Source organism: Accipiter gentilis, chromosome 12, assembly GCF_929443795.1.
Source record: "Accipiter gentilis chromosome 12, bAccGen1.1, whole genome shotgun sequence".
Lineage (NCBI taxonomy): Eukaryota > Metazoa > Chordata > Aves > Accipitriformes > Accipitridae > Astur > Astur gentilis.
Window position 1 is genome coordinate 10,165,893 of NC_064891.1, and position 144,179 is coordinate 10,310,071.

General features: G+C 41.6%; 1 protein-coding gene across 5 annotated transcripts; it reads left to right on the forward strand.

Moving 5' to 3' along the window:
- The first annotated feature begins 52,188 nt into the window (after positions 1–52,188).
- On the forward strand, positions 52,189–99,896 carry UGT8 (UDP glycosyltransferase 8). 5 transcript variants are annotated; one of them, XM_049815192.1, is made up of 6 exons: positions 52,189–52,685; positions 72,737–73,560; positions 92,743–92,885; positions 95,504–95,580; positions 97,061–97,280; positions 98,932–99,896. In XM_049815192.1, exons 2-6 carry the CDS (start codon positions 72,739–72,741, stop codon positions 99,293–99,295), a joined length of 1,626 nt encoding a protein of 541 aa, XP_049671149.1. In that variant the 5' UTR covers positions 52,189–52,685; positions 72,737–72,738; the 3' UTR covers positions 99,296–99,896. The 5 variants fall into 5 exon arrangements, with proteins under 5 accessions (XP_049671149.1, XP_049671151.1, XP_049671148.1 ...); XM_049815194.1 differs by having other exon boundaries at positions 52,221–52,243; XM_049815191.1 differs by lacking the exon at positions 52,189–52,685 and adding an exon at positions 53,489–53,580.
- Positions 99,897–144,179: the final 44,283 nt, after the last annotated feature.

Sequence of the window (144,179 nt, forward strand, 5' to 3'; positions counted from 1 at the left end):
AGAGCAAGTAACATTATTTTCATTCTTGCAACAGACTAAAGTCTGATTTATAGACTGAATCCTATTAGAAAAAGAGTAGCAAATAGAAACGCATACTGTCATAGGAAAAAGAAAGTGACTCAAGTGCCACAGTACTCACACCAGAGGGGATGTATTAACTTCACTTAAAGATATGCTGGCTGCCCCACAGAATGGGAAATGTCAAATTACTTGAAATTGTTTAGGTAAATACTATCAATATACAAGTCTTTTTTAATGGCAGTATCCTATGTATTCCACAATTTTTAGTGCATTAAGGGATAGCCAAGAAACAAGCTATAAGGAGATGACTCTTTTTGGAGATGACTTGCACTGTTCTTAACACTTAAATAAAAAGAATGTTTAGTGTAAGGGACGAGCACAAGAAGCACATTAATCTGTAGTACTAGATACGCATCTTGCTGATGTATAGCGGGTGCATTCACCACTGTACGCTTCCAATCTCAATCACACTCCCTTTTATACTTACAAGAAATATCACTCTGGTAAATCCATTTTGAAACAATAAACTGTTAAGTGCCACTGCTGAAGCATTCCTAACAACACATAGTATTGATTTCATACACATAATACATAGATTACATAATCATACAAGAATGTCATTGTTACTTATTATTCAGCAATACCCACTTAGTGGAAACTGTTACTGTACTTGATAGCTATAGCCTATTAAAAGACAAATGACAATTATTTACAAAGGAAGCTGCAACCCAATTTCACTCCGCAGCATATGGAACATTAACTGTCCATCACTCAGAAACTGCGCAAAACAAATGTTTACCTGTCAAACTTACATTCCCTGTTTCTAGAGAAGGCACCATATGTAGCAGTGTTACCTCTCATTAGATTGCAAAACATTAATCTCAGAATTGCCTTTCACCTCTAACAAGGTGCATTCATGAAAGATTTTCTTAGTTTCTGCCTTTTTGTTCCATATTTAAATTTGCATTTATAATCTGGGATTTGCAGTAAATTATGAATGAAAAAAAACTTTGAACCAAAAACTCAGCTGGAAAACAGCTGTAGATGAAATTCAATGGATGGGCTTGGACCAGACAGGGATTTAACAGGATCACCTTCCGAGATGTAAGCTGCCATGCTTTTATTTGAAATCACTGATGACATCTGAACTGGATTGTGTATTTCTGCAGTTGCAATAGTGAAGGGACTTGCGCATAGATAGGTTTAAATTCTATGTACAACACACAAAATAGAGCATAAGCAATCAAACATAATGATGCAGCCAGAGAAGGAATAGTCTTATGTCGTGGTTTCAGCCCGGCCGGTAACAAAGGACCACGCAGCCGCTCGCTCACTCCTCCGCCCCCCTCCGGTGGGATGGGGAGGAGACGGAGGAGAGAAAAGGAAAAGAAACTGGAACCTCGAGGGTTGAGATAAAGGCAGTTTACTGGGACAAACACAAAAGAGATTACAACAACAACAACGGCACTAATGAAAAAAGGTATACAAAAAAGAGTGATGCACAGTGCAACTGCTCACCACCCGGGACCCGACGCTCCGCCACTTCCCCCACCGAAAAAAACAGAGACCACCCCCCGGCCCGCTCCCCATTTATATACTGGGCAGGATGTCACATGGTATGGAATAGCTCCTTGGCTAGTTCAGGTCAGCTGCCCCGGCTATGCCCCCACCTCCCAGGTTCCTGTAAAAATTAACTCTATCCCAGCTGAACCCAGGACATTATCCACCCCTTATTCTATACCATCTACATCATGCCCAGATCTTACTTTTTTTATTTTTTTTTCCAATCAACCACTACAACTTTCCTTGTCTTATATATAAGTATATGGACTCCACCCCCTGACCTCGCACACACACACACGGTGTTCCTTTAGCCTATGGGCTATCCCTCTAATGTGTCCATCAATTTTGGGGCTCTATCTGTTGTAACAGTTCTTCAGGATAAGAGAGAGATGGTGTGAGATGTTGGGTTGTTGTACGCTGCCTCTGGAACTTGTGGCTAGTACATTTGGTGCAACTCATGCCCCTGGTCTGCAGGTCGAAGATGTTGATCTTGAGGAAATTGGTGGGTGCCAGTTCAAGTTCTATCGCTGTTGTACTTGGCTCAGTTTCAAAAGTCCATCCTGTAGTCATTTGGATAATTCTCACAATAATACCCTTGATATGGCATATAGACACTATAGATACAATGACATGCATTGGCAGGTTATTTAGCAGTTAAATATCATACAGCCCAATTCACTGGCTATTCTCTCCCAAAATCAAATCTCCCTGAGGTACACATCGAACCTCCCCATCCTTCTGCATCACCCACCAGGTGTACCCAGGTCCTTGAGCAAAAACAACCCCTTGAATGGGTTTGCTTCTGCTTGAGGGAGGACTAACCCAGACTGTCTTTCCTAACATACTCCTCATGCGCACTACAGGGACTTTATCCCCTTCTACAGTATGTGGATCTCTTGGTTGGGCGGGGCCAGCCCGATTGGCGGATCCTCTAGTATTAACTAACCAGGTGGCTTTTGTTAAATGTGTATCCCAATGCTTGAAAGTTCCACCCCCCATCGCTCTCAATGTAGTTTTCAGCAGTCCATTGTACCGTTCAATTTTTCCGGAGGCTGGTGCGTGATAAGGGATGTGATACACCCACTCAATGCCATGTTCTTTGGCCCAGGTGTCTACGAGGTTGTTTCGGAAGTGAGTCCCGTTGTCCGACTCGATTCTTTCTGGGGTGCCGTGTTGCCATAAAATTTTCTCTTCAAGGCCCAGGATAGTGTTCTGGGCAGTGGCATGGGACACAGGGTATGTTTCCAGCCACCCAGTGGTTGCTTCCACCATTGTAAGCACATGGCACTTGCCTTGGCGTGTTCGTGGGAGTGTGATATAGTCAATCTGCCAGGCCTCCCACTGTTTATATTTCAGCCATCGTCCTCCATGTGACAGGGGTTTTTGCCGCTTGGCTTGCTTAATTGCAGCACATGTTTCACATTCATGGATGACCTGTGAGATAGTGTCCATGGTCAAGTCCACCCCTCGATCTCGAGCCCATCTATATGTTGCATCTCTTCCCTGATGGCCTGAGGTATCGTGGGCCCACTGAGCCATAAATAGCTCACCTCTACGTTGCCAGTCCAGGTCCACCTGAGACACTTCAATCTTGGCGGCCTGATCTGCCTGGTGGTTGTTTTGATGTTCTTCAGTGGCTCGACTCTTGGGTACATGAGCATCTACGTGACGTACTTTTACCACTAGCTTCTCTATCCGAACAGCGATATCTTGCCACAGTGCGGCAGCCCAGATGGGTTTACCTCTGCGCTGCCAGTTGCCCTTCTTCCATTGCTGTAGCCACCCCCATAGGGCATTTGCCACCATCCACGAGTCAGTATAGAGATAGAGCACTGGCCACTTTTCTCTTTCAGCAATGTCTAACGCTAGCTGGATGGCTTTCACCTCTGCAAACTGACTCGATTCACCTTCTCCTTCAGCAGTTTCTGCGACTAGTCGTGTAGGACTCCATACAGCAGCCTTCCACCTTCGATGTTTTCCCACAATGCGACAGGACCCATCAGTGAACAGGGCATATTGCCTCTCATTTTCTGGCAGTTTATTATACAGCGGGGCTTCTTCGGCCCGTGTCACCTCTTTCTCTGGCGACATTCCAAAATCTTTGCCTTCTGGCCAGTCCGTAATCACTTCTAACATTCCTGGGCGACCGGGGTTTCCTATGCGAGCTCGCTGTGTGATCAGTGCGATCCACTTACTCCACGTGGCGTCAGTCGCGTGATGCGTAGAGGAAACTTTCCCTTTGAACATCCAGCCCAGCACTGGCAGTCGAGGTGCTAAGAAGAGCTGTGTTTCAGTACCAACCACTTCTGAGGCGGCTCGAACTCCTTCATATGCTGCCAAGATCTCTTTTTCAGTTGGAGTATAGCGAGCCTCGGATCCTCGATATCCCCGACTCCAAAACCCCAGAGGTCGGCCACGGGTCTCCCCAGGTGCTTTCTGCCAAAGGCTCCAGGTAGGGCCATTCTCCCCAGCTGCAGTGTAGAGCATATTTTTAATATCTTGTCCTGTCCGGACTGGCCCAAGAGCTACTGCGTGAACAATCTCCTGCTTAATCTGTTCAAAGGCTTGTCGTTGCTCAGGCCCCCATTTAAAATCGTTCTTCTTCCGAGTAACTTGGTAGAGAGGGCTTACAATTTGACTGTAATTTGGAATATGCATTCTCCAAAAACCCACAACACCTAAGAAAGCCTGTGTTTCCTTTTTATTAGTCGGTGAGGACATAGCTGCTATTTTGTTGATGACGTCCACAGGGATCTGACGACGCCCATCTTGCCATTTTACTCCTAAGAACTGGATCTCCTGCGCAGGTCCCTTGACCTTACTTTCTTTTATGGCAAAACCAGCCTTCAAAAGGATTTGGATTATTTTCTTCCCTTTCTCAAAAACTTCTTCTGCCGTGTTGCCCCATACGATGATGTCATCAATATATTGCAGGTGCTCTGGAGCTTCACCTTTTTCTAGTGCAGCCTGGATCAGTCCATGACAAATGGTGGGGCTGTGTTTCCACCCCTGGGGCAGTCGATTCCAGGTGTACTGGACGCCCCTCCAAGTGAAAGCAAACTGAGGCCTGCACTCCGCTGCCAAGGGAATGGAGAAAAATGCATTAGCAATGTCAATTGTGGCATACCACTTAGCTGCCTTTGATTCCAGTTCATATTGAAGCTCTAACATATCTGGCACAGCAGCGCTTAGCGGTGGCGTGACTTCATTCAGCCCACGATAATCTACTGTTAGTCGCCATTCCCCATTGGATTTCTGCACGGGCCATATGGGACTATTAAAGGGTGAGTGAGTCTTGCTGATCACTCCTTGGCTCTCCAGTTGGCAAATCAGCTTATGGATTGGGATCAGGGAGTCTCGGTTGGTGCGATATTGTCGCCGGTGCACCGTCGTGGTAGCAATTGGCACCTGTTGTTCTTCAACCTTCAGCAACCCCACAACCGAAGGGTCTTGGGAGAGACCCGGCGGGGTAGACAGCTGTTCAATCTCCTCCGTCTCCAATGCAGCTATACCAAAGGCCCAACGGTACCCTTTTGGGTCCTTGAAATACCCCCTCCTGAGATAATCTATACCAAGGATGCACGGGGCCTCTGGGCCAGTCGCAATGGGGTGTTTATGCCACTCATTCCCGGTTAGACTCATTTCAGCTTCCAATACGGTTAGCTCTTGGGATCCCCCTGTCACACCAGAGATACAGATGGGTTCTGCCCCTTTATAACTAGATGGCATTAGGGTACATTGTGCACCAGTGTCCACTAGAGCCTTATATTCCTGTGGGTCTGATGTGCCAGGCCATCGAATCCACACTGTCCAGTAGACTCGGTTGTCCCTCTCCTCCACCTGGCTGGAGGCAGGGCCCCTCTAATCCTGGTTAGAACATCCGTTACTCACTTTCTGCACACGTAAATCGGAAGTCCCTTCAAGGGGATCGGAAATGAGATCAGCCCATCTACTGCGTCTGGGGGACTGCTCACGGGAAACTGGAGCAGCAGTTTTCCAAGAATTCTCTTTTCTGGTTGCTTTTTCTCGCAACTCCTGTACCCGTGCATCCAAGACTGAAGTGGGTTTTCCATCCCACTTCCTCATGTCCTCTCCATGGTCACGCAGGTAAAACCACAGGTTAGCCCGTCGAGTGTACTTTCTCTCTCCTCTCTCTTGGGCAGAGGAACGCTTACTCCCAATAACTGCGATGCGGGCCTGTACAGGTGAGGAGGAGGACAGATCCACTTTGAATTGCTGGAACTCTCGGGACAACTCCTCCACAGCTGAGACACAGGCCCGTAGGGAGGAAGAGAGACTCCCTTCGTATTGCCGGAGTTGGACAGCCAATTCATCCACCGTTTGTCCATAGCCTTCTCTCCAGGACATTACTGCCAATGAGTTGGCATAGGTTGGTGGTGCACTTCGTAGAAACTTCCGCCACATGGGTTGTGTGCATTGGACTTCATCTGGATCTGTGGGTGACTGCGCATTTTCTGGATCATTGTAAATCACCTCCAGCACGGCTAATTCTCTCAGGTACTGAATACCTCTCTCCATGGTGGTCCACTTGCCTTGGTGACATGTAACTTCATCCCTGAAGGGGTATCTTTCCTTTACACCTAACAGAAGTCGCCTCCAGAGGCTGAGGACTTGTGTTTTTCTCCCAATCGCCTTGTCGATGCCCCCTTCCCTAGACAGAGATCCCAGCTGCTTGGCTTCCTTACCCTCTAATTCCACACTACTAGCCCCGCTATCCCAGCATCGGAGCAGCCAGGTAACAATGTGCTCACCTGGGTGGCGGCTAAAATCTTTTCGCATGTCACGCAACTCACTCATGGATAGAGATCGGGTAATTATTTCAGGTTCTGCCTCTACCTCCTGTTCTCGCGATGACCCTGGTTCATCTTCATCTCTCGCTAAGCGAACTGATTTCTTTGTGTGTTTCTTTTTCTGTACAGGGGCGACTGATACTGGCACAGGCTGGTTCTCTGGTTCAGCTGCAGTGTCTGTCACCGGGGTAGGGGTAGTCATGGTACCTGTTGTCGTGGTAGGGGCAGCCACGGTGCTTGTTGTCGGGGTAGGGGCAGCCACGGTGTCTGTTGTCAGGGTTTGGGTAGCCACGGTACATGTTGTCCTGTTTTCCATCTTTTCCCCCTTTTCCCCCCGAGGGTGCTGCATAATATCAAGCAGTGTTTGGTAGATATTGGCCAGAGCCCAGCACAGTGCAGCGAGTTGTATGTCTTTGGAATAGCCACAGCATTTTTCTTTCAAATATTCTGTCACTTCATAAGGGTTCTGTAGTTGTTCGGGAGTGAACTTCCAAGTCACTGGCGGTGAGAAGTTCTCTAGATACTTGCCCATATGCTCCCACATGCCGTGCCACCCATGAGTCTCCAGCTTTGGGGGAGATCTCTGAGTGGTACTCTTAAAGAGCGTTTTTGTAGCCCTAAACAAGACCTGAAACATATTCAGGAGGCATAGCACTAACAGCACATTGGCTTGCGCATCCCAAGGATATTCAAAATTCTCAAAAGCTGTTGTAATTAGTCGGAAGGAGAAGAGGGAGGTGAACGGACGGGGGGAGGTATCCCCCCCTAATTTCCCCATGGATTGGGTGTAATTACCAATAAAATCCGACAGAAGGCGCCCAAAGTATGGAAATGATATCACTGCCTCATACAGATACCAGCTTAACCTCATGACCAGTGATGTAATCATTTCATAAGTCGACATTGCCCAGTACAGCAAAATGATAATCCCAATCACTCTCCCAGAGATGAGATACGCAACTACAGGCAATACATAGAGCATATAAGAGCTTACAAAACGCCACCATGTAAACAAATGAAACAACATTGTGACTAACATCTATATATCTAAGAAATGCGTTTGGCAAATTTGTTTCAACACGCTCTGGCCAGATCTGTCGTTATCTCAACCCTTCTGCCCCACGTTGGGCGCCAAAAAGGACTGTCGTGGTTTCAGCCCGGCCGGTAACAAAGGACCACGCAGCCGCTCGCTCACTCCTCCGCCCCCCTCCGGTGGGATGGGGAGGAGACGGAGGAGAGAAAAGGAAAAGAAACTGGAACCTCGAGGGTTGAGATAAAGGCAGTTTACTGGGACAAACACAAAAGAGATTACAACAACAACAACGGCACTAATGAAAAAAGGTATACAAAAAAGAGTGATGCACAGTGCAACTGCTCACCACCCGGGACCCGACGCTCCGCCACTTCCCCCACCGAAAAAAACAGAGACCACCCCCCGGCCCGCTCCCCATTTATATACTGGGCAGGATGTCACATGGTATGGAATAGCTCCTTGGCTAGTTCAGGTCAGCTGCCCCGGCTATGCCCCCACCTCCCAGGTTCCTGTAAAAATTAACTCTATCCCAGCTGAACCCAGGACATCTTATCAATAAAAGAAAAGGTAAGTTTGAAATAAAAGACAAAAGGATAAAAGAAGAAAACAATGCTGTATCATTTTATGTTAAATCTGTATTTTTCCCCTTCTCTGGAGGGCTTGGATGCTTTGTGCTATTTTAATGCTCAGGCTATCGTTTTCTAAAAGCACTTGAATGAACACTGAAGGACAAAGGTATCACTCTGAAGGGTGTAGCTGTTTGCAGTGAGGTAGCCCTGAGATCTTCATTCTGTTGATTCAGTGTCTCTTCAGATCAGACGAACGATAGGAAGTGCATCTGTCAGCAACTTCGCACCTTCATCTTTATTGCATACTCCTATGCCAAAGCAAGGAGGTCAACAGTGTCTTAGTGGAACCCATCGATGGCCTGTATCCTCACCACTAAGGGTACAACCAGAACAGGATATACTATTTAGTGAACTACAAAATCTCTCACACCCACCCAAATGTATGTGCTGAAGTCTGCCTTATCTTCCTAAATTTTGCCTTTGAAAGAAAACGGGAAACTGACATCCACCTGCTTTATTGTTTAGATGACCCAGATTGTGGTTTTAAAACACATTTGCTCAGCTGAGCTATGAACTGGCTTCTTTGGGGAAAAATAATTATGCAATGCATTAAGACTGATTAGAAGACACCTCCTTTCATTTGTGAATTCAGAGAAGTCCTGCAGTGTTAAGAAAAACTGGTCTGAAAGATCAAAGGAGAAGGGAAGGCAATTAGCAGATTGGCACTTATCCCTCTTCAAAAGAAACAGTTTTGCAGCTTTTGTTGATGAGAACAAACTACTACCATATTTTAAGGGGCTCTTAGCAAACTATTGTAAAACACAGGGGCATCACTTTAAGGCTTCTGAAAGATGTCTGCTTATTTTAAAATCTGAATTGGTGAGAAATATTTGCCCATTATGGTGAGGGAAGAAACTCAATATTCTAATTAAAAGTTAGAGATAAAAAGAAAAACCAACATAAAAGAACAGTGCAGCCTGTGTTGAATAAAAGTTTGGAAAGTTGACACTTAAAAAAAGGACACCCTGGACGCTAACTGCTACTTTTCAATGAAGCCCAGGAAAACAATGAACCCTAGACCTAGTAGAATCCCCCTTGCAGTACAGATAAATAAGTTTCTTATTGAATGTCCCACTTCTGACTGAAAATACAAATGGCTATGAGTCAGACAAGAAGAACTTATCTGATTTTATAAATTCTATAAAGCAGCAAAAGTCCTTCGGTCATCATTTAAAAAGAGAAGATGCTGCAAAGGCATGCATAGACTAAAGAAAGGTATTATAGAATGATAAACCAGGAACAGATGCACAACTGGAATCATTCAATGAAAAAAATCTTGTTTGGGACATCAAGCACCAAATTGTGGACAACACTTATTGGGTTGTAACGCAAACCAAGACACTATTGGGTACCCTACGATGGAAGTTTTATGTGGATGCATGAAATAGCATGTAATTGGGAACAGGACATTAGAGTTATTGCTTGTGTTCTTGAGATTACCCCTCAGCAATTTTATATAAATAATGATACCACAGCCAGTGGGTAGTCTTGGGCGAGTTTTGGTTTATCCTCAAATGATTCAAGAACGTCTTCAGCCAAGCTAAAATACAGCTGATTCAGTAAGACAAAACACGCAAACTGAAAGAGAAATGCAACTACCCCTTAACTAGCTAAATGTCTTATCTCACAGTATATGCAAGGAAATTAAGTCCCTAATTATCCTATCGAGGTTTGCCTCCAAAAGGGAACTTGTGGATATACTGGATCAAAGAATAATAAGGAAATGGGTGAAATTGCTGCAGTAGCATTATGCAAGACAGCAAAAAGGCAACATGGAAGACAGATGAGGCTGGCATTTGCAATCTCAGGCACTGAAAAACATCACGTATTACAGAAGACTGTTCTGGCTTTCAATTAAACACACAACTACACTTTAAAATAGAAAAATAGGTAATAGAGTTTATGATACTAGGTGGGATAGACAAAACAGTAATTATTTGGTATGTTATAGTGCCAGGTACTGAAAGTATTATCAACATAAAGCTACAGTTAATGGATGTCAGCTAGTAACTTCCAGAGTACTGAATACATCTATACCTGAAGCCTCAGAAAAAGCAGACTATAAGGGATGCAGGAGATGCACTGCAAGCATTTCACCCAGGGCTTCTCAAAAAAACCCAAACCAACCAACCCCCAAAACAAAAACCCACACCACCACCACACCCCAAAAGCCCAAACCCAAACAAGAAAAAAGAAAATCCATATGGTTTCAGTCTAATTGCCATTTTATTCATCAAGTTGTTATTCAGGGAATGGTATGTCCTTATTTGTTAGTATACAGTTTTAATATACCATGAGGAAGGGCAGCTTTTCAGTCAGGTCTCCATGTTGCAGGGAACAGCAGCATATGCTGTGACTTGACAAAAACTGCTGCCGCACCCAGAAGGATCATAGATTTAACAGTCTGTCCTCAGATGTCTGCGTAACGCAAAGAGCAGGATCAATACCAAACCATTTTGGCTCATACACGACAGACTACTCTGGGACAGGTGAGGTGCCAGTGCAAAATTTTTGGACAATGACTAAGGAATCATTCATGAGAATGGGAAGAAAAAAGGGGGGGTGGGGACGGGACATGTAATTTGACATCTTCACCTTAAGAATGACCACCACCCCTTGCAGCAAGAGAATTATGTCCAAGGCTGGGAAATGGCCCACTCATTGATGTCTGAGACTGACTCAGACTACTAAAATTTACTCTACCCTAACATAGTGACTTTAAAGATCATAGCCTGATCCATCCCTTTGAGTGGGTATTCTCTTTGCTTCCATTCTCCTAAGCTATCACAGTTCCATCCAAAAAAATCTGAGGTACAGGTGGCCAAATACTTGATTTTTTTAATTTAATAAAAAAAAATCCAAGCAGGCTCATTTTAGGGGAATAATATATCTTGTCACCAAACAACATCATGTAATGTGTTTCCAGCAGTGCTTCCCTCCTCTGGCATACACAATAATCAAAGAAAACATACATGGACATAAATCAAGGACTGTTCCACCTTGGCACTATAAACTCCCAACACAAGCACATTCTCTTATAGCACTGAAAGCAAACAGTTGACATTCTGAGTAGTTTGATCATTAAATACCGTATCTGTATCATGCCGAATACAAGTAATTGCTTTACCAAACAATAACAACCTCAACCACAATAGTACTGGTAACCTTCATGAACAACAGTAGCATTGTATTGTCTTGAAGTATTAATAATAGCACAGCTGAAATGGCACCTAGAATTTCCAGTTTAGGGAGAAGATCTGCAAGATCTCCACCTCTTCGGTTAAGTGGGTTTTCCGGTTATTATCACTATTACTTGGGCAGTTTTGCTATGAGTGCTTGTGAGGGGATGATTAATTTGAAGTCAGTTTTGGCTGGTTTAAAAAGCGACAAGAAGTAAATGTTTTCCCCTGCTCCACACACGCTGCAGGGACAGCCACAGAATTATTGTTAAGCCTCCTCCAGATCCTCTTTGCTCTGCCTTAAAGTCCCTATCTGACAGAAATCTCCAGATGCTGACTCTTCTTCCCTACCCCAATCCACATCATTACAAGCAACCATAACTAAGAGATGACTTTATGGCTGATTTGCAAGTTTTCCAGCTATTTTCACTCAGCAGCAACTGAAGAAGACTTCTTTAACTACCCCCATAGAGACAAGGCAAGCAGGGCTGATTTGGGGGCTGGAGGACATCCCCAATGACTGGTCAGCCTGAGGAAGTCTCATGCTTCGGCATTTGACAGTAAGCAACTACAGTCACAGAACCTCCAAAGACAAAATATTTTCAGCTTTTGGGCTTGCAATCACTGCTACTTGGAAAGAGCAATATTCAGACAGGATCTATTCTTTTTGTTTCCTCCTGCCATTTGAAGACACTAAGCCTTCTTGTGGAAAGTAAAATACATCAGAAAAATGGCAGGCAGTACCCAAATGGAGTTGTACCAGCTCTAAATTCACCACAGCATTCAAAACTGTCAGGCTGAGATTTTTAACAACAACAGGCAGATGGTTCAAGACAGACATCGAAAAGCATAGAGACCGCTCTCATGGTAAGCACCAAGTAAATCAACTTTTCATACTGGGCTATCCTAGAGGAAATGTATTTGACATAAAAAAAAAAAATAAATCAAACAATAAATATATTTAGGGACAGCCGGTCCATATGCAGCTGTTAATGCAGTTTCAATTCAAGTGTTATCTTCTAGTTACGAGTGAATTTAGAACAACATTGGGTTTGGAGGCCTACACTAGGTGAACAGCTTAAATATGAAAGCTCAAATAGGCAATAAAAAATTTAGTATCCCACTTATATTGTAGGGCCTGCACACCTACAGGATCCATATAATTTGCATCTGTTGATGATAGTGGTCTTTTCAGTTTAGGTATCTAGTTTAAGGATCAGTAGACAATTAACAATTGATAACCAGCTCAAATAGCTCACTTGATATCTCTGTCTCTGAGGCATACTCCCACACTGTCAGTGTCTCAGTTCACTCTCTCAGCTACACTGAACAATAACTCTAAATCAAAACAGAGGCAGCTGCACTAACAATGTCAATAAGAAAAAAGGCTTCAGTGCTGCCGTAAAAAAAAGAAGAATAAATCAGCATTTATTGGCCACATTTCCTTTAACATTGAAGTCTCATAACATGCTCTTAGAATCAAATTATTAAAAGTAGATAATAGTGTTCCATAATGCTTGTGAATTGCTACTTAAGTGGATTTTAATAATTGAGAATGGAAAGTTTTATCATTGTGCACTAGAACCTTGTCAGGATGAAATTTTGGAGAGCTGAAGCTTCCTTTAGTTTGGCATTTTATTCTCATTTCAGTAGGATTAGAGTACTGGCCCTTTGGCTTCTTCTTATTAAATTATTTAAAATATCTAATAGGCTTTTTAATTTTTCAAGGGCAATACACAAGGTAAGAAGCAACTTGGTAAAAAAAAAAAAAAAAAAGACAGGCCGGTTGCTACATAAATCACATTAGGCAGAAATCAAAAGGCAATATGTGGATCCATCACAGAGTCACAGTCCAGGAAACAGTAGACTGCACTGTGTGCCAAGCAGCTTGGAGGTCATGGCATCTACTACATATACCTCTTTTTTCCTACTTGATGCAATTGGTCTTCCTTGGTCATTACAAAGATACAGATAATGTCTGTGTAACCTCAGGGTCATGTTTCTGGAGAAAAAGTTTAAGAACTAGCACTCCCAATTGAAAATGATAAAGCACATGAGTTGTTCCCTGCTGTGTAATTTTTTTCTCTTCACCCATCATAATTTTAACTTTTGTTAACATACGTGTTTCCAGTCTTTTTGGTTTTTACATCTTTCTGGGGTTTTGCCAGTTCCTATACCAGAATTCCTCCCTGGAAGACTCAAATCACAGGTTTTTGTCACTGGACCCAGCCCTACCAGCGGGGGGTTGGGGGGGGGCAGGCGGGGACGACAACGGACTTACGTCTGAACTATTTGGTAGAACCAGAGGTCAGTTACAATGCAGATAAGAAAATTAAAATGCAAGTGATATTGGTGTAAGTGATCATGAAGAACAAAATAACGCAATTGAAAAATACAACCGGGTCTGATTTTAAAATTCCTCTAAACGCATACCCACTTTGCATCTCCCATTCATTTTCCCTTCTGCCACACACATTTTTCTATGAATCTATTTCATAAGGCAAGAATCACCCCTTTTAGTAAAGAAATTAAAAAAAAGAAATGCTTGGATTAGCCAGGCCTTGCTGGCCTTCCTTCATGAATAAACAATGAGCTTTTCCAGAACTGTGAGAGAAATTCATTATGTACAATGAATGCATTTCTTTGTTGTCAGACAAAAAAATCCAGTGCGGTATCAAAGCACTTTGTTCTATGGTACTTTCACTTAGTACACTTTTTAAATCTTGAACTTCTGGATGGAGCAATTAACCCTCCCAGGCAAAGGACTCTGAACACTCATCACAAGTCTCAAGAATTACACTGAAATAGACCACATGTCGCACATTTGCCTTGCAGAAGCTCTTGACACTGGGGCGGATTTAATAAAATTGGGAATATACTAATTTGTTTTTCCCCTCTTCGCTTTGCAGCTTTAAAAGAAAGCTCAGATCCTTCTGCCTTTTTTTTTTCCACCCCCCCTAGCTGAATAAAAGTGGGGAGACATTACAACTAGAGTAATTCCAGTCATTTAAATAGTTTAAAAATAAGAAATAACACTTTTTTTTCCCTAGAGGCTAACGTCTTTTGTTAAAGTGTCCTTTTTCTGCTTTCAAAATATTTTTTAGGCAATAATATAGTTCCACTTCACTATCTCTTTGAACATCTATAGAACTGTCAAATGTAGTACAATAAATACCTCAAGTGATACATGCTATTTCCAGAAAGTCTTCAGAAAAGAAGATGGTCCTACGGTTTAGGACACTGGATAAGAAATAAAGCAAAATAGAGTAGAAAGAAAACACAGTAGTGTTGGGGCTGCTTCTGTCATTAATGAGTTTTATGATATTTCCTAATATAAGTTGATCATTAATTCTCTTTTTTTTCCAGAGTCTTCAGAAGGATTTATTTGTTAAATTTTTCACACTGTTGCAAACAAAACTTGCGCTGCAAATACTTCTCAGTTTCAAAATAGAACTGTGGTAGAGAGAGATACAGGCTTCTCTAAATAACAAATAGGTTAGGAGGAGGAGGTGCTTTTCACAAAGTAATGAAGAAGAAAGGAGTGCTCAGCTCTTAACATATCAGGTTACATGGCAATATGCCAGCTGTTATTCATGAAGAAATACATACTTTCAACGAGCATTTATTCACAAAGAAAACAGCAAGGTCCATCCTATTGACAGCCAACAGGTTATATAAGAACACATTCCAAGGCAGTCTCCTGCCAGTACCTATTTCTATAGCCTCACCCTCTACCTCCATGCTTGACATTTATTTTGAAGAGAAAGAGAAATACGTGTCTTTCCCCTACTTTTGGGGGGAGGAGTAGTTGGGAGGCGGCAGGGAGAAGGAATGAAGAAATATACCATCCTGTTCTACCAGAACCTCATGTTGCTGTTTTTCCTCCCTACAACATCTAGGGAGCAGAAACCAAAATCCTAGGCTATACTTAGTGCTTGCATTACAAGTGTCAGTCAAACTGTTAGACAGTAATCCAACTGCATTGGTGAGCGTCAGGATGGATCAGCTTCTCACAGAATTCATCTCCTATTTCATTCATACTATCCAGTGCTTGACACATTTTTACTACTAATAAATGAGTACTACTGACTTGCCATGTGTAATAAAACTCTTGTTTCATAATCACATGGTTGGGACAAATACAACAGGGAACCCTCCCCCCCCCCGACTGATTTAGTATTGGTAATTTGAAATGTATTTATAACCACTGCTGTGATAAAAAGTGATTCTCCAAGTTACAGGGACAAAATACAACATTCTGTATATAACAGTTCTTCAGCTAATGAGCTATTTTTGGACTATGCAGGTCAAAGTCACAATATGGATAAGGGGAGAACAGGAGACAATCCACTGAAATACGACTGATCAGAAATCAGTCGACCAAATCAGATTAGAATTAGAGACAGCATATATTCTACCAAAAAAGCCACACATCAGAACACCTATCTTTCTGTTGCTCCTAAATAACATCAACTTTTATAGGGAAAAACACGTAGCTTTGCTTTACCACCTTTATCCACAGGAGTCCTCTTTTCCAGGGCCATTCACTGTATCTTTTTGAGATCCCCTTTTCCCCTTATGAAAAGGATCTGAAGTTTGCAAGTATTGACTCCTTTCAGGTCAGTTACTTGGTATACCTCCACAATGAAGGCAAGGAGTTAACTTTTTTTTAACACGGAATCAAGCCCTTTTCTAAGAACTACATACAGGAATATATTAAAAATGAATGTGGTTGTCCTATTGATGGTGTGATTGTCATGCCTTTAAAGCTCCTTGGAAGAAATTATTAAAGCTCTTGGGATGACACTTGTGCCAGTAACACAAGTAATTTCCAAATGCACTTCTTTAAGGTGTAATGATACAACCAAGAAACAAGTTCAGCAAATATGCCTTTCAGGCACTTTAAAAGTTAAAGCTGCTCACTTTTAATGAAAGAACACAACCACCAACTAAAGACAAAGTGGACAGATTACTGCTTTCTGTGCATCAGTTTGCATGGTCAGCCTTTGTATTCAGCATAGCTATCTATCCCTTTGAGCTACTGAAGTCTCATTGCTGGTTCTACTGACCATGGCCCACAAAGAATAAATCTGGGGTTTTGGCCACTGGCTGTTTTTATTGAGTAAACAGTTATAAATAGAGTTGGTAAATCATCTTTAACTGTGGATACAGTTGAGAACTATTCAACTCCCCATTACATAGCAGCAGCTATATCAGCAGTAGGCTGAGATTATGGCTAGGAATTCTGGGCTGACATGATGCTGAGCACACCTGAGTTGGATTCAGTTAATACTTATGGTATAATGAAATTGTTGCTAGAAAACACTTCCATATTTTTAATTGTCGATAGGGCCTCTACATGATCAGTAAAAGAATATGAATTAGTTTGGACTGAATATGAATCAGAATAATACAAGTGAGCTTGCATTACAGCTCTAGTAATTTAAGAATTCAAGATAATAAAAGTCAACCCTGTCTTAAACTGATGCAACAAGAAGATTCAACACAAGGTCAGACCCAACCCAGGCCTCTGCACTAGTTGATATCACTGTATCACATAAGTTACCCAGTCCCTGACCAAATATTAGAGCAAACAAAAGGTCAAATCCTAATTATAAAAAAACAAAAACAAAAAACCAACCCAAACAAAACCCAAACCAAACCAAAATCAACCAAAACTTACACATCTATTTCAGGTAGCAGATGAAATATTGTGAGGCTGTATTTTTGTTTACTAAACTATGCCTTAAAGAAAATAAATTGCATACACGTATCTATGGTTGCTTGTTTTTAAGAGTGTGATGCCAAAAGGATTATCTTTTTACTAACGGAGATATAAACTATCCATCTTAATTACCTTCTTAGTTTTTGGGGGGTTTTTTGGAGCCTATGTGCCATTTTCTATAGTTTGTACTGCTATCTATAATATTATGTGTATATAGACAGATAAGTACTTGGTATAGAATATTACTTACACAGCCTGTTCTGAATGACAGTCATTTTTCTATCCAAGGAGCAAAAGTAGTAAAAATGACAAGGTGTTATTTTTAACTACATAGCTAGCTCCTATGCCCAGCAACCTCAATTCCAGTTGTGTTAGGCTGGAACAGACTGGACTTCAGAAAGGTAGCTACTGCATAGTAACACTACTGCATGTTTTCTGTGGACCACTGACAGCACAGCTAGTTCTTTGGGTCGTCTTTATTATTTGCTTCTTCCACTGCCTGAAAAGAGAAGGTACGCGTAATACAGGGACATCGTTGGTTATCCTCATGTTAGGGCATTTCTTGTTTAATAGCAAGAAAACCTGAGAGGATGCCACATTTTTGCACTTTCACAGGCTATAAAACTTCCAGCTGGACACTCTCTATAAGGATTGAGAGGTATGGAAATATAGTATTTCCACACCAGGGGATAGCAGTGTTAGCTCTGTAATGAAAGCTTTTTTTTTTTTTTTAAGAGACAGAAAGAGCTGCATCTGCTATTACTACAAGAGCATTAATAAGATGCAAGCCTATAAAACACGCTACAGATTTGAGTATTAAAAAATAATTAAGGAATTTTAGAAAAACTTACATTGACAAAATATTCTGTATACTTAAAACTTGACCATACTGCCTCAATTCTCTAGGTCTTGTAAGCATAAACTAAGCCAGCTTATGCCTCAAATAAAATTTTTTTGTTTAAAAATGCAAAGAAAATATAAATCAGACCTTTGCCTTTCTAAGACTAAGTGGTTAAGCATAATTTGCTGTCATTTGTATTTTCAGACACCTTCCAGAATCAAAATAATAATGCTTTCTTAAGATGCGTAATCAGAGTGGTGAAGAAATGCTTCCAACTATTTTAGGGTTCAAATTTTACTTATTAAAAAGTAATACTACCCATTTAATTACAGGGAAAACAATTTCCATTTAATTGTTACCTTGTGACTTCACACGTCCTTAATACTACATAATTGTGATTAATGCATAAATTACCTGTATCAGCAGTAATCACTGACGCAATCACATTTAATTATTTCTGCAATTTTGACCTATCCCAAGTACCTGATATTGGACTATGGCAAAATTTTTAATTAAAACAGAGAAAATCCTATTTCAGAAAGGTAGCCGATAGGCTGGTTGGAATAGCCTAACAGATGCTTGGAATCACAGAATCATAGAGTAGTTTGGGTTGGAAGGCACCTTTAAAAGATCATCTACTCCAACCTCAGTGCCATGGGCAGGGATATCTTTCACGAGATCAGGTTGCTCAAAGCCCTGTCCAACCTGACTTTGAACACTTCTGATGATGGGGCACCCACAAATTCTCTGGACAATCTGCCTCACCACCTTCATCATGAAAAAGTTTCTTTGTTATATCCAATCTAAATCTACCCTCTTACAGTTTAAAACCATTGCCCCTTGTCCTGTCACTACATAAGGTCCTTACTTGACTCTCATATTCTGCCTTAGGCTTCACCTATTATTATTCACAGTATTACTTAAGACTTTACCCCCGTTTCCAGAACCAGCCTCTATATGCACTGGACATGCTGGTATACACTCCCCAGTAAGGAAGGAAGAAAGAAGGATCCCATTTGTGTGCAAACATGACTTTGTGCATTGTAAATCTTTACTGTAAATTAACAAATGTAACTAAAGCTGTCAAAAACTAACACAAAGTGTTTTTGCTCTCATTCATCCATCAATCTCTATTTTGAGTCTAGCGGCACTATTTTCAGCATTTCTGATGTACAAATATTACATGTTATGCTGCCTAGTGAGTACCACTGAGTGCAGAAAGGGGACTATAGTTTTCATCTAGGCAGAAATAGAACTGTTGGATAGAAGTGCTGTATAGTCAGAAGTGATTCAGCTGAAAAAAAGGTGAATACTTCTAATGAATTCTTGCATTCTTTCTTTATTTTCAAAATTTCGCCACATTCATGTTACTGAGCTTTGGAAGATGCCATGTCACTGTTTTTTGAAAGGACTTTAAGACAACAAGTATTTTAAAATATTTTTTTTTGTAAAGTTTTCTGAATACTATTAATATATACAGCGTGGAAAAGTTGCCTACACATCATAATTCCCTGGGGGGAAAAAAAAAACCCTAAACAAAATGCTGCTGTGAGACACCTTGAGAGGACTGACCTACAGTCTGCTGCAGTGCTGTGAGCAATCATGCTACTCAAGCTGTTCAAATTAGGCTCTTCCTGCTGTGACAGCAGTTCCAGGGTGCATGCATGACTGAACTTTCAAGAGTGAATGATTTTGGTTTGGGTGTTTTTTGGTTGGTTTTTGTGTGTGCGTGTGTGGTTTTTGTTTGTTTGTTTTTTAATGTGGACCATTTGGAAACAGCTAGGACTTAAGAATTCAGTATGCATCATTTTTTCACTATCCTACACATGACCAGTTGTGCTTGGGACAAGAGTGCAGCTATATCTATAATTTTCTATTAACTTGACTAATACTGTTTTTACAATAACTATGCTATAGTAAGGAAACTTTCTGGACCTTAAATTAAGGTGAATAGCTCAGAAGCTGACCAGCTCACACTGGAGGAAAAATAAAGCATCTTCTAATAGTCCCACCTAGGATCAGACAGCAATTTCTCACCCATGATATTTAAAATATTCGACCTGAGCCCATTCTCTCCTTATCTCCCCAACTAATCAGTAATAAAATACAACACCTCAGACAGCCCCAACTTATTCCAATGGAAGCAAATTGTGAAAAGTTGACATTTATACAGCTTGGTTTTGTAAGATCATTATGTAATATATTGTAGATGCATCCCAGAGCTGAAACAAAACTCTGAAAGAACAAAATTCTGACCAGCATAGGACACCACAAGAAACAAAGCCTAATTCACCCAAACATTTGGATACCCAACTCTCTGAAACCCATTGATAGTATAGCTATGATTCAATTAGGCATCCTAAAGCTATTTTGGGAGTTCCTGCCCAACTTCCAGATTTTACTGTAGAAAAGTACAAACTTCTAGGTCTTGTCTCATCTGCCAGCTGTACCTGAATGACTTCAATATCCTAGGCAATCTAAAATTGTAATAAATACCTGTTTTTAAGCACTCAGTCATGTTATTGGTATCTCTCAATATTCTTAATTTCTTCGTTAATCTGGCTCTTATTGCCTGCCTCTCTACTCCCTCCCACCACTCCGTCATTTTTAGTCCACAAAGCGGCATGATCAAGTTGTGAGGATGGCCTGTGCTTCTTTTATCTCTGCAATAACCTTCCCCTTCAGACAATCCTCTCAAAATTTCTCACACATCTCATTCAACTGTGTCGTGGTTTAACTCCAGCCAGCAACTAAGTACCACGCAGCCGCTCACTCACTTCCCCCATCCAGTGGGATGGGGGAGGAAATCGGGAAAAAAGAAGGTAAAACTTCTGGGTTGAGATAAGAACGGTTTAATAGAGCAGAAAAGAAGAAACTATAATGGTAATGATAACACTAATAAAATGACAACAGTAGTAATAAAAGGATTGGAATGTACAAATGATGCACAGGGCAATAGCTCACCACCCGCCGACCGACACCCCACCGGTCGGCGAGCAGCAATTCCCTGCCCCCCCCCCCCCCCCCCACTTCCCAGTTCCTAAACTAGATGGGACGTCCCATGGTATGGAATACACCGTTGGCCAGTTTGGGTCAGGTGCCTTGGTTGTGTCCTGTGCCAACTTCTTGTGCCCTGGCTGGCCATGAGAAGCTGAAAAGTCCTTGACTTTAGTCTAAACACTACTGACCAACAACTGAAAACATCAGTGTTATCAACATTCTTCGCATGCTGAACTCAAAACAGAGCACTGTACCAGCTACTAGGAAGACAGTTAGCTCTATCCCAGCTGAAACCAGGATAAACTGCTGATTCTTTTTTGGAGCAGGCAAAAATCCAAAAGGCATCCTTAACCACCCCAGACCTACTAACTAAATATAAGTAAAGCATGCATGATGTATAAGTTTGTTAAACATCCTCACATCAAACCTTTCCTCCCCAAACAAATATTTTGGCATTCAAACCTGAAATCTACTGTTTGATTTCGCACAAGGATGACATGACTAGTACAGTATTACATGAGTCAGTTTTGTGCTAAAATCCTTAGAGTAAACACAGGCAGAAAAGCTGCAGTCGTCCTAAAAGTCATGCTCTTGCTGCTGAACAATAGACTAGATCTGTGATTTTCACTAGGCTATTCATCCAAATGACAGCCTACATCTGCCTAGCCTTTTAGCAGCACTAATAATTTTTGTAACTGAAACAGAGTTAACTCTGTCACCATGAACTGAATTCTGGATGGAGACTGTCAGGTTCACCGAAACTGAATGCACTAGACAGCTGTGATTGCAGAAATAATTAAAGTGACACTTTTGCACAATCATTTTCAAATAAGAAACACCCGTATTTTGCATGAATACATAGAAATGTGTACACCGATCAACAGAAAAACTACAAGTCTTGTATCAGATCAGAGACAGCTGCTGTATACAAAATCATGAGTTGTACTTTGGATTTTGACTGATAGGTTTATCTCTGCTAATGATCATCAAGTGTACAGTAAGTTATTCATTAAAGTGTGATCTTATCTCAACTGGAATATCATCTCTACTCATTAATTTGTATACACTAACATAAGTGGAAATGCAAACATACCAAATTTACCCAGTAGAGAAAAAAAAGTATCCAACAGAAAACTAGCGAGGTTGAAGCAGTCCTAGTTTTGCCATGATTAATCATCTTTAGAATTATCTTCCTCATTTCTTCTCCCCCCCGCCAAAAAAAATTTTTAAAAACCCAAAAACCAAGGAAAAAAGTAAGTTTACAAATGAATGCTATGCAGTCCACCAGAAAAAAGAAAAATACCTTGGTATATCTCACCTGTCCAAAGTACCGCATCACTAAACCCCATACCTTTATACCCTCTGGTTATTTTTTAATTTGTTTTTTTCACTGGTAATATAACTTCACTCTAATTAAGCTAAATAACTGGCTTCTCTCATGGGAGAAAACCGCAGACAAACCTACCCTCTCCATAAGGAAGAGGCCGCCTTTGATCTGCCAAGACCAGGAGCGCAGCAACAGTGTTTCATACTACTTCCTCACATGAAAAAACCAAACCACCTCTGGAGTCTTAGCACTGTTGCTCCAGTGGATCTGCAATGTCAAGGATCTGGAATACAGAAGATCCCATAGGCAAGTCCTATGTACACTGCTTGCCTTGGGCTAGTAGCATGTCCCAGGTCAGTTCTGGCAGCTCAGGTGAATACATTAACTGATTAAGCTGCAGTTTATATGTCCTTGAGTCCTGTGATGATGCTTTCTGCTCTATAGAGACAGAAGAGTAGATTACAAGTCCCATTTGTTCACACATAAGAAATGAAGTTGTTTTTTTCAGCTGCCCCGCTCCCTTACACTATTGTATCTCTGGAACCAGCCTTACCTCGGTATGTCTCTGATAAATAGTAAAGGCAAGAATAACTAACAACGCTCAGATAGTGAGACTTGAGGCCTAGCTTCATTCAGCAATATTCTGGCAATTAGCAGAGTTTTAAAAACAGCTTGTGGTCCTAGGAAGGGTTGCCACCTTTTTAAAAAAACAAACTGAGCATATTTGCAGGCAGTAAAAAAAACTAAATCAGATGGCCTTTGCACAGACAAGGAAAGCTAGAAGTTCACTTTCATTCCTGCTTAATTTCATATGTAATTCTGCTGCTTCCTTTTTAATGTGTTTTTTGTTTTGTTTTTTTTTTTTTTTTCCCCTACCAAACACAGTATCTAGAAAGGGTATTTTGCAACAGCTTGGGACTCACAGGAGCCCATTAGCACCTTCCTGGGCACTGTGGGTCTTCAGTAGAGTGTACATCCCTTGATAGACTTTGTTCCTATCTTCTAATAGGAATAGGAGACTAAGAAATTGCTTATACAACATAAACAGTATTTTCTGTTTGCATGGGAACAAGACACAAAGTGAAAGGTATGTTATTCAGAAAAATCAAAATATGCAAGTACAGCTTATTCTACTAGATGTGACTGTCCTGCTCATCAGATCAATACTTTTTTTTTTTTAAATCTTTTTAGGACCATATCAAAGAGAAAAAAAAAAAATCCTTGGCAATTACGTGTAACAATAAAACAGGGGAAGCCAAGAATACATTAAACTTTTCAACCAAACTACATTGAAATGAAATATGATCTGCATTTCATTAATTTACTTCTTAACAAGTCAGAGGGGATTAAAGTGCTTGATTCCACCATCTGTGTACAGTATCTTACTCCTATGAGTGATAACTTAGTCCCTATAGCGTGTCATTTTAGTTCTAATCAACCACACTTTACCAATGTCCCAGAGAGTTTATACTGCCCCACTGCACAAGGTCGAGTCTCACTGAGAAACACCCTTCTACAGCAATAATCCCACTAAAACAAACTTTTGGCTTTGTTTACGTGGACGTAAATCTATCAGACTGGACTCTCAGCTTCTGTGGAATCTTTGTGCCTGCACAACCTCACAGGTCTTCAGGGCTTGTTCCTGCTATGACACCAGGTGTTAGACAAAGGACCATAGATGACTGAGACAACTTCTAGCCAAACCCAGAATACTTAATCCCCTAAGAAAGTCTTTGTGGATATATGTGATTCTGTGGGGAAGTTAACATGACACACAATGGGATTTGCAAGGTAACCAGCTCAGGCTATCAATTACTTTGCAGAGAGGAATACAAAAGAAGCAGGAGCACGGCAAAGCTCCAAGTCACAAACTTCAGGGGAATACCAACATTTTTAACAACGTGAATGGAAGTAACATCAATGTTTTATTACTGATATCTACTTTTTAATCTTTAAAGCAGATTTCCAAATGATGGTATCTCAAAAACTCCCAGAACTAGACCTGAAAAGGGAAAGCCATGCAACACAGAGCTGAAATACAGCTTAAGAATGAAATGTGAGAGTCTACATCTTTGAAACTATAGGTTTATTTGCTGAAAATCCTGGGTAGGGCAGGGTAATTGAGCTATTCAGAGATTTGTACAAAAACACAACAGTCTCCTAAAAATGGTTTAACATTTATAGATAGAGCATTAGAAGCCTTGCTGAGTTAAACAGAGATCACTTCTCTTTACCAGCTCTTTCCCCCTCTGCTTACCTACGTATCTTCAGTGTTAAGGATTCATCTTAGTTATAATTAAACCACAGATAGCAAACTTGACTTCAGACTTCTCATCAGCAGCCATTAAGGAACACCACAGTCAGAAGACATAGACGTTCTCTCTACTTCTTCCACTAGCCAGCGTGGCAGCAGAGGAAATAACAGGCTCTGACATTGTATATAGAGAGGCTTTTGAAGGAAGTGGGATTATTCCAGTGGCAATTCTGAAAATGCAGAAAATGTGCTCAGCCTTGCAGAGGCAGGGTCCAACACAATGGATATTGCACAGCAATAGCAAAGTAATTTTTTTTTTTTTTAAAAGGAGGATCTTTACCAATATTCAAGGTGACCGTCAGATGTCAGAAGAAAATGGTAAACTAAGCGTCCTTAGTCAAATTGTCTGAGCTGATTAGAAAAGTCAGGGTACCTCTTGTTATTCTAAGCCACATTTTAGTGATTTTTAAATACAATTTTTTTTGCAAAGAATTTGGAGCACTCCTCACTAAATCTAGATCTATTCCCAGACTTGTACTTTTACTTCAAACTTACTATCCCAAGCCTGTTACTCTTTTAAGAGGTATGCAGGCAAGTTATGCAACTTTGCCCTAAACATATATAACACCTTAATTACAAAGGGACCTGGTCATAAAGACCTCACATGAGAATCTAATTTGTTGGGGAGAAATAGGAGAACATGTTTCTTTTTTTTGTTTGTTTTAAACTCATCCAACATGAAAATTATTTTACAATTTTAACAGTCACTCTGTTTCACAAATAATCTTTACCATGCATATAGTCCTTCAGTGCATCCAGAGTGTTTGAAACTACAGCACAGGAATATGGTTTTAGAAAATTTTTGACAGTCATAACAGTTCTGCTGAAGTGAGCAATAGGAGGGAGGTTCAATAGGTGGATAGAAATGAAATACACTGTTCTCCAGTGCTACATTGCCATGGACTTGTGCAAAGTTTCTCAGCAAAATATGAGGAAATAACTTCACTCAGTGCCCTTGAGAAGGGAAAGAGCAATGGGGCAGTAGGAGCCCCTTGAGTTCTCTTTATTACTTTGGAGCACAGAGGCTCACTTAGACTTGCTCACCCATTAATCCCTGAGTTCAGATAGTCTAAGAGACAGACTTTTGTCTGTCTCTATATAGACAGATATATAAGATAAAATATTAATTTGTCAACATTCTTAGCTGCTTCTCCCTACTACAGAGTTAACTGAAAAACAGTTAATGCAAGGCCAGAGACACAGAGCTGTAAAATCACACAGCACAGGCCTAAAGAAATAAAAATCTGAAAGACTATTTAACACCTCTCCCTCCGATCCTTTGCTGCTAAAATCAACTCTTTGTTTGTGTCTAGACCAAACGTATTTGTGTTCTTGTGTGCTTGAACACCACTAGAGTAAAACCAGGTAGGCAGCTACTAAATAACCTGCAAGAAGGGGAATTTGTTGTAATAAGGAAAAAAAAAAAAAGGAGGGGGGGATAGAGAGCATCAGGACTCAAGTTTTGCTGTCATAAAAGCTCTTCCTAAACAAATTCCCCATAGTGTAGCTAACAAGCCATCACTACCAAAGCAGCCAGTGGTTTAAGTTGCTTCACTCTCACCTCCACCTCCATCATTTACATTAGCTTACACTGGGGTCTCCCTGGTGAGCTCTGAGAAAGAAGAAGAATTTGACATAATTTTAAGTATTTAATCTCACTGTTCTGATTGCTCATCCTCTCACTTTCTAAGTGTACCTTTCAAACTGAACAAATTTTAAGGACGCTGCTAAATATCTTGTCTGTATTCACATTCATTTGGAAGTCATCTTCAGGGCTGCTAGTTCACATCTGTTCCATAGAACAATTTTATTAGACCAGCTGAATGAGATCTCATTAATACTTTTCTAAAGTTTTTTAAAAAAGGAGAAAAAAAGCGCCTTTTCTCCCATAATATCACAACAAGATACTGCAATATACCCTCTCTTCTTTCCAAGAAGAGACAGAAGAGCCATCAGTTTGAGGGCTGTGCAAGTGTGAAGTGCTTCCTTTAATGAGTGTGCAAAATCAGTTCTTTGAACTTCCCAAATTTGTTGTATGTAACAGAGAAGTCTACTACATAAGAAGCAATGTAAGCATGAAATCATGAAACCAAGCACCCGAGGCAGCAGTACCACAATACTCTTTATACAAAAAACTGCACTAATGAAAACTAAACAATAGTCTTCATTATCTACAAACAGCCTGACTAAATAGTCTTTTCTGGGGTTTCCTAATCATAACAATAATACCTATTATTTCCTACGGATATGAATGACACTTCACCTTTCCTTTACTGATTAATGTATTTAACAGAATGTTTTAATATTTAGTACTATTGCAATCACCAAAAAACAGATTTGGAAGAATCAATAGAAAAAAAAATTACGAAAAAATTGGCAAAAGCAAACCAGAAAACCCACTGCAATTCTCTACATGACCCTTTTAATGAAATTATAACAACTATATAGCCAAATCTGCAAAGGATGTGTTTGAAAAATACGAAATCTGACTAAACCTTGACTTTAGAAGAAGGGTTGAGAGCATTCTCTTGAAAGGTAAGAAATCTGTATAGACTCGGACTTTAAAGGAAAGGTCGAGGGCATCCTAGAAGTGCATGCTTGTGACCTGTATTAAAAACCACTATGTTACCTATTATGTTGTTATGTGTGCTATTTGGATGCTGTCACAAATCAAAGCAGCAAGTATATAATACAGTGCCAAGGGATGAATTATTTACACAATGGATTTTTGTTATTTCACAGCATTCTTACCAATCTTATAGCCGCATCTTTAAGATCTCAATGATAGGAAAAAACCCAATCCAAAACAACAAACTTTAAAGATCACTTCCAACCCAAATGATTCTATGATTCTATGAAATGTCACCAAGTATATTGATGTTCATAAGTACACTTAGAGTTGTATTCTTTGCTTAATAACCCTTCATTGAACAGGCATAAATACCACATACTTATTCTATATTATATAGCTAGGGTGAATTCAAGGGTTCTCAAAGTCTGCTTGGGAGGAGCAATACTGTGTAAATGGAAAGTGGGCTTTTAAGAGCTCATATGACTGGTTAATGAGTGACATTACAATAAGTCTGCTGTTTGTAAAACCTTGAAAAGTGTAACTTCCTGGTATCTAATATGGAGTGCACAGTGTTTAATGACATAGTGAAGTCAGACACAAGGAAGAGATACAACAAAAGACTTTTAAGGTAGTCTAAAAAAACCCCATTCAAATAGAAAAATATAAAATAGTATAAAATGGGCAGTGTTTTAGATTTCAATTGCACATTGGATTATTAGATTCTTATGATTATTCTTTAGAGCCCTAGACAATGCATACAATTTATATTAACGGGAAGAACAGTTAGAAATCTCACTGTAAGTTAATGAAAGAGAAAGCTTACAGAGCTCCACAGACAAAAGCAACTAAGGCATTACTTGCATTGCATCAACATCAGCCCTCTTCATCTAAAGAAGATTTTCATTTGTTCATGTGATAAGCATCACAGAAAAGTGTTTCTCTGTAAATATACAGAGTAACTTTGGAAAGAAAAAAAAATAAGACCTTGCAATGATTAAAATAAAAAACATATAAAAAAGGTGAAACAAAGCTGTATCTTGATTTTTAACTAGATGTTCCAAACAACACTTCAAAGCTCTTATGTAGTCAACAAAATGAACAGCCAGGTTTTCCATACATCCCATCTGTCTTGGGATGCATCTAAACTGTGGAGCAGGTCGATCACTGCTCTTGACAAACTTTGCAGTTCTGCTCTCCTCATTGTTCAGCTGTATCCTCTAGAACAGCCTCCCCATTCCTATCCCTTGATCTTTCAACAGGGAGTGGGGTGTTACACAGGGCTGGTGTGCCCTCTGGGCCTGTCCCGAGTTACACACAGCTGTGGCCAGAGCATGCCCCTACAGTCAGACGGCTGGAATACAGTCCCAAGTTTCCCCACTGTCACAGCATCTGCTCAGAAACTCAGGATTCTGCCCTTTAAAGATTAAGAGGCCAAACTATACAGCTGGACAAACTATTTACTTACACACAGATTCAGAAAGGTCAGATAATTTTAACTAGAGGTTCCTAGCCCTTGTACTATCTTAACTATGCATAATGGCTAAGTCACACTTCCCTATGCTAATGCATCAATTTAGTATAGCTATGTCAGAGATTCAGATCTTAAAGTATTAAAGCATAACTAATTTGGTCCTGCAATGTCACAGTTCATGAATCATTAACAGAATCACAGAACAGCTGATGTTGGAAGGGACCTCTGGAAGTCACGCTCTGATGCCTTTTGAGGGTACTTTGGTGCTGTCCCAGGCTTGCTCACAGATCTGACTGACATAGTAGACTTCACAGCCCCTCTGGCCAACCTGTGCCAGTGCTCGGTCACTCTCACAGTAAAAAGTGTTTCCTGCTGTTGAGAAGGAACCTCCTATGTTCCAGTTTGTGCCCATTGCCTCTGGTCCCGGCATTGGCCACCACAGAAAAGAGCCTCGTTCTACCTTCTCTGCACCCTCCCTCCCAGCAGGTATTTGTACACATTGATAAAATCCCCCCCTGAGCCTTCTCTTCTCCAGGCTGAACAGCCACAGCGCTCTTAGCCTTTCCTTACAGTAGAGATGGTGCAGTTCCTTTATCTTTGTGGCCCTTTGCTCCAGTATGTTCATGTCTCTCTTCTACGGAGGAGCCCACAACTGGACACAGTACCCCAAGTGTGGCCTCACCAGTGCTTAACACATTGGAAAAAGCTGCTACAAGGTCAGTAACAGCTCTGTACAGGAAATGTGTAAAATAACAGTCAACTTCTCTTAAAGCATTCCAGCACAGAGGGTTTTCTAATACCACAGAAGATTACCATTGTCTGACTGACTTAGCTTAAAAGAAGATCTTTGACCACATTCCTGACCGGATTTTAAATATGGCTAAACCAAATTGTTCCCTAACTGTATAGCTCAACAGAGGAAGTCGGAGATATAACAAAGTTTCTTCCCAATAAAATAATTTCTAAAACCCTGGATTTTTAGTTTTGGTCACCTTATACTTAATCAAATAAATGGCATTTACTAGGCAGAACATTAAGTAGTTGCATAGCTAGAACTATCTTCTAATGTTGAAAGCAGACATTGCAAAGATCAATTCAATAAAGTTTACATAGACTTTGTCTAGGGATCCCTCCTTGATGTCACACACTGACAAGAATCACTATTCAATGTGCAGATGATGATACAATCTCTACTTTTGAACTGAACCCTTTGCATTTTTCTCCTCAATAGATTTCCTCAATGACACTGCAAAGTTGATGACATTCCTTCCCAACCCTGCTAGGGAGAACATTTAAAATTAGTAGTTATCTTTTATACCTCAAAGATGAGTCGATAAAGTTTAGGGAAGAAATAACTGGGTTGATGATCATTTCAAAGGCACTAAATTGAGACAGCAAAAGATCAAATAATCTGAATGAGGTCACAAAAATTTGGCAATGGGAAGAAACTGGAACTGTACCTCTGAAGTTCAGACCTAGAGCCTTTTGAACTTAAGCTATGAATTTGTTGATTTTAGTGACTATTTACATACACAAAGGTAATGTACACAAAAGTAGTCAGAGTTAGTGGTGCAGATTATGCATGATAATGTGGCTTCTATCAGAAATACATTAAGACTTTCCCAAGTTATGATTGCATTGCAGTAACTCTTGGGGGGGGGGGGGGGGGGGGGGTGGGGGAGTAAGTAAATACAATTCTTATGTGAAATACTTTCAAGAATATATTGCTGGAGCAGTTTCTAAAATTATTTCATCAACTACAGTTTTGCAGAGAAGTGAACCAAAAAGCCAATATAAAACCAGCAGGGCTAATTCAGCATTGTGAACAAGTTACTCATGACACAGGATTTCAGTTCCACTTGAAAAACCGATACGGATCATATACTTCTCTTACAAAAGATTGCAATGACTAAGCAAATGGCAGCATGCTGGGAAGACAGTCTCTGCTACAGCTAGCCTGATTTATCACGTTACTCTAATTACCTTGACTTACTCATTGTTAGGATCACTTTTCTGTTGTGGAAACTTCAGGCAGCCTCAAGCTTGGCATACTTCAGTAAGTATGTGAGTACCAACTCAATACATAATTAAACTTCCAAGTCCAACGCTTTATAAAAACATTTGTGGCAAAGTGTAACATCAATGGATATACACTGGGAATATGTAATGCTAGGGATTCTCACTCATATTATACTCATTAATTTCTTATGAATCAAACCACTTTGCCTTACAGAAGTTCTGGAAGATTCTCGCAAACCACCATTTTCAGATTTCTCCTAAATCAGTAAGAGTGAACAAATTTACAAACTATATTCTACAATAATCCCAGTAACCAAAATCTTTGTCCATTGACTTTCTTGTAGCCCAATAATTTGAAGGTTGTGCTCACCTATTGTTTTACTCCTACTTACAGAACCACAATAATTGAGCTGTTTTATCCTCTTGTGGTGAGACAAAGCAGCCTTTTACCCAACTTCCCTACCTGATTGAGGTGGATCTGTAACAGCTTTGGTTCACAAGAATGAAAGAAGACAGTGAGAGAGAATGGGTTGATTTGTCCTGATCTTATCACATTTGTCATCAGTTATACTGTTGAAACTCCATTTGATGTAAAACTCTGTTAAGGATACCACATTTCCCAATATGATTTAAAGTGCCCCCTCCCCCAATATTTTGTTCTGTAATGTTTTTATTATATATGTATGTTCAACATACAGCATTTTTTTGAGATACATTCACTTATTAACAGGTAAGATATGACATAATGATGATTCATAGTTACTCCGTGATAAGCCTTAGCGTATATCTGAGCTTCATTTAGGATCTGCAGACATTCAGTAAGCAGAAAGATCCCTTAGCTTATCCATCAGTGGAACAGCACAGATTTAACAGAGTCTGACCTAGTACACACATTAAGTCCAAGAGTAATTTTATCCGACCCAAAGTTTGTGAAGTTATACAGTAAGAGGACAGTGCACTCGCGTTCTGAGGCAAAATTCAGACAGCGCTCTTCTAATACATTGCTTTTGGAACGCTCTGCTTCATCAGAGGTCCACAGTTCACTACTTCTATTTTTTCAAGACGTGTCTCAAAAGACAGACAGCAACCAACTTCCTGTGTCAAGGAAGGCCAGAAAGATGCTATTCTTCCCAGGTAAGACATACTAGGAAATAGTATTTTTTTAGAACTTCCTATAACTTCTTATAGATTACTTAAATTACTGTGATGGAGCCGTGATGGTCTGTGGTGTTTGCGTTTTCATTTTAATGCATGATGTATACGCTCCTCCCACTCCCCAGAAAACCATTCTTTGCTGGTAAGAAATTATGTGTATGATATTAAGCTATGTCCCCGTCCCCCCCGCCAAGTACTTAGGCAAAGAATAAATAGTGAATCTTTGATACCTTCTGTTCTCCAAGTAGTTGAAACACTTTGTCACACACAAAAATCACTTCCAAAGTATACACACTAATCCAGTGGTTCACAGGTAAGCAAAGCTAATGCCTCTTAAACTGATGATGCTTTAGCTAGCTATACATCTAGCATAGATGCATATCAGTGCACTGACATTTACAGGCCTGTCTGGGGGAGAATCTAGCCCAGCCACTGTAAATAGATTAGGATGGCATTGATTGCCAAGGCAAATAGCAGGCTATGACATGATGCAGTGATTTTTGCCTAAGAGTACGCATGTCAAGCATGAAGATTAAGACTAGATTTGCATTTACCAAGCATTTGTTATTATACCATTAATAAAGAGAATTGAAGTATTTGTTCAGATCTTCCTTGGGATTCAAAGCACATTTCTCTGTACAGGCAGACTACATGACTTGGAGGGTTATTTAAAACCCAGAGAAAGTTATGTGGTACCCAGTGCCTGATGTCCTTGAATATTGTACAGGAAATCTGAATGCTCAGCATGGCTCACATCACATGAGCTTGTTACTGTAAGATTCCTTACACAGTATCACATATGAACAACCCTTTCCTTTCCCTGCCAAGTCTAAGAGGTAATGTTTAAAACTATGGCTTATAAGCAGGAAGTTTGCCCCTGTGCAGAGAGCCAGAGTTAAGTCCGTATTTAAGCCTCAATGAAGTCCTTTCGGTATCTCACAAAGAAAAAGTCACTATCACTTTCATGGTACTATGCTTAAATTCTCATCCTAATTTCACTAGAATGTTTCAGAATGAAAGGCAGAGAAAGATTGAACATTTGGGTCCAGATCCATTTCTCAGTTTATCTTCTTAAATATATATGTATATTAATACTTACCTATGTGATATATTTATAATTTGCAACTGACAGAGAAATCATAAATAAAACAAGTTAAAATGGAATCAAGTAAAAACAAGATGGGTAGAACTGGAAGAAGAGTAAAGAAAAAATAGACCAAGTGAAAAGCAAGTGGCACAGAGATATCTTGAGTAAAACAAAAAGAGAGAAATTGCATAGGAATGGGAAAAAAACCCACCCATGGACAATGCTTAGCATTTGAGAGTTCTACTTAACAAGTTTCTGTAAACACATTTCACATTGTTTCCCTCACAGCTGATCCGCACTGAAAGAGAACAGATGAAGATATTTTCCTTATTTATACAAAGATATTGCCAACAACTCTGACTAAAGTGATTCCAAAAAAAGAACATGAAAAAATAATAAAAAACTCACACATATAAACACATGCAAGCATCTCGTGCCAAAGACATAATGATCATGGACCTACAACTTATCTGGAGAATTACATGCTGAAAACACTGCATATTGTATCATCTTACATCAATAAATCAATTTCAGTGTTCCATTCATGAAATAACTACAAGGAGGGAAGTGCATTCCCCAAAAACTCACCCAGCTCATCCTGCCCCAAATCCTTAGGTTAAACCTAGTAAAATTTCTAAAATAACATTTGTGTTCTCCCTAATAATTGCCATGCGCTTCTGAGGCAGTGCCTCATATGACTAATAGGCTCTCTGAAGCAAGATATGCAGGTACTTGTCCAAAGAGCTATGCCAATCACATATTTTCATAATAAGTTAAGATAGTAATTCTGTTGCTGTGATGGGCTAGGGATATGAGAGGTAAGGCTCATAGGGAGAGTAAAGTCATCTCTTAGGCAAACCTTTGGGCATGCAATCACAGAAGCCTCTGTAAAAGGTCACCTGTGTGAATTCACACGGACTGGAAAAGACCAAAATAAGATGTCTGAGCATGCAAAAACCTCTTTCCTAATGTGAAGCTTCATAATGGGGCCACATATGAGTTTTACCCTGTATGTAAAGAAGAATATTAATCTACCTAGGATATGTCCCATCTTCATTAGAATAAATCTACAGACTTCTGTATATAAGCATTTTGCAAGTTAGAAAATTAAACAATTTGCATACAATGATATATGGGCAAAATCTCGTGTATCTGATGAGTTATTCGGGTACAGAAACTGAAACTACTGCAGTAGCTTACAAATGAGAAGGTATTTTTGTTCTCATATAGTTTCTTCCAGCACAAACCCTGCTTTCTTACTTCAGTGCATTATATGGCAGCTAATTCTGATGTATTCCTGGAGGTTCATCCATTTTTGAAAGGAAATGTGTAGATATATTGCATAACAACTCTTTCTCTACAAAACATCAATAAATGCTTTTTTTTTTTTCTATCAGTCTGAACAAAACCGTCACTAAAATCACATTTGGGAAGATCTTTGCCAATAAGCCTAGTCCTCTAAAAGCTATCAGCTTAGGTAGTCAGATCAGCAGACGGTCAACATTTCTTTTAGCCTAGCTGCATTATAGTGGAATCAGACTCATGGGAATGTGTCACAGCCTTCCCTTCTAATGGAAGATTAGCAGCATTATAGAAAATAAAGAAAATAATAACTTAATCTGACAGATTTAGACAGAACAATCCAAGAAAGGACAAACAAAAAGAAAGCATCAATACAACTACGTTTGGGAAATTGGGTTATTCATCAACTGCCACAAGCATCAGTCAGGTGTTGCAAAGACTACCTCAGAGATGAAAATCAACTCAGCCAAAAGAAGAAATTGCACAAAATTAATTGACTGACATGGAAACATACAGAACTGAAGAAAGCAACAGTCATTACTCCACCTCTACCTTGTTGACACACAAGGCCTTAAATAAATTACTTGCTTTTATTTAGTCTTTAACCCGATCAGAATCTGCAAATATGAAACGTTAGCGAGAACAAATGATTCAGCTTTACAGAACAGGTTTTTGTCTAGTTGTTTGGTTGTTGAGGTTTTTTTTGGGGGGTAGGGGTGTTTGGGTCTTTTTGTGTGTGTGTGTATGAAAAGCAGAATACTACTACAGTTCCTTGATTTTCAGGGCTGATCTGCATTGCTGCAGGCCCCAAATGAGCTCAAGCTTGACCAGGTAAATATAACCTCTGAAACCCAAGGGATTAGTCTACAACAGGCATGTCAGATAATTAACTGTAGCTTCCCATCTCCTATAGCTAGTATATAAATTAATTCTTTTTCTAGCACATTATTTGACATTGCAACACTACATAACACTGGCCTTTCGATGCAGATTTTAAAAACAGTATTGTATTGTATCTTCCAACCTTTAGCATTTATTTTTTTTTCAGATGGTGTACCTATTTACTAAAGGCTTCATCTACTAGGATGTTGCAATTTTGAAATAGGAATTAGTATTATTTTTTGGCAAGGTTCATGTACTTAGATTTTACTTGCATTGCTTCTGCCTCAGCAATATTCTAGGTACAAAGCATTTCCACAACAGGTTTTGCTTACTATGATTTCGTCTTCCCTCTTTCAGACAATAGTTTTTCATTGTGTTTCCTTTCATGGCATATACTGTCATGATATCAGATGCAATGGGATGTAATTTATGTTGTGAATGCCATCAGTCAAATGGTGGTGGTGCTATGCATTGCATGCATACACACACACACACAAAAAAAAAAAGAGATGGCAGCTTCATCTTTATTATCAATCCTATCCTCTCTCTATAGTCAAAACACTTGGTCCCTCTTGCTTAAGTATGCCTTTGAAAATAAGTTGTCTGTTTAAAAACATCTTGGCTCTGCTGAGCAGAATGTTTTCCTGAAGAATAAAACACATCACCTAGAGCACCAAGAAACAGAGTTTGTTGTTTTCTGAGCCAAAGTAAATTTCCTGGATAGCTATACTTTCTGGCAACCGTATGTTAATGATCAAGAACCATCCTCTGAGGACTGTGCTTGGCAGACCATTACTGAAAAGACAGGAGAACCAACATAAGTGTAGTCTGGCTGAATTTTGTTGCCCAAGTCCACTGGAAGAGAAAACGTGTCATGTTGTACAGTTCCTCTCTACAATACACACAATAAATATACAATATAAATTCGCCAAAATTTTAACAGAACTTTATGGTCACTTTTTTTTTTTCCATCAGAGCTACACCAGAAGTGAAAAGCTTTAATATCCTTCTTGTGAAACAATTGTGATGCTATGTCAGTCCATAGCTGGAAGTGACAAATATTCTCTACTAGACAGAGCCCACATGTTTCCACATTCATAATGAAACCTTCTCTTTTCCATCACATGGCTATCCAAAGACTTGTGAGACTGGATAGCTGCCATACTGCAGTGAACGTGTGTGTGCGTGTATATATATATATATATATTCTTGCCTGTTAACAGTGTTGTAAAGTTTGCTCAGAACATATAGTGAAACTATATGGTAGAGTTTTGAAGCCAGTATCGTAATACAACATAAATGTCTATATATGAGAAGAGTTGCTGGGGATGTTTAAAGATGTTCAAAAGGTTTAACATAAAATAGGTTTTCACTGGAAAATGTTAATTCATTTTAAGCAAAGTATTTTATGATAACGTACCAATATTTGAAAATTTCTTTTGAAACCTAGAATGAATGGAAATTTATCTGACTGTCAGAAGGCAAACTGAGCACAGATTTTCATGCATGCTTATACCTACAGCCTGGGACCAGAGGGTTTACAGGTTTTTGCCTCTGTAGTAAGGAGCCTTAAAGATCCTAGTGCAAGAGTCGTTGTCCATTTTCATACACAGTCCTTTTTAAAATCCCTCATTAGACAATGTTAATGATCAATAATGCAACAGTTAGTTAAATTCCCATTTCCTGCACTTTGAAAGTTTAGTGGCCTAGTAAAACTTGCAATATAACTTTAAAGTGGAGACAACTACTACTATGTAGAGATTTGTTTGGAGCACCCCTAACATTGACTGTATTTAATTGTGCTAGGCACCATAGCCACTCACTGCACACAACAGTAGTATCTGCATACTGTCTACTATACTACTAGGAGTACTACTATCTGCAAATGTTTCCAGCTAAATAGAAGCAGGACACTTGCTGTGCAAGAATCTCCTCACTGACACTCAAAAGAGATAGCAACCCTTTCTTACTGTTTGCATTACTTGCTCAACTCCATATACATGGTTTGATCAACATAAGCTATAACCACACATCATGCATCAGAAGTCACAGGTAACCCAAGTTTAATTTCATGTGCATTTACTACGCAACTTAAAAGCATTTCAGCAACTCCTGTCTACAATTCACAGTTATAGTTCACTACACAATCACCACATTAATCATCACACTTGCACACTGTTTTACAGATGCCTTAAGGTTTGTGTGATAATTCACACCTAATTATAATTTGGAGTCAAGTTTTTGAGGGTTATTTCTAATCCACACTTATAGTGCATCATGGGTTGCAAAAGAATTTCTGAGTCACTATCAGTATCATGTCCTTACTCGTCACATATTGTAAAGACACTGTTTCATTATCTGCTTTGCTCAGTTGACCTGACTTATTCAAGCACCTTTTGCCTCTGTCCCATCTGTTCTGGCAAGAAAGGAGTGATTCCTTCTGATGGCTAAGCCAAGAATTAAGATCTGGTGATAGCTCACAGTTTCATGCAGTGAGGATACACCCTCTTTTATGACTTAAGAAAACATTTATGAAATTTTTATCCCACAGCAGATAGAAACTGGCCTGTTAGTAATGTTTCTCTTGCTACATATTTCAAAGACAAGTAACTGCACCACTACACCTTACTTAAACAGGAGGTACCTGCAGCTGACTTACCCTTTTTCACATCTGTGCCTGGAAGATATATGGCAACACAATTTTACAGTATTATGGCAGAACTCAGTGAAGTCTTTATGCTAACTGTGAATCCTAAGTTAACATATATAAATATACACACACACACATATATCTTTGTGTTATAGCTTTATTGTAAAATAGCTGCAATATAGGCAAGCATAAAATTGAGGAGTGTTTTGGCTCCCTACATTTGGATGTATTATGTGCAGCACAATAATAAGAACACAGCAACTTTTTTCTTTCATTGTTTATTCTTGATTATACCAGAAACATGATATCAGTTCGTTCAAAACTGAATGCAGGTTAGGCTGAAAATATTTCTAGAATCAACAACGTTAAAGCTCTTATTTTGGTGTTGGTAATTATGTGTCATTTTCCTGGGTCAAAAAAAAGACAGGATTTCAAACTCCTTCCTATTTAAGGAGCTCAAGCCCATATTTTCCTCTCCAAATGCTCAAAAAAGCAGGTCATACCATACTGTAGGACAAGTCTTTCATGATTTATCTGTTAAGATGTTGCACTTGCATATTTGCATACTCATTGATCATCAGAAAACACTTTTTCCTTGATATTTTTAATGAAATTGAAAGAGACCTCTGGTACTCTACAGTATGGTGATGATGAGAAGGAAAGGTAGTGTTGTTCTGGGAGGGAGAGAGATTTTCAATGACCCATTAGTCAGAGGAAGTATTTGATCCAGACAAGACAGCAAGGTATGACACCATCTGTTCATCACTGTGGATGTCAATGATAATGAAACTTTGATGCTCATAAACATTTCTTCTGGGTTGTTTGGGTTTTTTTTAGAAAAACCCTAATTTCTTGTATTTATGTAGTCAAAATAAAATATTGCTCATTTCATTGGGCTGCATGTATTTATGTTTTGTTCAGTGACCAGAACAAATTATTTGTGCGGACGTAATGATGTTCCTACTGTTTAAACCAGGGTGTCATACGGATACAATAAAGCAACTACTGCCAACCTTTTCATGAACATGTGCAAGTCACTTCACAAATTCTTTGATGGCTTGTCCTGCCTTCCCAATGAACTCTCCATGCAAAAGCACTGTTGTATTCAGCTGCTTTATATATTCACTGACTGCACATTCATATTCTCCACGATTTATCATTCACATAGTTCCTTACTTTCTGGTTCTTGGTCATTCTATCCCTCTATCCTATGGCACTTGTTGCTTTTACAATAGATGGCAGAAGCTATCTGTCCCCTGACTGCCATCCTTGTCCTTATCTCACATCCTGCTTCTCAACTGTGCACAAATATGTGTGCACTTCCTTGGAAGTCACTCTTCTGGTATGTGTCTTTTTGCTGTGGAGATCACAATATCCTTGCATCTTATTTACTACTGCATTGTATCAAAAATATACATAAATCACTTTACTCAAAAAATCCAGTTGACAGAACAGAAGCTCTCCTCCATCTAATGCTGCTGCAGTCTAATCTGCCTCTAGAGCAGATACGTAGTTCCATTGGTACAGTACCACTTGTTTATCTATGATACAGTTATCATCATTCATACTTCTCATAGAATCATAGATCACTTCTTGGTGATCATTCCATTTGACTTAAGCTTCTGGCAAAAATAAGCAACACAGAAGTGGGATGCAGCCTGTTGGTTTCCAAATGTAAACTACGCTGGAGAGGAATTTGGGGAAATGCTCTTGAGCCTTATTTTTAGCAAAGGAAAAACAAGAGAGACAGATTTACCACAAAAAGAAAACACTGAAGCAGAAACAAAACCCCATTCCTAAATCTCTTTGTGAGTTTTTACCACTAGATGGTGCTTTCAAAAAGAATCAAGCAACAAAAGTCAAAATGCCAGCTAAGGCCAACACACCAGTATGGAGACAAAAAAGTACAACAAATCAAGCTAGAAGCATATCCTGTACACCATTACACTACCAACCCTAAACTCCTGCTAGAACTAGGCCATGTTGTGGTTCTGTGACAGAGAAAGGAAGCCTTAACACACACTATCATCACAACACAGACATGACCACCAAAAATGTATTAATAAATATTCCTAGTTCTTAATTGCTTCCAACAAACAATACTGGGGCATGGAGAGAAGAAAATAAACTAGTGCAGCCTCTGGGCAAGCAGCTGTCATTTTGAGACCATAGATAGTTTACACTGAAAGTGACCTAAAGCCATCTCAGTTACCACCTGTCATATTCCCTCCAAGTATAACACTGGATCACTGGGCTCAGTGGTCTGGGAAAAGAGGAAAAAGTTGGTGTTTGTCCTTGTGAACAGACAAAAATTAAGGGAGCTTTGCTGGTTATTGCCACCATTTAAAACTTCATCAAACAAACAGTATGAAAAGCTTGGCAACTGCCTTTTGAATGATGTTGCATTACATTTTAAAAAACGTCTAATATTGCTGTACAGACATACAACTCATCTGGTTGGAAGTTTCAAGTCGTATTGTTTTGCCTTGCCCTTTAATCAGGTAATGAATAGAACATGGCACAGAAAAAATATATACATTTTAATTTCAGCCTTTGCACTGTCTTATTGTTTGTTTAAGCCTGTCCAACTGAGACTCCTTGCACTATACGCCCCTGGTTGCATTCCATTTGAAACAAAGGCATATTTCAGGGAAGCACCTCTCACAAAGAGGTATTGATGAACCAGAAATCAGAGTCTGGACAAATGACCATTTTTCTATAAACACAGCTCTATTGTTTCAGCTTTTCTTCTCCCAGGGAATAAATATTTCATTATTCAAAGCAGTGGCTAAAAAGCAAATGGCTCCTCCCCCTTCTACAAATAATCTTCCCCCACTACTCTAGAGAAATGCAACTCAATGGTTTCCATGACTCCTCTCTTGCAATATTTGTATTACTTTTTTTACTCTCATCTTGTCCACAAATAAATTACTGTGGAGTTAAAAAAAAAAAAGGTAGCTTCATGTTCCTCTGTGACTTAGATCCATGAAAGCCTGAGCCCATTAAGATGTATATAGTGATTTCTGTGACTGTTTGCCCACCACACAGTAATTACAGTTCGCTCTTTGCATTTGCATCATCTATACTTTCGGTCATGCCCTGCTACTACCAATGCCTTCATTTTCACTAATCCTGTCTCTTCTTTTTTGGTTTGTATTCCATCCCTCAAACAGTACTCCTGAAGGAACTTGTTGCAGAGGAAGCATTCTAGCTATTTCACAGAAATGAAATAAATCAATGGGAGGAAACACTTCTGTCTTCCCTCCAGCCTTTGCAGATTTCAAGATCTGATCTGAGTCAAGAACAAAGGATTTAAATTCAGACGTCAAACACTGTCTTTCTGGGAATCACTGTCTCTCTTCCACATAAAGCCCTCTGCACCAAGATTTACAAAATAGGCCCAAGATTTGCATAGGTATAGAAGGATATTTGCACGCTATTGCCCAAAGTCCACGCTCAGGCCAAGATGGAAATAATGCAGATGAATAGCTTCTCTAATGTCCTGTATCTCAAGGGAAGGCTGTGGGGAGACCTTATCACTGTCTTCAGCTACTTGATGGGATTGTATAAAGAAGGTGATAGGCTCTTTGTGGAAGTGCACAGTGATACTAAGGAAGGCAACAGACACAAAGGCCAAGACAGGAAAATCTCATTAGATACCTGGAAAAAAAACCCCATTACCACGAGGATGGTCAAACACTGGAAAAGGTTGCCCAGGCAGGCTGTGGAATCTCCATCCTTGAAAATATTCAAAACACACATGGTCAGGCCCTAAGCACCCAAAACTAGTACGATCTGCTCTGGCAGGGGTGGGACTAGACCTCCAGACATACCTTCCAACCAAAATTATTTTATGAGTCCTGTGCTCTCTGTTACTGGCTATAGCTACTCTGTATTTACAGAATCTCCAGAACTTTATTCCAGAACTTCTACAGGGGCAAAAGTAAGCAGCAGACCCCGTTTCTGCAGAAGGAAGATTCATCAAGGCTTCCAAATAGTCAAATCCAGATGTGACACAGTTCTGGAATGGATCTTGGTACATTTCTCTATTCACAGCACACAAACCCAAAAATCTCAGTTTAAAATCATGCGGGGGGGAACCCCAAACCACAACAACTCTCACCAAAGAGTGAGGAAAAATTGCATTAACTGCAAATTGATCAAGCTTTGCTATGCCTTACCAACAAAAGAACCAACCTTCCAAAACTGCTGGTAGAACTACAGTGTAGAAGGCGAGATTATTCATTAAATGACAGATTTTCTTTCCTAAACATACACTTTTGATTGGTTGGTGTTCAGTCATTCCTATTAGATTAATAGGATAGTGGGACAAATGAAAGTGTAACAGGTCAGTGCTCCAAACATCTTGATCCTCTTGCATATATTTAACAGAGTCTTGGAATGAAACTAAGAAGATTCAATTTCCCTCAGCAAAACATTCAATATATTATTCAAGGTTCCAAAGAGAGCTTTAATATAAACGTACACGGTCAGAGACACTTAATAGCTTCAATTAAATCACTGAAGGTTCAGTAAAGGACAAGGTCCTCCAGAAGAAGAGCATTCAGATGAGGAAAACACAGGAAATGTATCATTATACGATAGCATCAACACAGGATTGCAGAGGAGCTAGAAGATTTCTCTACTGCGAAATGGTGCGTCTGCTCTCCCCTCCTTCACAAGTTAGGGCCAACACACCTCTGTCAGCAATTATCTAGTCACGCTACGATTCCTGTCTAATTTCAGTTTCCCTGGTAGTTCATAAGCACAGATGGGGTTACATAATAATTGACTGTTTCTAAGCAGAGTTGTCAGTGTTGGGTAGAAAATAAATTCTTCTCTTGTTTCTCATTTCATTTCAAGCAAAAACAAAATAGAGCTCAGATCTAGGTTCTAGGTCTTAAAGGACTTCAGATTTAAAATTTAAGCCTTCACTGCATTCAGATTAATATGTCTAGTTCATCTTGTTCTCTAAGAAAGGAACAGAAAATGTATGCTTGTGACTTCTTTAGGAGAAAAAAGATGATATTAACTGCGTTATTTTAGCAGGTTTACCAAAAAGAAAACTAAGATAGCTTAGCCACAGCATCGGGCTGGGATTCTTGATTACGTGATTACAACAATGTTTAACTGTAAAGTTATATGAAAGCATCTGCAATTTCAAGAAAACCTTAAGTATTAATCAGTGTAGGAGATGTAGAGTCATGCTTAATAAAAGTGACGAATGAAATTCTCCATAGGTTATAGATACAAGCAAAATACAAGCTAAATAGTTCCATATCCACACAACTACATTTGAGAATATATTAATGGAAAGACAATGCAAAGAAAATAAACTGAGAGGATTAATGCAAGACAAATATCCCCTCCAGGAGGAGAAAGGAAGAAAAGATACCTGGAAAATAAAAGCATACAAAATGCTTATATGAAAAGGAGGGATACCATTTCAACAATGCAAAATATTAGTTATTTTCTGCAACTTTTAAAAACCAATTTTCTAGAGTTAGTTTGTATAGAATATCAGCATCAGTGATACATACATTCTACTTGTTTAAAAATAATTTCCTTGTTCTTTTTAATACTCTTATTTTAATACAGCCTTTTGACACTATCCTGTTCAGAATTACATCAAGGCTATTAAATGCATGAAATAAGTTCAAAGGTTAGTGCATAGTATATTCATAAAAAACCCCATGGATAAATAGACATATGATTACTTATTTGAGACCTTCAGCCTGAAAGCAAAATGTTAAGTATGCCCTCAGTGCGGAAAAAAAACAACAACCCAACAGATCTGTAGTATCTATAGATATGTTAGGTATGCAATTAAACATTTCAATTCTCTTTGTAGCTTGTCAGAGTTGTAGTTTGTTAAGACTATTCTTTTCTCTAGTTTTGAGAGCAATGGATTCTTGATCTTCTTAGAATTTTCTTTCCCATCCTTCTCCTGGTATTTTGTTTGCTACCTAAATATAAGGGAAGACACTGAAAATTAAATTAATGAGAGCAGTTTGAAGAAAAAAGGACTTTCAATTTGCTCTCTGTTCCAAAGCAGAACCACTGCCCTACATGAATCATTCTATACATTCAGGCCTACAAGCCTTCTGGTTGCTTTAAGCCCAGGGACAGCATAAAATATGTGGAAGAGGATCAGGGAAAAACCTAACAGTTTAGGAAATGGTACCAAATACACTCTTAAAAACAGATAAAGCAGTACAGAATTAATATTTTAATAATTACACACTTTATTTGTAAGAAATTGTAAAGCCACTTGTACAGAAGGGGCAATGTAAAATTACACAGCGCATATTTCAAAAGGGGAGTTATAAAAAGAGACAGCCTTAGTTGTGAATGGCTGTGGTCTCCAAAACAGATTTTGATGGTGGAATTGCCGAGTATGGACGCGTTTCTTAGATGTGAGTGGAAGAAGTGATACCTGCTATGATGCCTGGAGCATGCAGATGTGATGAGGAAAGAGGGACTGATATTTGGTGCAAGGTGAAAAAAGGCTTCTGCAGCATTCAGAAGAGAGCTTGACAGAATGCTTTTATTTATTACCAGGGCTTCTTAAAAGCAGGGAAGATGGCAAACAGTTCATAAGATGTACAGGAATGCACAAAGATGAAATAGGGACAAGGAAATTCTGTGAAGATGCGTATTACTGTAGAAAACGAAGAACAAAAAGGAATAACTTTCTGGAAAGACTACTTCTCCAAATGAAACACGAAAGATGTGCTCCAATTTTTAAAATAGTGGATGGTGGCGATTTCAATATGATATTCTAAGAGTATATCATGTTTGCAAAACAAACCACAGATATAGAAGCGAGGAATTTGTTTGCAGTATCTGGCATGAGGATGTGGTGGTGGCTACCCAAACATTGGGAAACAACTTCTTGGTATGTGGTAGGTACATAGAGTGATTTTGGCATGCTTCCCATCACACCCAATGCAAGAGTTATAACAAGATTAAAAGGCATTGCTAGTGAAGGCCCACAGCTGTTGCAAGGAATTTAATACTAGAAGTTACTGACTTACCCAAGTACTGCAGAGTTCTTGAGATATGCTCACGGCACTTGAAACACCATATTCTCTCCATGCTCTGTGGACGTGCATCAGTGGCCATACTTTATTACTTCAGGAGTTTTGATTAATCATGCTGTTGGGTTATTTTGTTTCATATCAGTTGCTGGAAATCACTGTCCCCTACCTCCCCTAGCTTTGTATATAAGACAGTGTATTTATATTAAATAAGTCACCTGGCACTGGAGCTTGAACTCAGGATCTGTGCCCTGTACTCCTTGCAAATATCCTAAAAAGGCTGAAGAGTCCTGTCCTGTTTTTTTCTCTCTCAGGTCTTAATCAGTCTCTAATTAGCAATTTAGGATTGAAAGGGACCTCCTGGGCTGAAACTGTTATCCTATTATTGCAGGAACTCAATCCTACAATGTCTTTCATAGACTTAACAAGCCCATCTTAAAAACAGAGTACTTGTATGACAAATGGAAAAGGTACAAAAGGTTACAGTCATTATTAGTTTACTAAGTAGACCCCATAAGCACTGTTTAGCAAAGTTTTTCAGACTACTGCTTAGTGTTTTCTTTGACTACAAAAACATAACAACACTGAGCCAAATTTAGCCTATTCATCTTATCTTACCTCTGACAACAGGAAAAAAAGAAAAAGAAATAAGGAAGAAAACTACCCACCTGCATGAGACAGAGAGGAAATGCAGAACTCCATTTAAAGGAGATGAATAACTATGTTTGTCAAGCTTTTGCCACTCTACAATTAAGGCTATGAATAGTCTCTTAATAACCATTTATAAAACAGAAAACTGAACACACACACCATACCACACCCCTGTCAATTATCCCAGTATCAAATGACCAGCTACATCTCAGTTCAATTAACTACTTCCTTGAATCCCTATTGAGGTTCTACATGTTAGCTCTATTCATTAGTCTTGCCTTTCAGATAAGGTAAAGAGAACAAACAAGATCCACAGTGCTTTTTGGGTTTGGTGGGTTTTTTAGTAGGTGTGGTAAGACAGTGCTCTTATTAATGACAAGTGTTTCAAGAACCAAATATAATAAAATACTGCTGGAGCAATACATTTGTTTGGTTTGTTGCCCCCCCCCTCCCCGCCCGCCTTTTTTTTTTTCTTTCAAACAGCAACATGTTTTAGTAGAGTATCCAAGCACTATTAATTATCTTATTTATGGTCATGAAGTACTAACCTTTTCTGCTTATACAGGAAAATTACATAAGCCACAGCTTACCCTCATGTAAGATTTAAGCTATAATTGTATCTGCAAGCCTAATCAGTAATTACTAAAGTTACTTATCAAAGAAATGTAAAAACAAAGTATATTCAGGCATCTTGTTGGATTAATTTACTCTCTCTGCAATCAGATTTTGAACTCAGTAGTTGTTACAATACGTAGATAATACGGACCAGAAGAATGTCGGTTGGTCCTGAAAAAGCAACTTGCAGTGGTTGGGCATAAAATTAGTACTAGCTCCAAGCTTCGCAAAGTATTTAAAAGATCTTTCTTTTTTCCTTCTAAAAGGAGACTTTATTGTAGTAGCATTTTGTAATTGCTTCCTCATGTCTAACAAACTACACAGATTAAGCAAGCCCCATCAGGTAATAGACCTTGAGTACCTTTTGATAGTTCAAAATGACAAAAGACTATTGCCAACATCTGCTACTTGTTGTCTTCCTCAAGCTTAGAGAGATAAAATTGTAGCCCTTATTTTCTTTAAGGAGGAATAAGGATGGCTATACATGGCATTATTTGCATGTGGTTTAGAAACCTGCAAAATACCAAATTACATTGAATCTTCGCCTGAATGACACCAATGGCTTTTCAATTTTCAGCTCTAATTTCAACTCCCAAAGAATTAAAGAAAACATCATAACTGAAAAGGGAAGTTTACGGATAGAAACAATAATAATAAATAAAACCTTGTGCATGATTTTTCACGTGCAGATTTTTTTAATATTAACTACTTTTCTTCTGAAATCGAGTTTAAAACAAACAATTTTGCCAAAATGGGAACACAAAGATCTATCTTGCTATTTCTATGTTTCTTTTAAAAAGCACGGTCAGGAAGTGGTTATTACACAATCCAAGAAGCGACTGAGTGTGCAATGTCATAATAGTAGTATTACAACATGGCAACAATACAGAGAGTTGCACAGGTTTTGAACTGAATTTAGTGATTCATAGGTAAACATAAAACAAACAAGTGAACAAAAGTCACCAGAATAGGTAACAAACAAAACCCTAGTCAATCAACAAATATCTACACCACACCTAGCACTTCTCACCCGCTTATTATATGTCAACCTAACATCTATACTACCTTAAGATTTTAAAATGCTCAGACATAAACATAGCTTAATCTTCCAGAGCCAATTTTTGTAAAGACACACTCACCTCCATTTACTAACAAGAAGAAAACCAAAAAGAGTCTTTAGTTTTCCAACTACAATTTCATATACAAAATTGTGTTTAAATCAGTACAAAACTAACAAACCCCAACTCATTTCACAAGTTTGTATGCTCTCTACTTGAGAGTTCTCAACAGAAGAAATACCACATAGGTGAACAAGGTTCCTCGAGGCCACTATGGAATTTCTATCAGGGGAGAAAGAAACTACCCTTCAGAGACAGCACAAACGCTTCCTATAATTAATTCCTCTATTACTAACCCAGGATGTTCACCTACTGTATTTGGACATTTACAGGGTAAAACCCTACCTTCAGTGATTGTTTATGGACTTGGTGCCCATGAAGCCGCTCATTCCCTTTCGGAACCTGCTGAAACAGCCTACCTCCATAACTTCCTGTGGTAATGAAAAAAAACCACACCAAGGCCAGCCACTTTTCCAGAAGAGGTTCCTTTCATCTCTTAATCTGTTTTGATACTTGCTGCAGTTAGTGTCACCTGGTTCTTGGATTACAGGATCTAGCAAGTAACAGCTGTGTATTTTAGCATCTCTACTCCTTTCAGTTTTGCAAATCTTGACCATACCCTCCCTTAGCTTTTTCCTTTCCACACAGCTTCTTTAGTCTCTACTCATAGGGCAGCTGCTCAATCTCCTTAAACACTTTAAGCACTTCTCCCTGTACCTTCTTTAAACACAGTATGTCCTTTATAACAAAGCACAGTGAAGTGGGATTAATGGTTTTAACACTTTTCTACATGAAAGTGTTCTGACCCTGTGGTCAACAAACACTCAGGACAAACACCTCCTCAGAAAATTACAGTACTGCCAGACAGGGAATAAGTGATGAGATGTCACTTGAATTTGTTCATAAAAGATTCCTTCTTTCTTTGTTAAAATTTCTGCTCAAGGCTGTAGAACATTATGTTTTGTAAACATACAGCCTGAACTGAGCCAACAACTGCAGGTGAATCACAGGTTTCTCCTATAAGAGAAAAACTGATTGAGATGCCTCAAGTTCTGCTGCTACCCAAACATACATCAGTTAATTAGAAATTACCATTTCACACTTACAAGATCAACAAGACATACTGTGATCACACAGTAATCTTCTGTTGGGAACCACCATTCATAACTGTAATATACACTTATGAGAGTCACCTATATAGGCAGAATAAATGTCACTTTTGTGTTAGTGTCAATTATGTGAGATGATAAGGCCAACAGTTGCCTACAGCAAAGGCAGACTTTTGTACACCTTTACTATGTTTATGGGGATCTGTGAACAAGGTCACAAGACGTAGCAAGCAGATCTAGAAGAAAAGGTTGTCTAGTAACACTGCAGTTAGATTAGGTAATACACATTTCAGATTATTATTTCCATCTGGCAAATTGGTAAGGCAATAGAACTAAAAACCTTATTTAAATAAATTAGTTTGGCTGCTTGTGTTCTCATACCAATTAACAAGCAAAATTAGCTAACTCTATCTTAGATGAGATACAAGAAGGTTATACTTCTACTTTGCTCTGTTGAAACTCTTGAAGTATGTGCATGTGTAGTCAAAACAATCACAGCACTAGGAGAAAAAACAACAAAACAACTTAAAGACCTGTATGTGAATCATCATGATCCAGAAATCTACTGAAGAAATTACTCTCTCTTTTGCCACCAGACCAGTGCAAATCAGGAGAAAAAGAAACATTTCATGTCAAGATGTATTTCTTGTTCCTCAGTAAAAATAACTGTGATGACATTGGTGTCCGACTTAAAAGCAAATGAAATAAATTCCTCTCTTGAAAAATAGTATGAAGGTGTTCCTTTGGACAACAACAGAAGGTTATTCAAAAACACTTCTGAAGTGTTTATTAGCCCTGTAAAACTTTAATGAAAGTTAAAAATGCTTCATATTTATAGCACTTTGTGACTTTTCATTGTTTTATTTGACTCGGATTTCCTCATCACAATTTGGAGTTCCAAGATTCCAAAATTTTGCAACACAGAATTTCCGTGTTACGTTCTGGAATTTACTAGAGAACAAAACTATCATGTTGCAGTATTGGGCTGTACACCTTATATACCTTACATTTATAATAATAGCTTAATTAATGCCTTATATTTACTTTCTCTGCAGCTGGGTTGCTAGAAGTATGCAGTGAGTAACAAATACAACAAACAGTTATGCACAGAAACCCCCAAATACTTTGCATTATGCACACTTTTTATTCTGAAAACAAGCTACAGTTGACTTGCATCTCTAATCATAGAAGAAGTATATGAACATCACTATATTGTTTATCAAAATAACAAGCCAGGCAATAAAAGATTGGGGCTATCATGTACAAGACATTAATATTCCAGAGTAAAATACTACTTTATCTGCCAAGACCCCATAATTTGAGTCTCCGCGAGTGCCTGGTATTTCCAAAGGATATTAAACTGTGACAAGATGAAACTTGGTATTACATATTAATAATTGTATCACACAAGTTACTAATTCTGGTTTCAATGACTTTGAAAAATTATTGTCATATGGAACTTTAGAAGGTTTCACCCCAAAGTACACTGTATCTCCATACTTAAAACATACATTGAAGGCAAGAGAATCAACATTTAGTACATCTGGAGTGTTCTATACCAGGAAAGCATTGAAAAGAGATCCAACTACAGTCACTATTTGAAGCTGCTTTTCCTGGACTAGTCAAAGAAAAAATATTCATTACAGGGTTAACTGCCTAAAAACCAGTAAACTGAGATTATATTGAGTGTTCAGGTTTGAAGATACACTTCCAATCCAAAAGTCAGTCTCTCTGAGAAGAGGTGCTATTGCAGCATATCTGGAGTTTGAAATAAAAACAATTTTGCTTTGCAATAGCATGTAACCATAACAGGCAAAGACAGGACAAGCCCATGTACTCACAGTTGAAATACTTGCCCCAAAGAAAGATCACTACGTCACATTACAATAAATGTACAATACCAAGAGGAAATCACTAATGATGAACACGTTAATTTTTGATAAAATGTTTTATCTGACCTATGCTGGTCTGCTGAAGATAGGAAACTGGGAAGGCAGAACATTGATACAATCAAGCAACTCTGACTTGCTGACAGGAAAGGTAGAAGGTGTGCGGATGAATAAAAAAGCTCCTAGAGGTAACATTCTCTCCTCAGTTAGTATTAAATAGTATGCAGTAATTAAATTCAAGATACTGCCATCACTGTGATACATTTTCAGTACAACATTCCGTGAAAAGTCCCTTAATATTTTTACAAGGTCTGGTAAGTAATTTTAATAAAATTCCGCAGGTAATTGCACCACCTGCTACTTTTCAGCATTGCTACTTCCATGGCAAGAACAGCTTTATTAAAGCTGCTACTCAAGAAACAAAAAGAATACTCATAAACATGCAGGAGATACTAATATATCTCAGGGAAATCCGAACAAAATTTACACTTGGTTCAAGTCTAGACTTACGACCACTGTTAACCTAAGAATCGTTCTGTGTTACTTGGATTTTACCAGATCAGTTACCATTGGAATAAGAAGGTAGTTTAGATATGCAGAGGGGCTGAATTTATTCAACTATTACCTATTGTCTTCAACAGGCATTACAGTTTGAAATTTATTTTACCTGGAAGTAACTACAACTTTCAACATGATAGTGGTTCTGTATGCCTGATTCTTGGACATTTAACTTCAGAACCTCATTTTTAGAAGTTCAGAACTTACCTCAAAGCCAAAGGCCACTATTAGCTTGCAGGACTTGAGCATCACCCGCTAAGGCCTAACAGCTGATTTAATGTTAACTAGATGTCAAATGGAGCACAAGATTTGAGAAACTGTAATAATTTGTTTTATAGGTGAGAAACAGAAGAGCTTTTAACAGGCTCTATAATTATTATCATGAGAAGTTCTGTGCCCCAAACTGGATTAATTTGAATGAAAGTAAAGTTTCATTTTCTTTTGCAAGGCATCTTTACTAGAGTGGAGGTAAATTTAAAGTTTATGTTTTGTTTTCTTATCAGGCATTTCATTACTTACCATTCAAATTTCATTAACTTTCTTGCTTTGTCTGATGAAACTTAAACCTTCACTTTTACTAAAGGAGTAACTTGATTTGTCAAATCAGAAAGACTGTCTGAAACTTTTTTTCCTTTAAAGTTCATTGCAAACGTTTCAATGAAAGAAGCATTTACCTTGGTGGGCCCATAAAACACTTTTGAACTTACAACTTAAAGCAAACAGGAGAAAAGTATGGATTTTGAAAAGTGTGTGCCAGGAGGGGGACAAATCTTGCTCTTTGAAAGAACTTTGTTGTCTGGCAGCCGTGAAATTACACCTTTATTATATAATAAGTGAATAACATAAAAACAAACCCAACACACCCTGCACGACCCCCCCCCCCCCCCCCCAAAAAAAAAAAAAAAACCACCAAAAAACCCAACCCAACCCAAACAAAAACCCCTAATTGGAGCATTACCATTAGTACTTAAACTTTGTCAGGTGAGGGCTCGGAAGGCTACTGGAAGGTCTTTACCAGGATGATGGAGGGCAGGAGGTAACGGGAGCTTCATCATCCCTTTTAGTCAGCCTTCCCCAAGCAGAGACCACAAGAGCAGGGAGTTGAACACCCTTTCCTGCAGAAAATGTCCTTCAGGAGCCAGGATCAGTTAGCTGCCCTTAGCTCTAATGAAGCGGGTGGGGGAAGAAAAAGCTCAGGAGGTTTTGAGCGCTTATGTGTTTTTTGTTTTTAACCAATGCCAGCTGGCAACAAAAAAGGAGGAGCAATGTTAGAGCACGGGTCCGTCGAAATACCCCTCGGGGTTATGACAGGTAGAGATTAAGATTCCCACGGGGTGCCGGCTTGTGCCTCGTAAATCCCCCACGCTTCGCAGCGCGCCCGACTGTCGGCGAGCATAAGAGGAGCCCGCGAAGCTCCGAGGAAATAGGACAGCGCTGGGGCCCACCTCGGCCGCCCTGGCTGCCTTCCTGCCACCGCCGCCGCGGGCGGGCCCGGCGGTGCCTTCCGTGGTCTCGCCGCCGCGCCCGGACTGATTGGCGGATGGGCGGCCCCGGTCCCACCCGCCAGAGGCGGGCACAGGGGACCTGCCCCGCCGGGAGCTTCCCCGCTGTCCTGGGAGCTGGGGCAGTTGCATGGGGCGGGTATCAGGACGGCAGCTCTCCGTGCCGGCGAAGGGGAAGGGGTGAGGGGAGCCGGTACCAGCATCTCCGCGGGGGTCGACGGCAGCGCCCGGTGTATGCGTCCGGCGGGCGGCGGGTTGCCGGGGCGGCAGCGCGGCGGAGCAGAGCGAGGGCAGAGGAAAGTGATGAGAAGTTGAGGGAGGACGGAGCGAGGGTGCCCTCTCCTCTCCTCGGCCCGCGCCGCAGGGGGCAGCCCAGCCCCGCTAGCAGGTGCAGCAGAACCTGGGCGGAGGGGACAGGCGGGCCCGGCGCTCCCGGCGCCGCAGCGGAGGGGCTCCGGCGGGAGCAGGGCCTGAGGCCGGGCCGGACGGAGCCGCGCAGCCCCCGCGCCCGCTCGACTAAAGGAAAAGAGCGGCTAAGCGGAGCTCCGAGCCGCGGCTCGCTCCGGTCTTCGGCTCATTACCAGAAGCAGCGACGCGGAGAAACGGGCCTGAAGGAAGAGCGGTGAGGGAGCTCGGCAATACCCCCCCGGGGGGGGGGGGGGCAGCGGGAGGGGGGTCGGGGAGGAGGGCGAGGCGGTTCCGGCTCCGGCGTCCCCCTCTGAGGCGGCGACGCGGGCGGGGGGCCGGAGGGTCCCTGCTCGGGCGCCGCAGGCAGGGAGGTGGGCGAGGAGGGAAGCTCTCGTTTCACCTTGCCGCTTTTTTTTTCTTTTTTTCCGTTTCCCTCCTCTTAGTCCTGCATTCTTGCCTTCTTCCCTCCCTTCCTCCAGTAACGCAATAGAAAGCCCTTGGGCGCCTTACATCGCCCCGCGGCGGAGGGTCTGGAGGGGAAGAGAGCGCGATGGCGGGGGGAGCCGCGGGCTGACCGGAAAGAAACCGCAGGGGAACGGGCGGCCGTGGCGATGCGGTGTCCCTGAGCAAGGGGAGCGGCGCGGAGGGGACGGTGTGACCTGGGAGCGGGGGCGGGAGGAGCGCCGTGTCCTTGCGGGGGTGCTGAGGGGCGTCATTTGTGGGCAAAAAAAGGGACACCTCCCTACCCGCCCTTATCCTGAGGTGAGCTTGGGCTGCTGCTGTGGCGAGGGGGGGTGTTGAGGGCGGCAGGGAGCGCGACCGTCCCCTAGGAGAAGGTTTTTGCGCGCCGGGCACGGCACCTGTGTGGCACGGTCTCTCCGGCCGCTCGGCCTCCTACCGGCGCCGCCGCAGCGGGGAGAGGCGGCGGGAGGGTGCCGGCTCACCCGGCAGGTGCCCGCGCTGCGGCTTGAGGAAGTTGAGCGGTGAGGGACGAGGACGGGGCCGGGGCCGCAGCGCTGCCGGCGCTGAGGCGAACACTTACTCATGCTGTTCCTCAGCGGAGGGGCAGGCGCTCCGGGAAGTTGTGAGGATGAAGCGAAGCTGCGACAGTACGTGCGGAGAAGGGAGGGGGGGGGGAGTGTGTGCCCGCGGCGGGGCGCGTGCCTCGACCGTTGGCGGCGACCGTTGGCGCGGTCGCCGCGCGCGTTACCTGGTGATCGGCAGCCGCGGGGGGGAAGGCGCTGCCGCAGGGCCCCGGTGACGGAGGATGGAGGGCGGGGGGTGGGGAGGCCCTGCTGTGTTTCGGACACCGACTTTGGCTGGGTTCAGCCTTGCGTTTGGCTTTGCCCTATCTACAGTAACTAATTGGAGCGGTTACCCGGCCCTCGGCGCGGCCGTGAGGGGCTGTCACCTCAGTCGTCCCGCAGTTACGTAAGGCGGGCAGCCCGGGTTGCTCGTGGGTGCCGGGCGGGTGTTTTACTGCCCCGCTGCAAACTTGAAGGCGTAACGTGAGGGGACCCTCGGTGTGAGCGTTCGGCCTGGGATGCGTCTCCGGCGCGGACGTTACCCAAGTTCCGATCAAAACTGCCTTGCCTTTGAAGGAAGAGCGTTGCATAATTGCTGCTGTGCCTCCCCTGTGGTTTAAAAAGAAGGAAAACGGTTAAGCATAAACTTTTAAGGGAATATGTCAATAAAGTTTTGGTATTTGAAGAGATACTAAATGGTATCTTGTCTTTTATGACTTGTTTACATATGCGTTTTAGTAGTGACTATGGAACAATGGGAAATAATTAAAAAATACGCAGCCTGTTTTGCAGGCTCATCAGAGTTGCCTGGGGATGAACAGCTGCAGGTAACTAATAGTAGAGGTCCTTGAAGGTCTCCTCCCGACCCAAAGCAAACACCTTGAAAGTAGTATTTTTACTTTTCATGTTGTGACGAGGTGACTTAGTTTTAGGAATAATTCACATTATATCACTTTTTTCTAGGCACTTATTCTGAAAGTTGCCTTGGTTACATTACCTATCCGAAGCTGTCTGCCTGCTTTTCCAAGCAATTATCACACAAGGTCACTTACATATTTTAGCTGAGCTGGTTTTATAGCACCAACACAACGTAGTGTGCAATTAACCTTTACTTCACATTTCCTTGTTTTTCTTCTTTTGTTTCGGTCATTGATCAGGCTGAACACTGGATACTGCAGTGGCTGTTTTCTCAAAACTACTGACCAGTTCATGTTAGTCTTACACTTTCAGGTGGCTTTTATGCTATTGTGAAAACATTTTTGTTGAAATACAAGGAAATGAGTACTTGGCCTGAAGTGCTTGCATATTATTTTTAATCTTTGCACAACATTTTACGTGAACAGAAGGTCTTTGCGGGAAGCAAGAGGAAAAAAAATGGTTTACTTCTTGTCATGTGTGTCTCTTGACTATATAAACTTTAAGGTGAGAATCATGTTAGAGTTCTTTGTAAATGCCCCTTACATTTTATACTCTTAGAGTACTCTAAGCAGTTGGGTGGTTCTGAAGCAGGATTTGGATGGAGAAACCTATGGGACTAACTAGGGCTTGAGGAGAGGGTGTCTGAGACAATCCCTGTGTCCTCATTCTGCACAGGGTGGTGTCACCTGAGCTTTCCAAATCCTCTCCTTGCCTGTGTGAGTGGAGCGGAGGGCAGCTGACTCTTAAGGAGGTGGTAACGAAGCAGTGTATTAGTTTTTATATAATGGTGGCAACTTTTAACTTAGCGAATAGCTACTAGCTGTTGTAGTTCATTGGGAGTCACTGCAGCTACAGGTTAGGTTTGGCCTGCGATCAAGGCAGGACTCTTGTCATAAGTCCATATTGGTACCCTGTGATTAACTTGGCTATTTTACTTATTGTTTAGAGAAATTGAAGGTAGTTAGAACTACCATGTTCATGAAATTTCAATGCCATGTTTATCATATCTAAAACTCTTCAGAGGTGGTTATCCAAATCAATCCTTTGGAGTGACAACTGTGTTAGTTGGTTCATGTGGAGGAACTCTGTTGGGTTAGTGAATGAATGCTGGGGGTGCTATGGATCATGACAACATGGTCCAATCAGTTTGTGGGGGAAAAAAAAAAAAAAGAAACGAGAGAGAACCTGCCATAATTCTCTGCTGTATACAATTTGCTGCAGGTTGACTTGGTTGATTTCAAGCAGTATGTTGTATTTCCAGGACTGGAAAAAATTCAAATTTATCCAAGTTTCCTCTGTGTGGTAGGTGTGTTACTACATGTGCAGACACTGGGTGAGAAGGTACTGCGGTAAGCCTCATCATCCATAAAACAGTGCCACTGAGTATAGCTTCGTGTATGTCCTTTTCTGTACCTGTTGAGTCTTGTACAGAGGATGTGTTTTGCTGCAGCATTCCTCCTACCACTTCAAAAATGTTCTGCGCTTAATTGTACTAATAACTGTAACAACGATGCCTGTCCTATTATTTCTGATTTTAACTGCCGAGTATTTTATTGCCCACGCCTACTTACCTTTATGTTTTCCACTTTGGGCTCTTTAAAGTGCTTCCTTCCACATCACTGTTTTAGTCAGGTTGCTTTCTTTAGAATAGTACCAAGAATTCCTCTGTTTACTAGTACCATCTTGATTGAGTCCCTTGCCAGTTACTGGAAAAATAAAAGCTCTTGAGATGTTTGTTGTAAGATCATATTCAGGAGTATTCAAGAGGTGCTCACTTAAGTGAAATACCTTTTCTCTCCAGATCCTAACTTTTAAAAGAAATGCTTTTATTTGTGTTTTAGTATGCTAGAGTGATATTTAAGAAGAGAATAGGATTGTGTTTGAGAAATGCTGATGCATTAGAAGCATTTGAAATCACTCACTTTCTTTTGTTGCGATTTTTATTCTTAAAAAAAATTTTAGCATGGTTTTACCTTTTTTTTTTTTTGTTGCTGTTGCTTTAGAAAGTATCTTTGGACTGAAAACTGACATTGTGGTACAGCTCAAAGTATTTGTAAATAGGCATTGTAGTGGGCTCTCCTCCCTGTTTTCCAGGAAGTAAAATACACTAGAACTGTTTAACATAATTCTCTGTCCTGAAATGTGTGGTGTTTTTTCCATTTTTTTCCCCAGGACAACTGTGCTTGGAGTGAATTTCCAAGTCTTGTAACATAAGGTTTCTTGAACCCTTTGACAAAATATTTCTGGTGTTTATGCACTTGGGACGTATACATCTTAAACGTTCAGGGTGTGAGGTGCTGTTAACACGCCTTGTAGGGAAGAAGTCCTTAAATTATCTGTAGCTTAGTAAAGAAAACCTCTTAGGAGTTGACTACCACTGTTTTTTCATTGCAAGTCCGTTAAAATATTTTTCTTCATCATGTTTTATCATCTAATCGGAGAAATTTTTCAGCTCTCCTTTTTGCTGTTAGATAATTGCACCATGCTATTTTTGAATTATTTTTTATTTTGCTAATTACAGGAAAGGTTTTGTGCTGCAGTTCTTGACTTGGGGCCAGTGTGTTGCAGTAGCAGTGAGTCCTTTCTTTTGGAAGCCTCTGAAATTTTTGGTTTTTAACATAGTTTTGTGTGTGTTATTAATTCTTAAATATAGGAAGAGTTGACAACAATACCTGTGGTTTTACGGAATAACTTAATTATTTAGCTGTTAGAAGCAGTACACCTAATTGACTATACCTGGGACTACGGGACACTTAACTGTGTCCTTGCTAAGTCTTGAGCTCTTTGATCAGTAGATTGTTTTGTAGGAAAAGAATAGCTACTAGCCCAGGTCAAAAAGGTGTTTTTAATATGTGAAGAAGTGATGGTAAATGGAAAAAATAGCAGCAAACTTTGGATTTTAACAAACTGTAAACGTAACAGTTAATGATTTAAGGGGTTTGAAAGACAATGTAGATAACTTCTCTAGATGATACAGTTCAGAGTTGCAGAAAGTAGTTATTGTGATTTGTTATGACAGTTTCTCTTAAGTAGCACAGTTGTCAGGCACATAATTTTATTTGTATAGGGGAACAAGTATAGCTTTCTTCGTTCTGTGCTGTTCTTTCCTCCTATGAATGGATAGTTCAGCTTCCTGAGAAATAAGTGACTTAAGACAATTTTCCCTTCTTATTCAATAACTGTAAGGAAAGTTAATGGGAAATCTTGGGTGAGCTTCAGATTCTGAACCAAGTTAGAAATGAGCCTTGATGCCCTGGTGAAACATTATGCTTTTTAAAAAATCAAACAAAAAAATTATGAAGGCTGTCTCTCAGTGTGTTTAAGGGGAGGTAGCAGTGTGAACATAAACGGTGGAGGACTTTGAGTTCCTTAAACTAACACACTATGTTCTATCAGAGAAATTGTTTTTATCCATACATTAACACCAGTCTTTAAAAAGTTATTTCATACATTTGTTACACATGAGGATTGAGTGCATAGCTGTAGCACAACCTTCAGACATCAAATTTTGAAATTAAAGGCCTCAATTGTGTAGATTTTTGATTAAAATGCAGTTACATATGCTGAATTTGATGGTTTTTCTCTGCCTGCCCCCAAGTTGGAAGTTATTTGATTTAAATCAAACAAATAAGGCTTTGTAATTTAATGCCGAGAACACCAATTCATAAAACAAAGGTATTTTAAAAAGAATTGTAAAAACTTCCAACAAAAGTAAAGTACTAGTGTTAAAAAAGAAAAAAAAAAAAAGGCCAGTACTCACTATGTTGTTACTTACTTGCCATTAACTTTCTTTCCAGGACATCATTGTTGTCCTCCCGATTTAATGTTTAAAATGAGAAATTCTCGAATTCAGAGAAAAGTCAGGTATTTCCTAGCTTACAGTATGAATGGGATCAAAGAGGCATATCTCTCTGGATTAAATCTGGATTAGAAACAGGAATTTTGGCCAGAATACTACTTTAAACATTAGAATAATTTAAATTATGTGTAGATGCAAAGCTCGCTTTTGAGGTGAAGCGGTATGTATGACTGAGGAGCCCGCTGCAGCTGTCAAACCCAGCAGCATAGTGAGATGCGCTTTCTGCAATGTGCAGTGCCTGGAGGGGGAATCTACTTTTCTGAATGCAGTTGTAGATCTCTCCTCTCGGCTATACCTGTCCTTGAACTGATCGAGAATGCAGATTTAGTTACTAATTTGAATCTCTCTTGTTTCATGGAGAATCATGTTCTCCTCTCCCCTCACCACAGTTTGATTAAATATTTTTGTCTAAGATGAAGCATGGGAAATAGACATAGCAGTAAGAATGCAAACATAGGAGATGTTGTGCCAAATGCATGAAGGTTTCGTACTGCTGGAAATTCTATAATGAAATCTTCGTTCAAGTGAGCACTTAATTTGGCTTCTCCCTTCTCACTCGATTTAAAAGCTTTTACTGAGCTGTGGTAGTAGTTTACATTGCATATGTTTCAGATTAATAAGACTTTGTGCTTTTTAAACAAGATAGTTGTTAGAGAATGTAGATGCTGTATGCAAGTAGTTAAGTGTTTATTTTGTAAGTTTGCTTGGGGAAGCAAGTTCTGCCAATTTATCATAATGCAAACAGGTGCTGAAAAGTACTTTTTTTTTTTTTAATAGCATGGATATGCTGAGACGTTAAACTTGGACCTTGGTAGCAGTATCTTTCTCAAGCATTCTTGACTAGAAGATTGCGGCCAGTGAAGAGCTTGCAGGTGAGGTTTGGCATTGGCAGTACTCGGTATGTGCTGCAGGCAGCACTGCCTCTGCACGAATTACCCTTGGGGGGAATGACAGGGTTAACCAGCTCTGGTGCCTACAGAGTCAGTAGGTCAGAAATGTTGGCTAGAAGGGCCTCTGGAAGGTCTTGTACAAATTTCCACTCAATACAGAATTGTTGGCAAACATAAGATCAGGTCAGCCATGGCTCTTTTTCCTCCGAGTCCTGAATACCTGCAAGGATGGAGGTACCTTATCTTCTCTGGTAACCTTTTCCAGCAGCCCAGCACTCTTCCAAAGGAAAAGATTTTTCTAGTGCCAGTCTGAACTTGGTAAGCTGCAATTACTGTTCCCTCCAGTAATGGCAAACTGGTAGCCGACGAATTTGGCTATGAAGCTAAATGGGATGATCTGACAGGGTGGATTGGCTAAGCTGGAAACGAACGTGTACTCTGATTGCTCCCATGTTTTTTGAAAACTGTTGTTTCTATCAGTTTGTTGCCTGGTTGCCAAGTCAGGCTTGTGTCTGTTCTTGATGGTCCTCGGGCATGATCTGAAATTGTGTTAATAGCTTGTAGACCATAGGTAGTGCTGGCTGCAGATAATCTCGCAGTGTAAGACGTAGGTCAGTTCTTCATCCGAGAGGCCTGCCGTGCTGGTACTCTCTGAAGTGAGCTACAGGCTGTGGGAATCTTGCTGCTGCTCCATACCTTGCTGGCAAAAAGATGTCAAGCTCTTCTGCTTTCTTCTAGGATTCTCTTCCACTTAAGCCTCTTGTGCCTGAGCGAGCTTGGAGGAGACTGTCACAGTAGCCTAAATAAAACTTGTGCACCAGTGTACTATCAATACTGAGAAAGATTTGCTGGAGATTTAGACCCTTGCTTAAGCCTTGCTGGTCCTTGGAAGAATGTTATTTCCTGTCCCTGGGCTCAAAGAAACTGAGCTTTGAGAGGGGTGTGTTGATATGTACGGTGTTTGGTCCCTGGGCACAGAAGTCTCTCCTAAGAAATCGAGCATAAAATGCTTGTGGGAAGGTTTGTTTACACACATTTGTCTTCACAGCACTCTAAAGTGGAAAATTTCAGGTGTTTTTTAGTAACATGATTAGGTAGGCCAGTCTAGTGTTTGGGGTATCCATTGCTTGTGGGGCCTGAAAGTCTATAAATGTGAGCTGTCAGTGTAAATCCTGTGAGGACTTGAGTGGAAACTCGCCCAAGAACAGTTGATGACTATCCGAATTTTTCTTTCGAAGTTGAGAATCTTGTAAAATAGATCAGAGTCTGGTGTACAGTGTGTCAAATTTAAGAGTGTAATCTAAAGCTGCCAAGTTTCTTTAACCTTTCATAGTGATGAATCTTCAATTACTCCGCTTTGTGATACTTTTGGTAATTGTTCTGCTTATTTATCAATTACCTTTATTTTCGTGAAATTACACTCAAGGAAATTGAAGTATCCTAAAATTAATTTAGTCTCAGACTACACTTTTTATTAAACAGTCAATCTTGCATTAAAGTATTTACTAGTAAAATAACTTGATAGCCTATAGCAGGGCTGTAGTTAAGAGAACATGTTTCTGTTATAAATGCCCATCAGATATTTGTTACTATATAGTGATAGTGTTCAAAAAGTCTTAGTTACTTTTCAGAAGTGGAGGAAGATCTTCTCATCTCCCAGAAAGTGCAATTTCAGGGAGTAGGGACGGACAGGTGTGCATGTAAAAGCACTTGATGCGCATCTGGGTGGTTTGTTTTTGATTTGTTTTGGTTTTACACCCAGATCATCCTCTGCGAATTGTAGTCTTAGAGCTGTCAATCATCTTCATCTTGACCCTCCACAACCTTTGGATCTATGTTTCCTTTTTTCCTTAATATTTGTAAATTAACAGTTGGTACTTAAGTCTGATTGTCTTTGAACATCTACAGACATTATCTTTAGACCCTTTCCTTTCTGAAGTTATAATCCAGTCTTAGTCAACTACTGATACTAGAAATTGGCAGGAAGTTTCTGTCTATTTAAAAATCTTTATACAGCTACTGCAAAAAATACTGAGTATTTTCTTACCCCTTACTGGAGTGTAGTCTGCACCTTTTAGAAGGTGCCTAAGTTGATTTCTGTCCCCTGTCACTCTGGCAAGTGATGCGGTCTTGCTCTTAAAATCAAGAGTCTGAGGATTAAACTACATAGAGAGAAAAACAGTTACATACAGTACTTTTATCCTTATTCTAACAACTGAATTCTGCTAGGATGTGGTTCAAAGCAGACACTGTAAAAGACAAATCTGAAAGCAAAAGACAATAATTTGCTTTAAAAAACCCTACCTGTAGATTTCAAAACAGAACCTAATGATGAACAGACTGAACAAGCTGAATGTTGTCAGTGTGTGTTGTTGCTGCATACAGTCTTAAGCAATTAAATTATTTTAATTGAGCTGAATAAGAACAAAACATTATTAAATCAAGTATTTTAACTTTAATCAAAGTTCTGTTTCCCACTGCAGAGGCAAACCTGCTATAGTTTCCCTTGTGATTCTGTTTGTGTGGCATGTTAAAATGTAGTTATTTGCTATAGGATGAAGTCAGATACTGAACAAAGAAATTCATTCAGTGCTTCTAGGTGTCATGTGATGGCGTGACCAGGGAGAGCTTGTACCAAGCTGAAGCTAGATGTAGTGAAAAATGAAGCATCCCCCCAAACAATTATTTAAGTTAAAATACAATCCCAGTAAAATGTGTTTAAGTTAAAACCTAATGTTTCAGATCCTGAGACTCGTTCATGATGCAAAATTCATGCTTGCGTAATGGTAGCGTATAACTATAGGCTGTGTTTGTTGCACCAACAGATAAAGCTTACTATGAAGTTGTGCTCTGCAATATCTTCCAGCCGCTTCTTTGGAGAGTCATTTTAATCAAAGGAGAATCTCTCACTGATTGAAGTGTTTTAAATTAGGCAGAGTTGGATTTTTAATTTTTTCCTTCTTTTTTTCTCTCTTTGATACTTCATTCAGCCAGTATTTCAACCTGTCTTTTGATGCCAGTGTTAAAGAGAAGGCTTCCTGGGCAGCTTTGACCCCTCTGGAGAGGCATCTTTGTCTCCATCATCTGCTGTGGCACTCACGGCTCCTGCTTTCTGCAGGTAGAAGGTTTTCTTCTTTTCTTTTTGCCGTTATTTCTGTAGCTCTTGACTGTGCAGCATGAAACATGTTCCAGTAAGTTAGTGTGTTACTGGGCTCTTCTGGGCAGCACAGTGTCACACAGCAGGAGCAGGGCCAGCAGTTTGTGAGCCAGTAAATAATGTCTTAAACAACACTGGTGTCTCTAGGAAGTGTGGAGTAACCTGTTGACTTCTCTGTGTTAATATCCGCACCCCTTGATGTCACAACATGATTTCAGGTTGCTTGCTTTCTGGTGCAAAATGGTTGCAGCAAGTTGAGAAACATTGCTTTCCGATGTCAGTACTTGGAGGAAAGGTCTCCAGAAGTTGAGAAGACTCTGTCAAGGGACTTGTATGTTGGTGCCAAAATACTGCGTCTTCTGTGAATTCACAGCAGCTGTGAGGAAGATGTATAATTTGTCGAAAGCCTTCTCATGTTATTTTGGATGAACTAGACAAATCTCTCCATGGGGAATATACATCTCTCGCTTTCAAATAGGTGCCTTTTTTGCTATATGTAGTCAGCATTTATCTTTCCAAGGTGCTGGGGGTTGGAGGAACCACGGGCAGCAAGGAAAAGACCTGCATAATAGAGAGCGCCAATGCGGAGAAATCTGAGTCGCTTGCGCACGGATTCAGGTGGCATTCAGTTGAAGGTGCATAGGTTTTGGAGCAGGATTTTCACTTCTCAGGTTTCTGCGCTGTGCTTCCCGAGGTCCAGGAGGGCATGTCGGCTCGGTTGCAACACCATGTATGGATGTGGTCAGCTTTGCTCTGGCGCAGGGCCCAAAGTAATAAGCACAGCCCGACCTGAGCTGTCCTACTGATGTATCTCTGCACCCTCTTCCCTCCCTGCTCCCAGTTCTGGGGATACAGTGGTGCTGCAGCCAGGAGCCTCTTCTGGTCTTGCTATACTGCTTTGGACCGAGGCCAGCAGCAGTAAGGATGGGGCTTTTTTTGTTCGTGCAGCACTTCTAGGCCTGGCTAAGCCTTACAGAAAAATTTGCAATAGCACTCAATTTAAATAAAACATTGACAGGTGGACTAGTACCTGCAAATACTAATCCCCACTACATAATGTGAAAGACTTACAGAGTATAAGGATCTTAAAATACCCCATTTGGATGGCCCAGTGCACAGCAGGACAGAAAAGAACTCGCTCTTCTTGCTCTTTTTACTTTCATTTGCGTTATTAAAATATATTATTGAGGTATTTTGAATTGTTTTAAGTAGCGTATGTGGTAGGTCTGTGAACATTTGTGTTTCATAGGGTGTAAAATCTTTATGAAACTCACTTTCATGCAGTAAGTTGGACTGAATCTTGAAAATGGAAACTGGTGTGATAGTGACATTCAATAAAGTAAGTATTTTTAACTGTATACTGTTTGCTCAGTTCTAGTATATAGAGTGTTAAGAAATGTAAGTCATATGAAGGGGAATGTGCCTTTGCCCTGTTGTAACATACTTCATGTTATGAAAACATTTAATTAGACTTCAATGCTTTACTCTCAGGTAAATCTCTTCTTGACTGATGCTGTCAGTACTGCAGTATTATAATCCCAAAGTATGCAGGCCTTGCTATGGCTTGTAAGTGACTTCGTTTAAAAGATTGCATGTATTGCTGTTAATAACTTCAGAAATTTTGTCTAAGTTTAGAATATATTCATAGAATAATAGAGATAATATTTGTAAGTATTTAATCTTTTTCAATGTGATCAATCTTTTCAGAAGTTTAGGATTGTTTTCCGTAACTGTGAAGACTCATTTAAAGCCATGCTCTTAAGAAAGTCAGTGGCAAAGTGCTACCAAGAATGTTCTACCTCGGTCACTTGCTAGAAGTTCATCTTAATAGGATATTATGCCTTGCATAAGAGTTTTATTCCTGTGTGACTTCTTAAAGATCTATCTGCTGGCATGTCCATTGAAAATACTTTGGGTACTAACTGTAAAACCTTATTTTGAAAGAGAAGTACCTCCTCTCTTCTACCTTGCTCCCTTTTGAGTGAGGATTTTAAAAATCTGTTTTCCACAACTCTTGAGTTCAAAAGCTTAGGTAAAATCCTTCAGTTTTTGATAAAAACTGTTACACAGATAAGTTGTTACTGAAAGGGGTTTAATAAATTGCTTATCTTTTTGACTCCCTCTTAACTCCTTTGCTGTTTGCATAACCGACACAGTAAGTCTCTGACAGATGATGACAGCGACATTGTAATGCCTATAAATCTTCCTCTCTCTTTTATCTGTGATGTGACATTCTGGTGCTCATTGAAATGCTTCAGTCACTGGATAGAGGGATGTAGTTGTTCAAGAAACTGTACAAAGTAAATGCAAAAGTCTGCCCTTGTTTGTGCGCACTGATTTCTTACTGATTATTTCCACTAATTTCTTAATTTATTCCTTTGGTTGAAATAGGACCCAGCAGTTACAAGCCAAATCTTACCACTTACCTAAAACCTTGCAACACAAAATAACAATCATAGCATGCGCTACCTCAGCAATTAGTAACAAGATGGGCGATAGGAAAAATTTTAAGAATATAAATCCAAACGTGCAATATCTGTTACCAGAGTCTACCAGAGTCCTAAGTAGTATAATGGTTTGCTGCTCTGACGCTCTGTGCATGCACACATTTCAGATAATTTCGTCTGTTTTACAGCACGTGGGTTGCATAATAGCAACTGCTTCCTAATCTTAAACTGCAGTTTGCTGCCTGAAGTCAGCTTATGGGCCTGATTTGCTTTAATGCTCCTAAAGGATTATGGAGTAGTATTTCCTATTACCTACAGAATGTGTACAGTACAGGAAGCAGTATTATAGGTTAAGAACATATTTTACAATTGCCAGCTTAAAGGGTTTAGGAATCAAGTTGTACTTTTAGCTTGAAGAACATGGTGTTTCTTACTGTCATCTGTTATGCCACGAATGAAAATATTCCTCTGTGATAATTTGATCATCTTCTGAGATTTGCTGTTATACATAATTTGGGCAGTGCGTTCCCTCACATGGGTGGCATTTCCTTACTCAGGTGCTTGGCAAAAAAAATATTGATGTGGGCTGGTATTAAAGAAAATGTTTTGAGGGGGACTTGGAAAATTATTTGTATTGTTTCAAGAGATGTCTTGGAGGATGTTGTGAATAGAAAGACAGACCTCTTTTCTCTGTTTGCTCTTCCCCAATTTTGAATCAATGCACTGCATTCATGCTTGTGTCTTATGTGTAAGTTTTTGTCTTTCATATCAGCTTGCTTGCATGTGGCTGAAACAGCTAAGATTTGGTATGGGTGCATGTATTTTTATCACTGAATCATCTTGTAACCAGTGTTAGAGAACCTTTTGTTTGTCTTTGAATATTTTCTTCCTCTTCCAGCTTCATTCATAACTGTAAGTGCTTTTTGATAGTTGTTCTTGCTATCTTATGCTTGAGAAAATGCTTTGCTTGCAGGGCCTTTGGTCATGCAACTAGCAGGGTTTGGTTCTGTATTTAACTGACATGTTTACAAGCCTGTGAAGGTTGGATACCATGGTGTATCTGTAAGACTGTTTTTAATAACAGCTAAAGCAAACAGATTTGCACATAAAACAAGTTTAATGTCAATGGGATCTTGAGTAGGCATGGCAGAATGGGAGCTTCAATAAATCGAGTAACACAGGTAATGCATCAGGTAACAAGCAGAGATCCATGCTCATATCTTTCTCCTCTTTTATGCTTCCTTTTTATTAAAAGCGGTAGTAAACTGTAACCAGTAGCTGCTTATGTGCTTTTCAGAGGGAGTTTGTAGTGCTCTCAGAAACTGGTTGTCTTTCAGTCACAAGTTAGCGTTTTTCTTGCCATACTTTTGACCGCATGTGTCTTCTTACAGCTACAATACATGCGATCTTAAAAGGAATAAATGCACTATAGAGGTTTACCTGTGGTAAATGCTGCTGTTGGACATGGTAAGGTGGGTTGGCTGCTGAGGTAACACTGCACTGCTTATGGTTCTGATTTTTGAGCTTGGATGGAGATACGAGCAGGTGGAGTAACTGATGTCAAGCTGGTGAAAGAAAAGCAACTGGCTCTGCAGCAGCCTGGCCTGGAGCCCGCTGTGGGCAGTTGTGGTATGTAACTGATAACTGATCAAGATCCACTATCCCTATGTGGAAACCACATCAGATTTGCAACTTCTAATAAGAAGTTCAGTTGCTCATAAAATAATACCTTTGTTGTTGTTGTCCAAAAAAGTTTTCTTTTTTCTGCCTTTTGTTCCAATTGGCTCAGATCACTAATGTGAAATTTTGGAGAGTTTACAGCTGTAAAAGCAGGGTTTGTATTCTCCTTTCTAAAATACTGAGTTTTGTGTAATGAACTGATAGTGAGAAGAGAGTACAATTCTGTGAGCAGGATCAAGTAATAAATCTGTATGTTACCAGAGCTCTGGTGGCAGTTTGCAGTACACACGGTTTGCTGAAATGCATACGAATCTCAAATTTCCCCCCTTTTTAATAATGATACTCCTGTGATTCGCATCATTAGCTTTCTGTTTGGGCATAGTCATTTTGGTGCTAATTAGCATCCACACTTGGGTTTGCAGAGGTGGATGTCTAGTTGGTAAGCCTACTCCTTTTAATGTGTACTGGTATCTGTTAAATTGTGGTGAGTAATTTGAGCTCTTTGGGTAAGGCGAGAGTGATCAGCAGCTAGAAAGATTGTTCCTTTGCTGTCAGTACAGCGCTGCTGTTTAGTTTGAAGGACATCTTTCTACGCAGAGGTCCCTGTATTCTGACCAAAGTGCCCAGGTAAACTCAACACACCTTAGCAAATCCAAAGAAGGGCTGAAAGGAAGGGAAGAACTTGAAAAAGCTAATAGCATCACTGAACTCAATCTCTGTAAAACTTCATTTGCTGCTTTAGAAGTCAGGAGCTCTATGTGTTACTAGTGAATAAAAAGGACTCTTTATATTGTTAGGTGTGTGTAAGTGCGCAAGAAGTGTTTACTTTTTTGAGTGGTGATAAGTGTTCGTGCAGTTTGAATTCAAGCTGTGCTGCATATGGAGGTGCTTGAGAGTCTCTTTTGCTTCTGTATCTCATTATAATGGAGGAAAACACTGACAATGGTATTGCTGGCTTGAAAATGTTTTTTTTTCGTGAGATTCAGAAATAGCAGGTAGGCAGCCAGTGGTGTAAAACAGAAAAAAAACCCCAAACTTGTCTGTAATTTTTAATTACGAAGTGATTAGCAGATTATTAAGGACTGGCAGTAAATCTAATCTTCAGTGCGTATTCCAGTACTGTAATTGACTGTTAAATTATTAATTGGAATTATTTTAAACCCATTTTTAACATTGAAATATAACTACAGTATTAGTTCACTTCTATAATATTAATTTAAACATTAAGACTTTTTCTTATAATTTATATGAAAATAAACATCGTTCAGTTTGTTTCCACATTGCCTAATTTTCAAGTTTCAGGCCTTTGTGAACAACTGGGGGGAAGGATCCTTCCCTTTATTTTTTTTTCTCTGAAAGTCACCAATGTCTGTATAGTCACACTTCTTGTCCTTGATCCTGCTTGGTCTTTCTGGGTGAATGGAAAAATACTTTTTAAAAAAAAATAAATCAGGATTTGGAACTCTTTTGGTCAGCTGAAAACATCCCTTCAGCAGTCTTCTGTAGATGTGCTTGGTTTTCTGTAACCAGAGCTTTCTTTAAAGCTCATACTTTCTCTTTCATTTGAAAAAAATGTATAGGTCATTAACTTTACTAGAAGCTGTTGGAATAGGTTTAATGTTTAACCTCTTGGTATTTCTTTTAATATTTAACTTTTTCTTGCTGCACTCGAATAGGTGATCTCTTTACAGTTGGCAGTTGGTTTTACTCATATAAAGCCACTCTGTGTCTCTCTTTTTCCTCCATACTATTGCTTTTAGGGCTTTTTGGCTGAAAGTAGTAATGGCTTCAATTCGGTGACAATTTTGTGGGGTGTTGTTTGGTTGGCTGGTTTTGGTTTTATCAAATTTTACAAAATTTGGATTTGTCTTTTCACCGTCTGTTATAAGAGGATGTTACATGCCAGCTCAGACACCAAAACCGTCTTACTTAATGGAGGCAAATCCTAAGCAGGACTTAAGCTAGAGGTAGAAAAATGGTTTTATATTGTTAACTATCTTGGAGAAACACATCATCCTCTGGCTTTGGCTTTTCTTTCCTCTTTTCTGTCGGGACGCTTGACAATTCTTTTTTGTGCTCCTGATATTCGGCAACAGAAAGCAGTTGCATTGGGTGATGATGCTTTTTATTTTGGCAAGTGATTTATTCTGGGAGTTCACTGCTGGAGTATGACTGGAAGTTAGTGGGAAGAGTCCCTGTGCTCTGGTTTTGATTAACTGCCTTCCAGCTGAGCAACACCTCTTAATTTTCCTGACTTCTGTAAAGCCTCCTCTGCCTAGGCGCTGCGTACTGCTTTTGGAGATGAGCCGAATCAGAAATTCCCATTGAAATAGGCAAGTCTCCGCAGCTCTCCCTGCCTCGGTGGAAATACCTGATGTGCTGGAGGAGCTCACTGCTGAGGGTGGTCAGAGTGAAGGGACGTCGGGGACTGAGCCTGGAGCTGAGATTGCGCAGTTGCGTGTTATTGCCCTGCTGATGGCACTGAGCACCTACCTCGTCCCCTCTCCGAGTCTGCCAAATGGGAGTTAGGCTTGTGATTAATTGACTTACAAAGTGCTGTTACCTATTGCCCTCGTTCCTGCTAAATACGAACTTCCCAAACTTTGTTGTCAGTGAGGCTTCATCCTGCAGGTGCCTGCCAGAAGCTCAATATAAGGTCAATGCCTTTTTTCCCAGTAAAAATGTGGCTTAATTGGCATTTCTCTAATAGCATCATGTGTTTAATATCTCTATGGCTTGGCAGGTCCTGTACATATATTTTCCTGTCCCTGTGGAAGATGCTTGCTTTGAAAAGGAGAGTTGCATAACACATTTTTGAGTAGTGATTATTTTTTTATCAGTTCTGATGATAGTGCAAACTACCATTTCCTGGGGAAGCATGTTGTGTTATCTCTTGATGCTGGTACACTTTAAGAGGAGGAAAAAAAAAAGTTTGGTAAATTGCTTGCAGTTATGTTGACAGATTTTCGTGTTAGGCACCTAGTGCTTTATAGTGGCTTCACAAAGAGTAAAATGTTCACTGCGATTCCCATGGAAATTGTTGCTGCTCAGTGAGGGTGGGGATGGTACCATCAGCATCCCAGGGAAGTATGGCTGTAGTTCTCATGGCTTTTGGTGGCATGGTCGTAACCTCGGCTGTGGAAAATACGCCCTAGGGCTAAGGATTGTAGGTGCTGTGCTCCAGGCCTGTATTGGATCAGAAGATCAAAGTACAGCTGGCATGCCTGCGTCTGGCAACCTGTTGGATCATGACTAGCCCTTAGGCTCCTGGTACCTTTGATTTATACTGCTGATAGAAATGTTAACTGTTTCTGAGTTTCCCAATCCTACACCTCCATTCATGGTTTTGTAATATCGCTGCTGTTGACAGGAGCAGTAACTGAATACCGTGGGAATGCTTATAGCATGGGGAGATGTAATCAATAATGTTTTTTTCCCAAGTTTGATTAATTGTTTTTCTTGGATATTTCATTGACAATCCAGTATTTACTTATTTTTTTGAAACCACACTTGCCTAACAAGTGTTATCCCTGTTGGAAGATAGCTGAGCACGGCTTATTGGTATCAATATCGAACGCTATGCCAAGCCTGTGTACTTCTGCATACTTCTGCATTTGCACAACCCTCTGCTGTGGCTTGGAACCTGTGAGTTTTACAGGTGAGAGCCAGGTGGGATGGGGAGTGGGGCTGGGTGCTGGCACGTCCTTCGAACTGGAGCTCCTGGGAGCGCAGCTGACCTCTGCGGGGTGCTGCGGTTTTCTAGAAAGCCTCCAGTGAAAGCAAAGGCCTAAACTAAAAAGGCAATTTAATAGCTTAAACTCTCCGGCAGGTCAGGCCTTCGTGCTGGGAGGTAAGCTGTTTTTCAGGTAGTAAGAATGCTTTTTCCAACTTTATTGGGCAGTGAATAGGATTGCTGTTTAGTTTGATTTAACTACTACTATTTGCCAAGGAGGAGATGGTTTAGGATGATCTCCAACACCCTAACTGAAGCAGCTTAGAAACCAATTTGATCTCTCCTGATGTCAATGACAATGGTGTAGTTTAGTGAAGATCTCATATGGTACTGGTAATATCTGCAGCAAGTAATTTCCTCCTGCTTCCCCTGAAGTGTTATCTCTATAAAATTGAGCTTTGTGCCTAGAAACAGTGAAGCTGCCAAGTACTTCCCAGAATGCTCCGTCAGCCTGTGAATGCAGTGGTGGTTGTGCGGAGATCTCAATAAATTCTCTGTGTTTCAGTTCCTCGCTACTTGCCCACAGATACCGTAAGGTTTTGCTGTGCATCTTTGTGCTGTGGGCTTTGTCCTGGGAAAGAAAAACCTCACACCAAAAAAAGCGCATCTGCTCAAATGAACGTTTTTGTGCATTTTTATGTGTGTGTACACACGCTACTGCTGGTGATAATTTGAAATTGGTAGAGTTTTCTAATTGATGGTTGGTAGTCTTCTAGGCAGTGGCTAACACTTTTTGAAGGCAGGTGTGGAGTACGCTTCAAATCCAGTAAGAAAACTTTTCACATGAGAAACTTGATTTAAATAGTCAATGTACCTTGTGATTTTTCCAGCTTTACTTGGTGCATGCTTATAATGTTTACAAGTCAAGCCACTTGCAGAAGCTGGAGTAGGACAAAATTGGGGCATCTTTCAGAAAGCTCAATATTATATAGTAGCAATACAAACGTGAGATGCTCTGTTGGTGAGCTGGTAACCCACATAACATTTAAAAAACAAGTGTCTAAAGAAAGTCCTGAGCACTCTGTTGTAGGAGGGTTATAAGAATACACCGTAAGGAGGTAACTGAGTAGCAGTGTTACCAGTTTCTGTTTGCTTATTTATAAAGGACACTGCAACAGACGTGGGTTTCCACATGGATTGGTTTGGCACAAGAAAAGAGCAGGTTGTTTGGTTTGGCTTGCACTTGTTTCTCTGTCCTAGAAGGGTTAAAGCGACTGAGGAGCTTTCTGACATTCCCTCTCTGTGCTGCTAATGCGCTTTGCTTTCATCTGGTGCATACAATGTTTTATAGGCTTTTTCACCAAAATACGGGGGGGAAAGTATTTTCCCTTTCCCTGGCAGCCTGCTACTGTCAGGAATTGTGTGTGTTTAGGACAGCAGTGGGGTTTTCGGCATAGGTTGGAGTTTGTGCTTGAGTGCGTGCTCAAGTGCTGATTTAAGTAGTAGGTTCAGAATCAAGTGCTTCTAGAAGTGCTTCAGTGTAAGTTGGAATGTTCATGTATGTAGTACAAACTGCTGTTATTTCACTTGTTCTCATACACAAAGTGTAACTTTTGAAAGCTCATAGTTAAGTTGGTTCTTACTAGATGCTAGCATCTTCCTGCCAGATTTTGACTTTCCACTCCCATGAGTCTAAGTGTTGACACTAAAGAAAATCATTGCATGAATTTGCATGTCCTTTTAGGAGAAAAAAAAAATAAAAATCTTTATCTTCTCTATTCCCGTTGGCTTATAGGAAAATAAAATGGTACAAAATGTTATCCTTATATCAGGATAGAGAGTTGAAATTTGAAGGAGGACAGCTTGAAAGCTTTGAGTGACTCTCAGACAAGACCTTGTTGTAGAAAAGCTCATAACTGTAATATTAGTGTGAAGTGTGTCACTCTCAAACTACAGAATTAAAATGGACATATTAGAAGTTCCAGTTGAGGGGGCAAGACTGTATTGTATTTATAAGAGTCATCTTATATCCTATGCACTGAAAATCACCAGTGCATCCTTTGGGTCTCGTGTGAATAAATAGAGGATTTAAGCCTTTGGGTCTTTGAATGTAGCATCTTTCTTATTCACTTACTATATGACGATGACAATATTGCAGATGTGCTTTTAAATATAATCCCAAATGTAGCAGGATCTTGCTTTCGGAGCTGACTTCAAGATCTTAACAGCTGTTGGATGGCATGTATAATTTGCAAGCGGTGCACGTGGTATCTCCGTGGATTGTCTCAACCAACCTCATTGCCCCAGCTGGTTCTCCTGCCACTTAATGCGGGTGCCATATCAGTATCTGTGTTGGAAGAAGTCTCTTTGTCTGCCCTTAATGCCAGATGAAAAGAGGGAAGGGGAAAAGGCAGATCTTGCTGTAAACTGAGCACTACCAAATGCACTCTGAAGCGGAGCGGCTCTCTTGTTTCCTGTCACCACTGCAAATACGTCTTTGAAATAGGGAGATGTGATTACCTTTCATGGGACAGCCACGTAATAACTTCTTTTAAATTCCCAGGTAGCATACAAACCTGTTTTCTGTTGATATAATGCTTCTATTTCTCATTTCAGCTATGAAGCCGTACGCTCCAGCTTTCATTCTCCTGTGGAGTGCTGTCGGGATAGCGAGGGCTGCCAAAATCGTTGTTGTGCCGCCAATTATGTTTGAAAGCCATCTTTATATTTTCAAGACTCTGGCCTCAGCCTTGCATGACCAAGGTCACCAGACAGTGTTTCTCCTCTCTGAGGGAAGAGAGATTCCTCCATCTAATCACTATAGACTTCAGCGCTACCCAGGGATCTTTAACAGCAGCACCTCAGATGATTTTCTCCAGTGCAAGATGAGGAGTATCTTCTCGGGGAGACTGACAGCCCTCGAACTGTTTGATATCCTGGACCACTATTCCAAGAACTGCGACATGATCGTTGGCAACCAAAACCTCATGCGTGCCCTGAAACAGGAAAAATTTGACCTGCTCCTGGTAGATCCCAATGAGATGTGTGGATTTGTTATAGCTCATCTTTTAGGGGTTAAATATGCTGTCTTTTCCACTGGCCTCTGGTATCCAGCAGAAGTAGGTGCTCCAGCTCCCCTGTCTTATGTTCCAGAATTTAACTCGCTGCTCACAGATCACATGAACCTATTTGAGAGGATTAAAAATACTGTTGTTTATCTTATTTCAAGATTTGGAGTCAGTTTTTTGGTTCTGCCAAAATATGAAAGGATAATGCAGAAATACAAGGTTCTGCCGGAACGGTCCATGTATGACTTGGTTCATGGATCCAGCCTGTGGATGCTTTGCACTGATGTAGCGCTGGAGTTTCCAAGACCTACGCTACCCAATGTTGTTTATGTGGGAGGAATCCTAACCAAACCGGCCAGCCCTCTGCCAGAAGTAAGGTTTGCTGAGCTTTACAGTAATTTCTGTGGTATCTGGTTGACCTTGTATGATTAGTGGTAGTTTTTAAGCAGTGAATTTCAAATGGGATCTAGCATCTTTTGTTGTTGCTTGGTGAAATACACCCTTGTGGACACTCAAAGTAGCTTGGGGTGGTGGTGGGGGGAACTGTCAGACACAAACTTATCAAAATGAGTTTTTTGTGGTTGCGGGAAGTATTTTGCTTTTGACTAAGGTGCAATGGTACAGTAGAGGAAAAAACAGTGCACGCTATCTTGGAAATTACATCTGTAGCTTCTAACCAGGTGTGGGTTAAATTGTGAAGGAGGGAGAATAGATGAATACTGCTTACACTTAAAGAAGCCTGCTGATAGGTTATACTATCTAATTTCATGGTATAAGTGTTTTTATGGAGAGTTTGCTTCCCTTGGTTTGGTAAAAACGTCTTTAAAACTGGGTTTATATAAGCATAAAGAAACTGTGTTTAGGCCAAGAAATGGAACTGATGTGAGTTGACATAAATGGCACCACTACTGTACTCGGATATGAATTTTTATTGTACAGTTACTGGCCATCAGGTACTAAACTTCAGACTGAAATAGTGATAGTGATTGGACTGGTTCCAGAAATCCTGGCTGCACAGATTAATAATAAGTTTGATTACTTCAGTGTACCATTTGATCTTTAACACCTGATACCCAAGAACGCCTCTGTTTAGCAACATAATGGTGAGTGACAGACAGAACAAAATTTCACAGAAAACCATGTCATTTACACTTCCATTCGTGTATACATAAACAAATAAGATCTTGAATTGGAGATGATTATTAATGGACACTTCTGGCTGGGTGATAAATAGGTAGGTACACCTGCAGTCTTCAACAATTTGCTTCTAAAAATGTCTTGTTCAGCCTTTGCTTATTGCTGCCAGGCCCGCTTTTCATCTGTTTTAGCCTGAAAATTGGTTGTGGAAGGCTGGGGTTGTTTTGTTTTGGTTTGGTTTTTTCATTCTTTGCAGTGTTGGTAGTGTCTTGCCTTAGCAGTACCTTTTTTCACCAACTCAGAAAACATCAGACAGTTCCCTGATTTGGGCTGCTGATGTGGAGCACTGAGGCAATTCCCTCATCTTTTTTCCTCTCCTGTTCAATTCTAATTGCATCTGAGCCGAATGAGAGCAGGCACTCTCACCGTACTCTGAACACTCTAGTGGTTATATCCCAACATACACTGTTGTCTGTTCTCCAAGGTGCCATCAGAGATGACCATATCAGTGCTGTTTCTAACTGGTTCTTCCTGTGTGTACATTGATGTGTTTGTGTTTAGAAAGTGTCAGACTGTGCAGGCATCCCCAGAAAGCAGTCTAAAGGTAGCCCTGTGCTAGCTAAACAAAGTTCAGCCCTGTTCTCTGAAGGAAAACCTTGCCGGCTGGGTTGAGTTTCAGCTCTTCATTTTCCAAACTGATATTTTCTTGTTCTATAAGAAGAAAAATACCTTTGTTGCATGATAAATTTGGGCACTACATTAACATTGTCTACTTTTTGTCTCAGTAGACTGGTCTTTAGGGTAAAAAAATTAACTGTCCTCAAAAGCGGATACTTTCTTTGCTATAAAATGGGAGTGGAAGAAAATGAAAGGAGCAGTTTCCTTTCAATGTTTTGCTATAGGGATGTGTGTGTGTATAGATACAGAGATTTATGTATTTGTACACACATAGAAATATGTGTCTGGAGCCTTTTGAGAATATATTTCTGTATACTTCTGAAATTTACTCTGGAACCACAGATGTTAATCTGTTGCAATATCTTATGATGCAAAAAGGTGGAACAGAAAGTAAAACATTTAATACAACCAGACTGACAGTGACCTTGAAATAGACCTGTGGGTAGAGTACGTGCTGGCAAGTACTTATTATGTTGGTGGGGAAAAAAACCCCCTGTAATTATTTGTGAACTGAGATATTATTTACCTTCTCTTCAGTTTTATTGGGCAATTCATTCTTACAATGTTCTAAGCACAGGATTTGATTGAAAGCGAGAGAGACAAGGTGAGTGTGTTCATCTTTTATCATATAATTTGTCCGTGCCTAAACTGTTATGCATAATCCACTGTGGTATGTATTGTAGGTAAATTATTAGGCAATCAGTTTGTTTTTACTGAACAGTTAGATGAATTCATAACTGTCGCTTTATTCTGGCAGATTAAAATTGGATAGCTAGTGCTGCCACTGTTTTCAGCTATTGCTGCATCTCTAAGGCAGGAGCCTTTGCTAATTTATTTTCTGCAGCTTTTAGCCTGGTGCATTAAGGTAAGCCAGAAGCAGAGCTGGTTCATGTTTCTGTGCTGGGCTGGAAATGGTGATGCTTCAGGAACTCTCTCATAAATGAAAGCGATGTTCCTGGCCAGAGGTGATCATCAGAAGAGAGGGGCGTGTGGCTGGACATAACGGCTTCAGCAAGCAAATTTAAGCTGCTATTGCAAGCCATTCAGGTATCTTACGTTCTCCAAAACTGCTTATAAGTAGCCTATCCGCATTTTCTGGTAGAGTAGTGTTGGAGTAAAAAATACGTGCTCAACGCAAAATACCAAGCACCTCAGCAGTGGCACTGCTGCCTTGTTGGCAGAGAGAGGGTTATTTTTTGAGGGGGGTGGGGTGTGAAAAAGGAAAAAAGTGGTTTGTTTAGCCAAATCAGATTTCCTACACATAACTGAAAAGCTCTAGTTTTCTGCTAATATGTAACATCTTGAAAAGGCAGAGAGTAGCAATTAATCAAAGAGGAGACAAAGGTCAAGGCCTTTTAAACTATTATGGGATGGCACTTGTGTAATTCTAGGGGATGTGGTAGCTCTGTTTTGTGGTTGCTCAGAGACTGCACCTGTGTTTTCCTTAAGCTTTCTTGAAAGAAAAGTTAGAAAAACACGGCTTTAAAGGCAGCATGTAGCAGGAGGTGCTGAATGTCCATGTTCTGTAACAGCGAGTGTGTGAGGGGAAAACCAAACCTGACTCTTGCTTTGCTCTGTCCCTGTCCCATCTACGTGAATATTTGGGTTCAGGGCAGTGGAAGGGTTCTGTAAATCCCGCAGTCATCCCCACGGACTGCCTGCATGTTCCCTTTGTAGAGTATTTTGGTGCAGGTAAACTAGATTTATTTGGGAGGATGTTAAGCTGGAAGCTTTATTTCACCCGCGAACCAAATGCTTTCTGGTGTCTGATGGGAGACACGAGGGTCTCTGTAGCAGGGTTTGGCGTTTCGGGTGGCGTGAAGCGACGCGCTTTGCGGGGAGATGCTCAGATCAGGGACCACAGCAGATGCAGCCAGAGCCAAGCTGCCGGAGCGTGCCGAGCCTCTGCCGTGCTGGCACAGCGCGCAGGTCGGGGCAGGCTGCAGTCCCTGCAGGGACCGTATGTTAGCCGCGCATCTCACACCTCGCCAGTGAAGGGAACTGGTCTTACTGGGCTGTATCCTTACTGCTCCGCACAGGCCGGCGGTAGCAGATTGGTGCTGTTAGCCAGTGCGGCGGGCAGGATTTTTAACTGCTGCTGAGCTCTATAGCCGTGACGGCTGCAGCGTGCGGCACCTGGCTGCGGCATGCAAACCGTGTCTTCGGCTTGCAGCCTGCCTGGATGCCTTGGGGAAACCTTCACAGATCCTTTTTTCTTTTTTCTTTTTTTTTTCCTCTCCCTCTAAGGCAGTGCCCCGACGCGGGTCCGTGCTTGGCGCAGCTCTGTTTTTGGGAGGGCTGATGGTTTTGAATTGCATAGAGGACAGCACGAGCACGATTAGCCGTAAAAGATCAAACGCTAGGGACAGACTGAATATCAAGTCCTTAAGGTCATTGCTGACTTAAACTATAAAGTGTATGGTGTTAGCTGGCAGTGTTTTACAGATAACTGGCAGTGGCCATTAGGAAAGTGAAAGGCTCCTCTGCCTCTTTCTTATTACACTTTTCCAGAGGGATCTTGCAAAGCCGAATGAAGCTGGCTTTTTAAAGTAACACACGTTTTAAGAAACAACGGGGAAACCTCCGCTATGGCATTTATATCTTGTGACTAGGTTGATGGGTAGCTAGGCATTAATCAGCCTGATAAGATATGTCCTTGAATCAGGGTAGCAACCCGATGGGTGCTACAGGCAGCTGCCTCGGGAAATACCTGGTGCCTGGTGAGGAGGGGACAGAACACCCTGGAATGAGCAGGTGTCGTCGCTGCGGGAAAAGCAGCCGAACAGTCCCAAAAGGCCTCCTTTCTGTCAAGTAATTAATGGTGTAGGTGCATTTGGGCATAGGTTGGATCCTGCAGCTTGGATACAGTTGTACTCGAGACAATCTGTGTCAGTGTTTACAAAAAAAACCCCAATCACAAACTAAAACGATGCGTACCCTGTAGTTTTTAAGTTCAGCTGCTGCTTTTTCACATCAGCACACTTTTTAAAGTTTTATAGCTACCTCTGTGTAACAGTATGGTTTTTTCCAATGCTGATCTTGTGGCGGTACTTTGGACTGAATGCCATTTGTCATTGATAGGAAAAGAGAAACAAATGACAGTTTGTGGGTTTGTGGTTTTTTTTTAATTCTTCCGTACCTGAGTAAACTAAATTTGTGCTACAAAGGAGGGTGTTCATGTTTCAGAATTAGAAGCTGTCCTTTCAGCCATTGCTGTCAACAAATAGTAATTACAGTAACTTACTCCTCCCTGTAGATCTCTTATCTAATCTTACTATATAGATTTAGATCTATGTAACAAATTGGTGGCTTTGAAATACTTCACTAAAAAGTTTGGGTTTTTTTCCCCCGAGTCTTGCTGACAGTTGTATGTTTACTAGGCATGTGTTAGCTGATACTGGTATTTATCTTTAAAATTAGGTGGAAGAATAAAGAGATGTTTTACTCCTTAGATCAGATTTTTCTCCTTTGTTCAAATTCAAGGACACCGTCTATAAGCTCTTGCAGACTGTAGCAGTAGATTTTTTGTGCATGGCATAGCACTATCATTTTACTTTTTTTTTTTTAAGTCTGGGGAATAGTTCTTACAGAGCTACTTTTGACAGTAAATTTCTGGTCATGTGAAGCAATTCTAGAGCTGTTTTAAAATGCATGTGATTGTCAGCTGGGGAGGCAAAAAGTCTTTTAAGGATGACAGATTATGGGGCACTGTGTAAATTCTGTGCTGAACCATACGATCATGTATTTCAGCTCTGAAATAGATTTCCACCTAAGGTTTCCGCCCCTCTCTGCAACAACTGATCGTTTGCTACACAAGTGAGCGTTGCCTGAGCTCTTCAGGTACCCACAGTCATAAAACTGCCGTAGTCTCCAGTCTCAGATGCTCCGGTGTAGCTAGGTTGATGCACCATGTCTATTCCTGCTATACTGCTGCATTTTAAATTCGGGAAGGTACGTGACTCAGCATCTACCTGTGTAGCGTAAGACACAGGGAGAAGGATGCAGGGCTGATTTCAGAAGTCAGTTAAGTATCTCCGGTAAAACTTGTTCAGGAAGGCAGGCCCTCCAAGTACACATGCCAAATGTAAGCTGGCATCCAGTGGTGTGATGAGTGAACACCAAACCTCTTCAGCAAGCCTGTGCTGTTCATCAAAAAGCAAGTTTGCTTGGTTCGTGGATTGCAGTACGAGGTGGTTATGTCTTCAGCCCAAATGATTGTGTGTATTGGGAGTGGAAAATGCAAGGTTTGGGCCTTGGATATTGCATAGGTCAAATTATTAATAAAGTTGAAAGCAACAGAAGTTACTTTATTTTATTTCTTTACCAAAAAAAAAAAAAAAATCGAACAGGCTAATATAAGCTACTATTATAAACAGGTTTTTGGTTTTAAATATTCTAATTAATCATTTTTTTATCGGAATGCGCAAATCAACAAGACTTATTCACTTTGGTAGTGTGTAGGGCTTTAACTGTGAGTGTTACTTGCAGGTTTTTAAGACTGACCTGTATGTAGGACAAATAATGACCTGGTGTTTTTTCTATGGTCTACTTCTGTACCATACTGCAATTTCTAATATTATGTAGGGAAACAGAAGATAGGAACTTATTTCCAAAGGCATACTTTTTCTGCAGTATTTGGAACGTGCTTGAGTTCAAACACCATGTTTGTGTAATTTGGGAAATTGGGATGTGTTCAAAGCTGACACTTAAGAGCAGCAAGCCTAATTATTAATATTACTGACTTGAAAAAAAATAATCTTTGTAATCAAGGCAACTTTTCCTTTCAGATGTCCTAGTTGCTTAAAGGTAGATAACTCGTGTTTGAGCACTTACATATCCTGTGGCTGGGTTAGTGTTAGACAGCACTTGTCATTTGTGGTGGTGAGGTGTCTGCAGCAGGGACCTCCAGGAGAGGTTGGAGGCTTCTGACGAAGAACTGAACGTGATGGATAGGGAGGAGGAGGGACGGTCTCGTGCCTGGCTCCCTGCCCTGGTGTTAGTGGCTGAGAGTAGGTGGTACGTAACCTCTTCTGTGCTGTGGCTTCAAGCACCTCTTATCTGACCTTTTGAAGAGTGCTGGGAAAATCAGTAATGTATCTTCAGCTTCCCTGCCTAAAGAAAGCATCTGTCTTCCAAATAATGCCGTTCTCACCAAAAGATTGCCTTCAAGGGAATCGTAGTTTCAGGGAGTCAGTTCACATTTGGCTGAAACCTGGTGTACAGTAATTTTTTCAATGCCTAGGCTCGGTGGGTATCCTTTACGGATGACCTGAAGTAAAGCAGTCTTTGATATCCTGACTGAGCAGTCTTGACAGTGAGCTTGTTGTAGGTCACAACAGCACCTTGAACAGAAGTTTCATTATTAACAAAGTTGCCCTAATGGGTTGGTTTATTTTTTTAGTTGCCTTTTTTTTTTTAAAAACTGAGTAGAATTTTTTTTTTTACACCTCTGCATTTGAGTATTAACTTTCACATGCTGTTTTGCTGCTGGTTGTAGCTCCGTTGCACCTCCCCAAGTCTTCCCAGGCTGTGTTGTAGCCTGCCCGGAGGACGCTGCAGGGCAGCGTGCTGTGCCGGGGTCCCATAACCCTGGTCTGGGGAGGTGGAGGCAGGATACCTGGTGGCTGCTGCGGGGATTCATCTTGCATGGTGCTGGGCTGCCTGCCTTTGCAGCCCTGCCTGCATCCAGACCTGGCGGGAGTAAGAGGTGAAAACTGGGAATCGCTCAGCGAGTGCCGGTGTTGGTGCTTGGTCACTCTTCATGCTTTTTGTGCAGAGGTGAGGGGGGACACATGTAGATGGGACTCTGCGAAGAGTTTCTGAGTGCAATTCTGGTCACCCTGACCAAGTGGAGGAGCAGAAGAGGACATCAGGGAGGTCTTTCTGAAGGATGTGAGATCTTGGAACTTAAACACAGGCTCAGAAGCCAGCTGATCCTAAGCTTGTTAGAGAAGGGGTGATGACCGATGCCCTGTTTAAAATATATAAATATTATATAAAATATATGTAGGTGTGTGTATACATACATGCACACATATATATGTGTGAGGTGAGATCCAGGGAGAAAGCAAGCTGTTTCATCTGAAGAGGAAATGAAGAAGAACTTGCCATTATTAAATCAAAGCTGCAAGTTAGAATTCTATCTCCTACCATCCACAGAGCACAGGTGTCATACTGGAGCAATGAAAGACAAAATTTTCCAGCTAAATTAGTTTATAATATGAATTTATGAATGGGGCTATATGTCAGTATCTGTAGCGCAGAGGTCTGGATTTAAAATTCAGCTTCTTTTCAACTTTCTCCTTACTGTATTTGCTGCAATTTAGATTGGCCTGATGTTCTATGGATATAGAGTAAGTAAAAACAGCATCCGTACTTAAAAGTATCTTTTCTTAACTGTTACTTGTACAGCTTTTCTGCCACATAAGCAGGTACTGAAACTGTAGGAGGATTGGCAAAACCTTGGTTTGCATTTACATTTAATAATCATAAACTTTTCTGTGTATGCTTGCAAGTTATACGGCAGGGCTTCATGCTTAGGTAAATGAACATCTCTTTGGTGCTTATTTTAACAGAATATTGCCTCTGGGGTAATGTCAACAAGGTTTTTAATTTGAATCCTGGATTTGAGGGTACCACTGCTGCACCTGCTACTCTATGCAGTGATTTTAATAACCTCTCTTGAAGGGCAAGCTTCTGATTTTCAACTACCTTCCATTCATTTGAAAGGTAAGGTTCCTTTCCCAGGGTGCTTGCCAAGGGTCCAGTGAGTAATGGATTTTTGACGGAGTGTTGCATCAGGGAAGTACTTGCATGGCAGTTTTCTGGTTGACCTCTAGTTTTAGGTAGCCCATGTTCTCAGGCTTCATTGGATACGCCTGTAACTCTAGAGGGGCCTGAGATAGGGGAGAAAAGACAAAGGCTTGCAGTGCTGTATTTCTTACCTGCATTTTTGAGTCTAAATTTCATTCCTCTTTAAAGTTAAATGGACTTAAACATTCTGTCAGTATTAGATGTTAAATGGAAAAAGGCAGTAGAGGTCAAGGGCAAGAAAATGCAACATTTTAGATATTGAAGAGCTTCATAAGGCTTTAAAGACTTCTTCCCCCCTGCCCTTGTGCATTTGATAAGCCAAATATGCAGTGTATATATACCAAATAATTAGTGAGAAACATACAAATGAAAAAGTCTGTATTTCAACGGGGCTGAATCTGTGCCAAATATTATTGAAGCAGCACTTTATCAACAGCATTGTTCGATTAATATGTGACAACAGTGCACTTAATAGTGCTTGGGGTCGTAAGAGAAAGAAGTTCAGATCTTATAGCTTGTTTCCCAACTGAGAGTGCTAGCATGGCTTTACCCAGCAAGAAAATGGAGAGATTTAACTCTAGTGCCATAATCTGAGTATGCTTTTTTTTAATGTCTAGAAAGTATTGTTTTTGGAATTATTTTACTCTATGCAAATATGAACTACAAAATAGGGGAGAACAATGTGAATGTTAACTGCATGGACTTTGTATGGTAGATCTTATTGAGACTTTACAAACATCCTGCCTTTTCTGTTTCATTTTTAGAAGTTTCAATTTGACTTCAGACAGCAGAATAAATGGAGAGGGGGAGAGACCAGAAAAAAAATACGTTTAGTTAAAAGTTCATAACAGAGAGGAGGTTGGTGGCCAACAGCAACTTGTACCCGAGTAAAGAGAACGATTAATTTGCAGTTAATCCAGAGGGAAATGGTGGGGTGGGGAAGGATCTTGTCCTGTTTGGGAACAGCCTGGCTGCTGTTAATTGAACTGACCAAGCCTGATGATACGAAAAGGAACAAACCCTGATAAAATGGGACGAGCATGTTTGCCTCGCGGCCATTGCTTTTAAAAGGCAGGAGTCTGGTTAGTGGAAAAATAACCTTCAGAGCGTGACATATCCACCAGCCGATGCAGAGATGTTTGGCTGAGCCAGCAGAAGGCAGTGGGATGTGTTGAGTCAGGGAGGTGCGAGCCATCCTCTGCTCCGTGGAGTCCGTGGTGGTGTCCCATGTCCTTTGCTCGTTAGAGCAAATAAAAAACCCCTCTATTTTTGGTTGTAAGCTGATGTACAAATTCATGGCAAGCAAATAGAAACAGCATACTTTGCCTAACCTGATGGGGTTTCTCTGGGTTTGCTGTAGACCGACATGTTATTTTATAACTTCCGGATTATATGATAGGACCCCGTTTCTTCAGTGATACTAAAGGTCATATAATGGTATCTATATGACCTTTAACCACCTATGCTGAAATGTTTTTTTAGTACAATTTGAAATGAGGTTTAAAATGTATTAATATAGCATTTAAATATCTCACAAGAGAAGTGCTATTTAGAAGATACCAGAAAAGTTAAGACACTAATAAAAATGGTCTGTGTACCTTTCTGTTTATCAGTGAGTATCTCCTTTCTAAAGATCACTTCATGTGGCTTCTTATTTATTTATTTTGAAATAGATCTGGTTTTGTCTACTCCAAGCAGCATTTTGTAGTAGAAGTTGCATAGTATGCCTGTGCTCTCCATTGAGGAATGGTGGTTTGCAACCATATTCAAAGAACAGGCATTTGTGCTATTACACATTTGAATCGAGCAGCTGAACAGGGAAAGCTTGGGATATTAAACCCGGTTATGTTTGTATTTGTGTACTTTGTTTATCTGAAACAAAGCTCAGTATTAGGCACCACTGGTTACTGCCAGCTGGGTCCTCACTCTATAGTCACAGCTGTGCATTTAGCATCTAAGCCTGCTAAGAATAGCTAATTAGAAAATCAAACAGAACAAAGCTCACACAGTAGGGTTGGCACAATAACATTCCTGTCTGAGAATGGTAAAAAGATTTATTTTATTTTTTTTATTTCTCCCCCTGTCCCCCTCATGCCTATAGTACAGCATAGATCAGTAAGTGCTTATTCTGCCTATGCCAGCACAGGGAGAATCTCAGTAAAAGATCAGTACATACTCAAAAACCTTTGCTCTTCAGTAACGTAGCATCACACAGAAATCACTACTCGTAGGCAACCAAACTTGGGGAAGAGAACAAGGCAAGGTTGTAGCGCCTGCTCCTGTGCAAAGCGCTGACTGCAATAAATATTACGGATGTTGAAAGAGGAGAAGCTTGCTTAGGCAGCCTATGAACGGTGTATATGAGAAACTGGAGAGAGCGTTTTAAAAGCAAGCATGCAACTTCTGAGAGGGGCGAAATGGCCAGAAGGCCGGTGTGCTGCCATCTGAATGCTCCCTGCCTAGGGAAGGAAGGGAATAGTAGCAGTCTGACCGCCTTTGCCTAGTCCCTGCAAGTGTCATATCTCTCTGTGAGACCTGTCAGTGTGTTTAATTATCACTTGTTATAAGGGTTTAGAAAGCACATCTGACGTGGAATACAGTTGAAAATGAATTGGTACCTCCTTTGGGACTTTGTGCTAGGATCAGTCAGTCAACATAAGCGAAACTAGATATTTGAATGAACAGGTAGGGAGCTTCAAAAGAAAGTTTATCATTTCAGTCTGTTACTCTTCTCCTATTTTGCCCAAAGAACATGCATTTGCACAGAAGTTAACATGAAAACAGGCAGAGGCCTGACGGGGTTTGGCACAGTGTTGTAATTGGGGCTCCCTTAAGCATTTCGCACCTTAGCATGCATTGATTACTTTTTTAAATACCACTTAAGTGAAAATGGTAATTAATTAATGTACACATTAGAAGATATTTTGTTGGGGATGTATATAAGGCTATAACTGGATGAAAAGCAAAATTCAGTTAGAAAATGCAGTTCATAGTTCAGAAACGGAACATGTGCTATAGCAGGCTTGACAGGTTTTCTGTCTTTCACGTGGGCTAGCCTCGGCTGAGGCCGTAATGTGCCTGGGTGAGAAGATGGGGGCAGGTAGAAAGCGGTGTGATGTGTCTAGCTGTAGGAGCTCAGATTTGTCGTCTGGATGAGTCTCTCCACTGACTGTGAGATAGCCTGGAAAAAACAGCCTCCTTCACTCAAGTCATTTCTGCCAATACGTTGCCAATCCCAGACTTTTCAGCTATGTTTAAGTGTCTTAAAATTTCTGGAAAATCCTGGTACGCGCCTGTGTATCTAGCTGAATACTTCATTAATGTCAGCTTATTTTCAGTGTGAAGTCACAAAGAAGAATAATTACATTTTTAATGCTTCTTCAACTACAGGTTATGTGAGTGCCTGATCTAAGTTTTTTCAGAAATTCTATCAAAATTTTGCTTTCAAGCTCATCAAGGTTTGGGGGGTTATAATTGCTTGAGGTTTGATGCCTTGTTTGGACTGGGAAAGCAGGTCTTTTTCGAAGCTGCTGGTCAGTCTGTCAAATTTGCAGGGTAGCCTCAGCGAAGCAATGTTTTCTGCTGGCAATGCTAGGACTTCAAGTAATTGAGGCAAGAATTTTTCTTTCTATACCACAAAACCTGAAAATACTTATATTTGGGAAATAAGAAGTCATCAGGTGCTCTGTTACAGTCACTGAAAGAGATAGCCATTCAAAGCAGTGCTTGTCTTTATGATCTATATGTAAAGTTTGAATTAACTGCAAAAGTCAAAGGTGTTTCCTTCTCACTTCTGTGTTCAGTTGAAGTTGGAAGAAGAGTTTGAAGAAGGCTGAATAATGCAGCTTGTCATGTAATAGCCTCCCTCCCCAGACCTTTACTGCAGGTTTAGACCTCAAAAGTTGTAATTTCAAATATTAAGTATCTTTTCCTTATATTAAAAAAAATCGCACTGAATTTGCAGCAAACTTGAATGTCACTTAAACTGGGCAAAAGGAGGTTGCTTTTTTGCTGCAAGCAAGGAGCTGTAAAATGTTGCCCAAACAGGGAACGCCACTTTTAATGAAGGCAGCTCTAATGACTCATCCTGACTCAGTGCGTTTTCATATGGTGCATAATTAGATCGGGAAGACAGAATGTGCTGGAGGTCAAAAGTGTAAGTGGATTTAAGAAAAAGAAAGGGGTGAATTCATAGGTGGTGAGCCCAGGTGTCCATGAAACTTTTTAGCTTAGAGTGTTGAAGTGGTGGTTTCACTGAGACTGGTACTTGAGGTGTTAGGGCTGGTATGGCCTTAATGAATGGAAAGGTAGGAAGGTGACTAAAGGCTATAGTGGCTAGATGTGCTGAAATCATAGGCAAACAAAATTGTCCTGTGGCATCGATGTGTTCTCTTCCATGATTCAGGTTTTGCAAGTATCACTCAAAGCTTGTATTTTGCACTGCTCGTCCTGCACCACAGTAGCCATGGTGCGCTTGCTAAAACTAACGTTAGGAATGTATATGCACAAATTAAGTGACATATATAGCCATAGTAATAATGCTGATGAAGTATTTAGTCTCTTTCATGTGCCAAGATCATAGCCTGCTTTTAACTACTGTGAGTATCATTTCTATACCTTGTATACCACATAAAGAATAGGGAAAGTACAAGAAAATACCGAGCTTTTGTGCCATGGCCCAGCTAATTGTACCAGGATGTTTAGATCTATTTTGCAACCAAGGACCTATGAATGCCACTCACTTGGATTCAGATCTTCAGTTTAGAAAGTCTGTACTAAAAAGCTGTCAGGAGAAGTAATTACAAGAGGTTAAAGGAACCTGAAAATAAAGAATTCCTCCAGATCATGAACTTGGGGAGCTCTACAAGGAAGCAGCGTAAGTCCTCTGTTATTCATTTCCTGATTTTTACCCAACTGTTGCATCTTTAGCAATGCTTAGTGATCCTGTTTAATTAAGGCCGTGTTATGCCAGGAATTACACAGATGTATGCAAGGAAAACCCTTGTCCTGACAAGTCAGTAGTTCATTTTCTGCAGCCCATGCGCGGTACTGATCTCCAGCACCCCTCTGGGGAAGCAGATTGGAATGGGGCTGCAGATCAGAAGGCAGGCAAGCAATTCCTCTTACTGCCAGTGCAATGTAAGACTTAAGTAAAATTAGGACAGATTTGAGTGGGGCAAAAAAAGGAACCTTTCAGTTGATGTCAAAATACGACAAGCTGAGTTGAAACTCTTTTGGATCTTTTTGAGGTTGGCACAGGACAGTTTTGACCCTGACTGTGTGTGAAATCAAAATGATATTCTTCCTAATTGAGCATCCTGAAAGAAACCCCGAGGACAATTTCAAGTTCCTTTGCTTCTGACTTGGGTTGACCAGGCATCATCCAGCTCTGGTCTGGAAGCCCATGGTAGCCATGTAGGCTTTTTTTTTTGTCTGAGCTAAGTCTCTGCCTATTGCACTTGTGTTAATTGTTACTTACCTGCTGGATCAGAGTTGATTTGCACCTGACCAAATCAGAGCATGGCAAACATTTCACTTGTCTTTTCCTTGTGTGGATCTGTTTGTAGGGGAAGCATGCCTGATTTTTGAAGTTAAAATCTTCCTATGTTTGGATTCCAGTTTGAGAGCTTGCAAGCATGCATTTGTGTGTTGCCACACTTAGGAAGTGGGTCAGGAGAGGGAGCACTCGGATAATAAACTTCAGTTTACACAAAATAAAACAGTTTGTATTCCATTGATCTTTATTTTTTTTATGTAATCCCATTTAATATGGCAAACAAATTCCATCATTTGAGCCTGATGGCAGGATCTTGTCTTGCCTGTCAAGATTTTAAGTTCCCCTTTGTACATGTTATGTTCCACTGAAGCAGTGGGGATTACCTTCAAAGGGAAGGGTTACAAAGGTTTGGCTGTGAAATCAGCTATAATAACACAAAGCAGGTTGCTTTGCTATTGCACAATAATAAAATGCAAAAGCCTGTTTGTAGGGTGACTTTAATTCCAGAGTACAGAGTGCAGTTCCTTTTTTTCTCCTCTACGTAAAATTCTAAGTACTTAATAGCTATTATTTGTTATACATGGGGTTTTTTGAATGATATTTTAGGAATTCCATTATAAGGAAATATTTTATACCTCCTCTGTGTTTACATAATGACGTATAATTCTTATTATGTGACTAGATCAACAGACTTGTGAAGTCTCACGGAATTGCTAATTAAGCACAGAGGGAGCTGTTCCTCAGCTAGAGCAGACTGATCTCTAGCAGCAGAAACCATGTGTCTGACCAAGCATAAGTAGTCCCAGGTAGGGCTTCCCAATGCTGAAGTGAGAGATATTTGAGCAGTACTGCCAGCTATCCTGGTTTTGTCCTTATTAAAAAACAAACATGCCTCCAGCTGGACTTTATGCCACTGATCACAACCGTTTGGGCCCTGTGGTTTAGCCAATTTTCAGTGCCACCTCACTGTCTGTTTGTGTAGGCAGTACCTCATCAGTTCGTCCGGGAGGCTGTGGCGGGAGGCAGTGCTGAAAGCCTTACTCAGGTCAGGGTAAATAACATCCACTGCTCTCAACTCCTTCACTGAGCCATTTTTTTCACTGTAGAAGGCTATCAGGTTGATCAAGCTGATTTTTCCCTCCATAAATCCATGCTGACTGCTCCATTCATGTTGTCCTTAATATGTTTGGAAATGACCTCCAGGATTATTTGTTCCATCACCTTCCAGGGATCAAGGTGAGGCTGAGCAGTCCATTCCCTGGATCCTCCTTCATGAAAATGCAAGTGGCACTTGCCTCTTCCCACCCTCCCCCCCCCCCCCGCCCTTTTCTTCCTCCCCCCACCCCCCCAGTCCACAGGACTCTCCTCCAATTACCTGGACCTTTCAAAGATGATCAAGAGTGGCCTTGCAGTGACATTGACCAGCTCCTGGTTGCCTACTGGCACTTCTGAGTGCATCCTATCAGGTCCCATATACTTGTGTACATCCATTTTGTTTAGAAGTAGCCTAGCCTGATCTTCCACTGAGGGTACGTCTTCCTTGTTCCAGACTGTCCCTCTGGTTTGAGGGACCTGGGATTGCTGAAGGCCAGCCTTACCAGTAAAGGCTGAGATGAAGAAAGCAGGAAGTACCTCAGCCTTTACCATATTTTCTTGTCACTGGGTCCCTTGTCCCATTCAGCAGTGGGCCCATGCTTCCCCTGGTCTTCCTTTGGCTGCTCCATGTACCTTGCTGCCCTTCATGTCCCTCACTGGATTCAGCTGCAAGTGGACTTTGGCTCTCCAAACCAGATCTCTGCAAGCTCAGGCAGTGCCTGTATATTCCCCCCAGACCACCTGTCCCTGTTTCTACCTCATGTATGCTGCCTTTTTACATCTGAGTCTTGCCAGGAGTCCTTTGTTCATCTTCCTGCCACCTTTGCTTAACACCCTGCTCATCAGCATGGACTATGCTTGTGCTTGGAGGAGGTGATGCTTGAATATTAATGAGCTTTCCTGAACCCCTCTTCTCTCCAGGGCTGTATCCTGTGGGATTATTCTAAGCAGGTCTCTGAAGACGCCAGAGTTGGTTCTCTTGAAGGCCAGGAGATGCTGCTGTTGTCTTGCTCTCTCAGTATCCTGAAGTCTTCCATCTCATGGTCGCTGCAGCCAAGGCTGCCCCCGACCTTTGCATCCGAGGCAAGGTCTTCCTCACTTGTATGTATGAGGTCCAGGAGAGTGTCTCCTCTTGCTGGCTTCTTGAGCACCTGTGTCGTGGAGTTGTCATCAAGAAGGCACTCCAGAAACCTCCAGGTTTTTGCCCTTACAGCAAGTATCAGGGTGGGTGAGTGCCCTATGAAGACCAGAGCCTGTGAATGTTGGGCTGCTTCAGTTGTTGGAAGAAAACCACCTTGTAACAGGTGACTTCAGCTCTCAATATAACTTGATCGAATGTCACAATTGGGCAGAGAGCTGTCTTTTACAGCGTGGTACTTAATTGCTTTTCAGAATGGTTTGCCCTAGAGCCCACAAAAGGTTATTTTCTGTTTAGCTTTAATCAACAGATAAGAAAGAGTTCAAGGTGTAACTAGGTGAACCACTGAGTAAAAGTGACTAGAATTATAGAATCATGGAATGGTTTGGGTTGGAAGGGACCTTAAATATCACCTAGTTCCAACCCCCCTGCCAGGGACACCTTCCACTTGACCAGGTTGCTCCAAGCCCCATCCAACCTGGTGTTGAACATTTCCAGGGATGGGGCATCCACAGCTTCTCTGGTCAAACTGTTCCAGTGCCTCACCACCCTCACAGTGAAGAACTTCTTCCTTACATCCAATCTAAACCTACCCTCTTTCTATTTAAAGCCATTAACCCTTGTCCTGTCACTACATGCCCTTGTAAAAAGTCCCTCTCCAGCTTTCTTGTAGGCCCCCCCTTTAGGTTCTGGCAGGCTGCTCTAAGGTCTCCCTGGAGCCTTCTCTTCTCCAGGCTGAACAACCCCAACTCTCTCAGCTTGTCCTCATAGGAGAGGCACTCCAGCCCTCTAATCATCTGTACTCGTTCCAACAGGTCCACGTCTTTCCTGTGCTGAGGACCCTAGAGCTGGACGCAATACTGTGTATGGGGTCTCGAGAGTGGAGGTGAGGGGGGGAATCACCTCCCTCGACCTGCTGGTCACGCTGCTTTGGATGCAGCCCAGGATACGGTTGGCTTTTTGGGCTGGAAGCACACATTGCCGGGTCACGTTGAGCTTCTCGTCAACCCACACCCCCAAGTCCTTCTCCACAGGGCTGCTCTCAATCCATTCTCTGCCCAGCCTGTATTTGTGCATTTGCATTTGCAAATTTGAGCATATGCATTTGCAGCATGCCTTAGGTCCTTAAGTAAAATTCAAGGACAAACTTCAAATAAATCGCAAAACCGCTTGGAAATTTTCGTGTCAGAAGTTCAGCCTGTAATAAATGATTCAGCTCCAAGGCAGGTCACAGACACTTCCCCTCCTTTCCCTTCTTCCCTCTATCCACAGATGTAGAAAAAAAATGAAGTAGTGCACTGGAAAAGGATAAAGAAAAATGAAAAACTGTGGATTCTAGAGAAAATGGAAATTCCTTTTTCACTGTATAGCAGAGACTAGCATACAACCCCTAGTGTAATGTGCAGGTCTTCATTATGCCTGCTGTTTTTTGTGGTAGCTTTTGTGCTCAGATACGATAGCAAAGCATTACTCTATTAATTGTCTGGCCTGCTATTTATTGCCAGGACAAGAGGTGCATTGTGAACAGGGCTCTTAATTTTCTTTTTACTCATTTCCTATTGCTGTACTAGCATTGAGCAGGCTTATGCTTAAATTTGGAGAGACCAGAATTGAACCGTATCCTGGGAAATACAGGATATTTTTCGGCAGACTGACATATCTGTATGTCAGCGGTATAATTTTTTAGTTGCCACTGCCAACAGTTGCATTGGAAAAAACAGAATTTAAATCTGTGTTTCCAAAAGCAAAGGGTATACCAAGGCTTTTACTTTTTTCCCTTCATTTTCTTCCCCCCCGAAGCCAAATGACATCGTTCTTGTGCCTGAGACTTGTTTAGGTGGCAGCTCTGTGCTCTCTCGTATGCTGGGATGGTTTTTCCTCCGACCCTGCAGAGCCCTGCTGTCCCGGTGGCGGTCTGCAGTGGTGTCTGCTGGCTTGCCTTGTTGCCAGTGACACAAACCCCATTTCCATCAAGTCTGCCCTGACCTTTGGATGCTGTGGTCTCCTTCGCAACGTAACTGCAACTGTCCCAAACCATCAGCTGTGAAGGAATGACCTGTCTGGACCCAAAGCGCTGTGGCGCTCAGTGGAACGAAACCTCGGACCAGCCATGGTTGTGCGTAGGGTGCACCCACCAGTGACCACATGTGGGCTGAGCATCTCGGTGTGAGCCCCAAAGCCCTGTGCAGCAGAAAGGGGCTTGACCCCGCTGCAGAAGAAGCATCGCAGAGTGCCCTGATGTAAAATCTGCTGCCTCCCAACTTGAATCTCATGGCGTGGCTGTCGGGTTACCCCCAGGAAAGGGATGCTGGTTCTGCTTTTGGAGCGCTTCTGAGCGGTGCGGTACTGCAGATCTCTGCCTGCGGCGTTGTTGCCTTCCTTGCCTAAGCTGAAGCAGCCCTTGAATCAAGAGGGTCAGCCAAAATTGCATTGCAAGAGACTCAATTTCAGAATAACCACAGGAGGAGAATGAGCTTACGGATGTAAAGGGCTTTGGCCTTTGTTACACTTGTGTATATTTAATATAATACTGGTAACGTGCTGTGGAAGAGGCACACAGTTAGATGTAAGTAAGATAAAGTATATAGGTCCAAGTAAGAGGCATGTCCACCCTTACTTGCCATACAGATGTGGTACTGTTCCTTGCTTCTTGAAATATTGGAGCAGTGGAAACTGAAGGTCTTTTTTGAAGCTCTGGCTTATTTCAAGTTGTGTTTATTCTTTTTATATAAATGAAAGAAAACCAAGCCTTTTGAAGTACTGTCACTATCTTTAAGGCTAAAAATCACACGGTTAAGTCCCAGACTTCATTCATGCATTTCCTGTGCTGTACTTCCTGGCTGAAACTATGAGGTAGATCTATTTATACTTTGCTGATTTAAAATGTCATGTGTTAATTTGTGAACACATGTCAACTGATCAGTTAAGAAAGGACAAATTACCTCATGAAACCAGTTGTTAATACGGAAACTAAAACAAACCAGGAAGAATTTTGCTGTTCGTGTCCTGTACCGTGGATTCTGAGTCATCGTGTCATTGTACTCGGAGATTTTTGAAATGTTTATGACTTTTGAAAGTTGGCTTTTGAAGGAACATAGGGACCAACAACTGTTCTTGCTAAGCAACGCTTATTTAATCTGTTTCTGTGGTTTACTTGTACTTCTACAGTGCTCAGTATAAATTTTCACTTTAACAGGATCTCCAAACGTGGGTGAATGGTGCTAATGAAAATGGCTTTGTCCTCGTCTCATTTGGAGCTGGAGTGAAATACCTGTCAGAAGATATAGCAAATAAGTTGGCACATGCTCTGGCAAGACTGCCTCAGAGAGTTATTTGGAGGTAAGTGCAATGATAGATGTACGTGGGGTGATTTGAAGCACGCTGATTTCCTATTGTGCCATCTTGATCTAGAATTGTGGAAGCTGAAATTGAGACAGTCTGGGTGGCACAGAGGACCTGACTCTTTTGAAAGGCTCTCTTTGTGGAAATGTTGCAGTCCCCTGATAATAAGGAGGAACAATGATTTTGTGGCAGAATAAGACATAGGTTATACTTGTATGCTGAGTTTATATCCTGGAAGGATTGCGGACAGTGAAAAGAGAGTCTGAGGTTATGACATTTGTCACATACTGTCATCATTTCTGGTAAAGAAGCCACCCTAGGGAGCAAGAATGACATTCTGCTGATTTAATCGTAGCTGTTCTTTTTTCTTTCTCTTATTTTTCCTTGCTTTTTGGGGCCCCTTCTCGTCTTTTATCTGTAAACACAGACTTTCATAATTGCTCTTCTCACTTGCCTTTTTCTGTGAGAGTTTGGAGGAAGAAAAATCTGCAGGAGTAAAACTCAGTAATATTTTCTCAGGTCTAAAAACATTTTCAGTGGTGCTCTCAACTTACTGTAACAATCCAAGAACTGTTTAGTCAGCTCTGCTTCACATGGAGCGTCGCTCTAGAATATAATTGAGAGGAGTTCATGTGAACCATCGTTTTCCAAATAATCGGCGTCTTACAATTCGTCACTGCCATTCTTGCTGCACTTTTGGAGTTGTATCAGAGGTCTATTTAGCGGCCTGTTTCCCGCCACGTCTAAGGGACCGTTTTCACTGCTGTGTGTACTTGAAATAGTGAACCTCACTAATGAACAGGAAAAGGGAAATTCTTCAGGCTATGGCACAGAACTTTCGGTAGTTGTAGTGAAGATCTCGTCAGTTTTTGTTTGGGGTAGAGTGACTGTATTTGTTCTTTATGAAGCCTGCAACATTGCTTGGCATGTAACTAATGGTTAGTCCCAGTTGATCTTACTGCTTTTCTTTTGTTTTATCCTTTCATCATGTTTTCCCTGGAATGTTTTCCTGTAGGAATTATCCACTTTCTGCAGATAATAAATCAATTTTAATGTTTTTTTTCTTGGGGATAGCTTTTTTAATGCAAAAGCAACAACTTCAGTTAAAGCCTTCTGTTAAAATTTTTCATTTTCCTCGCTAGTATTTCCTTAACAATGTTTTTTGGTATGTTTTTTGTTTTGTTCTGTTTTTGTTATTTGTATTCTGTTACCTGTTGAATGTCTTTTTGGATAAGGGAACCCACCTGCTGTTTCTTTCCATCATGATTTGTGGAATGGGAAGATGTCCCTGGGACTAGGTGTAAGACACTGTGTTTGGGAGCGCTGAGCAAGTAGCATTCAGTCACCCTGGTGGGAACTTAAGATCCATAATTAAGTACCTAAACAGGAAATTATGACTCCAACTTTAATATGTTTTGGGGTTTTTTTTTTTCCTCTTCTTCAGATCATTGACCTATGGCCTGTGTTGGACAGAGGTAGTTTTTATACTAGGTATTTCTGAAAATGAGAAAGGTAGTACTACTTAGCAGTCTTATGCCACGATGCCAAATCAAGCAAAACTTTGTAGTTCTTTATATGCTTCTGATTATGGAGTAGTAGTTAGAGCCAAAACCAGTTAACATAGTTGATTTGCTTTTATATAACTTAGCATAAATAATGTAGGCTTTTTTCAACAGAATGTACAAGCCAGTCGTAAAGATGTGTGGCTTGCTTAATTGGGAATATGTAGGTGATTCTTTATGAAGTTACAGTTCTAATGCTCTCTAACCAGAATATTTTTAAGTTGTTTGGAGCTATCACAAAAGAGCTTTATCCTCTAGTAGTCACTGGTAATTTTTTCCCCACTTTCTTTTCTGTTTAGAATATATTGAACTTTCTATATAAACTGTATATAACATTAATATGTAAATTACTTTGTATTTTGAGCCTATGTTTTATGGGCTAAACTTTCCTAGCAACCTCAGGTGAGCAAGACGTTGCCATTGGGTTTGAGGCAGTTGAGCAAGTAAGAAAAATACACTTGTCTTGCAGTCTGATCCCCAACTTTTCATGAATAGTTTCTTGCCTCATTAGCTGAGCTGTCAGCCTTCCTGGTATTAGTAACTCCCTTTAAAATAACACGGTGTTGGTTATCAAGAGCTACAGGAAATTGGCCAACTGAAAGGGAACGCCTCGTGTTGATGGTAGGGTTTATTGTCTGTGTACTGGTGGGATGTTCTCGGTGGAGTTATTTATTTAGTACCAGTCAGAGTTTTCAGTAAAGCAGTGGACTAAGAACCATAGAGAGCTTGTAAAACCTCCTGCCAATCACAGTGGCAAGAATTACATGTGCTTTGAGAAGGAACTATGTTGCCATTATGTTGGTAGAAAGCACTGCATTTCAAGCCAGATTACAAGGAAACTGAATGATGAAAACGTGAAGTTGGAAGTTATTAGCTATTTACAGCATTTTGGTTGAGCCTATTTTGTTTTCTTGTAACAGTGAGTAAACAGTACCCTGATGTAACTGGAAATCTGCTTAGGGCTCATGCATCATTTGGTTCGATTCTCTGGTTTGAGTTTATTGATTTTGGAGGTCTTGATAACTCAGCTTCCATTTGATTTTATTGTTTTAGGTTTTCAGGAAACAAACCAAGGAACTTGGGCAACAATACAAAGCTTATAGAATGGCTACCACAAAACGACCTCCTTGGTGAGTATCTATTTTGATCATATATTGCTTATTCTCACTTGAGTTCAGTTCTGACAATATTCTACTGAATTAGCAGTCGTTATAAAGTTAGGATAATTTCTGTAATGGAAGTCATAGAACAAGAGTATAGACTTAGTCAGAATTTAAAGATGATGAAATCAAGCACCTTTCTGATGTTAATTATCTTTCCCTGGTACTATCTCCCACTTGTTTCCTTAAGTCAATAGGGTGGAAGGACATAGTTATTCCAAAGGTTATTTGGCCTAATAAGTGGGGGAATTTTTTGACAAGTGTCTTCTATACCATGGAAGCTATGCAGTTTGAGAAAATTATTAAAGATAAATAAGTAGGGATTTTCTTGAATCTGCTGTTTGAGAGAACTGATGACTGTGTTAATTTCTCTGTTTTATGAAGAAGCATGGTAGGATGTTCACTGGTCTCTTCATGGAAGAGTCATAATACTGAGCATACAAAATTTGTTCACATTGCATCAAAACAAATCTTAGGGATCTGTACATACTGCTCTTTGTGTGTGTGTGTGTATATATATACACACACACACAAGTTTGTTCATTTTTCTCTGAAGAAGACTCTAACAGACCTTGGGCACATGTTGCAAGCTGATATAACCTTTCTGTTTAACTAACCTGAGGTACTCCAGGTTCTCAGGCACAGAGAGGAAACTTGATATTCTTCCATGCTTTGGTAAAGACTATGTTAGAGTCTATGTATTTATTTTTTTTCCCCTTCTTTCCTTGTTGAAGGGTAGCTGAATACGTTGCAGATCTGAGGGGCCACAGAACATTTATGGTTGTCTCTGGGCTACCTGGATGTTTGTGTGTTTGTAACACAGTTCCAGTGCTACAATGGGTGCTGATGAATGCATTAGGCATGTGTGTGTGTCTGTGTGTGCATGTCAGCTGGAGTATTTATCATAATGTAGTGATTAGGCAAATGACTTTTAAAGCAGGTAGATTTGTTTTGGTTACTGAATTGCTCTGAGGCAGTATCATTTTTCCATTACATAAGGTTGTTACCATTATTGTCAGATCTTGCTAGCCTGAAGTAAGGCATGTGAATCTTTAGAGAGAATGTCACATCAGTTGTCCTGCCATTAAGTAGCTTGTATTTCATATAAATAATGAGGAAAAACGCTTTCTCTCTGGCTCATTTGTACTGCTAAACTGGTTGTAGTCACCACCTGCAGCTACTCGGGAGTAAACAATGTACATTAGTTACTACATTAAAATTTTACACAACTCGTATACGTGAGAATTTTCTTCATATTGGCCGTTCCTGCTCTCTTGGTGTGTAAGGTTTAAGGAGGAGAACTTCAGAACAGGTTGCATCCATTTTTGCCGTCCTCAATTGCAGCCACAGAAACATGGTGACAAATGTGTTGTACCCAGTTGCTTCAGTAACTTTAGACTAAGGAGATGTAAATGGTTTTTTTTAATCTTCATGCCTCTTCTGTTTTCAGGTCACCCTAACATTAAAGCTTTTCTTAGTCACGGAGGTTTGAACAGCATTTTTGAAACCATGTACCATGGGGTCCCAGTGGTGGGGATTCCCCTTTTTGGAGACCATTATGATACTATGACTCGTGTGCAGGCCAAAGGCATGGGAATACTGTTGAACTGGAAGACCATCACTGAGAGCGAATTGTATGAAGCCCTAGTAAAAGTTATTAATGATCCCAGGTATGGAATGAGTGATAGTTTCTTGCTGTTATTTTAAGTTATTGTTATGGGTTAAATAAGCATATACAGAACCTTTGTGCAAGGGAAGAAAATGCATGTCAGGATTGATTTGTGTGTACAGTTGGGGCAAGTCTTTGGATGGTTGTCCCATTTCACAAGATTACTCAATTGATCAGGTTTCCGCGTAGGCACTAAGCACTCAATTGTCTCATTTACTTTTTGTGACAGTTGCCATATGCAGGGCAGAAAGGTTATAGAAACAAACCTGTCCTGGCTTATTCCTTGTTGCAGCCCAATGTCTCTTTGTGCGTGTCTTGATTACTCCATATTTAGCAGTCTGTCTGTTGTGCTGCCTAAGGGGCCTGGAGCAAAATACACCTATATGATTGTAGGGTGGCATGTTTGGATCATACCTAAAAACATGGAGGTATTAAAAAAAGAGTGACTCTTTTCTAAAGTTCCATGATTTGATTTAAAAAACAAACAAACAACCAAACCCAAAATACTCTTTTCCTGTTCTGGCCAGTAATACCTCTCTTAAGGTCAGGAAGGTCGTTTGTGTTTCTTGCAGTGACAGTATTCTAACAAATTATTATGAATATGAGGACTCTGGTCTGGTTGTTGTAAATTTTTTTTGTTACTCAGGTGGAATAAGTAAAAGCCCATGAACTGGGTTTCATAACTCTTTCTAATTCCAGCAGACGAGTTTGCTCAGGGATATTAAAGTCTGAGGAGAGTTGCTTCACCAGTTTGTTCTGAACTTTTCTGTTTTAAACATCTGTGATGTTCAGACCATCTCCGGATCAGAAATAATGTGTTAGCTGGTGGTTTATTGTATCGGGCTAACCGTAGTTTTGGAATACAGTGCCAACAGTGCTTCTTGCTTTCATGAGAGCAAAGTCGCTAAGTGTTGCTTACTTTGGGAAAGGAGAAACCTGTAAGGAGCGAGCAGAGAACCGCAGCAAAGGGCTATGTCACCAAAGAGATCTCGATAACACCAGTTGCATCATCATTCCCTTGTGCAATTATCCTTAGCGTAAAGACAAGTCCTGCATAAATAACCTGTCGACCCTGCAGCTGCGGTGAGGGGGAGAAACAGAATTAGACATGATCAACTGCTGGGGTTGGCCTGTTGAGGGGAAAAAAAAAGTTTCGGGCTGAACTCTGGACCCAAGCAGAAGTAGTCTGTTGTGTAGTCAACGAGTTTCTTGTTTTGTTCTGTGTTTTCTTCAGTAATTCAGTTGCACAATAACATAAGCGAGTGGTGTGTTAGACGGGGTATGTTGTCACTTTACAGTGGGAAGGGCAAATCTGTCTCACTGGATAGGATTCATTTTGGATTAGATAAGATTCCCCTCTGGCAGCAGGTCAGTTTGGCTCTTCATCCCTTTGCTGGAGGGTGGATTTCTGCCTTTAGTCACACACGCGTCTGCTCTTCTAGTCATTCTTCATCAATGAGCTGTAAGGGCTGGTTTAAAGACAGATTATCTGCCGAGCCTAGCCCTCTGTATGCTGGTGGTTACGAGAGTCCTGTGGTAATACGCTGTTTGATCTGAAGAGGCATAAGTATATTAATGTGTTTGCAGGCTTGCATTACTCAGAGCGCTGATGACAATTTTTGCTTTCTTCCCTTTTTTTTTCTTCCCCACAGCTACCGACAGCGGGCCCAGAGGCTGTCTGAGATTCACAAAGACCAACCTGGTCATCCTGTTAACCGGACTGTATACTGGATTAATTACATCCTCCGTCACAACGGAGCCCAACATCTACGTGCTGCTGTTTACAGCATCTCTTTATATCAGTATTTCTTACTGGATATTGCCTTTGTTGTACTAGTGGGTGCTGCCTTACTTTATTATATTTTGGCCAGGATAACAAAATTTATCCGCAAACAAAGCAAACATCTTTGGTCAAATGACGAACTTAGCGCTGTTAATGGACATTACCAGAATGGGATACCGAATGGCAAGTATAGAAGAAATGGCCACATTAAGCATGAAAAAAAGGTGAAATGAGCCAACCGTCCCATGTAAAGTAGTAATGAATCAGATCAGTAATCGACTTCTATCACTGTAACTTAGTCTAACAACTACTTAAAACCTCAATAAGCAGTTCTAACACTCCCCTTCAGTATGTAATATTATGTGACAAAATTCTACGGAACTAAGGAAAGTCTTTTACAAAAAAAAAAAAGGCAAGCACAACCTAAAATGGAAAATATTTTATTCTTAATACTGATGCAGAGAGGTTATTTTGGCACTGAAGTTTTTAGAAGCCTTAATTCTCTAAAGTTATACAATGACCGTATTTATGAATTTTCAGTTTTTAAAAGCTAAATGTGTATGTCCCAAATGAGGAGAGGTTTCTTTTTATTTGCAGAGGTTTTTTCCTTTTATTTTTTTTATTATTTTAATATATCCATCTTTTAGCTGAGAGAACTTTAGTGCTAGTTCTGTGTTTCCTTTGTTGAGGGTTCAACATGTTGTGTGAGAATGCTGTTCAAAAAAAAAAATTTTTCCCAGTCTTTGTGCAAGAAATAGCAAGTTGAGGACTGAGAACACAGACATTAAAAAAAAACACACCAAAAAAACCCCAAACCAAAAAAACAAACTTAAAATGAGCACTGAAGAAAAATGGCAAAAATATTTACTCGTTTTACTGATAAGCTGCATGACTTTTCTGCTCACTACCAGTACTTTGGCGAAAAAGGTCTTGAGCAAATCTACAATATGTCCTAGTTTCTAATTTATACATTTTATTTGTTGCCTTTCTCTGCATATATAATTTATGCCATGAAAATATTAGGGAGTTTATTTCAGTTTAAAATATGGCTGTGTGGGAAGTAGATTTGCATAATTAAGAAAAATAAACAACAACAATGAAAAAGAAAATCTAGCCCTGTGCTCAGTGCAGAAGGTTTTGTAATGGCCCAGAGCTGTGCAGAATCAAACTGCTATTTGGGGTTTGTTTAAAAAAAAAAACAACCCCCAACAACAAACCAACAAACAACAGACACTCACCCACCTCCCCCCCTCCCCCCACTCCCCCCCAAGTTGTATGTTTTTCCTATTAATTCTCATTATTATTAAGGTCTTTATAAATCGCAATGTTGTAGATGTTCTCTTTCAGTGGTTGTATCTGGAAAAAATATTACCTTCTCTTAGTCTGGGCCATGCAATCCATGTCTCACATAGTTGCCAATACGAATTTTCCGATGCGGGACGGGAGGCTGCTCTCCCGGCGGGTGACCAGCCTCCCTTCCCAGGTCTGACGGGACGCGTGGGGTGAAGCCCGGCCACCCACGAGCGCGAGGGTTTGCAGAGGTGGTCGTCTCCCCCCTTCCCCTGCAACAATCTCTTTCAATCATTGTCGCCGACGTGGGACGCTGGCGGTGGTGTGCGCCGAGGGTGGGAATGCGGGGCGCCGGGCGTAAAAATCATAACTGCCCTGCCGAACCAAAGTTGGCAACTATGAGTTTATTTCCATGTCATTCTGTTTACTTGGAATTTGCACTACACATGTTGTGAGTGTACGCTTTATTTATTTGTAGTTTGAAATCCCATGCCTGAAAGAGAAAGAGAAGAAACCTAGTTACCTAGTGTCGTTCACTAACATGGGAAGAGTTGTGATGATTACAGGACGCTGAGATCATCTTCATACACAGTGATGCAATATTTCACTATCATTCCATCAGGAGCCTCTATCCTATAGCAATAAATAACAGTACAGATATGTTTATAATATACAGTACAGCTACTTGTACTGCTTTCTGAATACTTGAAGAAAATGGTATTATAAATAAGCCTATTAGCTATACCTTTTTACAATCTTGCAGTTTGCGGCAACTAAAGGAGCACACAGAGGCGATGAATGGTGGGATGGTAATAAGACTTCGAGTGTATGAATGACTTGGTTTAAATGGCTTTTTTGGCATTGAAGAAGGTACAAAAGCACTGACCGGATGATTAAGCATAATTTAATCTCCACTGTGATAAAACTTAAGCAATAAACATGGATTTAATAGAGAAATTCTGTTGTTGGAAGTATATTTTTGTTCAAATGAATGCTGTTTATTTTAAAGTACCCAGTGTGTGTGAGTGTATATAAATGTGGATGCTTACTAGGATACACAAATTCTTTCTTCTCAGTATGTACCGTGAGGCGTGATACGTGTTTGAAATCAAAAATGATTGTATTTTGTGAATGTAGATGTATTTCCTGTAGGAGTGTTGAATTAACTGAAAGACAGAATGCTTAACCAGACTTCTTTTTTAAGGCAGTTTACGTTTTTTAAAGTTTATGTGAACATTCCTGGTAAAGTGTGGGGTTTTTTCTGTATGTGTTAATTTATACCCATTTCCTAGAATGCAGAACTGAAAGATTTTTCACAGTGAGATGAGATGATTGATTTCTGAGTAGTCTCTGTAGATATAAACATGTTGCGATTCAGTTGCAAAAAGAGGACATGGCTCCATTATTAGTTGTATTACCAAATTTCTAGATGGGTCTGATCCACCTCATCTATAGAAATACCTGTTGTTTTGTGTTCAAAGTTACTTTCTTGTAAGTTCAAATATGATCTGATATTGTAGTTAGTTTTCCATTTCAGCCCCCTGAAGTAATAGAGGAACCTGTATTAGACTAAGTGGGTGGATAATGGTGTGGGGGGAGCATTTCCACAAAACATGTCTGACAGGAGGAGAGTAAAACGTGAAAAATTAGCCACTTTTTAGCTGTTCCTGGGGAAGGTGTGCAAAAGTCCGTAGGCAGCACAGCATGGCCGTGTAGCCTGCAGCCCTCACGCAGCTTTCTAAATGGGCTTCACTGCTCTTCCAAATATCTGTGTATAAAAAGAAAGGTAATTGGAGCAACCGAGATAAAATACTCTTTGGGCAAATCTAGCAGACAAGAAATAGCCACAGTAAGAAGTACAGAAGATGTATGCCACTTGCATAAAGGTTTTCAAAGAAGCTCGAGACACTTGGGTACTCGCCATAGGTTTTGGTATTCTGATTTCTGATTTCCTTTGAATAGCCATAGGTTTTGGTATTCTGCTTTCTGATTTCCTTTGAATAGCTCAACGATTCAAGAAGAAAGCAGCCGTAAAAACAAGACAGTTTAATTATCACCTACAGAACTAGGTTCTGGAGATTGTTATCGAGTATTCAGGGTTTAAGGAAATGAATGAATATGCTAGCAGTTTCTTCTTACTCCCCAGATCACTTGCAAAGTCAGGTTTTTAATATGATTCTGTGTTAATCTTTTTGATGTTCTTGAAAGATACCACTTTTCATGAGGCTGATTATGTTCTGATTTTATTCTATGGCATGGTAAGTATGCAGTACTTGCTGTAGTTAGTCTGATCTGTACAGCTGTAGTGAAGAGGCACAACTGAAATAGTAGCGTATACATGCATACGTTTAAGCAAAATTTCTTCCCTGTTATTTCCAGGGGGCTGAATTTTTCCCCTTAATTTGTGTGGTTACCTACAAGTGGGTTTATTTGTATATGAAATCTAACATATGTGTGCATGTGTATTAGAAGGTGGCCATTTGATTCCTTTTAAAGCTGAACCATGCTTCATTTGCTTTGGTGATTTTTCAGAAGACATCAGCACTTCTAATAAACTTTGGGGTTTTTTTGGTGTCTTCACAAATGACTTCCATCTTCCTTGCTGTACAACACTAGAGATGACTAGTGGCCAACAAATACAAGAAGCGTGATTCTTCTTTCAGGTGACATTTTTCAACATAAAGATATTGTAATTTTTCCTGCAGTGAGATCATATAACTTCTTTGAGATGTGTTTCTGTTTTGGGGGGTAGGGGGAATGTGTGTTTAAAGATGCATATAGCACATCCAGTATTATACAAGAAATTGCCCATGTTGTTTTAGCTTGTGTATTGGGATAAACACATATGCTTGCAAAAAGCGGGCTGTAGTACTATCAAATACTTTCATTTGTGGTTCCCAGGGATGGTAATACTCTCTGATTTCCAAGAAAGAAGGCAACACCTGTAATAAGAAGGTTCAATTACGTAAATATGAGAAAAGAGCCTCTAAAGTCATGTTGGTCTTTATATTAAAGGTCGAGGTGTGTTACAGAACAAAGGTGAAAGCTACCCTATTGTGCTTGGGTTTTGAAGAGAGTGTTTGGGGTTTTTTTAGCAGTTCACAAGTAGGATGAAGGATTAGGATGACGATCTTTTGAGGGGGAGGAGGAGGAGGAGGGATTTTCCTCAGAGAAATTTCATGTTTGCCTTCTGTGAATTGTTTTATTACAGAACAGTAAAGAAAACAAAATTTTTTTTTTTTTTTTTTTTTATTCTGGTCCAGCAGCACTGGTAGAGAGGTAGCTATATTCAGGAAGACCATAATTCCTTCCTTTCATTTGGATAATTACAACATTTTACCAACAACAACCCCCCCCCCCACACTGCACCCCATCCCGGGGTATATTTTGGTATATATACCAAATCTGCACGTGGGTAACAATGGGAAAACTTCCCTCTTTGCCATAGCAAGCAAATGTTCCTGTGTTTCAAGATGAAAAATCTAGCAACGATTGGTGTTGATGCTCAGCCAGCACTGAAATCAGCCAGCTTGTTGAAGGAGTGTTAAAAAGGCATGTTTAAAAATACACGTGTAACTCCAGACTGCATATGGAATCACAATACCAAGTCTGAGGTTTTACTCACTTGTTTGATCAGTACCATTTATTCTGCATTGAACAGAGAAGGCAGTCTTAAAATAAATTGGATTAATCTTCTGTGACAGTCTTCTGCTGTTGTCTGGTAAATACTGCAGACCTATTGGGGCTGGCTTATCCTAATGAAAATTATACCTTTCAGTGTTATAAAACTGATTTATCTAGGGGTGTGGGTGTGTTTGCCCTTCTAAACAAAAAACAATGGATGCTAAATTTTCAATGTAAAATAACAAAAATCAGAGCATGTCGTACATCTCGGTCTTCTCAGTTATTCTGTAATGAAACAAAAATTGGTTAGAAAAGATTGTATTTCACATGTGTTGAGGGGACAGAAGCTTAAACAATAGTTAGGAAAATTTCAGAAAGTATTTGCTGGAAGTTACTCTTGTCTTCGTGTGTTCCTTGTGGCTAAGAGCGAACATTAGGTTTATATTATTTAGGTATTATATAGGAGTTAGAGAAATAGAAAGACACGGAATACCAAAACTATCTTGGGATGTCATTGTGAGCCATTTCAGGAATTGCTCCTTAGAAGAAGTGTTGTACGTTTCAGCATGAATTGGGGAAAATTGCATTGAAGGATCTCGTGATTGAAGTGTGTCAACTTTGTGTTTGAACCACAAACAGCAGCTTTCAATGAGATTAGAAGTGCTGTCACGAAAGTACTGGTCTATGAAAAGTATAGGCAAAAGCATCAACTTAACAAACAGAGCATAGTTGCACTGCATGGAGCATTAATTGGCTTTTTAATGTAGTATAATTATATGTTAATGAAATAATTGTATGTCTAGGTGTAAGATCTGAGGCTGGTGAGGAGTCATTACTAAAGCAAGAAACAACATAGACTGTAAGTTTTTGCAGATGAGCGTGAAGATTTTTGGCAGTCAGTCTAATGTACACACAGTGGTATTTTTAAACCAGATGTTTTTCACTCGTCTACCCAGGTTCTCAGGGCCCTCTTTATAAAACACGGTTTGTGATGCCGTAGTCAGCTTGTAAAATAAGTGTTCATGTAGTGTCTTCATCTCGCTGTTAAGATTTGTCTGATTCTTTCACTGAAGATGTCCTGCTGTCTATTGAGTCTGTTGCCTAACTGCCACCTTAATTTTTATGATTCACCTCAAACTTTACATTGGGTATCTCTCACTTATACAGGATATTATTGGTCACCATTCAGCAGTCCAAGTCGCTGAGTAACTGTTCGGTCCTTGCTCCCAGTACAACCCCTTCTCAACATATTGCAGAAACAACTAAAAAAAAATCTCTTATCAAAGTTCTGCCACCTTCAGGGCATTTCTCTGGATCAGACTTAGAGACCTTTCACTTGTACAGTACTTGATAGAGAAGAAATCATTTTGGATGCTGGTGTATAAGAAGGTTTTTGCTTAAGGGTACTCACACCAATTAACACACGCAGATGCCTGATCATTTGCTTTGGCAAACTTAGATTCTCTTGCAGATACACAGTTTAAACTGGCTTTATTTATTATGTTGCTGCTTGTAGTTTTCTCTGAATGTTCCTAAAATAGTTTTAAATGGCAAGATATCGGTACAGGCAAACCCTTGGGAGCGAATGTCCCAGCTTCACTGCAGTTGTACTTGCAGGCGTGGGATTCCTGTTGCCTTTCTTTTTCTTTTCTGGATGGGGAGACAAAACGCTGTCAAAATTCATTATAAATTAAGATGATCTCAAAATAAATCTGCATGTAGACATTTTTATTACAGATTAAGAGACTGGAATACATCTCACAATTGGTACATCTCTGTAGCAATAGTGATGCCACAGGAGATGGAGAGGGAGTTATGCTGGTGTGCATCCGTTCATCTTGTTTTGCTTGTGATTTGATTACTGCATGACAAAACCAAATTTTAGTAGAGTTTTATATAATGCATTATCTGAATTCCATGGAAATAAACATATTTACTATATTCCTGCATATTTAAGAATCACCTAGGACGAAGGGTCAGAATTATAATTTATTACTTGTGTTTCTAGTCTTTGTTATGAAAAAATAAAATCTTGTTGGTCTTGTAGAACTGGGAGGTTACTTATAAGGACTGTGAGGTAATGTAGCTAAATACACAGGTATAGATGGTTTCCTCCTTCACAGAGAAATCTTTCACCATGGAAAACAAATTGGTGAAACTGAGATTAGGAAACCGTGGAGGGGTGGGGGTGAAAATGAAGTGTTTCTTTTGAAATCGGGATGAATTCCTTGTCTCACTTTGCCTGACACAGTGTTGCACTGACCGGGCTGTGCAGTGTAATAATTAACTCGGGAGAGATATAAACAGTGTTTTATGTGTTAATCTATGCTGGTGTTACAAGAAAATGCAGAATTGCATCAGTTCAAAACCAGAAAGGGCAAAGGTGATGTAGGAGCTGCTGACCCCACTCGGTACCGTGGGCACGAAGGTCAAGTAGAAGAGAGGAAACTTTAAGTGGCTGGTTTGAGATGAGCTGCAAGCAGTTGGTATAAAAATGTTCACCATCCTCTTGGATGTCTTTAATGCATTCATCAGCCCAGTGCTCAGGGATAACCCAGCGCAAGTAAACTGATGAGAAGCTTCTCCGATTCCTTGGGTTTTGGCCACTCAACAGATAAAATGGACAAAAGATAGTTCCAGAAATAGAGGAGGAGAGGAATGGTAATTGTTCGGCCTGAGGGAAAACAAGAGGGAGGAAAAAAAAGATGTGTGTTGCACCAGCACGAGGCTGGAGTAACAACTGCCTCAATGGAACTGTGACACGATAAACCTGATGTAATGAAAAGATCGAAAATAATAGTACCCGAAAGCAAAATTGAACTCACCCATGTGCCTTTCCCAATGAAAAGGAACTCACAAGGAAATTAAAGAGCAGCGCATTTAAAACTGATTCATTAAAATATGGTATTGCATAATGTGCAATTAAACTGAGCTGTTGCCATGTGGCCGGTTCTGGAGCCCTCGGCACAGGAGGGACATGGACCTGGTGGAGTGGGTCCGGAGGAGGCCACAAAAATGATCAGAGGGCTGGAGCACCTCTCCTGTGAGGAAAGGCTGAGAAAGCTGGGGTGGTTCAGCCTGGAGAAGAGAAGGCTCCAGGGAGACCTTAGAGCAGCCTCCCCGTACTTAAAGGGAGTTTATAAGAAATACAGGGACAGACTTTTTAGCAGGGGTTGTAGCAATAGGACAAGGGGTAACGGATTTAAACTAAAAGAGGGTAGATTCAGAGAGACGGATGCAAGGAAGACTTTTACAGTGAGGGTGGAGAAACACTGGCACAGGTTGCCCGGAGACATGGTCGATGCTCCATCCCTGGAACCACTCAAGGTCAGGTTGGACGGGGCAACCGGATCTAGTGGAAGATGTCCCTGCTCGCTGGAGGGGGGGTGGACTAGGTGACCTTTAATGGTCCCTTCCAACCCAAACTGTTCTGTGATTTTATAATTTAAAACAAGGCTTCAGCAATAATCAAGAATCACAGAACAGTTTGGGTTGGAAAGGGCAACCCTTTTTTTGTTGTAGATGCCCAAATGTTGCAGATATGTGATGAACATGTACAATTCTATTCTGGCTAAGGCTAAAAGGTTGCAGACCTTCCTACCTGCTCAAGACATGAGAAAAGAAATAGCTAACCAGAACTGAGAAGCAAGTTTCCCCTTTGTTAATGCAAAGCTTTGGCCTTTTCCCTGGTATCTCAGGTATTGCTTCCTTGGAGACAAATTGCTAGGTTTGGTATTTAAGTTTCAGTTAAGGGCTGAATCTGCAGTGGTATTGTATCAGGCTTTAAAGATCATTAATCAGATTTTGCATGGCAAGTTTCGACTAAGTATTAAACCCCCATAAAGTGAGGGAAGAGGTGCTAGATCTCCACTTTGGATGGTTCAATAATTTTTTTTTCTGTTGTTTGTACTTCTCACAGGGTGGTGAAGGCTTATAGGGTCATTTTCAAAGGTCATTGTGGAAAGATGCACTGAATTCCTCTGGCAGCTTCATAGGAAGAAAATGTTCTCACTCGAAACACAAACAACTTGTTTATTTCTTCAAACTAAGAAGATATGTGATAATCTCACATACAGGCTTTGAATAAATTCCCTTCTTTGTCTCCTGTGAGATTTAGAGCAAGAAAAAGATTTTTCAGCTTCAGGAGACACCCACTGAGAAAACTCTTCATAAAGACAGCAAATATATCTAGAAAAAAAATAGAGTTCTATAAGGAATTAAAGCACTTGCCTACATTTATAAGGGGTTCTTCTCTGTGCCTTATTTTCTAGTCTTAGCCTTTATGCCTCTTTTTCTATACGTTTCTGTATCTTCTTTTTTTAGTGCAGCAACCGTTCTCACTGTATAGTGAAACCGTATACTTTTTGTGCATATCAGGTGTTGATTTGCCACTTTGCCAAAGCCCCTTGGCATTTTCGAGGTCCTCGTGGTCCTGCTTTCTCTTGGTGGTCCCGTAAGTATGCCAGAAGCTGTTCCCAATAGCTCCATTCCAGTTCGGCTTGTCTGGAAAGCTTAGGTAGCTCCTATGTACCCTTTACATCCCAGCTGCGCTCTCTTGGCTTTCTGGTGGAGGGGGACTGTTGCCCCAGGGAATGTTTCCAAGCTCAGATCTAAGACCCTAAATTTGGTTGTTTGGTTTCATTGCAGGTAACACCTTTCAACACTGCGAGCCTCACCTGTAAGCTTACTGGTGAAAGAAATGTTTATTTTGTCTTTCCTTTCTGTTGTTTTTGGCTCTGCAGCTTCTGTCTGACAGTCCAGAAGAAGGCGTGATGTTGGCTCTTCTGGCGGTGCTGAAAAAAGCGTGACAACGAGGAGACGCATGAATTAAAAACTTGCATTACTGGAAAAAGAAAGACAAATGCTATGGGTTTTTTATTAGATAAAATCATATGGAATTTGTAGTCTGAGTGCAGGGTACGGCATCTCATCACTCGTTACTTAGGTGCAAAAGCTTTTAATGTTCCTCTTTAAGGGCTCCTTGTTGCTGGCCACTCATTCTGCCATGAACTGCAGCCCGCTGCCTCCTCACTTGTGCAGACGCATCTTTTTTGTGGACCTGCACCATAAACAAAACCAGTGAGAAGATCCAGGTTGAAAATAACCCTGTGGAAATAAAACCTGGGTCATTCCTGTTTGTTTGTCTTGTTTCTTTTTCAGAGCAGCCTTACAAAAGCAAATGGAGCAATGAAGAAAGCAGTGGGTAAGGAATGGCATGTAATGAGGGGCAGGGACTGTGTGACTCCAAGCTTTTGCCGAAAAGGCCAATGAATCCACACCTGTGTGTGGCACTTAGGATTCCTGAATGACTCATCGGCTTCCTTAATTTTTTTTTATTTTATTTTTTGTAAGTATGTAGTTAGTGGATGTAAAGGGAAGAACACTTGAAGCCAGCAACAGGAAACATTCCAACCTGTCTGTGGGACCACTGATGGGATTGCTGTAGAAAGTTTTTTAAGTAGTGAAGAAAAAAAGCTTTTAGTTAAGAAGGTTAAAGTAACATTATGGATAAGACCAACTTTCTTTAAGTCATAAACAAATTGTCATCGCCCATCAGATCGTATAAAAGCGACTTGCTTTAGGACAGGTTATTGCCAGACCTATGACAAACTTCTTTGCCACTAGCTTCTTTCATCATTACCTAATCCTCAGGAAATATCCTGTTCTTGGCTTACAGGGTCCTGAGAAAACCTGGGGGGTCTCTGTGCAGGTGAGAGACCAAGACTCTTCTTCCTCCTCCATATGCCGGGGTCCTTTGGATGGGGAAGGCCCACAGGCAGCTCCTGCCGGCATCCCTTGGGATCCCCTGGCCTCTTGCGAGCATCTTGGATCACACCAAAGGAGTCGGGGTGGTGCCACCCACCTTTGTGGGTGTATTTTGGCAGAGCTAGGTGACTCCAGGGTGAGAAGCAGGTATTTAGCCATGGCTGGTGCTGCTTCCCTGCTTGCCTTTCATCACAGTGCCCAGTCAGACTGGGATGGCCATACGTCAATGTTTTGTGAGTGAGTAGGTCAAGCGAGCACTTGTTCTTCTCAGCTGTTGATCAACTCTCTCCCTGGCTTCTTCCATCTGTTGTTTTATGGGGAAAAAAGGGAAGAACGGACAACCCAGGGAGGAAGAGCAAGTATGTTGCCACCTTCTCCGTTCTCTGTTTCTCCATCATATGGTGTGAGGAGCATGTCTGTGAAAGCTCGCGGGACTTCAAGTCTAGGGCTGTCCCACTATGGCACTGGGTGTCTTTCTGATCTGTCTGCCTCAGGTTCCACCTATGTCCTTGAGCCCTTTTTCAGATCTTTGTTCTCCCAAAAAAGTGCACCCTGTGGCCCTCCTCTGGCCAAGGATGAAATCCTCAGCAGCGTGCAGAATTTTTCCCATTCTGCTCCAGGACAGAAGGGATATTTCCACCACACACTGGTTGATCTTGGGTGATGTTAGGTTCTGTGGAGAGGGTCCTCATGGATCCCCCTCATGTCCTCCCCTCTCTCACCTGCATCACTCCCTTGTGCTCTTGGCTGTGATCAAATATTGCCACAGATGTTCCTGACTGTCATTTTTGAGCTATTCAGTGAGTTTTAGACCTGTACCATTCTGTGCGACATATTATTTTTTTTAATGTATGTATCTGCAACTTACCAGCTTGATGTCTCACCTCTATTAAAATGTGATCTTTCTCTGCAATGGGATTTTCTGGGAATTAGCAGCTTATTCGTTTCCTTACGTTGCAAAGAAATACGCTAACGATACCGCTACATTGCTCCGTCTTTCCCCCAGTGTCATTAGCAGCCAGGTCTCCTGTCGAGGGTGATGCAGGAGATTGTGGGTGCTATGTGCCATTCAGGAGCCCTTGAGGATGGGGTGCTGGGACGGCTGTGCTGCAGATGCCTGCTGGGAGGAGACACCCCTTTTCTCGTACCGAAGGTTGGGAACATTGGCTAAATCCCAGGACAGGAGTGGGGAATAAAGGAGCAGTGAGTGTGGGTGGCATGTGAGCATGACCAGAGACTGCCCAGCTGTTCAGGTCAAGTTAAAAAGAAAATACCATTGTTCAGGTTGAGGGGCTTTAGGAGAGTACTTATTTGTTTAAGCGACATAATTTCTGCCACTCTTTTAAGATTCATTTCCCAAGCCTCTAGTCCTCTGACTGTAAACTCTTTCACCTGTATTCTAGGCCGAGTTACCTGAATCACCATGATCTTCACAAAAAGAAGGCAAAGTTGTAGGTCCACCTTCAATGTCCATTGGAGATCTGGGTGTCAAGAGATAGGTCTTTAAGCCTCCCATACCTGTGTGGTTCAGAAATTTCTCAGTACAGAACAATTAGATTTTAGGCTGGGAGATCTGCAAGAACACTGTGTCCAGTCCCTGCCAGTACAGGGCCAAAACCAGGTATGTTGTGTGTTGTCTTTGAGAGATTATTATCCATTTCAAGAGACCAGTCATGCAAAACGAACCAGTATACTTCTTATTTACAATTTTTTTGTGTGTGTCAGCCCTATTCAATTCAGTTGAGCCAAATACCAATATTCCTACAAATACTGAAGCACTGCTGCCTTCTCCCTCTCCTTGCTGCCTTTATTTGTGTTTTCCTCCTCATGCTTGGCCTCACTCTGAAAAAAATCTGGAGACACAACGACCTCCCCGAAAAGTCCCTGCTCAATGGGAGTTCACCTCCACCTCCCCAGCACCGATGCCGTGAAATGCCGATGTGGAAAAAAAGCACGTAGAGAGGTTACGCGTGTGGGAAAGGGGGGAAGAGGGTGCTGCCTTTATCTGTTAGGTTGTGAAATGAGGTGTTGAGTACTGGGTATGCCTTTTGTGTTGCTTGGATTTTGTGGTTAGATTGCTACAGCAGACGCTTCGCTCTCTGCTCAACGAACTTAAGACCGGATCAGTAGCCGAGGAAGTGCTTGGCAAATATCCACCTCCCCAAGAAGGGCTCTTAACAGAGATGCACAAGATAAAATCTTCGGATTTGCTGGATTTACAGGAGGAAGGAGCTGTCAGGAAACGAGCCCTGAAATCCTCATAAAACAGAGGTGGAGGGGGCTGCGTGGTCCAGGGGGGCGATGGCTGGGGAGTTATGGTATCTAGGGTATTTATGGGAGTTGTGGTTGCCGAGGTCTCAAGAAAGCTCTTCTGCAGAGGTCAGATAGGCTGCAAGATAGTTGCTTTTAAGGCTGAAGAGGTCACACCTGACCAGCCGTTTGGGGTCAAGGTTGCCTTGTTTCGCACAAGTGCTGCGTGTTGCCTGCACAGCATTTGAATGCTCTTTGCTCTAGGCATTGCCAGAACCCTTGATCTTGGGGGGGGGGTGGGGGGTGTGGTGGGGGGCTGTGGGTGGGTTGGTGGTGACGACCACAGGTCCATCCTGTTCCTCTGTGCAGGTCAGGCAGGGCCCGGACAAGCCGCTGGAGAAGTTGGGTTATCCCCGGCCACGGGAACATCCGAGGTGGGAGCTGGCTGGGAACTCGCAACCGAGCATTTTGTGAAAGGGACAAAGTGAATTTGTTGAGGCTGAAGGTATCAGTTTTGGGAAAGGAGAGGCCAATTCCCAGCTTGTTCAGCCAAAAGGCAAAGGCTAGGAGGAGCTATGATTGATTATATAGCAGCGTAACAGAGAAAAAGACTTGGGAAGGTATTTTAGCCAAAGAATGATGCTGAGGCAAAACCAGATGGGTAGAAGTTGGCCAGGGGAATATTTAGGTTGGTAATTTTCTAAGTTTATCATGCGGGACCAGAACAGTCTTTTAAATGGAGTTACAGGAGGAAAATGCTTCTTGGTTTCACCCTGGAGCTCAATAAACTTGCAGCCTGCACCTCCTGCCACAGACTCGGATGGAAAAACCCTTTCCACTTCTTGATTTCTAGGCATTTCTGGGTTTGGAAATAAGTTGGCAAAAAGTTTGCAGTGCTGAAAGACTCTGCTCTTTGATTTCCTAGCATAACCTTTGCTTCTCTCTGCTCTCTGTTTCAAAAGATAGCTTTCCTCAGAAATGCATGCTATTTTGCTTTAAAAAACACATTTTGAAGTGCCTAAACCTAAACAAAACATGCTGATCAGCCTAAGCTGGTATTTTTCTTTGAACTCCCAGTTTATGTTTTTTTTTTGTTTGTTTTTTTTTTTGAAATTTGTGTCCCTCATTAGAAATAAGCTTTTCTTGGTTTTGAGGGCGAGGAGGAACAACAAATGTAGCCATCCCTACCTGTGTGCCTGCATCCTTGTGCATCTCCACAGTGGCTGGAGTTGCTCTTTTCAAGGGCTAGATACACCGGCATCCCACGGGGGACGTGGAGGGGACAGGGTTCCCTCAGCAGGACTGCTTTCCCTGCAGGCAGCCTGTTAGAAACCCACTGCTGTTTTTTTTTATCTCCACTTTTTTTTTTTCTTTCTTTCCCATTTTCTCCCCATGCCGCTGGCCTTGGCCGGGGCTGCGCTGCCACCTGGTGTCGCGGCCGGGGGAGGAAGCCGGCAAGAGGGGGCGGGGCTGGGAAAAGAAGGGCTTTTCTTCTGTTTCTTGGGGAGATAATACCTTAAAAAAACCCGCAAACCAAAACCCCACACCACCAAAAAAATACACCCCCCCCCCCCCCCAAACCAAAATTCAAGCAGGATGACATTGGTAGCATCTCCCAGAGAGCCAGACCTGCCTCATTTGGAGGAGGTTTTGATTAGATGTTATTATGTATTCTTTACATTATTATTAGATAGTTCAGTTGGGATTTGAGCCCTTCTGCAGTATGCTGTCCCTTGTCCCGTCCCCTCATCCCTACCTGTCCCCTCATCCCTATCCCTCCTGTTTGCCTAACATCCCAAACTCTTTGCAAACCTCCTGCCTGCCTCCATGCATCTCCTGGCCGGTGCCACCCCAGCTGCAGGCCAAGGCACTGTGGGTTTTTTGGGGGGGTCCCAACCTGGGGGCTCTGTGGTGTCTGCTTCGGTTCCGCTGCCGGCAGATGAAATGTCCCTATGGTCAGTGTAAGGGACGGTGCTTCATCCTCCGACTTTGGACCACTAATGCTTTCTAGAAAGTGGATACGCTTGTCAAATGTACATAACGTTAAATACGGATAATGTGAATGATGCCTATAATTAATAAAGTGGAGCCCTCCATGTCCCCGTGTTACCTTTCTACCATGGGATCACTGGCGTACAGATTTGCTTTCTCATTAATTTGACATATTTACATCAACCGGGTTGTGCCAGTCTCTGAGGGCAGAATTAGGTCTTTGCTGTCAGAGGCAAAAAGTGTAGCCGTTAATATGCCTGACTTTGGAGTTGAAGGCTGGTGAGAGATAAAAATAATACTTAGTTTTCCTTAGCAGAATATGAAATTACTCTCTTTTACAAGAAATCTGCCTGGCAAATGCTAGCTGCTGGTTTTGGGTCTTGCTGGTTTCTGGGATGGTGCCACATCTTCAAAGAGTGAATGAGCATTTTCCCTCATACAAAATCCTGGCAGAGCCTCGCTCCTGAGTAATTGATGCTCAGGGTGAATTTCCAGGACAGAGGGATGAATCACAACCATCTTTCAGAAGCATAAACTAACAGGATTGCTCCTGTTTCCAGTCTGCTTCACCCTAAATAATCAGCCTGCATCAGCCCGTGGCACCTTATGACAGCCACCGTTGACCTGCGATGTACCCGACTGCAGTTTTGAACGAGTGCTACTACTGCAGAAGTGGAAGTTTGGGGACTAAATAACACAGACTCCGGCTCTGCAAAAATAAAAAGAAAGCAGTGCTCCCTCTTCCAGTCTTGTCCAGGTTTTTCTTCCCAGTGCACTGGGGATATGTTCAGAGACGCCGTTTTGCAAAAAGCCGGATAATACTGAGTGCTGTCTGTAACCAAATACAAGGTGGCAATTCAGTGAGATGTTTCTGTTCATGCCATAAAACACAAAAGCACAATTCAAGTGGAGCAGCCGAATCTTGGGGATGAAATTGCAGCCCGTGCATTGTGCTGAGGATGCGGCCTTGTTTTGCTCATCTGCTGCAGCTCTGCAGCGTTTTCAGTTTTAAATCTGAAGGAAAGAAAATCTGGATGTAGATGCAGCTGTGAAAGGAGTTACTGATGGCAACAAAATGTGATATAAAAATATAACCGGGTTGTGCAGGCAGAGATTTATTTTGCATGGGGGAATCAGGTCCATGCATGCAAGCACAAACCTAAGTTACCCATTTGTCTCATCTACCAGGGAAGTCAGCCTTAAGAAATAAGGGTGAGGTGCCGTGCTGTCTCCTTCAGCAGGGTCGATTTTAAGGTATGCAAGGTTGTGTCTTGCCCCTTAATCATGCTGCATCCTCGCTCTCAAAGAAGGTGTGCGTGTTTTTAAACTGTATTGTTCCCCTCTTCTTTATTTTTTTTTATTTTATTGAGGAATTCCTCACCTTCCTGGGTGAGAAATGAACATGTTTTCTCAATGTATTTTCCTTTGCTGTCAGATGCAAACGTAGCGTAGATTGTATAAGTACTGAAGGACCGTTGCCATTTCAAGACTTTAGTGTATTCCTTTCTTCTGTCCTTACTCAGGAAAGATGCAAATGAGTCATGGAGTGGAAGTCACCGAATATTGCAAGTAATATTTTGCTCCTGACAAATTAACATGCTAACCTCCTCAAGGCAACTTTGAAGGTTGTTCAAAGCATCGGTGGCATTGTTGAATTGCTTTTCTATTACATTCATCTTCAACCTGAAAGGATTCTGCAATAGTTTTAAAAAAAAAAAGGTAAGTTTAAAGTTTAAAGGGTCAGGAGGAATTCTTCTCGACTGGACCTTGCTCATTACAAAGTACCTGGGAATGTTTTGTTTCATAGCGATGCCGTCCTAAAGAGCTGTTATTTTACAGCAAGACAAAACAGCTGCAATAGTTTAGTCAGTGTAGTGTAAAACTAAATTAAGCTGTCAGAGTTCAGTTCTTCTCTAAAGGCTGTATCCTGAAGGCTGCGGCAGAGCTTGGCAGAACCGGGGGGAATCCACAAGGCGCGGGGAAGGTACTCCAGGTTTTATAGCTTAAGCGGCACCTCAGGTCTTTTATCAGCAGAGATGAATCAGACCATCACAGAAGTGAAGGGTTTTAATTCCAACTTCTTATTTCAACTTAACCCTTATACAAACTGTCGTGCCACATCAGTGCAGTTTATTGTGAGGCGATTCATGTGGGAGATATGATTCCCCCAAGGACATGTTTCCTCCTGATTTTGTTCGTAAATATGTGGTTTTGTTCTAGCAATGCTTTTTGCTTCAAGCTTCATCAATACAGTGGGATATTTACCCGTACCAGACTGTGCTATTTGACTGCTTATATAAAGGAAAAATTATTGCAAAGATGATGAAAACACATCCTCGGTATAGCCTGAAGCTCTAGGGGCTAGCTTCTACTCAAAAAACCATTTAGCGTATTAGAAAAGCTGCAGTGCAAAGACAAAAGCTGCAAACGTGCAGGTCCATCGCTGCATTTGGGACAGGATAGAAAGGTTTGAAAAAACACAGGGCCTAACTCTCCTGCCATAGCGTTGTTCTGCTGACCTCGGTAGAGGTGTTCCTGAATGACACGAGTGAAATCGTCGCCCTTCTGAAGTGAATTCAACCTTTAAAAGTTCTTAAGTGCAGGTACTATCTGTATTAAACCACGGCCAATAAATGTTTGTCACGTGCAGTAAAACTGCATGGGGCCAGGTAATTGGTGATAGAGGTGGTTTTAAAACTTTTAATACATTTTGCATTGTCAGCTGGCATTTTAATAGGCTCTGGGCTGAAAGTTTAATCTGTAAAAATGTGTGTCAAGTGCTTGATAAGTATAAATTGCTGAACAATATGTGAGACTGGAGGATGCAGGAGAGAGACATTTCTGTCTTCCATATTGAGGAACTGGACTGTGAAATTAAGCACATGGTTTTGCAACCTTGTTATTTTGCCTTGCATTTCTTGGAGTTCCATTGCTGTGGACATATTCAATTTATGAAGACACCCAAAGAAACAAGAAATCCCTTGTGACAAAGACAAAAAGCAAACAAACGGGAAAGCTATAGGAAGGATGTTAAAGAGTGCAGGAGTCTGGTATGGCTTTCAAAAAGCCCTTGAGAAATCCAGATGTTATCCCAATGACATATAGGGTACTGCATCTTTTTTCTATCTTCAGGGAGGATAAATATAGGAAATATCCTGCTTTTCAATACAAGACAGAAAACATTCCTGAACACATGCCCTCCCTGCCTTGCCCTGGCACACTGATGGCATGCCCTCCCCGCCAAGGCGGTCTCGGGGGTACCTTCCAGGGCAAACTGTGGGGTCAGACAAGAAATAATGGGCTTAATTTGCAGCGAGAAAGGTTCTGGCTAGGTGTGAGGAAAGCCATGTAACGTCAAGGCCAGCGGGGTGTTGCGGGATCTTGCAGGGAGGCTCTGGTGTCAGTAATTGTCTCTGATTATTTGAGAGAGATGGGTCAGGTACCTTTCTGCAATGCCATAGGTGCAGCTGAACTTGGTCTGGGGCTAAAGGATGGATTAAGTGACCTCTCATGGTCCATTTCTTTCTCCGGTTCCTTGATGATTAGAGAGGGACTTCCCTGGTCTCTCTCCTACAGGCTATTGCTCATCCCACTATCAAATAATGTCACTGAGTCTTTTGTCTGCAAGGGGCTGCATGTCTATAGATTTCTTCCACACATGTGAGTTTCAAATCTTTTCATTAACATTAAAATAATAATCTATTGCATTTTTTTCTGATTATTTTGCAAAAAAAAAAACCCCAAGAGAAAAATAATCCTGCTCCGCAGCATTTGTGATCTACAGGTTGGATAACAGATAAATCAAGATCCAAAGTTTTAAGTGAAGGAAGGCAAGGTGTTAGCCTGGACTGAATGATGCTGAATAGACATGAAGAAGATAGATCACGGTTTGGAGAAATATTGTAATTGTGGTGTTTTCTGTGCTCTTGGTATAAGCAGAAAGCTAAACCTAGGCCTGGCGAAATTTCTGATTAACAGTAATAGTCTGTAGCCGAAGCTTTGGGAAATAGAATAGGAAACAAAGCTATTACAGACAATCCTGCTCATGCCATGTCTATCAATCTGTGCATTAACATCTTTGTAGGCATCAAGCCGCATGTGCCCTGGTGCGTTTACCCCCAGCTGATGGCTCCTCTGATAGTTGTGTAGTTCCTGCTTGCATCTATTGATAATTTTTTTGGGAGTGATAGAACTTCCACTGATCCCACTGGACTGTTTGTGAAGAAGTGCTCCCTGTGATTTCTAACCTGCAAAGGGCTCTTTGCACAGGTTCCCCCCCAGTACCTGTGTCATCAGCAGGTATTTGCTCCCTTGCCACCTTCTCCAGACTGTGGAAGTCTTGTTTGTCCACCAAAAGGTTACCTGGGGGCTTTTTTCTAAGCAGAAGAGTCCTGCTTTGCTTTGTTTCTCTTCCAATGGAAACTGTTCAATGCCGCTTCTGACACTTGTTAGCCTTTTGTCTCTGTTTTCTTCTTCTCTGCGCCCTTTTTTTGAGACTTTCTGCAAGGGCTCCCTGCCTGTTGGGGTGGTACTCAGAGGGGGGGACACCTGAGCAGATGTGGGAGGACAGAAACGGTCCCGGGCACTGTCTATTCCTGCCAGGGTTATATTGTACCTTCTCAGATGTTTCAGATTAGCAAAATTTGCTTTCCCCGTGTAGGAAAACGTGACTTTCACAGGCTTTAAACTTTGGTTTAGTATTAGCATTATATCAAAGTAAATGGGGTGTATAATAAACAGCAATGCATAGAGGCTTTTCTGGTCATTACACTAAGCTAGGAAAATAGCCTTTCTCACACTGCTTGACTGAAATCTTGACGGCTTAAATAATTTTACTGGCCAAAGGCTTTGAGAAAAATATTTTGTTGAATTCCTGATTATAACAAAGAAGTAGAATAGACTGCACTCCCCAACTACAGAAGTAATGTCAATCACTTTTCTACAAAAGAAGTACTTAAAAAGACAGCTGACATCTAACTAAATCCAAATGTAAACCAGAGATTTCATGCTGCTTGTGAAATGGGAGCCTGTGGCGTTTGCAGCTGAGGCATACGAGGGAATATAAAAGTTTCGACATGGAAGATGTTTTCAGTAACATCCCCATTTACCAAGTGTTCTGCCACATTTTGGAGATGGACCAACTAGATTATAAAGAAAAGGTTCATTTACCCTGGATGGATGGCACTTTCTAAAATAAAATGTCATCAGATAGATTTTTACCTGACACAGAAGCTACCTTGTAGACAAGGTCTTCACGATGGATGAATCTGGAGCTCCGAGCCTCAGCAATTTGGCAGGTCTCGCAAGATGACCAGAATTTCACATATTGCAGCTATTTTCTCGGTGCTTTAGCACATCCCACAGCCGTTGCGTGAGTATCTGTGCAACACGAGTGTGCTCTGGGGATCTGGTGGCCTCGCAGTCTGTCTGGGGCAGTTTGCCTAATGTTTCTTAGTGAGGACAGATAAAAACATGGGGAGGTGCATATTCATCTCCTCTGCCATCTCCTCCTTCATATTCCTGGCACCACCACTTAAGGATGACAGAGCTCAAGACCCATTAGAAGAGAGTCTAGAAAATGCATTCCCAACTCTACCGCAGGTTTCTGTGCATTTAAAACCTTAGCAGAAGTTGTTCAGCCTCCCCAAGCACGGGAGTATTGATCCACTGCACGCTTGCTCTCCAGCACATCAGCCGTCCTACAGCCTTTATGGGGAGTATTTCCATGCCTGAACTCACATTTGCATTTCTTCTTCCTAAAATAGGGTCTAAATGCTCCTTCTTGTAGGATCAAGCCCTGATTTAAGGAAGCTCTGCCACTGCAGCTAGCCTGGTGTATTTAAACTGCTCAGCAATGAGAAAATGCCCAGCATCTTTTCCTTTGTGGGGTCACCAGAGCTTCATTGGTGTTAATCCAGTTCTTGGTGATTGATAGACTCTGGAAAAGGATCCATTGGATGGCATTTACTGCTTGGTTTTGCTTTCAGTCAGTCATAAATTTAATAGAGACACTTTTTTTTTTTCCTTCACTCTTCCAGTGGTACTTCCTTAATAATCCCATTTTCAGTTATGTTTTGGAGGAAAACGCAAAAGGTGTGTGTGCCAGTGAACCTTGTAGGCACCTGGGGATCAAATGGTGAGGGAAGATAGGATGGAAATAGGTAGGGAGTTGGATGTAGTGGTAAAGAGTAAGCTTAAGGACGGTGGGGCAGGGGAAAGCTTCCTTAAGGCTAAGATTTATGTGAGTTCTTAATTTCTTTTTCTCAAAAGCCTGTAGCCTTGGTCACTGCTGGGACTTATGCTGTGGAGTAGCTGGTTGACAGTAGGGATCGACATCTGGTGAGTGAGTTCAGTCAGTGGCTTTATTTGCAGAGAAATTAAGTGTACAAAAATTTATATATAAACAAGGACAAACATGCTAAGTGCATTGACCTCTGCTTCACGGTTCATTCCCCAGCCTGCCACCGTCTTCTGGAGTGTCATTGCATACGTCCTGCTCCCCTGAATCATTGCCTGCAAAATGGAGATGCTTCTGATATGGATAATAAACCCATATGGAAGATCTGGGGATTTGCTGTCAGGCAGAAGAAGGGCAATGCCAATACTGGCTAGTGAAAGCTGTACTTTTTGTCTGATTCTTGATTCCCCAGAGGCAGCTGACAGAATAGTGATAGAAAGACGACAGTCTTCGTTATTGCAAAGGGCTACCACTACGCAGCATGCCAGGAAAATGAAAAATGCAAAACGAACAAGAGAGACAGTCTGCAGGACACTGCCTACTGTTTTCACTTTATAGTACGTTTACTTGTCAAGAGCCCCACAGGTGGTATAATGAAACCCTGTCAAATTATTCTTCTGCAATAAACTGGGGACATGGAAGCAAGACTGTCCTAATTGCAAAAATCACTTCACATGGCAAAAAGCCTGCCTAATACCTGCAGAAGTACGCAGGGGGGCTCCGTGAACACCAAGCACCCACAGGGCTACTGCCTCACCTGGAGTCAGTCCCTGATGATAGCTTAGGATAAACAAATATTCCTTTACTTACAAATATGTTATGCTCACTAACGAGGGGTCTTGTGTCTGAACTAGCTGAAGACGCTGGCCGCCAGCTCACAGTCTAAATTTTTGACATCTTCCTTGGAGCTACCAGAAGAGAACAAGTGACTCCAGAAAGCAAATGTTAGGCTTTTCGCTTCCATGTTTCTGAGAGAAGTGGGAATGGTGTGAGGAACCTCTCTGAATTTACCAGCTGGAGGGGGCTGTCTCATTTGAACTGAGCATATGGGACATGGCCTGACCAGACCCAGGGCTGAGACCTGACAAAAAAGGGGAAGCAGCTGCCTCTGGTATTCCAGTGCTGAAAAGAGATGCCATTACCTTTTTTAAGAGTAGCTGCACAAATGGAGAAAAGTAACATTATTTTTTTTTCCTAATGAATAGCCAAATAATTATCTCTACAAATAAATATTTACAGAAATTATTAGTTAACAAATAATTACAAAGTACATAGTAATTGCAAAATAAAATGTATAAATATTTGCAGAATTAATTGCTGTTAGTTCCCAGTGTAGCAGATGCAAACATTTCTGTTAAAATGTTCCTTCATTGCTCACTACATATATAAAGAAGATATTCAAATGTAGTGATAATAAGAACTTAACACGGATTACTCTTTTTTTCCCCTTTACTTTGCCTGTGTGCCATGAAGATTAAATCAGAATCAATCTTTACATTTGAAAGCAATCCCAAAACAGTGTAATACTGAGTAGGCTTAGGTTGGCACTACAGAAAGTGTGCTTGAAACCACACATTTTGACAAAATTGTCATAACTTTGCTGGTGGAAAGTATGAATAACCTTGTTTATTCATTGTCCGAAGCACATTCTCATGAGGGAGGCCTTTATAATAAATCACACCAGTAGCTATGCAGGATTTAAATTCTCCCTGTAAATACGAAGTTACATGAGTTTGTCTTGTCAATTTGTGAGTCACCGTCTAGAAAATGACAGAGCTGGGGAGGAGGGATCGTGTGGTGCGAGCTGAGATGGCAGCGCCTGCAGAAACCTCACAATCGATAGACTACGGATGTGCCAAGGGAGGCAAATCCCCTTGTCATCGAGTGATTTGTGGGAATCGGGGAATGAAAGCCTTTTGCAAATTAGTCACGCATAAAAAAAACACCCCACAATCCTAAATAAGATAATCATTTGCCCAAAAGCCTGATTCACCCAGTTCTGGCCTAGAGAGGCGCTTGCCACCCGAGGCCTGAACTTGGGTTATGGAGAGTTAGGCCTCGCCCGGTAATCGACAGAAAACCTGTGGTTTTACAGAGGGAAATTTGCCAAGAAATGGTGAAGGAAGATTCCCCCCCGCTTCCTGCCTCTCCTGCCCTGGTGACAGGGACGAAGCGGGCGGCCGTGAGCCCTAAAACCCCTTGATGTTTTTAATTCTCCGGGGGTTGCGGGACCCCTGCAGTCTCTGTGTACTTTTACGTATCTCACCCAGAGTGGTTCTGGCTGCCATGGCCCAGAGGAACCGCTGCTTTTGAAACCATCTGTTTGTTTTCTGCTGTTGTCAGACCCTTGCTATGAAGATGTCCCATGGCGGATGAACCGATCAGACACTGCAGAAGCTTTGGGGGCCCTTGACAGGGTTAACTGATACTGTTGTGGGCTATTTCATTGGGGTTTATTTCTTCATTCTGTGGAAAATGGGTTGATATAATTCCTTCAGGATTTTGAGGGAATGACCATCTGTCTAGATTTAACACCCTAATAGTTAGAAGAGTGAAAAGAAAGAAAGTACAGGCATTGCCTAAACCTAGGAAGATTTCCTATGGTCCTTTACAAGCAGGTTGCCTGCTGTAGCATTAATTCCTTTCAAAAATTATTTCCCTGCAAAACAACAACCGGTATTTCTCCTAGGTGGCTGCAAAAGGCAATACGTGGGAATAAATGCCACACTCTGCCTTGCTAGGTAGCCCAGGGTCCCCTGGGAGAACCCTCCATGAAGACCCTAACTCCCAGTGGGGGCAGAGCCGTGGCCCCGCTGACTTTTCCGAAAGGACTGGGTAAAAGAGAATCGTGGGCAGCCGTAAATCCTCTCTCCTCTTGCAGGAGACAACCTAGATCCTCCCCGTGGCTGTTATTCGGGCACTGCTGCGTGGCCCCAGGGGAGCAGGGAGGTCCCAGGCTAGTCATCAGTTTGCCGATGTCTACTTTCAAGAAAAAAAATAGGCATTTGCTCGGTAGTTCTTGACCTTGAGAGGCCTTTAAGCAAAAGCAAGGCAAGTCCTGCCTGGTGAGTCTCAAAATTTCTGTCCAGCATGAGGCTGCTGTCAGCCCACTGCTGGAGCTCCTTCCCCCGTCTGAGCACCCATCAGCCCCAAGACGCTGCGTGTGGGGTCCCATCCTGCCGTGGCAGAGAGCGACGGCCCTGGTGCTTCAGCCTGGCAGCAATAATATTTCCCACCTGTTATTTCCCTTGTTTCAAAACACACAGCTGTTGTGTCCCTTCAGACCATGGACTTGCATTCCTCCCCCCACAACGACGGTCCCAAGTCCATCTTTTTCCTTTAGAGCGGGACCTCTTTTCTCACAGACACAGTAGAAGTCCTATCTTTTTGAGATAATAGGATTGAAATTGCCTTTGTACTAATGACTAAAACAGAGCAGTGCTTTGTCTGCTCAGGGGACTCTCCTGCTTTGTGCTGGCTGAAGCTTGTACAATCCTTGGGATGACTGGGATTGGCGAGGCCACAGGTTTTGTACCTGCAGGGATTTCCTCTATAAACATAGTGAAGGAGCAAAGCGTGTTAAATCTGCCAGCCGGCCTGTAACTCTGACCGCCTGGTGCTGCTCCCCTTAGGGATTTCATGGCTCTGTAAAGCCTTCAGTTATCCTGCAGATAGCCTCAGTTTAGTTCCAATTCATCCCTTGCTATGAATCATCCTAACGAAGATGGAACAAAAGCTATGGGAGCAAAGGAGGCAAAAGAGAGCACGTTTCTCTTCAAAAAGAAGTTCAAGACATATCTTAAATTAATGGAGGTGTTCAAACAAGGATTGGGCATCTCATCTGATCACCCAGCCTCCACTGGTACCAGTTACGTGCCTCAGTGTAAGACCACTTTCTGCCGGGAGAGTAATTTTATCAGTGCAGTCACTAAAACCCCTTACATGAAACAATAACTGCTTTCCTATTTCTCATGCACTTATATCTGTTGTAGAAGTCTTCACTCTACAGAAAAAATTGTAGTGTGCAACAATCATATCTTCATCTTTACCTGGTGACTGAAGTTTTCAAGTTTGGCTCCCTCACTTGCTATTTATTTCCACGTCCTCCTGGAGGGGCTGTTTTATCTGTAAAAGGGAAAAATATTCAACATGTTTCAAATAACATCCATTAAATTAGAGGCTGAGTGGGAAATGTTCCCACAAATGTTCCTTGGAATTCATAAAAGCTGGACATCAAAAATTACGAAATTTTTAAAGGTTTTATTTTCTGCAGCTAGAACAACACAAGATAAATCAGAGAAACGACATAATGTCTTCCAAGTGTCTGGATCCAAAGCTTTTGCAATTTTGTGTGCATCTGTATACCAGAGACCGTATCTATTTCCCTTTCATTCATATGCAGATTTCTCTTGCAATACGCTGGGAAACTAACACATCTGATATTTAGCGGGTAAACATTTACAGAACAAAGTATTATAGTTCCCAAAATAATTTAAAAATTGGCCTAGCTGCAAATTACATTGAATGATGATCATCTGTGGGGCCAATAGGATGCAATTAGCATACGCCAAAGTCAGCAGAGCTGCAGGCGTGGAGGCTGTGGGGGGACGCCTGGCCCCGCAGAAGGGGGAAGAGGAGATTTGGTATCAGCTTCCATCTGAAAGCCCTTTTCATCTCTCTCAGCGGCTCTCGGGCTTGGGGGGACCTCCCCCCGGAGCCCCTTGCAAGCTTGTTGCCGGTGTGCCTGCTAATGACCACTAATTGCTGCAGTAGATCGCGCTCATCAACCAAACCAGGGGGGAATGGGCAGTGCTCAGCCTCTCCCCCAGTGACTCTGGTCGGTGGTTTTCAAGCAGCTTTGAAGCCAATTTGACAAAAGGGTAATGTTTCTTCTTTCCTGTGTGTGTGCTGGAGTAGTTAGTGGTTTACCAAGGATTACCGAGTACCCAGTCCCGTGATGTGGGGTAGTGGGTAGATTTGCCACTCAAGTAAGGGTTGTTTGACAACCTGGACATGACAAAATAGGTAAGAAACAACGCATTTGTCAGTGGAAGGGACGTCTGTTTACCACAAGCCGAAGTAACTAGTTTTATTCAGGGAACAATTTACCCATCTCTTGTAATATTTATGTGCCCAGCAGCTACGCTGCATGGATGCGAGGGTCTTCTACTATTACCTTTAAATAGCAATGGCCGGCTCTTATCTGTCACAAGATACCTTTGCTCCTCTTCAAGAGTTAAAGTTTTTCAGTCGTTGATTTGCTGGAACATAGTTTAGTTACAGTCAGACCTTCCTAACTTTTCCCCTGCTGAAGTGTTACTATGAAATGTATACGGCACTTTCCTGTGGTTGGATCTGTTAGTGGAGAATTCGGGGGAAAAAAAGGCAGCTCTGAATAATTTAAATCAGGGTTATGAAATCCCCCAAACTAAGGAAACCCAGTTAGAAATTCAGAAACCTCCTTTTTAAGGAAGTGTTTTATGAGGTGGCAGAATAGTGATGAATATAGCTGATGCTAAGCTATTCTCCCAAGCGTTGGCAAAGGCAGATGGTGTTGGGATCAGGATTGAAAAAGGGAGCCCCGGGGCTGTGTGGATGGTTCTGTTTCAGCTATAAATCTCTCAGTGCTTGTCTTCATGCTATCGCTCTAATAATTCACATGTACTGCTAAACTGTTAGCACATTTCTTCCTGTTAATAAGAAGTCTAAAATGGGTTTTATTTTTCATTTCTGAGAGTGGGAGATTTCAGATGTTGCTAAAAAAACAGGTCATGACTTTCTTCTCAGAGGAGGATGCCAGACACTGTAATTTTGTATTATAAAGATAAATAAAGGAAGAGAGAGAATTAATTACAAGGAAAATAAATGTGCAAAACCCAATTCTTTTTCAGAAAATATCTGTATTTTCCATAAGAGGTCATGATTCAGGTAGACATTTAACCATCGGCCCAAAATTTAAGGTCAGGAATAATCCACTGTCACATATTCTTTTGCTTTAAGCTAAGCATGTCCTTAAAAACCTAAGTGCCTTGCTTTGGAAAATGGAGATATAACTTATATGGCTGACTGCATAGAAAAAAAAGTCAGTTTGAAAATGTATGGCCAAAGCCAAACTGCTCAGGTTGAAGACGCAGCGACCCTCAAGAGAAAATGTGCACGCTGAAAACTTTGGTCCCCATGAAGTGTTGAGGGGAGGAAGCTCTGATGGAGTCTCATGGGCAGAAGACCATCGGCTCACAGCAGCCGTGGCCACAGCAGGGGATGAGGGGATGGGGCATCTCCCCAGCACCCCTGTGTTTGCTCTGTAGGCACCATTGCTGCAGAGGACAATTAATGCGGGATGTTGTAAGGGACGTGAAACTAATAATTCGACCGCAGAGGAAAGGAGGGGGGGAAGGAACAATAAGAGTTCTTTGCTCATGGCAGTTTTGTTGACCGCTTACTAAATTACATCCATTGTATGATTTGAAAGAGCTCCTCCTTTTATCTCGACAGTCATCGGGATTGAAACAGTAATAAAACTCTGTTGACAAATACCACAAAGGTGACTTTGTTTTCAGAGCCCCTCTTAAATTTCTGCTGGATCAGACAGCAAATAAACCCAATGAAGTTCTCACTGGGCAATTTTAGGAAGAGGAGTGTCGTAAATGCTCGTTTTAGTTTTGGCTAACTCTACTGGAAGACAAGAGGTGCTTTAATAGCAGATTATGTGTGTGTGCTAAGCCTGCAAAAGCCAGAAGTTGAGGCGGAGAGGGTGATGTACTGATGACAGCTTTATACAGATGACGCAGAGACTCAGTCTGTTTAACCAGCACTGCTGAAAGCCCGTGTTATTTATGCTTCTTTGGACAAACTCCTTATCAGGGCAAGACGGGGGGCTGCGGCGGGGGTCTTCCCTGCCGACTCCTCCGCTCCAGGTGCGTAAGGGCTGTCCGAGGCTCACAGGGGGAGAAGGGGCAACCAACTCGCAGTAAAGAGAAATGGCCCCGACTGATCTCTCCCTGGGGCTGTTGACGAAAGGCATTGCAGTATCACTAAAAAATGCAATCTGAGTGCATATTTGGGGGTAAGTGTTAGCAGGTTTTCAGGGGGCCGTGTATGGGGGTCCTCTTTTCCTCCCACCTTGCTCCGCTGATCTCAGGTGACCTGCCCTTTCTGGGGAAGGAAGGGGCAATGGGCTCACCCCCAAAAACCAGGGGGGGCTCGCCCCGCTGCGACAGCCTGCAGCGCAGGAAAACCACAGGTAGGACCCAGCAGGGATTTCTCTCCAACCTACCGTCCTGGCATATGGATGCTGCGTGGGCAATAGCTGAGCTCTGCTCAGGAAGAGGTTGGGGAGAGGTGCTGCTGGTGTGTCCTTGTCCTTCCCCACTGCTAGAGCAGAGAATCCTGCTCTTTTAGGGTTAGGGGTGAGGATTAGGGTTGCAGGAATACAGCAAACCAAAGCAGGCGGCATGGCACACGTATCGCAGATATTGGAAATGGCATCTGCTAATTTTGGGATTGCTGAGGATGGTGTGCATTTAAAATCACAATATCATCATACTGATAAACTGCTGATCGCTGCCTGTCACGGAGGTGAGTAAAGAGAGCAGAATGAGGATCACCACATCCTGACACCGTCTATATAAACACTCTCTATATACCTGTATGGAGTCACTGGATAGTTTATCACATTTTTTTAACTCAGTACAAGTCATTTTATAATGAGACTAGCAGGTGGCCCTACAAGAGCAAGGCCTCCTACCTGGCAGCACGTAATTAATACATAAAAAAAATAAAGTCAGGGTCTCTCTTTGGCAGCTTAGAAGCATTCCAGGCATTGCAATGTCATACACTTTATGACAGCTTTGAGCTTAAGGAATTAAAAAAAAAAAAATCTATATTAAAGAATTTAATTCTAAGCATTTAACCATGCTAAACTTTGAGGTTGAGATTTTCTGCTGCCTTGCACCCTGTGCGGTGTCTGTGGAAAGTAGGTCTTAATCTCTGCCTGTCCAGCGCAACGGTGTTTGCTACCTGTGGAGGGAAATGCCGACCCCCAAAACGGGGCCTGATTCTGATTTCAAATGAATCAGTGTAGGTGCAAGTAGCTTCTACAAAATTGATGGAGACAGGTCAGGGGAAGGCCAGAAGGACCCACTTCTGCGGCTTTATGCGACACGATGGGATGCCGCCGGCGGGAAGAGCCTGCCATCAGGCTCCGTGAGCCGCTCATCAGTATTCTGCTCCTGGCAACGATCTAAACACCAGCAGATTTCCTAGTTCAGTGACTTCCCGAACTGCTGCTGGAAAGCTCCAAGGAGAAGCCCTGGCGTGACCTTCTGCAATCTCTTTTTGCCAGGGAAAATGGTCTGTCAGTTGCCTGTTCTTACAGCACATTGGTGACAGGCCAGGGATCAAGGCTCATGCACACGGGAGTCTGTTGTGAGTCAGCAGATAAGAACAGCTTAAATTTAACTTTCATTTATGCTTTAAACATTGAACGACCGTTTTTTTGTTTTTTTTTTTTTTTCTCCTTACGTCCTCAGAGCAGCACTTCGGCGTGGAGTGGAGAGTCCCGTCTCTTCCCTGCTCTTGGCTATGTACTAGGCAGCTGGCCTCTTGTCCCTGCGAACCCTCACTTTTGGTGGTGTGTTCTTGTGCAGATCATTTAGGATATGTGCACCTAAAAGTCTCTTGCACGCACACAGAGGGGGGGAGGGAGGCCGTGGTCAGCTCCTTGCCACACTTCTTCCCCTTGCTACAGATCCTCCCTAGAGGTACTAGTGAAGAGTGGCTGTTTTCCCCATTTTTTTCCTGAAATGGTCACTATCCCTGGCACTGTAAGCTGTGTAGGGAGAACAGAGTCCATGCTGCATATTATCTAAGACTCTTCTTTGGATTGCAGCTCATATCCACAATAATCCTCTGAACTTCTAGAAATTTTTTTCCAAGTACTTTGAAGCCATATATCCATTTTGTAGACAAGAAAGCTGTGGCCCAGGAAGCACTGCTCAGCGCTGGAGGTAAGAAAGAAGACCCCAGCATCTGCTGCCTATTTCCTCTGTATTTGCATGGGAAAGGGCAAAACCTAAATGAATGAGCCCGATGCAAAGAGTATGTTAATAGCTGCGGTTTGTTATGGCTGGATGTGATCCTCCAAATTAAATCAAGCCCAAGCTTGTGGTAAGTCAGTACTAAACTCGAGGAGATGCTCTACTAATTGGGATTTCTTGAACTGATCAGGAATTTTCAGATGCAATGCTTTAGGAAATGAGTGCATTGAACTCATGATATGTGATTCCCTATGCAAATGTTTTGCACTAAGAGCTAGCTCTTACCCTCATAAGCACTCTGAGTTATATATTTATTTATTAACCAAAAACCACCAGTGAAAGAAGGCAAGATTTTGCTGCTTTATTTGTGGGTAGATAATAAGTACATAGATACATTTGTAGTCCTCAGGATATATATTAACATTCATTAACTATCCTGAAGTTCCCCAATTTAATGCCATATCATCCGGGAATAGCCTTTCGTTAAATAAGTTTCAAGATTTTACGGCCCTCCTATTCATGGAATTTTTTTAAAGGGCATAAAAAAGATAGCTATCTTCCCTAGCATCACCCCGGAGAATTGACCTTCCTACTAAGAGAGCAATCTTGCAGTAGGAAATGTTTGGGCACATTTTTCCTGCCCTTCAAGTTGATTTTGCTGAGCACATCCACACAGTCTCAAAGCAAGAACAGATTGTTGCTATTAACCTTATGATGAAACTTGATATTAACATATGTATAAGTAATATATAAATGATTAACAGATGTTATAAGTCTGTAGCAGCTATGCAGCCTGGAGTATATGCGTATTCTAGGTGGGTAGGTGTTTTTGAATGGTAGGTAGCATGAAGTGCCAGCAACCCTTCAGTCACCTTTTAGACCTTATTTGACTCTTCAGGCTATTAGTCATTTAACACTTGTTGATTATATGCTGAATCTTTCTACACTGTACAGTATAGATAGCATAGTGGGAGAAACGCGTCTCTGTTTGTACTGGTTTTGATGGAGAAGAAATTAAAGGGAGTGAGAGCCGCAAAGGTGCGGATGCAGAGTCACCACCTGCATCTCTAAAGGACTCGCTTCTGAGCCGTTCCTCCCTCCGTGCCCAGGATGCTTCTCCCAGCACCGGGGATTCGGTTTGGTCCTTCAGCTTGCTATAACAGACCAAACAACTGCATCACGCCAGTTTTGTTATCAGCACCCAGTCCTGCTACTGGGAACGTGGCACACTGCTGAGAGCATTTACCGGTAAGGAGAGCAGCAGGAGGTGGGAGGAAGGTGTAAGACAGAAAAAGACCATTTTGATGTATGAGATAATGACCCCTGCTGAGAATCCAGCAAGTCCGGAGACCTGCTTCAAGGGGGAAAGTTTAAAGCAGTGTGGAGATATTAAGGAAAGTTTAGTTGGGATGAAAACACCCATTGTTTTGTGCTCTGTGTGGGTGAAAACTGCAAGTCTGGCTGGACTTAGAGGAATAAATGCATTAAAGTTAGCTTATATGCTTCTTTCATGTTCATGCGGACTCTTTCCCAGCACTAGTTTCTCATTGTTTTGGACATGTGTTTGTACTATGGTAATTTCTGGGAAATGAATTTTCTCTGCTGGAAGTGAAGTTCCTTGTTCCTGTACTATTTTCCCAATGAAACAGCAATACCTCTTCCCGTGGAAAGCGCTCAAGGAGCACAAACTGTGTGTTCAGGTATCAAGGCAGTTGGCATACTGAATTAAGACCGCAGGACACTGATTTTCTGGACCTCTGGTGTGACTTTTCCCCTCGTACTGTCCATTTCCCCCTCCACAAAATGGAAATGCGGTACTTTTGGGCTCTGCCTGTACTCAGTGGCGATGGATGTCCTCCAAGGTCTTGGGGTTGGGTCTCCTGGCCTGGGGGTGCAGCTGGGTGGTGATGGGTGCTGCTCACCCTTGCACACACGCCTGTGCTGTTCCCCAGGAGGTTGTTTTGCCCTGAGCTTTGCAGGGGCAGCTCAAATAAGTACCTGAGTATGCTTTTATGTAGTCTCAAGGACTGCGGTATTGCCAGCTGCCTTAGAAATGCCAGGTTTAAACAGATTATTATTATTACCTGATGTTCTTTCCTCTGTGTTTTGGATGGAATTGCTGCCCTGGATAGTCACGGGGACCCTGGTGCTGATATTTATTTTGAAACTATCCTCAGTGTTTTTTTCTGAGTTTTATAACTCGGCAGATATTGCCTGGCCCAGAGGAACTGGATTTATCAAGGCCTTTGCTTCATCATCCAGTGCTAGTTGGTTGGTTTGCACCTGCTTGCAATTTATCAAATTCCCTTTTAAATGAAGGGGAAGGTGTGAAAGGCAGAAGCTGTTTGACACCTTTGGGATAATCGGAGGTGTGTCAGATGCCTAACGGTAATATATGCTTCCCATCGCTCAGTGCAATTTTCAATGCAAACTAACAGCGCGAGGACAATTTTCCAGAATGAGTTGAAAATGTATGAATTCGCTCAGTGCTTTTTTTCAGTCAGAGCATCAAGTGCAATGGCTGGACATGAGTCGGGTAGGAGGACTAAGAGCGTCGCTGCCCCACGTTCTTGTATTTCCCCAAATCCAGGTCAGTAACGTTTCCGATTGCCCATTCCTAGGTCCGTGCTTCCACCTGGGAGCTTTCTGCTGGAGGTGGCTGGGCCAGCGCGGTGGCTGGGAACATGGCCTGAAGATCATGGCCGGGCTACAGAATGCTGTACCATTTATAGTGAGAGGAAAAGGTGGAAATCCAGCAGTCTTCCATAACTGGAACTCTTATAAAACCAGAAATGCACTTCTGAAGTTACAGAAATTTTTGGTTATTAGTGTGCTAAACGTTTAATTTGTATATTTGTTTATTCTGTATATATGTGCTGTACATTAAAAAATAATGGAAGCTACCGAGTCCAATGTGAGAAGTGAAGAAATTCAGCATTAAGATTGATTGACCAAGTACAGTTTGGTTTCCTTACTTGTATATCCTAGGTTGCAATTATGTAATCAAAGATTTCATTGCGCGCGTTGTGTCCTGCCTTACTCGGTGCTCAGAAGGAACAGAGACCCGTGAGTGAGTGTGAAGTTGCTAGAATTTGTGGTGTGTGTACTCAAATACATGATGCTATGCTGCAGAGACTGAAGCATCACAACAGTACGTGAACTCCCTTGCAAGCAATACTTGCTGTATACACTGAATACGTTTGTTTGACAATGATTGTTAATATTCACGACGAATTGATAAGAAATCAAGAGTCAAAACGAGTTGATCCCTTTTGAGTATCAAATAGGGATTTCATTTTTCAGAGAACTTTGCTTCGTGTAGCTCACAGCCCAAAACGCAGCAGCGGGTTGTGTGAGCAGGGACATCTACCCTTTTAGCTGAATGAAGAATTGCAAAAGCAATGCATAGCTTTGGTAGGGGGATGACTATGGCGTTTTAGTTCAAACATCCCTCTTTCCCCACTGCAAAAGTGTTTTGGACAAACATCTTTTGTGGAAAATTTCTGTTCCTAATGTTAAAGCCCGGCACGATTGAAAAGCAATTTTCTAAAGAGAAGTGCTGGGTAACCTCCACCATGTGTCACACCACGGGCCCCAGCTGTAATAAAGAATATAGCGGATACTATTGTCGATCTGACAGGGTAGGGAAGGATATCCTCACAGTAATAGTAACTAAGGCGACGGGCATTTCTGTTTGGATTATACCCACCCTGTAAAGCTGGTATTCACATGGTTGTCGGTGACATTTTGCAAAAATGTTGTATATATTAAGGATTGTAAGACTGCAGTTGTCTCATTAATAGTTTTCTACCTTGGGCGATGGAGTCTCTGACCCTGTTACTCAGGCCCTGTAAAACTCATATCAGAGAAAGCTCCTGTCCCCAGAAATCCTAGGCAGATGTGCAATGAGGAGCAAAATATGAAGTGACTTGGAAATCAGTGCTGGGGCTGGTTTTCTTGTCTTCTTCACAGCACCTATTCACTAGATCAAACTACTTCTACAGGGTATCATGCTCTGCTTAACCTAATGGCCAGCGATAAATCTTTTCCAGCTTTAATTCAATGTCTTGGCTACCTGTCGGCACTAAATTACCTTAAGAACAACATTGCTGCTGAGGGATGTGGCAGCGATATCTGTAAAAAAACCCCTAAGTCAGGGGTGCCTGGACCAGTGATCACATATGTGTGCAGCCTATAGGATGAAGATCGCTCTCTTGAAAAGTGAAGCCTGAGTCTGGTATTCATTGAGGACAAACCGATGGGTCAACCAATGTGGGGTGCCTGGGAAATCAAGTTTAGAAATGACTGTGAAGGAAAGCTTGAAGAAAAGCAGTTGATTTTTGGCAGGGAAGGAGCAAAGGGCAGGGAGAGAGAGGAAAGCTGGAAGGGGTAACTTTATATAAAAGGCTGTAAAAAAATGGACAAAACCCAGCCATTTTCCATGGATGCTGGAGAACAGGGAGGAGTCGTGAGCTTAATTTATCGAGAAACTGGAGAGGGTGGAGTGGAGGGCTAGCAGCCACGCAATCCCCCCTCGGAGGTTCTCAGGACACGGGTGGGCAAAGTGGCAGCTGCCCCTGGGCTCCCCTGCCGCCCACCCTCCCATCACCCCTCCGATTTCCCAGTGGGATCTTAGGGAGAACTTGCTGAAGGAGGCGGGGGGGCAGTAAGACAGGGAAGAAGCTGCCTGGGGAAGCTGCTAAACATCCTTTGCGGAGGGCTTACAAAAGTGGGGTTGGGCTGACACCTGCTAGTGAAACCCACCGCGTCAGTGGTCCCACTGCTGTAGCTGATGGGTGCCTGGCGAGCTGCCGAGGCCCCTTTCGGTGCTGGGTTTCTGATTCTTTGGTTGCATGCGAAGAAGCTCGGTGACATTTTAAGATTTTTTTTTGTTCTGCGCTGGGTATCGGTTCCACATTAAGCTATTTGTTATATCGGTTTTATTGGTTTCTTTTGTGCCACTCTAAGTGTGAGTGGCATTGTCTTTCACACCCCTGCAGTGCCGAAAACCCACGCAAGGCAATTCTGGATATGTTAATATGTAAGGGCTGGAATTAAATTGTTACTAGGAGTCCCATATAAACCCAGGAAATCAATGCATACAATGAATGCTGCACTCAATAAACCCAGTAAGCTCCATTGTGCTATTTCTAACCATAAATGCCATACTGAATATGTACCGGGAGTTCTGTTGAATTATACATCGCTGGTTAGCCATGCTGCATGAGCCCTTCTCGGGTGCGTCCCCTCGTAGGCACGGTGCCGCTTTGCGCTTCTGCACAGGCTGGACCTAAATCCTGTCTCCCTCTTGTGCAATACACTGGAACTTTTTTTTTCTCCTGTATTCTTTACAGGAAAGAGTAACACACCCTGACCCGTAATTACTTCACTGCCTTTGTTACTTCACTGGGTTTTAACGTTAAACTAGTCTATGCTTTCAGCTTCCCAGATTTGCATACTGACGATCGATCTATAGCTGCATGGAAATGGCTTTCAGGGAGGATGGCAGAGGAGGTTTTGGAAGCTGGAGGTGGGTGAACCCTGTCGTGAAAGTCCATAAACCATCACATTTCACACCCAGAGAATACACGGAGCCTGCCCATAACAAGATTTTAGGTCATAAACTGCATACATAGCTGCTCTCCACTGCTCCCTTGTAATGTGTATATATATATATATATATATAAAGTATATAAATGCCATACTTAGTAGCTTTCTGATAGTCCCCCGGGTACTTTTTGCCCCCTTTTCTCACAGGTCAACATAGCTGAAAAGACATATGTGCTTACAACAAGAGAAAGCTAGCTGATAGCAGCACCTGAAAGCTTTTATAATCCTGGGAATGCTACCCAGGTAATTAATTCCCTGGGCTGAATAGGGAAAGTTTGTTGTCTGCACCAGAGCTGGTTGGTGGAAAGGTAAGAGCTTTTTTTTTTGAGGGGGGCGGGGAATGGATGGTACATGGCGGATGGACTGCCATATTTGTTTTTTGGTTTGGGGCTTTTGTTTGTTTGTTTGTTTATATGTATAGTATGGGGAGTGGAGTGTGTATAATATATAGCTCTTATTTGAAAAAGGGCTGTTTCTGAAGGAGATGGTGGCTAGTTTAGGAAGAGCAAATCTCTTTTGGAAGTTAGGAGCCTGGGTCTGCATACCTAGGGTTCTTATGGGGAAACTGAGGCAGGTCACGCAGCAAAAGGCATAGCAGGGATTTAACAAGAATAATATTAAGGGGCTTATTGAAGAGCAGGTAGGTTCATGTAGGTCTAGGTGCTTTACTGGTAGGAGTGAGGCTACTACATGTGTGAACGTGGCTCCTGGTGTGCTTGGGGGCCTTCAGAGTTGCTACTGATGGCTTTCCTTTGGTATAATCTGCTGCAGGAGGAAGAAGAAACCATTAGCATCTTTAAACAGGAATGAGAGCAGTAAAATGCATATGTGAATCTAGAACATGTGGATTAATTAATATCTGAATACTGGTTTTAGGTTAGGCTGTCACTGCCAATAATTTTCCTCTCCTTTTTGTGAAGAGCTGTGTGTACCCAGAAGTTATAACAGCGTTAAGCTCTAGTCCCAGGGACGTGCCTGCTGTCTAAGGGGAGGAAGGCTTTGTGTTTGTGCCTCGGTTGCAACACCACGATGCTTGGTGAGACTGGAGGAAAATGGTTCGATTCTCTGGTGCCTCTTGCAGCTGCAAAATAAATGGGCAAGGTGGCACCGTGGAGCTTCTTACCCTGGATGCCTGATAGAGTTAGTGAGAGTGGAAGTTGTATGTGGCTTTTTAGCTCTGCTTTTCTGCCTTCCTTACTGCTACCTTGCTTACCTTACATGAAATATAGCTAAAATACTCGGTTCATATAAAAAAAGGAGGGGGGAAGGAAATGCACTTGAACCCGAGTACATTCAGTTAGGAAAGAAGGAACAGTTCTTTACTACTGAGAGTATTTAAGCTCTTAAAGGTGGAGACAGAAGAGTTAAGACCCTTCTGTATAAGAAGATGGCCACTTTGCTAGCAAGCTAAACTAGCTTTATAAAGATGTAAGCCCAGGAAAGGGGGGTGGAGGAAAAGTCCTCTTTTGAGGGCATTTTTGCCCTTTGTATTTCCTGATAGTCGTGGGTGAATTCCTGCTGGTTTCTCATTTCTAATGGAAAAGGGCTGTGGCCAGCCCTGTGCGAGAAGCAGCTTTAAATACCTGAATTCATGGAGTGGTCCCTCCCTTTCTGCCCACTCCTGCGCATCCGTGGAGCCCTGGGGTTGTCTCCCCATTTATTGTAACGGGGCTGCAGCAGGAGAGACTTCCACCCCATTGTTACTCCATGGCTTTTCCAATGTATTGCGACAAAGCTGTAGCTTCTGTGGTTTGGTGCAGGCATCCTCTCAGACGATGAGAGTTTAACTAACTGAGTTGTCATCCTCTAGTTTTGAAAAGGAGCAAAGCTTTTCAATCAGCGTTACGTTCAGAGTTGAATCGCTTGTGCCGTGTGGGTGGATATTTATCATTAGGATAATGATATTGCTCAGTAGAAGCAATACTTGGTGATGCATGTAACCACGTGGATTTTCTTGGACCAGTCCATGCTGTGCTGGTGTTTTGGCTGTGTCTTCTGGGGCACAGGAGATGTGTGTGCCCATTTCCAAGTGTTCTGGTGCGGGCATAGTCTTATATATTTTGAAGGAGAAAAAAAAAAAAAAATCCAGTGCACATCTATAGTCACAGATCAGCCAAGTACTTCAGTGCATACCTGTCAATATTATTTTGTGGGGAGAAGAGATTTTCCACAATTGGAGATATACTATATCTCACACTGCAAACAAAGCTTGCAGAAGAAAAATTTGTTCGATATTCAGTCAGCTAAAATGAGCCATAGTATTTATTCATAGAGCTTTGTCTTCCCTAAATATCAGATCACTTTAAGTATCAAAGGTGCTTCCAACCAAAGTACCGTGCCTTCGACATCAATAAAAGACAGGCACCTACGGATAACTCTTCCAAAATGGTTTTATAGCTAGTTAATCAATATATCACAACAGACATATTGCCTTTTATTTTCTGTTTATACACCACCCAGGATCCTTGTATATAGTGTTGACGCCAGCACAAGGATACAAGAGCTTAGAGATCAATATGAAACACTTCTTCAGGTATATTGATTACCAGCTGCTAAGAAAGGGATGACGATAAATTTTTGTGTATTACTGTTCTGTCTGTGAGCCTGTTAAAAGGAAAGAAATGCTCTGTTTTTCTTCTCTATTTCTCTCTTCTGAGACGATGAGAAAAGCTGGCAAGAGCTTGGGGATGTTGGGTCTTCTATTTTTTTTTTAGAGAGTGGGAGAATCTAATATATTTTTGTCCTCTCTTTCTGTCTTGGGAGGAGAGAAAGCTAGGATGACAGATAAAAAGGGAAAGAATGCCAAAAGAGAAAAAAATCAAACCACAGACCTGAAAAGACAACTCCTGAAATGCTTCTATTAATCTAATCAATATTTGGTTTAGTATTGAATTATTGAAAAAATGAATTGAATTACTTGTCATTGCTATGGAAAGTGGGAGCTGTGTACCGCCGACTTCTGTAGCGCCAGGATCTAACCTTATTTCTGCAAACGCACAATTTTTCCCACTCAAAATGCAGAGGCTCTTGAAGCGCAGGCTCGCCGGGTGTGCTCAGCATATTGCAGAATTAGGCGAGTAGGAAGGCTGCCCGCTCAAGGGCACTCATCTCCGGTTTATCTCCTGAATTACGCTGCAGAAGCTTGAATTGTTTCCATCAGCAAGCACCTCTCAACTTTCGTAGAAGCTCTGTGATAAGTGAAGGACATAAATGAAAGAAGTGGAATATTCCGAGCTTGGTATCTTTAATAAAACTTGGTTATTTTAGTTAATTTTGGGGATGGGGGTGGGAATAGGGTTGACACCGAAGTGTTGCATTGCTCTAAGCAAACACAGCATCCCGAAGTCTCAGTGCTGCTCCCATTTGAGTTGGGCACCAGCCGCTTCTCCTTGCTCTTGGGTGAGACATGCGTGGGGGAAAACAGCGATGGGAGCAGCGTGTGAGTGTGGCATCAGGTCCTTAATGTCTGCTCTTTTTCAGAGAAGGGAAAGAAAACGAGTGAGCTTGCTAAAGGACATCTATAAAACAAAGCTTGTTCTTCAGATATGCCCCTTGCTTGTCAGCAAAGAATTACCATATGATCTTTCAAGATTCAGAGAATGCTATAGCGTCTTTTTATAAAACCAGCTACAGTTAAAGTTACCTCCTTTTTCTGCCGTTCTAGTGCATGTGTTGGAAACAGAAAATGATCCGATGATGTGTATGTATATGGAGGTCATAACTTGATTATTTTGTTAATGTTTTCTCAGCTGTTTTGTTAAATTGAGCATTTTTGTTTGTTTTTTTCTTTTTCTCTCCTTTGGGAGAAGAAAGAAAACCTTGACCCTGTCTTATCCTTTGAATTACCTGTACTGCCTGGGGTGCACAAACAGCCTGCTCCACGCGTCCCCAAATTAACAAGCCAAGTTCTTAAACCAGGTGCTCTTTGGAAAAGAGGCCATCTCTCTTGGATGCGAGTTTGGTCTTTACCTGTCAAAAAGGAGTTCGTGTCTGGGGATTGTAGCTTTGCAGCAATACAAATAGTAAATCAGGTTAGAGAGGAGATGGAGCTCGGAGAAGCGAGTGACTTGCCTAGCGAGGTCTTAGGAAAAAAAGAGCCAAAGCTTTGTGCGCTGGTTCCTAGCTCCCCATGAAATATTGCCTGTCACTGACAAGTTTCTAATGGAAACACGTACGGCTGTGTGGCCGTTCACCGAGTTACATCTCCTGAAGTTTTTGCCCCTATGGAGAAAATTATGCTCAGAAAAAAATAACCGTGTCTGTGACAAGTCAGTGGGCTTCATGGCATCATCCCCTGGCAATGGGAGAACTCTGACCAGCGTGTGTTTCTGTCCGGAGTGAGCCACATTCATCACCTAAGGAAGCAGCAGTACATACGATAGGTTTCAGGTTTGGGGAAGGGTCTTGCCTGGCCACCGCACCTCCTAGCCACCCCATTTATAACATAATTGATACTGCTCCCATAAGTGTTCCCTGATGGTTAGGGTTAGGTATGAAAAAGAAATGAGCCTCTCCAAGCTGTGAATTCCTGCCAGGAAGGTGGCACGCGCTGGGGGGTGCGAGTGGAAAGGCATCGGTAAAAGAAAAATCGCGTCTGCTGGGGAAAAAAAGAGGTTTCTACACTTCCATAGGTTGCAAGCAGGGGCTGCCAGCAGTGTTTTCTGTGAGCCTTTAATAGCAAACCTGTCTATCAAGTGCGTGGTTTTCTAATACCTGGTGAAATCACCTCATTTTGTTTTTTACATGCGTACACTGAAAACGGTGAAGTGTTAGGAGGAATTTGGAAATCTGGGTGAATGAGTGGCTGCCAATGAAGCTGAATGAATCACTTTGTTTGACTCAGTTGAACTTTGGGATTAAAAGCAAAAGCTGGAACCAGCCAGGGGTGAGGAAGTGCACTCCATCTGTCAAAATCATCACCCTTGCAGAGTATAGTCTGCAATCAACTAAAACCTAAAAAGCCTTCCCCAAATCAGTTTTAACCTTCAAAATGGAGGTCCTGGCGAATCTGTTGTGTGGCATTTGTGAGCATGCGTATGTCCGTGGGTTACCACCTGGGTAAAACCCCTTTTCAGCACGTGCTCTCTGCAGCCTGCCTGGAGATTGTGTGGTTTCCTGGCATTCACTTTTAAAATCTGCATTGTTCTCTCCTCTCATAAATACCCCGTGCCGTAATCTTACTTTGAGCAATGCCAGCGAGCGCCTCTGAAGCGAGCAGTTATGTGTGCAGCGAGGGAGGCAGAGTGGATGAGGAGTTGGGGTGCAGGGAGCTCAGCTGGCTCGGGGACCTCCCCTCTTCTGCAGATCCCAGAGAGGTCTGGCTGTGGGAAGAAGTGCATGTTGGGCATAGGACTTGGGAAAAATCACGGTGCTCTTTATTGGATCCTGTGGAAATTTCCGGAGAGGTTTCACACCCCCGAGATACACCCATCCTCTGCTGGGGACGCAAATAAGTTCTGAATAATGCTCTGTGTTCAATATAATCCCCCTCCCACCCCCCCCGCTTGCTTTTTTTAATGCTTTAAATACAAAATAAAAAGGGTGGCTGCTTTTTCACACTGTAGGTGATGTAGGATGAATCAGCACAGCCCTCCAGGCTGTTTAGCCGGGGACAGCAAGCTCTGGGCCGCGTCCCAGGCACTTGGCAACCGGCATACCCTGACTCCACATGCAGGCATCCAATTCATCATAGTCTAATCACAGCAGGACAAGGGTCTTGCTGCTCAAATAACAGTGAGGCAATGCTGTGCTGGTGGTGTAAATTATGCAGTCCAATCTCAGGAAGGCTGTAGGAAAGACAGTCTATCAAAATGCCATTACACGGCATGCACAGCTTGCTGCTGCTGGTGGCTGGGCAGGCAGGTAGCTGCAGACTCTGTTTAATGACAAATTTAATGATAGACTCCTGAAGAATTACTGTTGATTACTCTTCTCATATTCATTTCAACCTTTCTCCTCGCGGACACAGACGGGCACACAGCAACTCTGTTTTAAATCACCCTCCATCCCTGTATGAAACAACTCTGAGCGCCAGCTGGAAATGGTCAGGTGTGGCTTTAAAGAGGAAAAAAAAAAGAAGAGGAAAAGTATGTACGTTAAAAAGCCAGATCACCTTTCAGGAGAAAGGGATGCATGTGGGGAGTGAGAGGGGGCTAGGGATGCCTGATGGGTGCAGAGGTGATCACCAATTTGGGGTCTGGGGGGAAGAAGAGCCGGTGCTCACCTGCCCTGTCTTGGAGCATCACTGGGAAACTCCTGCTCTCCTGGGATGACAGCCTCAGCGTGGGAGGGAGGCATCACGAAGGAGCCAAATAAGTCATTTAAGACCATTCTGCCAAAAAACCCCCCAAGAAAAACCAACAAAAGTTGGAGCTCAGACCCAAAATGTATCTGCAAATTTATGAGTGTGGAGTTTCCTACTACTTTATGCCCCAAATTCTCTACTTCCCAGGCAGTCCCTCGAATGTCTTTGCAGAAACAAAACTCTTGGTTGCACCACCCCTGCCTAGTACTTCACCTGAGGCAGGGGAGGTGAAGGAGGGTGGGATCACTGGTTTGGGGGACTCTGGGCCACTTCATGTGGTTTTGGAAATGCACAATGGAAAAAGCAAGTATACACACGTATGTATGATAATGATGTCCATAGCATCATGTCCGTGAGAGAAAGGGGAATTTAAGCCATTGCATTTTAAGTGACAACACGGCTATTAAAAAGTAAAGCTTTGTTTAGTCCCGTAGAATGACAAGCATTTTTTCCCTCATGGGAGAATCCTCCTCGCGCATCTGAACGAAGTAACTCTCATCTGCTTTGCATTCTGTGCGAGGGACAGCTTTTGGTGGGACAGGAACAGCAATCCAGCTTAAGCCTTAACCACCTCTACTCCCCTCCAAAAAAAGGATAAGAAATATATATAATTTCGTTAAGATGGTTTGAGCCTGACAGGTCTACAGAGAAGCCTACTTGAAATTACATCATCTCCCATCATAGAGTCCCCTTGAAACTTTATCATTGCCGTTCCCGGTGCAAAGTGTTGCTCTTTCATAGCCCCGTTGTATTCCCCAATCTGACTGCTTCAGCTGCTAAAAATAAATTGTTTGTGTTATCAGGGAATAAAAGCAGCTGAAGTATCCCGGGAGCTGTTTCTACCCAGAAAAACATAAAGTTAGAAACTACCTTTTTTCAAGACATTCACATTTTTGTTATGATCCATTTTGGCCCACATATTCATTAATTTCAACACCGACCACAAATCCTAAAAGCATGTGCAAGAGGTGAAGTCAGGGTAGGATGGGAGGCTCGAGGCGTGCAGGGCTGTAAGTATTTTCGTGAGGACGTCTGACCGGGTCTGCAAGAGGGTTGAATTGGGCCAGAAGTGGTGTGGGAGTGGGTCTGATCCTGCTTGGGAAGACCCTACTGACTCAAAGCAAATTCTGGATGAGGTCCAGGAGCCTGTATTTCATGAAGTCCACCAGGCCAATCGCTCAGGGTGACTGGTAACTAGCGATGGATGCATTTAGGCAAATTTATGCTACTTTCCTTCTGGTATCTCATACTGATACATTGAGATTATTATTATGACACAATTGGGAACATAGATTTCAAAATAATGTCATCATCGGTGCTGCCAGGGGTGGGTTTTTCGTTTGGTTTTGAGGAACATGCTACTGCTGTAATGTTGTTTTATGGATTTTTAGCTTTTTTTTTTGTAAATGATTTATGAACGTCTCTGTCATCATTTCATTCCTTCTGAAAAAGCTTTGTTTTTTGAAGAAGCTGCAGCATGTCAGATTAAAGTGCAAATACCCACTTCAAGGCTCTAACAAGTTCTGTGCCACTAAGAGCCTTTGATTTCTGCATTTAATTACATCTCATTGGATTATAATAATCCTATTCCTCCTTGTTTCTCGAACTCAGTCTTCCATACTTGTCTTGCACTTAATTAAAAGTGCCTCCTTCGCTGCTAGGCTGGTAGTGAAATAAAGGCTGACACACAGGGGAACTTTGCATCTGGAGGGATCTTATTTTTAACCTCTAAAACCCAGCACCTACGGGGCTCCTGGTGGATGAACTTTTAGTCTAATATTGTGAAATCTGACAAGAGAACGGTCCCATCCACATCACCAAAAGGTTGGATAAGGTTCCCCGGAGACCTGTCCCAGATGGTGCCTGCCTTCCAAAGTGATTCAAAATCCTCTTTAGACTTCTAAGTGCAGGTGCACCCCAGGGCTCAGAAATTAAGGGGGAATTGGCAGGGACCAGTGAGACCTGGAGGCTGGCAGGGTGCTGGGGCAGCAGAGCCGGTTACCCTTGCTGGGGAAGCTGGTGGTGATCTGGCAGTCTTTGCTGGTCACGGTCCCCATTGCGGGGTGGGTGGCTGAGCCCTGGCCAGACCCTGGGACCGTAGTCACCTCTGCAGGGCTCTGTGCCAGCTGGGCACTCAAGTTTTCCTCTGGCAGATCCTTTTAACATATAGCATATTGCCATTGTACTAATAATTTCCCGTTTCCTCGTTTTCTTTCTGTAAATGTAAATCCCATCTATTTCATGTTACTTAGTATGACGATATCAGAAGGTAATGCTATAGAATAATATGGATGCAATCAAAACTTCTTGAAAGTTGTCTCCTCACACCAAGTCAGGAGGCATAGACGATCTTCAGTTTTCTTTTTTTTCCTTCCCACCCACCCCCCCCACCCCCCCCGCCCCAGTCCTGGGTCTGCTTTAGGCACGCCTCTCTCAAATGATAATGGCTGAAATTCTCAGATTTGACTAGTAGGTTTTTAGGTACCTCAAGGGAAACCAGCTTTTCAAAAGTTTGGCATGCCTGCAGCTATTCACACACACGCGCGCACACACACACAAAGAGCTATCTTTGGTTTTGGCTCCCTATTTTTGTTTTCTGGGAGCAAAAATACATATATTTATCCCAGTTTCCATTCTTCCCTTGCGTAAAGAAATATTCATCACAAGTCTAAAAAAAAAGTCAAATCTGGAAATCTGCTGTTAAACATTTGCAAGATATTTAGAGGTGCAAAGAAAGAAAAAGTTGAATACTGTGCTAATTTCTAGCTAAATATGGCTAAATTCTAGCTCATGTCTTGGCAAAGCTTTCCCCACCTCCCCTTTTTCTTTTAATAGTGGCGTTTTATGATTAGTGATGAGTTTGGTTTTGACCTTTTTTTCACTGTGAAAGCAGCTTTGCTAGCAGAGATGGAAGAAGAGGCAGCACTTGACCCTTTTCTGAGAGCTGGGTGCCCGGGAGAGGAGGACAGATATGCTGGACTCTGCATAAAGCATAAAAATTGGTG

Bases quoted from the DNA above. Each gene is read 5' to 3' on its own strand.
- UGT8 (XM_049815191.1), top strand. The intron at 95,581-97,060 runs GTGAGTATCTAT...TTCTGTTTTCAG, and splicing joins ACCACAAAACGACCTCCTTG to GTCACCCTAACATTAAAGCT. The intron at 97,281-98,931 runs GTATGGAATGAG...TCTTCCCCACAG, and splicing joins AAAGTTATTAATGATCCCAG to CTACCGACAGCGGGCCCAGA.